Raw genomic sequence first — 144,179 nt, forward strand, 5'->3', positions numbered from 1 at the left:
AGGACCTACTATTGCACTTCCTTAAAGTCTTTACACAAACATCACTTTCTAAATGAGGCTAACTCTGATATTTAAAATTATCAACCCTCCTTTTTCTATACTCTTTTTTTTGTTTGTTTTGTTTTAAAGACTGATTGATTGATTTTTTTTTATTTTTATTTATTTATGATAGTCACAGAGAGAGAGAGAGAGAGAGAGAGAGAGAGGCAGAGACACAGGCAGAGGGAGAAGCAGGCTCCATGCACCGGGAGCCCGACGTGGGACTCCATCCCGGTCTCTGGGATCCCGCCCCGGGCCAAAGGCAGGCGCTAAACCGCTGCGTCACCCAGGGATCCCATGATTGATTGATTTTTAAGGAGTGACAGGGTGGGAGGAGGAAGGGGCAGAGGGAGAGAGAATCTCAAGCAAACGTCCCTTTGAATGTGTAGCCCCATGGGGGGCTTGATCTCACAACCCTGAGATCAGAACCCAAGCCTAAATCAAGAGTTGGTTGCCAAAATGACTGAGCCACCCAGTCTTCCTTTTTGTATATTCTTAAACTCCCTTACCTTTCACATAGTTTCATAAGCTTTGTCATAGTCTATATTTACTGTCTTTCTTTTGTATTATCTGCCTCCCTCTGTAGAACGTAGGCTCTAAAGGATAGAGTTTACACTGATGCATCCTAGAATCTGAGAATAGCACCTGAAATACCGTGCTATTTGAATACCGGTATTCAAAAAATATTTTTGTCATTTTTGAAAAAATAAGTATTTAAGGACAAGTAGGAAAAATGTTAACATAGGTTGTTTGGTGAAAAGCATCAAAGATCTATTTCAATCAGTGAAATTTGGAAAATTGTTTTAATTGCTATTTCATGAGAATCAAAATTATTAGTACCTTCTAAATGTATTTTTTTCAGGCCCCACTGTTGCAATTTCTAATATTTGATCTTCATACTCCTTTTTCCTATGTGTTTTACTTCTTTCTTCCTTCCAGTTTTTTTGCTGCCTTATCCCGTGTAACATTTTCTAATACATTAATCCAATGCAAATAACTAAGTACTTTTTGATTTACTACTTTTTACAAGGCATGATGCAAAAGAAAGGTCTCTTTAAGTTTGTTTTATGTAGAATAAGCTGATGAACAATACATAGTTTGAGACACTAATAAATCTACAATATGTGCTTCCTAATCCACCCCTCAGGAGGTAGGGCCTGCCTGCTCCCACCCAAGCATCTTCTCTATTCCTTTATATTTGGTATGCTTGATTTAGCTAAGCTGATAACTGAAACATAGAAAAATATTGGTAGAATAATACAATTGTATTGATTCAAGAAGAATTTTTGGACTTTAACTAAAACAGTCTTTCCATTTGCTTCTCAGCTTAGAAATTTAGGTAAAATTATTACCTGGCTTTCTGGAGTAGTGAGCAATAATTTCACGCTCAGTTAGCAATAATTCTAGAAGTCCTGACTTCCAGTTAAATGTGTAATTGTTCATGATTATGGTCTACCAAATGTGCTATAAAATGTTAAATTGAGTTCATATACTGTAAGAAGAAAGATAATTGAATTGACAACAGGAGAACACTTTAATAAAATCAGTGTAGTTAACATACAGTATTACATTACTTTCAGGATTACAATACAGTGATTCTACACTTCCATATATTACTCAGGGCTTATCAAACCGCGTACTCTTTATCTCCTTCACCCATACCCCATCTTCCCTCCCACCCCCTCTGGTAATCATTTATCTGTTCTCTGTAGTTGAGAGTCTGTTTCTGGTTTGTCTCTTTTTTCCTCTGTTCATTTTTTCCCCCATTAAATTCCACATATGAATGAAATCCTATTTGTATTTGTCTTTCTCTGACTGGCTTATTTCACTTAGCATTATACTCTCTAGCTCTATTCATGTCATTGTAAATGCAAGATTTCATTCTTTTTGAATTGCTGAATAATATTCTTATATCTATCTATATCTAATCACCTAACTTCTTTATTGATTCATCTTTTGGTGGGTACTTGGGTTGCTTTCATAATTTGCCTATTGTAAATAAAGCTACAATAAATATAAGGGTGCATGTATCCCCTTGAATTAGTTTTGTATTCTTTTTTTTTTTTAAGATTTTATTTATTCATTCATGAGAAACACAGATAGAGAGGCAGAGACACAGGTAGAGGGAGAAGCAGGCCCCAAGCAGGGAGCCAGATGTGGGACTCGATCCTGGGTCTCCAGGATCAGGCCCTGGGCTGAAGGCGGCGCTAAACCGCTGAGCCACTTGGGCTGCCCATGTTTGTGTATTCTTTGGGTAAATACCTAGTAGTGTGATTACAGGATCCTAGGATATTTTCATTTAGTTTCATTTTTAATTTTTTGAAGAAGCTTCATATTGTCTTCCATAGTGGCTGCAACAGTTCCATTCCCACTAACAGTGCAAGAAGGTTCCTTTTTCTCCACATCTTTGCCAACACTTGTTTCTGGAGTTTTTGATTTTAGCTATTTTGATAGGTGTGAGGTGATATCTCATTGCTGTTTTGATTTGCATTTCCCTGACGATGATTGTTATTGAGCATTTTTTTCATGTATCTATTGGCCCTCTGAATGTTTTCTTTGGATAAATGACTGTTTATGTCTTCTGCCAAATTTTTAATTGGATTACTTATTTTTTTGTTGTTGTTTGTTGAGGTGTATAATTTCGATCTATATTTTGGATACAACTCTTTGTTGGATATGTCATTTGCAGATATATTTTCCCATGTAGTAGGTTGTCTTTTAGTTTTGTTGATTGTTTCTTTTCTTTTCTGTGCAGAAGCTTTTTATTTTGATGTAGTCTCAATAGTTTATTTTTACTTTTGTTTCTTTTCCCTAAAGAGAAGTATTTAGAAAGACATTGTTATGGCCAGTGTCAGAGAAATTACTGCCTATAATATTTTCTAGACTTTTTGTGGTTCCAGGTTTCACATTTAGGTCCTTCATCCATTTTGAGTTTATTTTTGCGTATGGTGTAAGAAAGTGGTCCAGTTTCATTCTTTTGCATGTAGCTGTCTAGTTTTCCCAGCACCATTTATTGAAGAGACTGTCATTTTCCCATTGTGTATACTTGCTTCCTTTGTCAAAGATTAATTGATCATATCATTGTGGGTTCATTGGGGTTTTCTATTCTAATCTATTGATCAATGTGTATTTTTGTGCCAGTATCATACTGTTTTGATCACAGCTTTATAATGCAACTTGAAGTCTGGGATTGTGATGCCTCTAGTTTTGTTGTTCTTTTTCAATATTACATTGACTATTCAGGGGCTTTTGTGGTTCCATACAAATTTTAAGATTGTTTTTTCTAGTTCTATGAAAAATGGTATTGGGATTTTGATAGGGATTGTATTAAAGCTATAGATTGCTTTGAATAGTATAGAGATTTTTAACAATATTCGTTCTTCTAATCCATGAACATGGAATGTCTTTCCATTTGTTTTTGTTTATAGTTTTCAGAGTACATATCTTTCACCTCTTTGGTTAATTTTATTCCTAGGTATTTTATTATTTTTGGTGCAATTGTAAATGGAATTTCTTTTTAATTATCTTTCTGGGGGTGCCGAGGTGTCTTAGTTGGTTAAGCATCTGCCTTCAGCTCAGGTCATGATCCCAGGGTCCTGGGATTGAACCCACATTGGGCTCTCTGATCAGCAGGGAGCCTGCTTCTCCCTCTCCCTCTTCCTGCTGCTCCTCCTGCTTGTGTTCTCAGTCTCTCTCTGTCAAATAAATAAAATCTTTGAAAAAATATTTATCTTTCTACTTCTTCATTTATTATATAGAAATGCAAAAGATTTCTGTACATTTTGTATCTTGCACCTCTTGAATTCATTTATCAGTTCAAGTAGTATGTTGGTGGAGTCTTTAGAATTTTCTTTTTTTTAAGTTTTAAAAAACTTTAAGTTTTTTAAAGATTTTATTTATTTATTCATGAGAGAGGGAGAGAGAGAGAGAGAGAGAGAGAAGCAGAGACATAGGCAGAGGGAGAAGCAGGCTCCCTGTGGGCAGTCCAAGGTGGGACTCAATCCCAGGACCCGGGGATCACAACCTGAGCTGAAGGCAGTTGCTCAACCACTGAGCCACCCAGGCAACCCAGGGTTTTCTATATACAGTATCATGTCATGTATAAATAGTGAAAGTTTTATTTCTTCCTCACCTATTTTGATGCCTTTTATTTTTTTCTGTTGTTTGATTGCTGTGGCTAGGACTTCCAGTACTATGTTGAATAAAAGTAGAGAGAACGAACATCCTTGTCTTGTTCCTGACCTTAGGAGAAAAATTCTGTTTTTTACCACTGATTATGATGTTTGCTATGGGTTTTTCATATAAGACCTTTATAATGTTGATGTATGTTCCCTCTAAACTTTGTTGAGTATTTTGTTTGTTTGTTTTGTTTTTTAAGATTTATTTTGAAATAGAGAGAAACTATGAGAGAGAGAGAGAGAGAGAGAGAGTCAGAAGTTGGGCAGGGAAAGAATCTTTCAAGCTGACTCCCCACTGAGCATGGGGCCCGATGCAGAGCTCTATCCCATGACCCATGAGATCTGGACCGGAGATGAAACCAAGAGTTGGACACTTAGCCAACTGAGCCACTAAGGTGCCCTTGTTGAGGGTTTTTATCATGAATGGATTCTGTACTTTGTCAAATGCTTTTTCTACATCTATCAAAAAAAAAATAGTATGCTTTTTATCCTTTCTCTTATTGGGGTGATGTATAATGCTGATTAATTTGCAAATATAGAGCCACCCTTGCATCCCAGGAATAAATCCACTTTATCATGGTGAATGATTTTTTAAATGTATTGTTGGATTTGGTTTGCTAATATTTTGTTGAAGATGTTTGTATTTATATTTATCAGAGAAAATGACCTCTAGTTCTCTTTTTTAGTGATGTCTTCATCTGATTTTGGTATCAGGGAATGCTGGCCTTGCAGAATGAATTTGGGAGTTTTCATTCCTCTTCTATTTTTAGGAAAAGTTTGAGAAGAATAGATATTAACTATTCTTTAAATATTTAGTAGAGGGATGCCCGGGGAGCTCAGTGGCTGAGTGTCTGCCTTCAGCTTAGGGCACGATCCTGGAGTCCTGGGTCCAGTCCCACATCAGGCTCCCCAGTGGCAGCCTGCTTCTCCCTCTGCCTATGTCTCTGCCTCTCTCTCTCTCTCTCTCTTTTTCTATGTCTCATGAATAAATAAATAAAATCTGTAAAAAAAAATGCTCAGTAGAATTCACCTGTGAAGATAGCTAGTCCTGGACTTTTGTTTGTTGGGTATTTTTTGATTACTGATTCAATTTTAATGATGGTAATTGGTCTGTTCAAATTCTGTATTTCTTCCTGCTTCAGTTTTGGAAGGTTATATGTTTCTAGGAATTTATCCACTTCTTCTAGGTTGTCAAATCTGTTGGCACACAATTTATCATAATGTTCTCTTATAATCTTTTGTATTTCTGTGGTGTCAGTTGTTATTTCTCTTCCTTCATTTCTGATTTTATTCAAGGCCTCTTTCTATCTCTCTATCCTTTCTTTTTTCTTTTTTCTTTTTTTTTTTTTGAGTCTGGCTAGAGGTTTATCAATTTTGTCTATCTTTTCAAAGAACCAGCACCTGGTTTCATTGATCCATTCTATTGTGGTTTTTTAGTTTCCATATCATTTATTTCTGGTCTAATCTTTATTATTTTCTTCTTTCCACTGGTTTGGGGGTTTTGTTTGTTCTTCCTTCTCTAGCTCCTTTAGGCATAAGTTTATCTTAGGTTGTTTGAAATTTTTATTGTTTCTTGTGGTAAGGCCTGTATTACTATAAACTTCCCTCTTCAAATCATGTTTGCTGCACCCCAAAGAGTTTGGATTGCTGTGTTTTCAGTTGTTTCTTTCCATGTAATTTTCTATTTCTTTTTTCCAAATTGACTTATTCATTTTTTAGTAGCATACTATTTAACCTCCATGTATTTGTAGGTTTTCCATATTTTTTCTGGTGATTGATCTCTAGCTTCATTGCCTTCTGATAAGAAAAGATGTATGGTATGACTTTGATCTTTTTGAATTTTCTGAGATTTGTTTTGTGGCCTAATATGTGATCTATTCTGAGAATATTCTATGTGCACTTGCAAAGAATGTGTATTCTCCTGTTTTATGATGGAATGCTTATGAATATATCAGTTAAATCCATCTGGTACAGTACGTTATTTAAATCCAAGGTTTCCTGTTGATTTTCTGTTAAAACATCTGTCCATTGATGTAAGTGGGGTCTTAAAGTCTCCTACTATTATTGTATTGTATTATTGTATTGCTTTATGTTTGTTATTACCTGTTTTATGTGTTTGGGTGCTCCCATGTTGGATGCATAAATATTTATAGTTGTTATCTCTTCTTTTTTTTTTTATGATAGTCACACAGAGAGAGAGAGAGGCAGAGACACAGGCAGAGGGAGAAGCAGGCAGAGGGAGAAGCAGACTCCATGCACCAGGAGCCCGACGTGGGATTCGATCCCGGGTCTCCAGGATCGTGCCCTGGGCCAAAGGCAGGCGCCAAACCGCTGCGCCACCCAGGGATCCCGTTGTTATCTCTTCTTGTTGGATTGCCGCCTCAATGATTATTTGGTGTTCTTCTTTGTCTCTTGCTATAGTCTCTGTTTTATTTTTATTTTTAGATTTTATTTATTTATTCATGAGAGAGAGAGAGAGGCAGAGACGTAGGCAGAGGGAGAAGCAGGCTCCATGTAGGGAGCCTGACGTGGGACTTGATCCCGGGTCTGCAGGATCATGCCCTGGGCGGAAGGCTGGGCTAAACAGCTGAGCTACCAGGCTGCCCCAGTCTCTGTTTTAAAGTCTATTTTGTCTGATAAAAATATTGCTAGCTTTCTTTATACATCCATTTACATGATCAATGTTTCTCCATTCCCTCATTTTCAATCTGCATGTTGTCTTTACGTCTGAAATGAATCTCTTATAGGCAGCATATAGATAAGTCTTGTTTTTTATCCATTTCATCACTCTTTGTCTCTTGATTGGAGCACTTAGTCCATTTACATTCAAAGCAATTATTATAAGCAGGGATTTATTGCAATTTTGTTACTCATTTTGTGGTTATTTTTGTAGCTTTTTTCTAATTATTTTTCTACTCTTGCTCTCTTCTCACACAGTTTGCTCATTTACCTCAGTGATATACTTAGATTCCTTTCCCTTTATTTTTTGCTGATCTATTGCTGGTTTTTAAATTTGTGGTTGTCATTAGGCTTGTATAAAGCATCTTCCTGCTTTATGGCAGTCTATATAAAATTGATGATCAATTGACCTTGAACCCATGCTTTACTTCTCTCCTCCCTGCGTTTTAGGTATATATTGTCATATTTTATGTCCTTTTATTTTATGAGTCCCTTGACTGCGTTTTACAGATATACTTATTTTTACTACCTCTGTGCTTCCTACTTTTCTTGCTCTTACTTACGGTGTTTTTTCCACTCAGAGTCCTCATCAATATTCCCTATAGGGCTGATTTAGTGGTCATGGACTCCTTTAGCTTTTTGTTTGGGAAATTCTTTATCTCTCTTTCTGTTCTGAAATATAGCCTTGCTGGATAGAATATTCTTGGCTGCAGATTTTTTCTTTCCTTTCAGCACTTTGAATATATCTTGCCATTCTCTTCTGGCCTGCAAAGTTTCTGATGAAAATTTCACTTATAGCCTTATGGGGTTTCCCCTTTATGTAAGTGTCTTCTTTTCTCTTTCTGTTCTTAAAATTCTCTTTTCCACTACTTTTTGCCATTTTAATTACTATGCATCCTTGGGTTGATTTTGTTGTAGGTTCTCTCTGTATCCTGGATCTGAATATTTTTTCCTTCCCCGGGTTTAGAAAGTTTTCAGCTATTAAGTTTTCAACTGAATTTTCTCTTCTTTTCTTTCTTTTTCCCTATAATGTGAGTGTTATCACATTTGATGGAATTGCTGAGTTCCATAAGTCTGTTCTCATTTTGCATATTTTTTTCTCTCTCATCTGCTCAGCTTGATTACTTTCCATTGTTCAGTACTCTAGGTCTCTAATTCATCTTTCTGTTTCCTCTAGCCTGCTATTTATTCCATCTAGTGTATTCTTAATCTCATTTGTTGTGTTCTTCATCTCTGATTGGTTCTTTTTAAACTCATTATTAAGGGTCTTGCTGATGTTTTCCACTCTTTTCTCAAGTTCTGTGAGTAAAGTTATGATAAATACTTTAAATTCTCTATAAGATATATTATTTATATCTGTTTTGGCTAGGTTTCTTGTTATGGTTTTGTTCTGTTCTTTATTTTTGGGACATATTCCTCTGTCTCCTCATTTTTTCTAACTCTCCGTGTCTGTTTCTCAGTGTTAAGGAAGTCAGCTACATCTCTTGCTCTTAAAAGTATGGCCTAGTGCTTCAGAGGTGTCTCCTATGTGTGTTGTGTGGGCCTTGCTTTTGAGTTTTGACTGCTTTTCCTTCAGTCCAGTCATTTGGCTCTTTTTCTTTGTTGTGGACAGTGTTTGGTCTTTGAGGTGTTATTAGGGGTCCACCTTGGGTTTGACTTGAGTCAAACCAGGCATTTGCCAAGATTCAATAGCAGAAAATTGCAGGGTACTTTCTCTGTATTATCCCCTGAGAAGTTTTCATTCGTGAGAAGGGCCTACAATCAAACCCACAGTCTGCCCCCAGCCACTGCTGGGGCAGCTCTCTGACTGATATATGTGCTTGTCTCCTTTTATTCCAGGGCAGGTATCATTTTAGAGTGATATTGGCCTATATTTGGGGCTGTTTGCACACTGCCAGCCTTGTGGCTGCAGTTTGAATGGACTCTGCCCAAGAGTGTATTGGAGCAGACATGCCACTGGTTCTGGCACTGGCCAGAGTGGAGTCCAAAGTTTTAGCAATGTGCATACTGGCCTCCTTGCAAAATGATCTGTCTTAACTAAGGCATATCTGTAAAGCATATATGGGCAGGGCACAAAATTTTAACAAAGTGTGTGTTGGTCTTTATGGGACCCACTGCCACCACCAAAGCTGGCCCAGGGTCCTAAAAGTGTGTGGGAGCAAAAGACTGAATGTTGGCCAGGTTTGTGCTGGTCTTCTCAGAGATGCCACCTGTGGTGCTGAGACTGAGACAAGATTACCTGGAAAGGGCAAATCTTCTGAAGCAGTGTGGATGGGTGGATTGCTGTGGGTTAGGGGTATGTGTATTAGCAAATTAGGCACCACACTGGTTCCTGCTGGTGGTCATTCTTTATGCTGAGGGAAAATGGCACCTGCCAGCTACTCTGTTCCTGGGGAAGTCCAACAGGAGAACACTTTTAAAGCTAATACTGCCACTGACCAGCTATGTGACTTTAAAACAACCTCTTCATCTAACTGGATTTCAATCTCCTTTTTATGTAAAATGAGAAAAAGTACAATCAATAGATATTCCCAAAAAGACTGTGCTGACATTCCATGTATATGATGCTTTATACTATGCCTTTGGAGAAAGGAAGAGACTGGTTCTATGATCTCTTCTTTTTTTCATGAAGGCACAGAAGTTAAACCTCATCTACGTGACTGAAGGAATATCTGGTAGATAAGAGACTAGGTGATATATATATATTTTGTCTGATTATTGCTCTGCAGAGCCTCAAGGAATCTCTGTGTGATTATATGAGCTTGCCTTTTTTACACTGTACTTACACAGGAATTACAAATAAATGAACAAAGGAGATTTGAGAAGGGCAACCCTTCAATAATTGTTCAGACAGAGACCGCCCAAATAGAAAACACATGCTATTTCCCCTCTGCCTGACCAATTTGGCCTTCAGAGTACAAGTTCCCAGGAGAGGGGCTGGGCCTCTCCAGGCAGGAACTGGAATCAGAGGCTCCCCCTGCTACTCGCTGGGAGCGAAGAACATTAGGAATGACTTTCAACGCCATAGTTCCTGTACTGTCTCACAGTAGCCACGCAGCTTGGGGACAATCAAACTGCTGCTTAGCCTCACCTCAGCAGGAATCCAGATGCAGGCCAAGTACAGCAGCACGAGGGATATGCTGGATGCTGATGGGGACACCATCATGAGTGTGCAATCTCGAGCCTCTTCTACAACCCAGCAGCCAGAGCTCAGGCACACAGGTACTCTGTCTCTGGGAGTCCAAATTGGTCGGACTCTTGAGCAATCTGTGAGATAAACTATCTTTCTGAAGAATGTGCGAAGTGAGGGAAAGAGAAAGTGTTTTCATGACTTACATTTATGTGTAGCTGTGGACTTCGCACAACTCATGTGCCTGTGTATGAACATCTGAAAATTTAAACTCAGTATATACACAGATGTTTGTTTTTTCTAAGATTCAATTGCTGGCACAGTGGTTTTCTTTTCACTAGCTTTGAATTTATAGCTTTGGAGGAAGGTTTCTAAGCAGACACATCAGCTCTGGTATTTTGTTGTCAGAATTCTGCATCTTAAAGTTGCAAGGCCTTAGGAGAGTCATATTAGGCTTTATCATCTGTGAAATGAGGGAAGGATTAAAGTAAACACTTTTTAAGTGTCCCTTTAGCTCTAAAATTCTGTGATTTGATGATCTAAATAGTGGTCTCAGCTGCAATTATATCCCACCCCACTCCCTTTTATTATTTTTCAGTCCATAGAAGAGAGAATTCCCATATATAGAGAAAGATCTTATTTCCTGGGAAACTCAGCATATATATGTAAAACATAACTTATTAACCTTATACTCCAACCATTTATAAGAAAAGTGTTTGATATATATGTGTTTAGAATAATTCCAGGTACATAATTCTCGGTATATACATGTTTACTATCAGTTATATTTTATAAGTAAAGAAACCGAGGCCCCAAAATACTTGAGTAACTAGTCCAATATCAGTTTGTAAGCGGCACACCTGGTATTAGAACCTAGTCCTGTCTGTGTTCCACTGTGAGGTTTTTCCATTAAAACTCAAGTGACAGGGGATCCCTGGGTGGCTCGGCTGCCTTTGGCCCAGGGCCCGATCCTGGAGTCCCGGGATCGAGTCCCGCGTCGGGCTCCCGGCATGGAGCCTGCTTTTCCCTCTGCCTGTGTCTCTGCCTCTCTCTCTCTCTCTCTCCCCCTATGTCTATCATAAATAAATAAATCTAAAAAAAATAATAATAACATTAAAACTCAAGTGACATTTCTGCCTTACATTGACTGAGTTGCCCAGGAAATAAGATCCTTCTCCATGTATATGAATTCTCTCGTCTAGGGACTGAAAAATATATTTTTAGTACTATGTCAGAGGTGAATTCCTAGAAATAAAAGTATAAGTTGCAAGCTAAGTAACAAATTGAATATATTTTTAAAATATTTTATTTACTTATCTATTTATTTATGAGAAAGAGAAAGAGAGCACAAGCTGGGGGAGAGGCAGAGGGAGAAGCAGACATCTCGCCAAGCAGAGAGTTCAACATGAGGCTCCATCCCACGACTCTGAGATCATGACCTGAGCCAAAAGCAGATGCTTAATCAACTGAGTCACTCAGGCCGTCCACAAATTAAATATTTTTATAATTCAATTCAAATATCTCTCTTATAAGGTGGTTAGAGTAAAAGGTTGATAAGTCCTTGGCATATTGCAGACACACCAGAAATGTGCATTACCTTTCAATATTTCATTCCTCGTGAATTCTTAAGTGTTCTGTGTCAGTTGGCATCATAGAGATGCCTGTTCAGTGACTGTATGTCCTTTCTCTTTTGACCACATTCAGGTGTTCTTCACCTGTATAAATCTGGGCACATATCTTTTCATTGTTCTCTTCCACTTCTTTATCACATAGCTTTTAGGTTTTCTTCATTTTCCCCTGTTAAACCTTTCCATTCCCATTCTATTCATTGAATGATCACCACCTGAGACTCACTGATATGATTTTATTTTATTTTTTGCTTTTTCCTAAACTATGTACTCAGTTGTAAGAAGATACTGGAGATTTCCAGCTTCCTTGATGTGAAGCAAAATGACAATTTTGGGATATCAGTTTCTGTAGGCACCAGATACGTGTAATAAGATATGTTTTCCTCCAGCAAATCCTGTGAAGAATCAGCTCTCAGGGCTGTGGTTTTAAGTGGCTTGTGTATAACTTCATATTTCACCTTTGACTAGAGCCAGGAACTCTCACAAGGATTGGTGATTAGCATAATAAGGAACAGGGTGTACAAATAAGTTCTACTGAGCTCAAGGGTGGAGAAGTAGGTGGGGCAGGATAAAACACTTGCTGAAAGATCTGGCAATCTTTCCATAAGAAGTCAAAACTGAAGAAACAGTAGGAGTAGAGGTTACAAAGAAGTGTCTTGAAGGCCAGCCTCTGAAAATAGTTATCTTCCCTTACACGTATGATACCTTGTTTTTATCTTGTAATAATGCAAATATGTAGAGGAATGCCACAGAAGTTTAATTATTTTTTAGGAAAATGATTTGATATAATTTTGCTGTTTAAAATAACTGAGCAAAAATCACTGCAGGAATATTTTGGCAATGCATAGGATTTAAATTCAACATAATATTGTTGAATAACTTATAATAACCTCATGAATGGAAATTTTTTTTTCTTTAGAATTAGTAAAAACAAATTATGTACACTCATTTGTCTTCTAGATTTTCATTTTTTAAATATAAAAGTTATGTTCATCTTTAAAAATGCTAAACAATTTAGAAGATAAAAGGAAAAGTGAATGACTATGTCCTCATACCTAATTCTGTATTTTTGGAGAACTATAAGCAATGTGTTTTGGCGGGGGTGTAGAATTGGAGAGAGAGGAAGCTGGCAAGAAGGAAGTATGGGAAGTTATGAAGGGCCTATTATGTTATACTCAGGTATTTTGATTCTAATTCAGTAAAATTAACTCATGTAGGGATTTAAGCAGGGAGTAACATAATGACTTTTGTGTTTTTAGAAGACCATCTAGGCTGTAATGAGGAGGATGAGTTGAAGGAGTAGGAAACTGGATGAGCTAATAGCTAGGTATTTTACATTAGTCTAAGCATGAGATTAGAGGAATCTGAACTGAAGTAGTATAGGAATGAAGAGGAGGAATCAGATGCCAAGGAGGTGGAGTTGATATTTTGGTAAGAATTACACTTTCTGAGAATGAGCAAGATCACTGAAGATGACAGTGTAAAACAAAAAGACAAAAAACCCCAAAGGAATAGAGTACCTAGGAGAGAATCTACCAAATGAAGGGAAGGATGAGTGAGAGATTCCAAGAAAAGCTACAAAGAATGATTGGTAGTGATAGAAGCCGACCAGGAGAGAGAGACATTAAGGAAGCCAAGAAATAATAACTTCATGAGAAACAGAAAAATCAATGATAATAAATGGTGAATTTTAAAAATAATAAACAGTAAATACTGCAGAAATTTCAAGTAAAAGAAAGGCTAAAAACAATTTTTTGTTTTAGCAATAAGGAGAAAATGGATTATTGGTAATTCTTAATAGCAAGGGTTTGAAAGGAACATAGTCAAATAGGAAAATAAATAATTTGTCATTTTCTTTTTTAAAAAAATCTCTCTTTGAGGAACCAGCTATAAAAAGAAAATATAAAGTGTTAAATCTGAGGTAGAATGAGTTTTTGTGAGCGCATTTTAGATTATTTCTTTCTTTATTTGACACAGAGAGAGCTAGAGCATAAGAGAGGGAGAGGGAGAAGCAGGCTTCCTGCGGAGCAGAGAGCCTAATATGAGACTCAATCCTAGGACCTTGGGATCATGACCTGAGCCGAAGGCAGATGCTTAACCAACTGAGCCACCCAGGTATACCTAAAATTATTATTATTATTATTTTTAAAGATTTTATTTATTTATTCATGAAAGTCACAGAGAGAGAGAGAGAGAGAGAGAGAGAGGCAGAGACACAGTCTCCATGCAGGGAGCCCAATGTGGGACTTGACCCCAGGTCTCCAGGATCACACCCTGGGCCGAAGGCAGCACTAAACTGCTGAGCCACCGGGGCTGCCCAAATTATTTTTTAAGATGTGAGATTCTAACTCAATTGAAAAGAAGTGCAGCAAGAGCATGTCACAGTAATAATGTACTAGGGAGACAGAGAATAAAATCACTGATAGGCTAAAATTTCTACTGAAGACTAAATACAGACCTATCAAAAGAATATGAAAATCTATTTGGGTTTACAAAAAAAATTAAAACCTTTTAATGATAAATTCAAGTTCTATTTTTCTCTACCTATATTAATTATAATATTCTCAAATTTTTCTAGCTTCATTTCCCCAACTAAAGCATTAACTCTTCTTTGAAGTGTCATGGCATAAATCACATCTAATTGATTCAACAAATCTTTAATGTATGCCTACTTAATATCAAGTGGTACTGCAGGCATAGGAGATCCTTCTCTTTTATTGAAGTATATAGTTGACACGAGATGTTAAATTAGTTTCAGACGTGCAACATAGTGATTTGACACCACAGGTGTAGCTACCATCTATCACCATACAGCGCTATTACAATACCATCCATTATATTTCCTATGCTGTACCTTCTATCCCTGACTTATTCATTCCATGGCTTGAAACCTATACCTCCTACTACCCTTCATTCATTTTGTCCATCCTCCCACCTGCTCCCTCTCTTGCAATCATCCATTTGCCTTCTGTATTTATGGGAAGATCCTACTTTTAGGTGTTTGGAGAAATGGAAGAAATAATTTGAATTAGTTCTAAGAAAATGCATTTAATGTTATTGAATATATGTAGGAGACCAAGAAGCAAGTAGAGATGAATAAGTTACCGACTGTGTTTTACTCATGTGGGTATCTTTGAATGAAATGACATTCGCTCTTGTCGGTAAGCCGGAGTCCAAGTTTTTCAGGCAGAGCAAGATGGGCACTAGTTATCAGGCCTATATGTACAGAGATAAAGGTAGATAGGTAGGAGCTAGCTTGGTGCAATGTATTTATTGGTAAAATTAAGAAAGACAAGAGTTCAGAGGGAAAAAATGAGGTGCGAATTTAGAACAGGATAAGATCATTTGGTGAATCATTAGCAGATGATTCAAACACAATGGCAAGGTAGATTATTGGCGGAAAGAATGGTTAGCCATCAAAGGAAGGGGTATAGAGGGGGCCTGTGGGCAGATGAGGCTAAAAAGTGGGACTTAATCCTACTATGCAGGCTCTTTTATAGCATGCTAAGAAACATTTTTTCCTTAAGGAAGAAATTAAATTTACACCCTAGAAAGTTCACCTTGGGGATAGAGTGGAGAATGTATAATTGTAGGTGGCTATTCCTGAGATATTTCACAATAAAGAAGTGAAAAGTAGTAAGCAGTTAAAACACCAGAGTCTTTCTACAATTTCATAAGGAACTGGCATGTAAGGGCAAATATTAATGTGGGATTTGTTGGGAGGATGGGAAAATTATTTAAAATATTCAGATCTGGAAGGACAGAATTAGTACTTCTGGCTCCATCATTTACCAGGTGTGCAAACCAAAGGAGACTAAGCAACTCCTAGGTACAGTAGTTTTCAAAAATCCAAACAAAAGTGAAAAATAGGGCTCTCTTAAATATTTTTTGGATGAACCCAATGAAACACTACTGCATCCATAACACTCAGGAGTTGTTATCAGGATCTGTGTGTCCTTGGGTAAGCTCAGCCCCCTAAGACTTGGTTAACTACCTGTAAAATGGTGATCATAGTAGTATCTATTCATGGGGTGTTGTAAGATATGAGATAATGCATATAAATCATTTATCTTAGTAACTCAAGGAGTGTTAGCAATTGTTATTAATAGTCATGTTATTTTTGAATCTTTCATAAATGAAACTCCTTAATTGGAATATAAAATTGACTCACCTAAATTTTACTCTTTTTCTCTCTCTCTACATATATATTTGACTACATACCTATATTTTCACGAACACCAGAAAATACCCTCAACTCATGGAACCTTGAATATTCTCCCATGAGATTTATTATGTGCCATAAGTGAGGATCACGGAAATAAAGAGAAGTTGCTAAACAGACAACATTAAAAAATTTAAAATATATCCCAAAGTCAGATATGCAATCTGCAATATCTCATGATTAAAAAATATTAAAAGTAATTTCCGAAATATTATGAACTTCATCACCAGTCTAGTCCTGATTTGTCTGTGAGTTCTGGTCAAGAGGAAAAATACAAAGTGTGGTGTTAAGCATGACAGTTTAATCCTGGTTCTGCCCCTAGTTTTTGATGTGGCTTTCTGCAAATTATTTAAATTTTCTTGCTTTTCCAGCTTTTATTATGCTTTCTATTTCAAAGTCATACTAACAGACCACGTCTGGTAATACATGCTTCATTTCTCATAGGCCCTGGGAATGGAAGTCTATAAAATTTCCTCTCTCTGATGCCTGATGAAGACTAACTGCTCGTGTATGACAACTCTTCATCTACAAAGTTTCTTATTCTTACAAAGGAATTTGTGTTCAAAACTTAACCTTAGCACTGTAGCCTTTTATAGAATAGTTATAGTAAAAGGATACAGGAATTTTTTTTCTATATATATCTTATTATTCCTAAGGATGTTTATATCATTCCTTGCCCTGTCCACACCTTTTTCTAAACATGCCTCAGGAGACAGCATAGGGGTTCTCTTCTAAACACTAAAACCACAATAAAGCCAAGCCAAACTGAAGCACCTCCCAGGCAGCTTATTTTTTCTTATTTTAGGGTGGGGATGGTCCCTAGAGAGAGACCTCATTATGATCAAGGCACTTGGAATAAAGCTCAGGGATATTAAATCTATAGTTAAAAAATAGTATCATCATCAACAAAAAAGAAAAGACGTGAAACATTTTTGGGGGGTTTTGTAGCTTCAGATATAGAATTTAGTGATTCATCACTGCCATACAACACAACACAATGCTCATTATTTCAAGTGCCCTCCTTAATCCCTAACACCTACTTAACCCATTCCCCCTCCTACCTCTCCTAGAGCAATCCTCAATTTGTTCTCTGTTTTTTTCTTTCTTCTTCTTTTTTTTTTTTTTAAATGAAACTTTCAACTTCATAGTCTTTCCAACATAGAAGCTGGATTTCCTAGGAAATGACCATATCTGCTATAGAAATTCCTTAGGGTTGTGTTTTTCTGGGTTTTGAGATAGAAAGAGATTGTGAATATTGAGAGAGGGAGGCAGGGAGGGAAAAAAAGGAAGAAGGGAGGAAGGGAGAGAGAGAAGAGAGTCAAAATAGAAAAATTTCCAAATGACCAGGGAAAGATGATTCACTAGAATGGAATTTTTAAAACTTTGTTTCTTAGCAGAAGATATCGTATACTTTTTTCATCTCCTGTCCTAGAGATAACCTTAGGAAGGATAATGTATTTATTCTTTACATGGATAGAATTATTATTAAATAATATTCTAATTCCTTAAATCTGTACCCTCACTTCACAGTAAGGTTTTACGATTATTCTTTTTGATTCTCTGGGCAGAAGATCAGCACTTCTCTTGCCCCAGTATTACACAAGGAAAAGCAGGTTTCTTAAGGGATAATTTGGTTGATTTCTACAGTTGTTCTTTTTCTTTTTCCTCTTATTATTTATAACTTTGGGAAGGGAAATATCAATTATAAAAACGAACAATATTTTAAAAATAGTTTATGCCTGGGGCACCTGGGTGGCTCAGTTGGGTAAGTGCCCAACTCTTGGTTTCTGCTCAGGTCATGATCTCAGAGTCATGAAATCATGCCCTGTTTCCAGCTCTGCTCAGCACAGAGTCTGCTAGAGATTTTTCTCTCCCCTCTGCCCTAAAGAGAGGATTTGTTCTCTCTTTCAAATAAATAAATAAATAAATAAATAAATAAATAAAATCTTAAAAAATAGTTTATGCCTTTCAGATGTGTAATAATATAAATAGGTTTCCGCAGGAGTAGATAGGCATATAACAGATATTTATATATAGGCAACACACTCATTCATTCAACATTAATTGAGTTTTTTTCATCTGATGTTCTAGGTGCTAGAATTGATATTCTTCTAGTGACTAAGCAGACTATAATAATTAAGACAGCTATAAACCAAAAGAAATGAATAAGATATATAATATATTTGATAGTAATAAGATATATGGAGAAAAATAAAGCCATCTTGGTGGTTGGTCCACATATGCACTTGTACTTCTGGAATCTAGAGCCATCCACCTACTTAAGTTTCTTGGGCTATACAGAACTCTCAGGAGACTGGGGATTTAGAAGGGATGTTCAGCTTAAGCTATATTCTTGTTCTTTTCTGTGCTTCTGATTTGAGATACTCTTAAGTATCCTTGAGAAACCAACAGTTTCCAGGAAAAATTTAGACCAAACCATATAGGTCAGCTAATTGAAGGGAGAAAGCAAATCTCTCCAATATCTGTTCATGGTTCAGAATCTTACACAAGTCAGTGAATAGAGACCAGTATGGTTAGAAGATGAATTTAGTTGAGTCCCCCTTCTGCTGTCGGAAATACTGCTGAAAGATCAAAAGATTTTTATAAAAATCAACAGTTTAGATAATCCTCTGTGCCTCTGTAAAAATTATATAATTTAAGTAATATTAACTTTTCACAATTTCATTCTTCATTCATATCTGCATTCAAATATGTATTTGGCCCTCATGTGCCAGGCACTACTTTCAGTACTGGAAATATACTGGTGAACAAGACAGACAAGATCACTGTTTTCATGGAATGTACCTTCAAGGAGGGGGAGGATAGAGATGAAAAGAAACAAATGAAAGCCATGAAAATATTAATAATCTTATTTTTACAAAACATATGTAGTGGCTTATATATTAGAAATGAACTCATGGAGCACTCCCAAGGATGGACATTTAAATGGAAAACTGAGTAGCAGAGTGTAACCTACCAACAACTGCTCTGAGGATTAATTAATGCAGGGCAGAGGCAGAGCTAATGGAAAGGTACTAGGACTGGAACAAGCTTGTTTGTTTCAAGGATAAACAGAGGCCACTGTGTGTAGAGCATTTGAGTGAGGGGAGAATAGTTCAAAAAAAGGATGAAAGAACTAGGTAGGGTCCAGAAGAAAAAGACTCATAGAATTTTAAGTGCAAAAAAAGCTATTTGAAGTTTTTAAATTGAGAAATAATCAAATTTTAATTTTGTTAAAGAGAGAAATCTGAGTCTCCATGAAAAGTGGTTTGAATTTTATTCTATCTTTAATGCAATCCACTGAAAGTTTTTAACGGTGATGATTATTAAGAGAAATTAAGATTCAAATTTTAAAATTTATCAATCTCAATGTCTCCATGATTTTTCCTTATTTTCCTGCTGGATTGTAAATTCCAAAGGATAGTAATCACATTCTCCGTTTCCATACTACCTTTCCCACTTATCATTCCCCATTGGGAAATAATATGTAACACAAATCTCTATACCTAGAATACATTATGTAGAGGACTTTGCTAAAGAGGAGATGAATTTATATGTCTTTAATCTTTTTGTTTTAGAACATGACTTCAATTCCCAAGGAAGTAAAACGCAGGTCTTGGAGACATCAAAATTTTTTTTAGGGTGTTGCTCTCCTTTGTTTCATTTTAATCACAATGCTAGATGCAACAAGTACCTGAGAGGATGAGGGTGGAAGGTTCTCCCTTTCCTCATTGTCATTTAGATTGACAGCTAAACGCACTAGGTGATGGGTTCATTGTTGACTCAGTAGAGCCTCCGCAATTAGCACAAGGCAAACTCGTGGGGGTGTGGCATTTATTATTTAACTTCAAAATTGAGATAGCTTAATTCCACCCTTGAGAAATTGATGATCATGTCTCTCTATAATCCATTTTTGCTGAGATATAAATCAAATGAGTGAATAAAATCCTCACAAAAGAGGAACTTTCAACAAAGAAATCCCAAAAAAAGGAAACAGTAAAATGATCATTTCTCTTTACTGACATGCAATTTTCTTACTGACAGCACATACGGAACTCATTGGGGAGGTGTTTTGCAAAGCTAACAACGAACTCATTTCACCTCTTTGATGATGTGAAAAATTGTTCCCCGTTCAGGGATTTCCACGTCTTTTATAACTTAAATTTTGACAAAAAGATGGTTATGCAAGCAACTTTATAAAGATAAGCGCAATGCATAACTTGATTCCATGTGAAGTAGAACTGAGGCTTGTGGGGCTCCGGCAATGGGCAGGGCTTGTGAGGGAATACGGCTGTGGAAGTGAGGATGGCCATTGGACCTTTTGATAGTGCTTCTGAGGCCAGAGGGAGTGTTATCTAGCCCCTGGTTGCTGTTGTTCTTTCCCAGAACCAGGTCTTCTGGCTTACTGGTGGCATAGATCCAAGAGAAAGAAAAAAAGTGAAATCTTGCCTTTTCCTTTGTTCCCTGCAGGGCACCGGTCTCCCTCTTCAGTCTGGCGTCCAGTGGCCCTGACCTTGCTGTCTTTGTGTTTGGTGCTGCTGATTGGCCTGTTAGCCCTGGGGCTTGTGTGTAAGTCTGCACTCTGACTTGGGGGAGAATTCTGGTTCTAAGGTGTATCTAGGATGAAGAATATTTGTTACGGATTTTTTAAACTTTAATTCTGGAGCCTGTGAATAATTCAATGTACCTTATTCTAAAGCACTCATTGAAATGAGTAGTGAAAGAAGCATTAAAATACAGCAATCACTTGCCAGCTAGACTTTTACATTGTGTTTGAGATAGGCAGGTTTTGTCTGTTTGTTTACATGTTGGTATTTAAAATCAGCAATTTTTTTGAGGAGGGCAGAGGGAAGGTCTATGGTGAGGGAGTGGCATGGGGTGTGGGAGAGAATCTTAAGCAAGTTCCATGTTAATCGCACTAGGCTGTCCATCTGAAGACTCTGAGATCCTGACCTAAGCTGAAATCAAGAGTCAGATGCTCAAAGGACTGAGACCCTAAAATCAGCAATTTTTATGAATGCATGATTTAGCCCTCTTTCATTCTACAAAAGAGTACAGGAAATGGTTTTTGCTCTTAGTATGCATGACCCAGCAGCTCATACAAAGGGAAGAGATTTCATTTATATCTACTCCCTCAATATAAGAACAGATTAGGTCCTTAATTTCTACAGTATTTTTCCAAAAAGTCCAGGAAATAATAGAATCATTTTGCAAAATCTTGTGAAAACCAAACAAGGAAAAATGCATGTGAAAAAGTCTTTAAATTTCACACCAGTAAAGACAAGTTCAAAAACTAAAAAAAGGAAGTGGGTGGATTTGCCTCATGGCATTGACACTCTACAGTAATATTGCCTGAGCAGGTGAAAAAGGTGGCTTAAGGTAAAAGGTTACATTGAAGAGCAGGTCAAACATTTGTTTTCTCTAGGAAATGTTAGAAATTTTCCTTTGTTATTATAATTTTTTAATTAAAAAATATATTTCTTAGTGTTTCTACCATGGCCCCCCAATTTTTACTTCATTTTGATATAAATTGTTTTATAACCACCATTTTTATGGTACATAAAGCAACTATAAAGCAACTTTCATGAAGGATTTCTCAACTTAGATTTAGAAATCTGGAATTTAAACCTAAATGTTGAAATTTTCCAGTCAAGTGATATTAAGGAAATTGCTTGTTCTCACTGAGCCAAATTGGAAGCTATAAAACCATGGAAATGATAATATGACTATTTTAATGAATGAATAACAATATATAGTACATTGTCAATAATATGTTAATAGATCAATGGATTTGTGGTTTTAGGTTAAGCAGCAGTTTAAGAGCGCACACAAAATATTTATTGAGCAGTAAATATGGTTAAGGAATTTAGTCCTGAAGTTAGAAAGCATTACTATGATTCTACATATTCCGATAAAAAGACAGATGTAAAACATTAATTTGCCTGAGACAATGCAATTTACTATGTGCTACAGTTGAAACTTGAACACAGACAATATGAAATCTCAGAGTATGAGATCTTAAACAATATGAGGTTTTGTCTTCTCTATATGTGAAAAGTAGAAAGACAAATGAAGAAATCAGCTGTCCAGTCTGACTTGGTAACCTGGGTTAGTTTTTCAGATCTACCAGCTTTCCAATACTCAGCAAGACAGCATTTCTCACAAGGAAGAAAGATTGGGGAATCTCTCCCGACAGCTGCAATCCCTCCAAACCAAGAACAGGAAGCTTGCAGAAATCCTGCAGCGTGTGGCTGAAAAACTGTGTCGTGAACTCTATAACAAAAGTGGAGGTGAGTCGTGTGTGATCACCTCTTTCTGCCCTCTGGCTAGCTGTCATTGTAGAGCTGACTTTCCCATCTGTGTGCCTGGGCATCACATGTCATTTAGTTAGTTGTCTGGCAAACTTCATGAAGAATTTGGACACTTAGGTCATCCCCAGTTATTGGAATTGTTTAGTTCGGATATGTCTGTGTTGTAATACATAAAAAGATTCTTCAAATTCAGACATTTTAAATAATAAAAACAACTAACTGCAAATAACCAAAATAACACCTCAAGTGAATAAAATACAGGGTTATTTCTCAATTTATCTTGGCACATAAAGACCTAACAGTAGTATACATTTCATAATGTGTTCATAAATCTTTTCCCCTTAAGAAGTTAATGAGCTCATAACTATAGTTCTCACATTTTAAGAATCATACAGGGATCAGGTTAAAAATGCTCCAGGGGGAGATGAACCATGCTTTGGTAACCACAGCTGGACAAGGCTGAAAACATCATCTCATTCCTGTGCCTTTTCCTCCCGTCGGTTTTGGGTTTCATAATGTCTAACTCTATTCAAGTTAGCCTTTCTCTTCTGTTCTGGTCATCTTGCATGGAGAGGAAGCAACATTCATTCTAAGTTGCCATTTTTTATTTTTCTTTCCAGGACTTTAAATTAGGATAAAGTCTTCCTCTTCCACTTCCCACACTAACCAGACAGCCAGATTGTGTGGTTACCCAGTAAAATAACACCCGCAGGCACACTTCCACTTCTCTAAGTGATTCTTTTCCACATGACTAGTGATCTCACTTGTTACAATTTTCTTTCTTTTCTTTTTTTTTAATTTATTGAGGAATAATTGACGCATGGAGTTGTATATATTTAAAGTGTACAACGCGATGATTTGATATACCCATACATTATACAGTGATTATACACTGGATTGTTTTTAAAATATAGACATTTTTATGAAATGATTGAGTTCCCATCTGACCATAAGGGACTTGATAACAAGTCACAAATCTCAAAGGCCCAATGCTGTGTATCCTCATCAGTATAAAGACCATGGCTCTCAGGGACTAGTTCCTATACTTACAGCCTCTATTCATGTAGTCTACCTCACCCTTCACCTGTGCACTTATTTCTCTGACTTTGGTGCCCATCTTAATTTCTGACACATGGAAATTTACCATTCTAAATCATACTTTACTTAGCATTTATGTCTTTTTTTTCTCAAATTTTATTTACTTGTCTTTAGAATGAGAAAAGAGTCCATATCTTATTGGTATACATATACTGCATTTTAAAAATCCTTTGCAATTATATAAGAAGATTTTGATGAAGAAAATTGTGGAAGCTTCAATTGTTTTTTAAAGAAAAGACATAATGAGTTTTTGAACATATGAAAGTTCTTTATGAAATTGAATATGCTCTGTGTGCTGAATTATATAGGGCAAGAAACAAGGAAGTTCCAATCATTCATTGCTAGATTCCAAATTCCGTGAAAGCTGTAGTGTCTGCTTTAACTTTCACCATATACTCAGTACCAATTAGTTTCTGGCATATAGAGTGTTTAGTAAACATTTGTAGTTATCATTTGTGGGCAATTAAATATCTAAGAGAAAGGAAATTGATTCTTTTTTGAGTCATCAAGTACCATATAATTTCAGGAGAGGAAAGATCGCACACCTGGATAAAAAATAACACTAAAATTGGTTTCTTTCCAAGAAAACAGATGCAGCCCTTGTCCAGAAGAATGGAAGTGGCATGGGGACAAATGCTACCGGTTCTATAGAGAAAGCAAGAGTTGGCAAGGCTGTGAATATTTCTGCATTGCTGAGAACGCGACCATGCTGAAGATAAACACACAAGAAGTGTTGGTAAGATGCTGATCAGTGTTTGAATTTTTCTCAAAAAGAGATTCTTAAAAGACCTGTACAAAAGAGTCAAAGGAGTCAATGTCCCTAGACTTTTGTACTTACTGCAATCAAGACCTAAGCCTTATTCTTATTGTTTTGAGTGATTCCCTGAGGTACGTACGTAAAAGGAGTTCTCCTCACTACAAAAGGCGTTCTCCTCTCCATACCTTAGAAACATGAGAGGAAACTCTCCAAAATCCCCATCAGTCAGAAATGAAAAAAAAAAAAAAAATTCCCTAATTTCTTACCTCTTTTAGTTTGGGAAAGAAGGGCCCAATACTGAGGTAATGTCAGAAAGATGAAAATAACATTTCCTATTCTTCCATTATAAAAGGACAAGTTTTTAATTGAAAAAATTTAATTAAATCATTACTATAACCTGCAAATAAACATATTGTCCTTCAGAAGTTTAAACCTAACATAGACTAGTCGAGGCAAATGTGAAAGTAAAATTATAAATTGGCATGTATTAAGTATACGTAATTAAGATAAACTTCTAAAATCATGTCATTGTTCTCACCCTTTTAAAAAATATTTATTATTCCTTTGAATTTAATCTCTTAAGCAGTGTAACTGTTATTTATTTATCATTGTTTTAGCAGAAGTCTTGGCACAAAGTAGTTTATCAATAAGGGATTATTTAATCGAAGTAAGTGCCCAACTCACTATGTAAATTCTTAACATCCTTCTAGTTACTCTTAATTCCTACCCACTTTTCTGAAATCTGTGATGAATGCAACTCTGCAATATTTCTCATCTACTAAAATAACATTCTTTATACTTTCTTAATGGCTCAATTTAGGCAGAAAAGGAGGTAATTTATTTAAGACAATGTGTCCCTACCATAAGCCCACCTAGTTTTTCTTATTCTCTTTGTTTCCTCCACTTTTAGCGTAAAAGAGGACTCAGATATATAACTGAATTGTATTACATATAATGGTAGGAAATATTGTGAAAGTTATACAGTGGTTTTGTCTCATGCACTTCAAAGATTTGTATATATTTAAGTAATTTTCATATGATTTATTTTTAAAAACTTTTAATTTGAAGTGTCTACCATACAATTGGAAATATTTTCAACTATACTTTTTTTTGATATACCTACTAGATGACTGTTGCTTAGTGATAGTTTCATATCTATTTCCAATAATCTTTTATTGAACCATATGTCATATGTCATTAATTATCTAAAGGGTTGAGGACATAAAACAAAGTATGTATCCTTAAGGAACTCATAGTATAATGGAAAGGAAGGACATTAAAATTGATAATTATAATAAATTTAAATAATTTCTATGTTAAAGGGTAAGGCTGGATAGAAGGAAGAAGGTAACTTAAAAAATATTCAATATAGAGGGGTGCTTGGATGGCTCAGTCTGTTAAGCATTCGACTCTTGATTTCAGCTCAGGTCATGATCTCAGGGTCATGAGATCAAGACCCAAGTCAGGCACTCCCCTGAGCATGGAGTCTGCTTGTCCCTCTCCCTCTGTTGCTCCCCTCACATTGAATAAATAAATAAAATCTTTTAAAAAATTCAGGATAGATATATATGAGTATAAATGTATATATGAATACTATACAAAACTATAAATGCACACACACATATATATATATGAAAAATTTCCCTTTCTCCCTTTCTTTTTCTGAGACATAAATCATCTTTCCAAATTTTCTCTTACCTCTTTTTACATTAAAGTATAATTCATTATTCTTTCCCCCTTTCTGGCCAGTCCCTTTTGCATATGTTTATAAAGAATACTTTCCCCATTTTTACCCTCTTCTTTCCATATTCTTCCATTCACCCCATGAGTAAATCTGCCCCCATGTTTTTAATATAAATCTTAGTGTTTACTCTGTGACTTGAAAATAATGGGTTATTTATATATTTTGATTGATGTGATTTTGGTTTTAGAATATCAGTATATCTTCCATACTTACAAGATAAATTCTTTAACTTGGACAAACTGACCTCCGCACACACACTTTTTCTCTCAAGTGTACTATGACCTATATGGGGCAGGACTCATGTGTTGTTCTCAAAGTAAAAGTGCTGGCTGGCCCTACACATCTCTGTGTATATATAGTATAACATCTCTAAAGCTAAAGATCTTCTTGTGTGCCTTTCACAGGACTTTGCCATGCCTCAGAGCTACTCTGAGTTTTTCTACTCTTATTGGACAGGGCTATCCCGCAACGGCAGTGGCAAGGCCTGGCTGTGGATGGATGGAGCCTCTTACTCTTCTGAACTGTAAGCCTTCAGAACATTTGATGAGAAAGGCATTTAACAGAGAGCTTTCACTTGAGGGACTGAGTTCAGCAATTTGCTTCAATAAGCATTAATCAAACATCTGCTTTGTATTGGATACTGTGTTTATAAGAGGATGTACAAAGGTGTATAAAAATAAAACACAGTGCTTGCTTTTGAATGGCTTGTGAACCAGTGAAGGAGACATACAAAATGTTAGTAAAATAGTAGGGGCAGTTCTCTGTCTGGGTGCTTTCAGAGTTTTTATTTCAGGGTCTGAAGTCCTTTAGAGCATTAGTAATTAAGTGTCTGGGCTCTGCTGAGGGAGGATGACAGAGACAGAGATAACGAGAGAGAGAGAAGAAGGAAGAAGAAGAGGAGGAGGAGAAAGATGAGGGAAGAGAGGTTTTATGGATGAATAAACTGAAACTTAGATCGGGATGATAACTGACCTAAGACCACATAACTTCACAACTTATCAATACCCAGAGGTAATATAAGACCTCAGATTTCAGGACACCTGGGTGGCTCAGTGGTTGAGCATCTGCTTTTGGCTCAGGGAGTGATCCCGGGGTCCTGGGATTGAGTTTATATCAGGCTTCCCACAGGGAGCCGGATTCTCCCGCTGCCTATGTCTCTGCCTCTCTCTGTGTGTCTCCCATGAATCAATAGATAAAATCTAAAAACAAAAAACAAAAAACAAAAACAAACCTCAGATTTCTTGGCTTTCTGAGCAGTATGATAGGGCACACATTTTTCAGAATATAGTTTCTGAGGGACCCTGGGGTGGTGTAGGCAGTTAAGCATCCAACTTATGTGAGCGTTTACTTATCTGAGCACTAGATAAGATTGTATGTGATATCTTTTCAAATAGCTAAATGTATACTTAAATATATTACAATTTGAAGCCATGTTTGGCCAGATACCTTTCTTCCCTATATATCATACGGGATTTATTATCCCAGCAGATGCGACATTCTTAATGTAATCCTTTTTATTTTATATTTAATTTTTTTTAATTTTTATTTATTTATGATAGTCACACACAGAGAGAGAGAAAGAGGCAGAGACACAGGCAGAGGGAGAAGCAGGCTCCATGCACCGAGAGCCCGACGTGGGATTCGATCCCGGGTCTCCAGGATCGCGCCCTGGGCCAAAGGCAGGCGCCAAACCGCTGCGCCACCCAGGGATCCCCTATTTTATATTTAATTAAACTGAATCACAGAGAAAGTAGATGACCTTTCAAATGATGGCAAATCATATGATAAATTTATATTATAGCATGCATCTTAGTTTTAGTTAGAAACAATTTTTGTTGTTTTAGATGAACTGATGCTTGCTTCTAGGGAAAAGTATGGACATTAAGGGGTTGAAAAGGAAGAACGTGGTGACCCCATCTCTCCAGTAAATTCATTCTGCATATCTATTCTATAATTTTATCAATCTAGGAGTACTCCCAATGTACTTTCTGGATATTTAACATTTCATTTTAGAAGTTACCAGTGATCTGATTAAACTTTCTTTTTTTTTTTCTTTAAGGTTTGAGATTATAATAGATTTTACCAGTCTGAGAAACAGGGACTGTGTGACCATCCTCAATGGAAAAGCTTTCTCAAAGGACTGCAAAGAGTTGAGGCGGTGTGCATGTGAAAGAAGGGCGGCCACAGTGAAGCCTGAGAGCCTCCATTAGTTTCCCTGCACCATTACATGGAAGTGATTGACTCTCCCATCATAATTACAATATCAAGCTCTCTTCAGGGAGATTGAAGATCAGAACAGAAGTTAGTCTATTTATGTGTACCTGTACTAGTTTGGTTTCAGTTCCTATCTTCTCTCATATGATCCATGTTTATACAAAAATTGAGCAAAAATGTTGAGCCAAGCAAAGTCAATGCAAAGGATATTTAAGCCATTGGAAGATGGGAGAAAAATAGGAAAGGCAATTTTTCTGACTGGTGGAGGAAGGATTTTCATGTTTCTTATTCAGGATCACCAGCATTTCTGAACTTCATGCATATATTTACCAGTCACAGAGAAGTCCTATCTATGTACCAACCAGTCCCAGAATCTCATAAAGTTGTCATCCATCTTCTTGACTCAGAGATAACTTTCCAGTGTTTTTCCTTCTTAGCATCTAATATCATCTCCCTATTTCCATGTCTTCCTTCATATTGAAGGAAGTGAGAAACTTACTGAAATAGAGGAAATAAATGTGTGTGACATCCTTTGTGGCTCAGTCAGTTTAGCATCTGACTCTTGATTTCAGCTCAGGTCATGATCTTAGAGTCCTGGAATTGAGCCCTGCATTGAGCTTTCTGCTGAGTGGAGCCTGCTTAAGATTCTATCTATCCCCTCCTCTATCCACCTTCCTCCAACTCACAACCTCAATCTCTCTCTCTCTTTCTCTCAAAGAAACTCCAATGATTGTGTCCTGTCTCTAGGAATTTCTTCCAGGAAAGAAATATTCTCAGCTCAGTTCCATATCCAAATTACTGTCCTCGATGCTCCTTCAGAAAGACTGAAGACGAGAGCAAAAGTCAGTCTCTTCATGAAGGTCTATAATAAGTTTCAGCTCCTATTCCATCTGATTCATGTTTATGCCTTCCAGGTACTAAAGATTTAATAATAATAATAATAAATGTAAATAATGTGAAATGTGTGTGATTTGAGAATAGATTCTGGGAAAATTTCTGTGTAGAGATGTTCTTCAAAAGGCAAGTTTGTCATCAGCACATACCGAAAGATGAGTAAATAAAATTTTAATAGGATGAGTTATCCAATCAGGTCATGGAAAGTGGAAGAGAGACTGTGATACCTGCGCACATCACTGGCTCCTTTTTATAGGTACCTCCTTTCTCAGGATACCCATATGCACAGTCATCACAGGGGGCACTCACTGCAAATAACACCATCACAACCAGTGACTTTGTTGATTTATAGAGAAATCAATTTTAGAGGTTTAATGCTAGTGATGATAATCTACCATAAACCTTTATTTTTCAGCAATGAAAACTAGGGTGCTTCAGTTTTATTTTCAGAAAACATCCATCACATGGTGAAATGACATTAAATTAGCAAACATGATAAAGAGAACATTTCTGTATTCATTTTCATAAGACTGCATTATGTAGCAATCACTGCTTGTGGATTTCTTCCTTATGAATTTTCCTTTCAATTTTCTGTTGATTAATTATGAAATTTCTTCAGTGTTGAACAAATTTTGTGTTGATTTATTGTGTCATGCAAAAAAGAATTGTGGTCATAAAATGAGAGTTTTAGGTCCCATAATCTGATCTATTATTGGGCAAATCACTTTACTTCATGAAGCTTATTTCATTAAGTATAAAGTGGAAATGTTTATAATTTTCTCATGGTGCTATTGTTAGCTGAAATGAAGCAAATATGAAATTAGTTTTATAATCCAAATTGAAATATATAATGTAAAAATATTAAAAATACGTAAAATAAAGGATTTAGTAATTTTTTTTTTATATAGAGGAGCACACACAAACATAAATAACCCTTTTTGGAGACCTGTATTCTTCAGTTAATTATAGAAAGTCACTTACATTGGGAAGCTGTGGATATTGTCAAATATTTTCTATGATGAGAGCAGATATTTAATGAATGCAGTTTATATAATAAGCATGTAACAAGAAAGGTGGATTAGGACTTCAGCTAAGAAATTAAGTGTAATTTAAGTCTTGTTACTACAGGAAGAAAATGTGGTTCACATAAGCAAAGTCAAATGACTTTGTGGACTAGGTTGTAAATAGGGACAAGGCACATTTGTTGACTCCTGGCAACCTATATAACTGCAGTCTAGTTCAGGTTTGGATGACAAGTTTCTCTTTAAATGCCATTGCTTTAAAGAGTCTAGGTGCCAGGAGAGTGGATGTTGTATAGTATTTAAAGTATTCCCACAAATCTGCCACCTGAGGAAGTGTCACTTTAGATAGTGAAGAGGAAAAAAATAGCATTTATTTGACATTTTTGCTATTCTTGACCTTATTTCTCTCCATCTTTACCCTCAATCCCATCATCTGTATAACAAAACTCACAACACTAATTACAATATGAGCAAATATCTCAAGGTGCAGAAGAATAGTATGGCACATTTTCTCCACAAACTTTTTTAAATTTAAGAATAGGAAATAATCATGACGTGATTTGCTGAAAATATTTTTCCATGGAGAATCAGAGAGTAGCGTCCCATGAATTAATTTTTGGCTTGAGAAGAATTTTTCTCTTCCAGGCTCTTGTGTGTTTAGGTAATTCTGAAGAAATTTCAGGAAAAGTCAAATGAGGCTTTCCTGGTAGATCGGAGTTCCCTACGGTACACAGTGAGCTATTTCTTTTCCTGAGGATACTGAACCAGCTCTTAAAACTTATCAACAGGAAACAGGTCATGAGTTCTTTAATAGCAGGAAGAGTGTGAAGAATAAGGGGAGCTTTTTCTTTGGGGACAGAAGCAATTATGAAATAAGTGGAAGAGTCTAGCAGATTGCCTCAGTTTTGGCCTTAATATTGAGGGGTCAAATACTTTGCAAAGGAATTCTTGTCCTTTTTGAAGAATACAAAAAAATCATAATCTGATTTAAAGCATACATTTTTACAAGGTTCATTGGATGAATAAATTTTTAGGATCTAGTAATTTTATTATTCTATCACTAATACTATTCTAATTTGTTTTCTTTTTTACACACTTAATGCACTTTGGCCATAGCATATAACACAGCTTCTTTACATTTGTAGAATAGATTTTTCTGTTTCCTTCCCACCCCCTTTTTTAAAAGTTAACTTTGATCTCAATGAGATGGATCTAAGATATCCAATTAATTCTTAGTGAGACCAAGATCTAAAACATGTTAGCCCAGTGCCAAGGCCCAAACTCTTACCAGCGCCTGGAAAAAGACCCTGATAGTTTGGACCCAAGTAACTTGTAAGAAAAAAATCTTCCATCCATATTCGCTATATGAAAAGCAGCATTGCCACTGAGGAAATTTGTAGGAGTTTATGCCAGCTGCGCTGTTGATAAGATTCTGACTTGAGAATACTGCATCATATATTGCTGGGATGACATCAGCCAAAGGATGTTTGCCTTTTGCTTCATTGTACTTTTTCTTAAAAGAGTTATTAAATGCTTCCTATCCTTTCTCTAAACATACTCCCATGACAATGCTCTGAAGGATCTTGAAGACAAACAGTTTCTACTACTAAAAATTTTTATTGTTTCTCCTTCATTCCAAGTTATTATATTCAGCTGCCAGCTGTCAGCTGTGAAAGCCAAACACAAGACTCAACTTATACTGTGTTTTCTGTGCTATTTTCTTTTCCTAGGTTCAGCAGAAAATTAGAGAAGAATCCCTTTTACTGAAAGGTCCACCATTTCAACTCCAGGTCAAGGATGAATTAAAAAAGAAAAAAGAAAAGAAAAAAAGAATTTTTTTTTTAAATTTATGATAGTCACACACACACACACACACAGAGAGAGAGAGAGAGAGAGAGAGAGAGAGAGGCAGAGACATAGGCAGAGAGAGAAGCAGGCTCCATACACCAGGAGCCTGACGTGGGATTCGATCCCAGGTCTCCAGGATCGCGCCCTGGGCCAAAGGCAGGCGCTAAACCACTGCGCCACCCAGGGATCCCGAAAAAAAAAAAAGAATTTAAAAAGAAAAAGAAAAAAAATCATGCCTTTCCCTTCCATAAAGGACCTTAGCCTTTAGAGGTCACCCTTTACAATAGACTTCTAGGTTCATTTAAATGATTTCCACTGCCTCAGTGAATTAGGTTTTATTTTACTTTATTTTAACAGTATCCTTATTGTAAAGAAAGATGAGAATCTAATGTAGCTTAACTACTCCTTGTGAAAAATGAGATTACTTAAAATTATATTGAATTTAGCTGCTATTTGATGAGAATTTACTGTGTAGTAAGTTATTCTAAGGATGGTAAGTGGTAGAAAAGTAATACAGTAATAATTAGTGATTTTTTCCTTCCTATAAATTGCAAGACACTTTCGTATCTCCTATCTCTTGGGAGCAAGCTAATCTATGTCCAAGGAGCCTGCTGACCTAGGATATAGATCATCTTTGGATTTGTCTGAGGAGATTCATTAACTTTAAAACAGATACTCTGTCCTGACAGCTGCTAACATTTCACATATAAACTTTATCTTCTCAATATTCCTATAATATGAGTAGGGAAAAGAGTCATTTTTATCTGGATTACACAAATAAGGTTGATGCCTAGAGATGACTGGTGATTTACTCCAGATAATGGTATTGATAAGGTGTCAAACTCTAGGAAAGGCACTAACATACATTCATAATTTAATCTTCAAATAATAATTTGACATAAGTCCTATAATTATTTTACAGTGAAGAAATTGGAGAACAGGAGATGCACTTGAAAGTGCCTGAGTGTTACTTCTTCAAAAAAGGCATCCAGATGGCCAACAGACACCTGAAAGGATGCTCAACACCACTTATCGTCAGGGAAATGTAACCGAACCACAGTGAGATATCCCCTCATACCTGTCAGAATGGCTAAAATAAAAAACTCAAGAAACAACAAGCATTAGTGAGGATGTGGAGAAAAAGGAATCCCTGTGTGTATTATTGTTGGAAAGGCACACTAGTGCAGCCATGTGGAAAACAGTATAGCTGCCTGTCTTCCTTTTAATTTGAAAATCCATCTCTTTGTCCTACCATCCTACTGGTTTAAAAGAGAAAATGCATAGAAATCTGGCAGGTAGAGACTTTAAATAAAAGGCCACATTTATTTATTTGTTTATTTGTTTAAAAAAATGGCTAGAAATGTATCATCTCCCCAGTGGCTTATAGATTTTTGAGTGGAGTTTATAGTCACTATAGGCTATAAAATTTAAAAAGTACAAAGAAATTATTTTTCTTCATTTTGTTCTCCCCTTTCAGGATTTTGTCCTCTATAGGCTATAAATTGATTTTATTCTTGGCAAATTAAACAATATCAAATAAAGGCCTGGAAAGTATTGAAGAAAACTACCAAGTGTAAATGTAGAGATAGGTTTTGAGTCCCAGGTAGTGAGTTTAGTAGCCCACACATAAGTTTACTTCTGCACTTGCTCTTAGAATTTTGTGGCAGGTTTTCCAATGGCCTATTCAACATACTATCATAATAGATCTCTTCAAGTACAATTTTTTTTCAGTTAGAGGATCTCAATGCATACTTCTCACAGATAAAATATTTCCAAATGCTGCAGTTAGCAGAAGAAAGGAACTTGTCCTTTAGATATCCACAGAGCTGGTTAGTTGATTGCAATGTCTGTACTGGCGACCTGGAGAAGCAAGTCAGTGGATTTGACGTTAGGGTAACTGGTGAGAGGTGGGTAGCTTTTATGTTTTGCTTTGTTTTAATATGGTACCCTCCTGTAGCACTCTCTTTCTTCAGTAATAGAACTGTTTTCTCTCAATAAAAAATATGTTAACATAATATCAAAAAACCTTATAAAAACAAATACACAAAAATAAGCTGTAATGTAGGATCTCTTTCCTGACTCTTAATTCTCAGAATACTAAAGCACCTAATCCTGTTCACCAATCTTCCTAGTTCTATCTAAAAAAATTAATAGGGAAAAATAAATCAAAGTAAAAAGCTTAACAGGGAAATCTCTTAATAGTTCCTATAACTTTTTTCTCCTAGCATTCTCTAGCCATTAAATGATATACGTGAAAATTATATTGTTCATTCAGCATCTCAAATTTTGTTGTGAATGTGCTAGAGCATCATGGCAGCAGGACCGAAAGGAGGAAGATTTGGAAACCATGAAGCTACTCTTAAATTACCTCAGTTTTGATTCCAATCAAAAGCCTGTGGAATGATCATGCTGGCTATGTCTTCTGGAGAATATTTGAGGTGTAAAATAAAATGAACTTTGGAATCCCCTCATGTTCCTAATTTTTCTTGTCACATTTCCCTCAGACACTTACAGGTCAGGGGAGGGAGAGGAACCATCTTGCCAAAGCCAAGGTTTGCTGAGTCCGTCTTGAGACAGTCCCACCCAGTAATCAAAGCCACTTTTGACCTTCTTCAGGCTGCCAGTGATAAAGTCCTAGAAGAAACAAGACCTCAACAGTGAGCTGAGGGGAAAACAATAAACTATCATGAAATACAAAGTTTGGCATTTTGCCTAGACAGACATTAATGGGGACTTGAGAGCTAAAGAATAGGAGAAAGGGTTTTATTTATTTATTTCTTAAAGATTTTATTTATTTAAATTTATTTATTTATTTATGAGAGACACAGAGTGAGAGGTAGAGACACAAGCAGAGGGAGAAGCAGGCTCCCTGCAGGGAGCCCAATGCAGGACTCGATCCCAGGACCCCAGGGATCATGCCCTGAGCCAAAGGCAAATGCTCAACCACCGAGCCACCCAGGTGTCTCAAGAGGGAGGGTTTTAAAGAAGGAATATATCTTATATATTTTTTTTTATTGCCATATGATAGATGGTGTGTTAAGGACTATGGGGAAAATAGGTGTCTGGTATTAAAATAAACCTAACAGATCCAGAGTTGGGCAGATAATATATGTCAAAACAGGATGTTATACTGAACCTTCATTACCAGGAAAAATAAAAATATCCTTGACATCATAGACCATGTAGATCACTCTTTCCCAGTATTCTTCAATATGAGAAATAGTTTGGGAGATTCCAGAGGCAACTTAACTACAGGCATATTTTGTCAGAAAAAAACATTTAACTTTTGTCACCAAATTTGCACAGAATAGTGTAAACCTATCATTGCTATAAGTCCAAGTTGCCTTAGTTTATTTACTCCATATCTTTAACATATCCTTAAATTGTTCTCTCATTATTTTTGGAAAAATGAACTTTAACTAATTATTGAGTATAACAAGTGTACATTTTAATAAGGTCAGAAATGTGTAACTGTATTCTACTTCATACATATTTATGGGTAAAAATGATTTCAGGAAAGCACCGTTTGTTAGGATATTAGTAAACTAAGCTTAATGTCAACTAAACATTTCATTTAGCAAATGCTTATTTTTATAGACCTCGCCATTTCATTACACCATCTCCCTTTTTATACTGCTTTCTCTTTTAATTACAAAATTGCTATTGGCTGTTTACTTCCCTACATCATTGAAAATAACAAATTTGTAACAAATATACAATTATAATGGATGTATATCTAGGGATGGATTAACAAGTGACAAAAGGATATTTCCTTTATTCCCTCTCCTTTCTGATAAACAAAGGACATATCACTAACATATTCCCCTGGATTTCTGGATCACGTCTTGGTTTTCTTGTTGTTATTGTTTGTTCAATTAAAAGGAAAACAAACCTCGGTCATTCCTACTTTGTCTCTTTTAAACCCTTATTATATACAATAAATATACTACTGTTATAAAATATTAAGAAATCCTATCTAATTAGAATCAGTCCTTTCTTTTAATCGGTATCAGGGTATTTTCAGAATGATATGAAACTATGAGATGGTGTTTACCATTTCTTCTTTGCTGTCTATTTGTAGAAGATTAGAGCCCTCCTTCAAACAGTCCTCCTTACTGGTGTGCCAAATTTTCCAGTTTTCAAAGACATGGTAACAACTTTTTCCATTCTGAATCCAGTTGTCAGGACAAGGGCTGCAGTTGTGGGCTTTGAATATAAACATTTTACTTTGTTAAAGTTATTATAATAATATCAGCAGCACATTTCCTCAAAAGAAACCCTTGTCTCACCCCCAGCGAAGCTGAACATTGCAACCAAATGGTTCAGATGAGGCAATACTTACCACAATAAGAATTATATAATTATTTCCAAATGCACTAGGTCTGTAAGAATTAGTTTAAGACAGAATTAATTTCAGAATATTTTCCCCAAACTGTTCCTTTTCTATAATAGTGGAACTGATTACTCTATTTTTATAACTCTTCATCTTTTTAAGTTTACAACACATATAGTCTTTATTGTTAGCTTATTGTTCCATATCTGTAAATCTTACTGGCCCACTTTAGTTGGAATATATACTGGGCCATCAGGCAAGATAATAATAAGTTTCAAGTTGATGTATACATTCTGAGAGTTAAATATGAAAATGTTTCCTATAGGATGCATAGAACAAACAGTGCACTTTGAGAAGTGATTTGAAATATGTGGATGAAGAAAACTGAAGGAAAACATAAGTGACCAATAAGCTTATTTCAGGACTCAGGTATAACTTATTTGTAAGCCATATTGTTTAATCAGTTCTATGAAATCTGTCTTAAGAAAGAATGTATTCACAAAAGAATTGTGCTCAAGAGTATAAAAGGGGAACCAAAAAGCAAGAATTTGACCAAGTGTTTCTTGCACAGAGGGAAAGACAATGAAATTTCCAGAATCCTAATTTCTAGAGAGAGGCCTTCTATCTAAGGTCACAAATAGTTCATTATCGGTGTTCAGGGTTGGCTGTTGAGTTATTTAAAGTTCTTCAATTTCTTTTTTTTAAACTTTTTTTTTTTATTGGAGTTCAATTTGCCAACATATAGCATAACACCCAGTGCTCATCCCACCAAGTGCCTCCCTCAATGCCCATCACCCAGTCACCCCAACCCCCTGCCCACTTCACCCTCACTGATATTTTCGCTCATTTTCTCTCCTTTCCCTTTATTCCCTTTCACTGATTTTTATATTCCCCCAAATGAATGAGACCATATAATGTTTGTCCTTTTCCAAAGCTTTTCAATTTATTTTGTTTGGAATCTATGCTAATTAGTGTCTTAACTATTGTTAAAATTATAGCAAGAGTGGTGTTGACAAAAGCAGCTGAAAGATTGGAGATATATTATTTGTAGATCTCCAAAATGGATTATTGCCAGTGTCTCAAGGTTAATGGCTCAGAGGTGGGCCTAACTTATGCTTGCATAAATCTATTATATTTAAAAACCCTGTTGGGCACGCATTGATTCTGTAAACTTTTTTTTTTTTTTTTTTTTTTGGCTAAATTTCAACTAGAAGGTAGGTTTTCAACCTCTTTCATTGGTAATTATTTAAATGGTATCCTACAGGGATGATTAATATCAATTAAGCAACCATAAAATACTTGACAAAGTATTTCTATGCAACACATAGAAATAAGGCTGTTTTAGGTTTAAAATTCTAGTAAAAAATGTAAAAGATAAATTTGAAGTAATTTCATAGAATTTTTAAAAAGAGTTGAATTCTGCTTTGTTCATGATAGTATAATTTCATGATAGATACTCTGATTTTTAAATTTATTTTCTGCTGAAAGAGATATCTAAATTTGAATCTAAAGCATTGTTTAAACTAAATAAATTGAAGAATTTAAAGCTATAAAGATATACTTCTAAATTTGAATGATTGAATAAAACAAAATGCTACTTTAAAAAAATCTGATCTACTAATGCTACACATTTCCCTTTGCAATTTAACTGTATGTTTTTTAAATCTGCATTTCTTGAGATCTCAGTATTCTCCACATACTATTGAAGTATATAAACATATAAATAACATTGAACTGGAGTGTGGATGAAAAGATGACTCTCCTAATTTAAAATTCTGTCTGCAATTTTGTAGACAGTAAGATGAGTGCCACTGTTTCTTTTGAGGAATTGGTGCCCATATTTGTATCTGCACCATGGAAACTGATTTTGTATCAATTACCTGAACTGAAAGAGTTTTGCATCAAGGTTTGGCAATATTTCATCTGAAGGTTATGGTTTCTCTCCCATTGTGTGAAATTCAACAGTGCTCTGTCCTGAAGGATGAGCTTTTCTCGCTGTTTCATTGCAATGGTAGATACCTGGAACACTTCAGACAATAACAATAATTCTTAATTAAAAATACTGACAAATTACAACACAATAGTTCTTCCATACAGAGTAAGGACAACTATAGATTACTGATTATTTTGTGACTTTAGTTTGCACCAAGTTTTTGTTTAAAGTTTACACTGTTCAGGGATCCCTGGGTGGCTCAGCGGTTTAGCGCCTGCCTTTGGCCCAGGGTGTGATCCTGGAGTCCCAGGATCGAGTCCTGCATCAGGCTTCCTGCATTGAAGCCTGTTTCTCCCTCTGCCTATGTCTCTGCCTCTCTCTCTCTCTGTGTCTCTTATGAATAAATAAATAAAAATCTTTTAAAAAATATAAAAAAATAAAGTTGACACTGTTCAAGAATCAAAAACTTCAAAGGATACAGAGGAAAAATCCCCTTTGCCACTTGGATGGATGTACCCAACTCCACTCCCCAGAGCAGTCAGGCTTATGAATTTCTTTTTTATTCTTCCATACATATTTTGAATTTTATCAACCAATGAATATAAAATGCTTCCTCTTCTCTTTAAACAAATAGTAACAATCTACTTATATGGTTTTTCATCTTTTATCTTACCACTTAAAATATATTTTGGGCATAATTCTGTATCAGTATACAAAGAGCTTTCTCGTTCTTTTATTTTAACATTATCAGATTCCATTATAAGGGTAAATCATGATTTATGTTAGTCATTCTCTACTAACTTTTAGACTATTTGTAATCTTTTGGTATTCTGGAAATAAATACTGTAATAAAGGACCTTAATCATACATAATTTCACACATATGCAAGTATATTTTTAAGAGAAGTTGCTAGGTCAAAGTTTATGTGCATTTAAATTGTATATAGATATTTTCAAATTACCTTCGTGTAGGTTGTTGCAAGTGGTATTTCAATATCATTTGAATTTGCATTTCCATTTTTACTCTTGGTGTTGAAACTTTATTTCATACATATAAGGGTAGTTACATTTCTTTTTCTATGAAGTGTATAATTATATATGGCTTATATAATCACATGCTGTAATTTTTTTCATTGGGTTTCTAGTCTTTTCGTTATTGTTTTATATGAGGTCCTTATTGTGCTATGAGAATTCATTCCACACAGGTCCGGGATCAGCTTGAACAGTGTTTCTAAAGTTCCTGCCTGGCACTGTCCTCTGGACAAAGTATGAGACATACTGAATAATAGTATATAACTTTGTAATCATCAGTCTGAGGATTTTTTGGTCAGATGATCCTGGCTTGTCAGCATTGTTTACTGATGCCATATGAATGATGATTTGCCCCTGGTCACAAGGAGATTCTGAGTAGGCTCTGCTGTTGAAGCTGATTACCTGGCAGAAATATGGCTATGTGGTCAGCATAATATAAAAATACCCAAGCAAGACTCATCTTGGGTTCCCTGCTACCAAAGTGCTCTGTGTTCCTGACTCAAGAGAGAATTTACATCCTGAGAGGACAGTTACAGAGGGAAGACAAAGTGCTTATTTGCACCCGGGCTCTTCAGACCATATCCTTACCTTAATGTGGTTCTTAAACTGTATCCTTTTCTTGTAATAAAATGTAGATTTGTCAGCACTGTCATTTCAAGTCCTGTGAATCTTCTCCATTCCTATTTAACTGATTCTGTTACCGCACTTAACATGTTGGTAATGCATGATATGAGCCATGAATCTCCCAGTGTCTTTTGATTTTGCTTTTGGTAGTTCACCCCACATACATCAGATGCTTTTTGAGTCATTTTTAGCAAAAGTCTTACACCTGAGATTATATTTTTATAAATATATTTCACTTTCGTATTTTGATGTAGCTGCAATTTATTTTATTGGAATGCATAAGATATGACTTCCAAATTCTTTCCCTAGATGGCTAAATTGTGCTCTCATATCATTTACTGAACAACCCTCTCCTCATCCTCTTTTAACTGCCATCTTTAGCTTACTGTAATTTTCAATAAACTACTTTGATATATTTATATTATTTTAATTATATTCAATCTACTTGCTTATCTACTCATATGTCAATACCACATAGGCTTCATTATTTTAGATTTATAATTTATTTCTATATTTGGCAAGGGCAGTCCTCCCGTTTTCATATTATTTTTACATTTTTTTGTAGTTCTTTACCTATAAATCTGAATAGCTTTTTAAGTCAGTTCTTTTTTTTTAATATTTTTTTAAAAATTATTTATTTGGCAAAGAGAGAGAACAGGAATACAAGCAGGGAGAGGGACAAAGGGAGAAGGAGAAGCAAGGAGCCTGATGCAAGGCTCTATCCCCGGACCCTAACATCATGACCTGAGCTGAAGACAGACACTTAACCGACTGAGTCATCCAGGCACCCCAAATCAGTTCTTTTTAAAAATCATATTATAAAGTATCAATTCCTATTTTATTAAATATTTTTTAACATAGATATTAACTTTCTTTATGCTGTTTGGCTTTTATAGAATTCCTTGAATCTGTTGCTTTATATTTTTAATCAGTGTGGGAAAATATTCATGTAATAAGTCTTAAAATAATATTACTTTTGTCTAACTCTCTCTGTCTTCTACGCTTGGGTCTACTATTACACATATGCTAATATTTCTCAATATACTCTAGGACTCTCATCCTCTTCTATGTTTTGCTCAAGAGCTATGGACAATGGATGAATATGCCTTATCTATCAGTAATCCTGGTTGCTAGTGGCTTGGATTATGTTCCTTCTTCTTAGCGAAAGGTTGAATGTAACCAGAGTGGGGAGTAAGAGAGTGATGTTATTTATTTATTCTATTTATAATCTGGTATGTTTGGAAATTCCCTTTTAGGAATTTGAAGTATTGTTCCAAAATTTTGAATTTTGATGTTTTCTAGATTAATTATATTCTTGAGTCTATTTCTGTTTTGTTTATTACTACCTGAAAAGGTTGTACTACATAAAGCTGTAATAAAATTGGAGAAAGGGAAAGGAGACTTCTCTTTAGATTCCCCCTAAATGGGAAGCAAGGTATTGTATCTTTACTGGTGTTCTGCTTGTAATCAATTTGCAACAAATGAAGAACAAAGATTCAACAGTGTATTTACTTAGGAGAATATAAAACAAATGTTTTTAAAGCCCTCAAAATAAGAGTATTTTTTATATCATGTTATATGATATATCTAATTGATGAATTAAGAAAATGAAAAAGAACAGTAAAAATAAATGGAAAAATATGACTTTTTAGAAAATATTTTGCACAATAGAGTTTTTAAAATAGAAAGTAATTAGTATAAGTCATATGGTAGGACAAATAGAAAATATAAAATAGTAGGAAGAAAATAAGAAATTACTCCTACTTACATTGAAACCTACCATTCAAATAACAGTTGCTAATAGTTTATATCTATTGAAACTTTTTCCATATGTGTATGTAAAAAACACATCTATTTTACATATAATGTTTATGAAACTGTATTTTTCCATTACTGACTTATTAATCATCTTATTTCATGGCAAAATATTGCATAACCATATCTCCATGTTAATAACAATAGTTCTAAAAGACTTCTTTAAATTACTGCAGTGTATCCTTTTATATCAATGTAACATGATTAATTTTTACCAGTTATTTTATTTTCAGATATCTATGTATGCACTTTTGATGGTATATAGGAATAATTTATAATTAATTCATTCATTACTTTATTACCATGATACTTTAAACAGGATATAGATTTCCATTCATTGCTCTTTGTGAGAAACATGTCCTCTTTTCTACTATGCATATTAAATTACATACATTATATGTGTTATAATGTATATAGTACATTATTATATATATAATTTAAATATTAGTATTGACTTTTACAATGAAAATTTTCATGGAAAAAACATTTCACATTCTTTGTTAAAATGGAATGATGATTAAGATAAAATAATTATTAAAAATTAAACATGATTTTTATAGCTCAAAATCTACTGGCTATAACATAATCTATAACTAGGAAGGACAAGCAGTTAGGAATGTTTGAAGTACACAAATTGTTTCTTGTTTAACACAACCTTTTTGTTTCTATAACTAGTTTTATTTAACAAAAGTCCTAAGAATATTTTGAGAATGTATAAGATGACCTTGGTAAATGACAATTTTTGGGGGGAACCCACCACGAGCTCCCTTCCCAGTGGGAAGTTTGCTTGTCTCTACCTCACTGCCTTCTCTCTGCTCATTCTCTCCACTCTCTCTCAGATAAATAAATGAAATCTTTAAAAAAAAATGACAGTATCGATAGCACAAAAATGAAAGTCACTATACTTGAACAAAAGCCAATGGTAAAAGTATTTTACATTGGTATAGTGATATTTAAAAGTTTGAGGGATCCCAGGGTGCGCAGCGGTTTAGCGCTTGCCTTGGGCCCAGGGCGCGATCCTGGAGACCCAGGATCGAATCCCACGTCGGGCTCCCGGTGCATGGAGCCTGCTTCTCCCTCTGCCTGTGTCTCTGCCTCTCTCTCACTGTCTGCCTATCATAAATAAATAATAAAAAAATAAAAAAAATAAAAGTTTGAAAAGTATTTATACTTATTAACACACAACAAAAGAAAGCCAAAACTTTTATTTGTAAGTATGTCCCAGAAATAACTGAAAGTTTTAAATACTTTTTAAAAAAGATTTTACTTATTTATTCATGAGAGATACAGAGAGAGAGGCAGAGACATAGGCAGAGGGAGAAGCAGTTCCTCGAGGGGAACCTGAATGGGACTTGATCCCAGGACCCCGGGGTTCATGTCCTGAGCCAAAGGCAGATGCTCAACCACTGAGCCACCCAGGCGTCCCAAGTTTTAAATACTTTATTTTCTGGCTAGCTTTTCTTTATCTTCATTGAAATATTTTCTTCACCCAACTTTTGTTCTGGAAGTTAAAAATATTGTTTAATACATTCCATGGGATTACGACATTAAAAAACAACAAAAAGTAAACACTGATATTGTCACCATATATCTCCTTCTCCTGATCCCATTTTTAGTTACTTCTTATATATCCTTCTGGTATTAACTGACATATGAAGAAAATATTGGTTTTCAATCAAATTGTGGTGTACTGCATACATGACTTTAGACGTTGCTTTTTTCACTTAAGGATGTATCGGGAAGACATTTATGTATCAGTCCATAGAGAGCACCTGCTTTTTACTGCTGTTGCTTTTCCACCCTCCCCCCTTTAAAACCCATCTCTCTCCTCTCCCTCCTTCTCCCCTCCCCTCTTCTCTCCCCTTCTTCCTCCTCCTTCTCTATTTCCTCTTCTTTCTCTTCTCCTCCTTTCTTTTCTTTTCCTCCTTCTGTTTCTCTTTCTTTTCCTTCTTTTTCTCCTCTTTGTTTCATGGTATTCCATGGTGTGGATGTAATATTGTACTATTGTTAATTTAAATGATCCCTTAAATGATAGGCATTTAAGTTCTTACAATTTTTTTTTATATCCCGTTGCTATATGTGTAGGTTTATCTATAGGAAAAGTTTCCAAAAGTGGGATTTCTGGGTCAAAAATAATTAGTATAGTTTAAAATAACCCAGAGTTTGTCAGGAACATGATTGTCATAATTTATCTAAACAGATTTCATGAACTATACAGAGAGAAAAACAAAATTAAAATTGTATTGACAGCAAGTTTCTTGAGGACATGGAAAATGTAGAGTATGCTTTTACAAACACCCTTAGTATGTACTATGTGTGTTTTTTGGCTATGTAATAATTGGTGATTGGAGACTATAGGTTCATTTTTTTTTTTTTTTTTTTTTTTTTTTTTAATTTTTATTTATTTATGATAGTCACAGAGACAGAGAGAGAGAGAGGCGGAGACATAGGCAGAGAGAGAAGCAGGCTCCATGCACCAGGAGCCGATATGGGATTCGATCCTAGGTCTCCAGGATCGCGCCCTGGGCCAAAGGCAGGCGCTAAACCGCTGCGCCACCCAGGGATCCCTAGGTTCATTTTTATATAAAGACAAATTCTATATCCCAATTACTTAATAATATTACTTGAAGTATTGCATCTTTAGATAATCTTATTTTTAATTGAAAATGTTCTTTATAAACTTCATTTGTTTTATCTTCTAACCCCAGGTAGTTCATATTTATAAAGCAGCATTGAAATTTATTATATCGGTGTGATATTTAAACCATATCTTTTGATATTTGCAATGCCAGTTAAATATGAATTCTTGGGGGATCCCTGGGTGGCTCAGTGGTTTAGCGCCTGCCTTTGGCAGGGGGGCCTGATCCTGGAGCCCCAGGATCCAGTCCCACGTAGGGTTCCCAGCATGGAGCCTGCTTCTCCTTCTGCCTGCGTCTCTGCCCCCACCCCCTCTTTCTATGTCTATCATAAATGAATAAATAAAATCTTTAAAAAAATATGAATTCTTGTACTGTCATTAGAATGGAGTTCAACAATATTCTGTTCAAAGTGTCCAGGTTTTAGAAAAGAAACTGAATCATTAGATGTTAATTGATTTATCAGTTAGATCTCTTTCAACCCTGGAATCTATTTCCAGTGTGTCTGTTTGATAAATATATATTTAAATGTGAGTTCCTTAAAAAAAAAAAGACTTGGATTTGGTTTAAATAATGCATTTTTATATGAAGCACAAAGAGAGAGTAGGGTGAGATAAGGAAAGCTTTCTGGAAGTGCTAACATTTGCTGTGAGCAGTACAATTTCTTTTGAGATGATAGACAAGGTAACAATTCTTTATTGAGCTTCTAGTAATTCTTAAATCAATTTTCTAAGAAGAATCAGGAAAATAAACTCACAGCTAATATGAACAAGATTAGGTTTCTTGTATTTTGTGAAAGTAAATCTGAACCCATCTCTTTCTCATTGTAGAACTCATAATTCTCCCTCATTGCTAAAGTCATCTACATAAAGAAATGCTTTGCCAGAGCATATGAAAAGGAAGAATTATCTGAACTATAATTTTTATCTCTGTCTTTCTAACCTTCTTAGTAGTAGCATGAGTGATAATGCAGTTATTAGTTGTTTTTTTTTTGTTTATTTTTTAGAATCATAGCCCTGTAATTATATTTTATAGAAGTTTCACTTGCCAGATATGAAAACATGTCTTAAATTTAGACTAAAGGAAATAAATGTGATTAAATATGTCCCACATAAAATGCTTAGGTTTGCATTAAACTTATTAATTTGTACTTTGCCTAATATAAAGTGAAAGACTTACTAAAATAATCTGCATAAAAATAAGTTTAGAATACATACAGTTTTAGAAAAGAAAGCTTTATACTTAATCCTGCAAATTGCTTCCTTTAGCATACTAATATGATTCACAAATTGAATCCTAATAATAGGTAATTATTTGCATTATTTTTCCCAAAGAGACCTACAGCATTAGAATTGGGATAAAAAACATGCAAATGAACATTAAATGTTATTAAAAGTGACATACTAGTGCTTTGTGAGTTATATAAATGTGCCATAATTTAAATTAGGAACACTTGGGGGGTCTGGGTGGCTCAGTCGGTTAAGCATCTGACTTCAGCTCAGGTCATCATCTCATGGTCCTGGTATTAAACCCCTTATCAGCCTCCCTGCTTAGCAGGGAGTCTGCTTCTCCCTTTCCTTTTTCCTCTGTCCCTCCCCACTCTCATGTTCTCTCTCTTGAATAAAAAAAAAAAATCTTAAAAAAATTAGTAAGTCATTATTTTAGATCACTTATATGCATTTACATGTTTCTAATTGTTTCTCTATTTATAAATTATGACATTTTATTTATAATGATATACATAAATAGAATTGTATATAAAGGTATATGCAGGGATGCCTGGGTGGCTCAGCAGTTGAGAGTCTGCCTTAACCTCAGGGCGTGATTCTGGGATCCAGGATCGAATCCCACATCGGGCTCCCTGCGTGGAGCCCACTTCTCCCTCTGCCTGTGTTTCTGCCTCTCTCTCTGTCTCTCATGAATAAATAAATTAAATCCTTAAAAAAAAAGCTTTATTCAGCATATATGTAGGTTTGTAATGTATAATTGTGTATAAAGTATATGAAATATATGTATATAGATTATTTTGAAGATATCCTTGTGTACTTACACTTGAGGCCCAAGAAAACAGAGGTTGCTATTGAGCCCACGCAGAGAATACATGTAATCACCGTCACCAGACACCATGCTCCTGGAGTAGGATGGGGCAATGACAGTGAGTTAGAGAAAGTAGATGAGAAAAATGGGTTGGGATAAAACTAGACTGAATGAAAGAAAGAATTAGTATTCTTACTCGAGAATCCTTGAGGCCATGGGAATTGTGATAACAGGAAAAAAGAACTCCAACTTTTTGAAATGCAAGTTAAAACTCAGAACACCTTTGATTTAAAAAGATGTCAAATCCAAGAGGTTAAGTAACATACTCCTCTTACCTCTTATGGTGCTACAATCTTACTAACTAGTTACCTATATTCTATTCTGACAATCTTTTAGAGATTATAGCAAACCAGGTAGCAGGCTTTCATATTTGAAAGTAGAAATGCTGTGGCACATCATCCCTTTTCAGTGCCACTTGAACATGACTATTTCTGAGATATTTCTTTTAAACATACAATTTTGGATGAGGAATACCTCCCCTCCACCCCAGGTAATCTTGCATCTATCCAGGAAAGAAAAATGAAGAATGTGTGGTTTGTTATATTCTTAACACAAATCAGAGAAAAAATAAAACTTACCTTTGGATTATGTGGTAGGCTGAATAATGCCCCTGTCCCAAATGCCCATGTCCTACTCTCTGGAACTTGTAAATGTTACCTTTTGTGGCAAAAAAAGACTTTACACTGTATTAAGTTAAGGATCTTGAGATGGGGACATTATCCTTTTTATCTGGGCCTTTATAAGTGAGAGGTTAGTGGTCAGGGTGCTACATGATGATGGAAGCAGAAAGAAATTTGAAGGCGTAATTGCAGGCTTTGAAAATGGAGGAAGGGGCCATGAGCCAAGCGGAGCAAGAAATGCAGCTCTAGAAACTGGAAAACACAAATAAATGGAACCTCCCCTAGCTAGAGCCTCTTGAAGGAATGCAGCCCTGTCAACATTTTGCCCAATGAAACCTATTCTGGAATTCTGATCTTTAGAACTGTTAAGATACTAAATTTATGTTGTAGTAACCCTCTTGGTCTGTGGTAATTAATTATCAACATGATAGGAATCGAATACAAATGTTACAGAACACCAGGACTGATCACCATAGCATACAGCTTCAGGCTGGTAGGATTTTCAGTTTTTCAACCTCTTTTTTTCTCTTTATTTCCTAGTGTTTGTCAGGTAATTTTCAGGGCATTTTATACAGGAACTAAAATAATAAAAATATATGATTTTTTTCATTTATCTTCCAAATCCAGGAATTCTTTGTCCTTCCAGCAAGAGACAGGGGAAAAAGTTACCATATATTTGTCAAATCCATTGATCTCTTCCTTTTGCACCTTTAGTTACTCTTCCACATCACTTCATTTTTTAATATTAGCATATCATGCACATTATCATATGCATGCATATGTGGGTTATTTCATTAGAAAAATCACCTTGGGCTCATCATAGAACAGGAAACAAAACATAAACTGCAAAGTCTTGGATTGAATAATTAGAACTGGTTACCTGAATATTTGGTGGAAGATAGGTGTTTCTGGTAAAAGCTTGGTGTTGGACTATCCCAACGAAGAGAGGTGTATGTTTCTTCCTCCTGCATGTCTGAGATGCTGTGATAGGTAAAGCAGTCCACATGAGAAGCTAAGACAAATAACTCCTCTTACGGAAGGAACAGGCTCGTGAAAGAACTGAAATTGGCTACTTCTCACAGTAGTGGGAAACTATGTTTGGGTTTAATATATAGAATAGATGCATTTTCATCTGGAAAGCAGAAGTTTATGAAGTTTAAGCCAAAGTATAACTTGCTAAAGTAGGAAGTGAGAAAAGAAACCGAATTGAAAGGGCCTAAGGTAGAGTAAGTTATTGCTCTGGGTTCTGAAGTGCAGCAGTTGTTGAAGTGGATTATACCACTGGATTATTACCAAGATGAAAAGAATAGAGGTGCAAAAAAAAATGCACTTCTATTTGGTACAAAACATGAAGAATGTGGATGACATAGACAGCAAAGATCCGAGGTTAGCTCACATTGGACAAACCAGGGTATAAGGAGCTATAGATCATTGTGTATCCTTATCCTTAAAAAAAAAAGCTAGGAAGGAATTTCTCCCCTAAAATAAATTTACCCACTGTATTAGTTAGGGTAATGCAGTTTCTGTGACAAGTAAATCTCAAAAAAATCAGTTGTTTAACACAATAAAGATTATTTCTTGCTCTCGTGACAATTTAGCTCCAGTAATCCTGGTTAGTGGGAAGATTTCCTCCAAATGGGACCCAGGCTTCTATCTTGTGAGACTTTGGAGTCCCTTAGAAAGGAAAAGAGAAGATGGCAAATCCGTGTCTACTTCTTGAAAGCCATAATCAAGAAGTAACATATAGCCACATCAACTAATGCAATGCCTGTTTTAGCTCTAAAAGGCTGGGTCTGATAAATGTAATTTTTGCCTGGCTGGCAAACTTTTGATGACTACTTTGCTCTAAATGAGAAGCATGAATTATTTAGTGGATAGATGGCTATTTCTGCCACATCTTGTGATTATAGCCTTGGTATTAAGAAACTTGATATTTTAATCATCATTCACTTATTGGCCATTTGTCCTTATGACCAAGGATCATATCTTGATAATTTATAGTTTGCAAATCTCAACAATCTGCAAAATTGCAATGTTCTTTTTTGTTTCACTATCTCCCTGGATCAATCATTGATCTCTATAACAAAGCAAAACAAATGGCATACTCAAAGAGTAATCTAAGGGCATTGGATAAAGACATTGTTTATAAAGTTTGGGGAAGGGGTAATGGGAACAAAAAGAGGTGCTGAAATATGCATTGGGATGATGTTATCACCCCTAGGCCTGAGGAGTTAAGAGGAGGGTCTTTGAACCTTGTGACTGTCTGATGGGGGCCATGGCCTAAGATACAGAACACACAGCCTTTGTCAAATGTGGCATGGTAGGGAGAAAGCCAAGGGAATGAATACCCTGACCATGCTCTCCTTTTACCCTTTGATTACTGTGAGTGCCTCCCAATAGCTAAATTAACTGTAAGCCAGAGGAAAGTTGCTCCAAAAAGTGTTGTTCATCTGAGCTCTACCTCCCAAGGCACAGGGTGGGCCTGAGAGGATCTTAGGAGGTAAACCCAAGCAAATTCTCCATACATTTCAAATGATTTTCCTGCGACCTGAGATTCTAACCTGAAAAATAATGTGACTTAACTCTCTGTAGCCTTTATCATGTAATGATTTCTATCCTGAGGAGAAAAAGAGGAAGAAACCATAAGTATACCAAACATGCATAAGACTAATGTTGGGAGTACAGGAAAGGAAATTCAGTGAATTGTCATTAACTCCCAGGTGCTCTCAAATTTTATCAGTACCAAATATAAAGCTCAGGAAGATCTAGTTTTCTCTAATACAATACATTCTCTGATAAGTTTCTTTGGGGGAAACATTGGGCTCTCCCAATAAAGGATTAATATGTTACTTGTATTGCTCTTGTTTTTAATTGAACTACTTGCTATTATTTATTACATTCCAAGCACTGTTTCAATGGGCTTTTATGTGAATTATTTTGATTCTCAAAATAGCTCTCTGATAGAAACACTATTATTAGTACATTGTAACTTAATTGTAAATTGAAGCACAGATAGATCAAATTATTTACTGAAGTTCACTTGGGTAGTTAAGTGGAAGAGTTAATATTTGAAACTAGGTGGTCTTATCACAGAACCTGTGCTATTAAAATCTGTACTATTCCAATTTCATGTATAAGATGCTTTTGATCTGAGTTACCAGAGAAAAGAATTTTTGTAGGCATGGTTTGATTGGTTTATATATTTTTTAAAGATTTTGTTTATTTATTCATGAGAGACACACACAGAGAGAGGCAGAGACACAGGCAGAAGGAGAAGCAGACTCCAATGCAGGGAGTCCAATGTGGGACTCGATCGTGGATCCTGGGATCATGCCCTGAGCCGAAGGTAGACGCTCAATCGCTGAGCCACCCAGGCATCCCTATAGGTTTACATTTTTTAATTATGTTTTTTTGCCACAAATGAAGATATTATTCTTTGAAATTTACTGGTGCCATAGTAACATATAAACATGTTTTTCCGTTTGTGGGCAATAAAACACTAAAGTCCAGAGATACGGTTGGTTGTTTTTGGATGGTTTTCTGAATTATTAGTTCCTATTCCATTTCTCTAAGTCAATAAGTAAAAACAGTAAAATAATGATACTATACCTCAAAAGCCAAGATCTCAAGACATTTGAAGTAGAAACAGAATCTGAAGCATTTGCATTATTTTTCCTTAGTCCCCCCAAAATCTGCTTGTTGATATTGATAATCTACATCAAGATAAAGATTCAAGTGTCTTTGAGTGTTAGAGCACGAAGGTAAGTAATACAGATTTATTGAATATATATTACATGCTTGGTACTGTATTTAATATTTTATATATTATACTAAATGATCCTCACTATTACCTGTGAGTAAAGTAATAATATCAAGCCCATTTCATAAGTGAGGAAACAGAGTAATTTAGCAAAAGCCGCACAGGGAGCAAGTTCTAATGTAATTTTTCTCAAAATATATTAAAACCAATTTGTAGCTTTGTCTCAGCCTTCCACTGAGAACCTTATGCATTTGTATTTGAACATCTGTATGCTTTAACAAACATCTCAAGTGAGATGTTTCAGAATCTTATTTATAAATTTTGTTACCACCAATGTAAGAAGAAAGAGTACTTCAGGGAAGCTGTGGGAAAGAAATGCAATTTTTGCCTATTATCCTATGAAAGAGTGCCTCTCCACATATCTATAAATTCTTCATGAATTACTCAGCAAAAACCAAGCATAGAACTGTCAGGAAAAGATAAAACATTTGTACTTGCTGTTTTGTTAACTTGCCTATAGACCTTGTTAAGAAGTATTTTTCTTATTTTTAAGCACCATCAAGTTTTTTGCATAGAAATTTTGTTTTCCTTGTGCAGAAGGAAACTTTATTTTCTGTGCTGTTGAATCTGACTGAAGGTGGATTCCAAATCACAATTGTGTAATGTTTTACAGATCAATCATCTCACACAATTGGAAGCAGCTGTCTTTCTGTTTTTGCTGAGCCGGGAACCGTGTTTGGTGCCAGGCATACAACAGCAAATGGGAAAGTCATGGTGTTGGCCTTCATGGGACTCTGATGTTTTATTAGATTGTACAACTGTAAAATAATGGGTGTGATTCTATCTGAAATGTGAGAAAATGAACGTTAAAGTGACTACATGACTAATTGGTCCACGGTTGTACATTAAGTAATCATACAATCTAGATTATTCTACTTACTCCAAGTTTAGTATCCTTTCCATTACCTTATGCTGTCTTTCAGATTTAGGTATTTTGCACAGCTTAAGCCAATTAAGTTCTAACTTTTCTTATTTCAATTTAAAATGTATATGTTTATGTCTGAAAATGCGCCAAATCATACCATGTTGAGATGATTAGGAATGGAAGAGAAGAAGAAAGAAAATCCATGGAAACAGAACAATTGAGAACCAATGATCATAGGCTTCTGGATGTATAAAGAAGAAACAAAGTTATCTTATCCCTTGTTATAAAGGGATATATATATATTGAAGTGGTATTGTTAGAAAAGATAATGCAAAGGTGACTCCAAGGGAAATAAAGGGAAAATTTTATGGCTAGCGAGTTCTGCATCCAGATCTTTCATTGTAAAATTGAGCACTTGTCTATGACATCTCTTTGCATTAAAGTAGTGCGTCCACATTCACCATGCCTGCCTTTCTCTCACATATTAAATAATGTTTGTTCTTGCAGACGGTAGTGTAAATTTTCCCATTATAAAAATAAGCACAATTCATATTTTCTCTTTCGTTTCCAGAAAGCTCAAACCTGTGAATGGAAAAGACAGAATGAGTTCCTTCGAAAGCTATATAAACAGTCAACAATTAAACTCTGTGTGAAAGTATTTTGTTGCACAAAGTGGAAACAAAAAGTAGGGGGATTAAAGCTAAAAGACACATTCAGATCATTGATGAATTTTCAATCTGCTTCGGAGAATAAAGTATGTACATCTGAGTAACTCAATAGCAATTTACTATAGCAGTGATTAAGCAACAAGTGAGCAGTAGGCAAATAGGTGTCCAGAGAAAGAGATGGATGGGATGTGAAATGATAGGAAAAGCTTTACTTTTTCATCTTTTCATGGAAGATAATGCTTTAGTTCTGCCTTGAAGGAAGGGTAGGATTTAGATCAACAGAGAAGAGGTGAGAGACCCTATAGGTCAAGTAGCTGCACCAAGTGGGACTGCGCTTAAGGAAAAGTAAGTTGATTAAATACTTTTGAAATGAGGATTTATGCTACAAGGTAGCAGAGATAAGGCAGCACACTCTATTGTAGTTGCCTGTTAACTTGTCTATGTTCTCTGCTGTGCTGATTATAACAAGAGAACAAAAAAAATGTATATATTTAATTTATTCACCAAATACCTATGGGATACCCTCTATGTGCCTAAGTTTGTGTGTGTGTGCTGATATTGATAGAGTAAACAAGGACACGGCCAGTTCTACTAGGGAAGTTACATCATGGTAAGAGGATATTGGTAAGAAGCCAACAAATGGAAAATTTCAGAGAATGGCAAGAGAAATGAAATGGTTGTGATTACGGACTCAAGTGGATGTAGGTGGAAGGAGGTTAATTCAGTTTGTGCAATTTAAGTTGACCTCATTGAAGAAGTGATATTTAAACAGACACATAAATCACAAGGAGGAGCTAGCTCATCATGGAGTTCTGGAAGTGGAGCATTCTAGAGGAAAACAGTAAGTACAAAAGCCCTAAGACAGCGAAACAAGTTTAGTTCATTGAAAGCACAGAGGGTTCACCAGTTTGCCTTCAATATGGTGAATGAGTCAGCAAATGATAGGAAATAAAGCTCAAGATCTAAGATGTTTGCTTATAGTTGCATTATCCTTTGCTCCTACCCATAGTAAATACTTAATATCTGTTGAATAAATTAATTGAAAATTTAAGTAATGATCAGATTGTACAAGTTGTGGTTATCAGTGTAAATTTTAACTGAAGAGACATTACAGTTTTGATATACATGATGAGCAAAGGTCTTGAGATTGGATATTGGAAAGCATATTAAATACTCAGTGTAAATGCCTCCTTTGCTTGGACTGTCTGTAGAAGGATGGAGCCTTATGATATGAACATTAGAACCACCTTGTGAACGGTGGTTGCCTGATTTGTGGAGACCTCTGGGGTGGAAGAGTATGCAAAATGATACTGGAAAGTCAAAAGAATCCTAGAAGTAATCACTTTCAACCATCAAATAACAAAAATGATCATTTTGTTTGAAAAATATGTGAAGAGAATCAGATAAACCTAAACACACACACACACACACACACACACACACACACACACACACAAATGTTTCAATGGTAAATTTGAGGGTAGAAATGAATGGGGAAAATATCAGGAATAGAAATGGATTGTAACTTAGATTAAGAGTAGAGGAATGGGAGAGTAAGTTAAGTAGAACTGTCTTATTAGAAGTACCATGCCAGTGAGTGTGCTGCTGCATATATAGCACACAGTAGGGCAGAGAGCCACCTACTAACTTTTAAGTAACTTGTCCTCAAGAGGGTAGAGGATCTCAAGAATAAAGTTTTCTAGTTGTGCCTTGAATTCTGAATGTCCAGTGACTTACACATCTTTGGAGGGCACAGAGCCATCTTCCCACATCCAGATCTCATTAGGGTTCTTGCGGGATAATCCAACCCAACGAATAAATCCAGTCCTGGACTTTATGTATTTCTATTGCAAACACAGATATATATATAATGGTCAGTCTGCTTCCACAGTTCTTGTAACGGTGTAAAAACAAAACTTTGTGATAAGATCCTGAACCACAGAAACAAGTTAGATTATATGTCTATGTTAATGCTCATTAATTATATTTGATATTTAGAATTGTGCCAAGTTTATTTGTTTTAGAATAAAAAATTGCTTGTTGAATACAGAAAAAAATGTTCACAGAAAGCAGATATTCTAACCTTTCTACACGCTTATCTTCCATCGATTGAAGACAAGAGTTTCAAATAGTGTGCCAAATATCGCTCTTAAATAACATAGTAATAAACAACTAGAGAAGGAAAATGAAAAAAGAAATATATTGTTGATGAAACTTTATTATTCCCTAGATTTAAGTTCTACTTACTTTGATTTCATTGCTTAGTTCAGTCTGTAGTAGCCTACAATATTTACATTGGAAGTATTAATTTGTTTTAGTTGATTGAATAAAAGAAATTATATGATGTCTTTCTCAAAAGGATTACAAACAGCATTTGCTTTTTCTAATTTATACCTTTTTCTACTTAGGAATTATCACTACCTACTATAGGGTACACTGTACTTACTTTTCTATTCATTGCCTATTGCTTCAACTAGACTATAAGTTCCCTGAATCTAGAGACTTCTGTATGTTTTATTAAGTGCATTGGTTCAGCTACTGGAATAGTTCCAATGCATATTTGTTGAATTAATAAATAAACCAATCAATTAGTCAATCAATCAATCTATGGGTAACAAAATTAGAAAGAGTCAAATGTACTCTCAAACCTCCTAGAAAAACAGGTAGGTGAGAATGCATTCTTAGCAAGTAAAAAATGACTTGAGCTTCTTGACAAAAGTGAGGCACAGAATGGCATTCCATAAGAAAGTCACTTTTGACTGCTTGATTTTTATTTATTTGCTTATTTTTAAGAGATTTATCTATCTGTTTTAGAGAGAGAGACAGCAGAGGAAGGGGTAGAGGAAGAGGGAAAGAATCTCAAGCAGTCTCCCTTTTCATGGGTTTCGATCCCATGACCCTGAAATCATGACGTAAGCCAAAACCAAGAGTCAGATGCTTAACCAACTAACCCACCTAGGGACCCTGACTGCTTATTTTTTAAAGGTTGAGCTACCCCTCATCTTTCTATTAACTCTTGTTCTTTCTTTAAAATATACCCACATTATATACTTCACCATAAGAAGTATATTCTACTTGAAATTCACCTATTGTTTCTCAAAAATGACATCACTTCCTCTTTCATTTATAAACTTCCAACCTGCCATCAGCTTAGAACAGCAAGATTCAAGACTTGTTTGTACGTCTTCAATTAATCTCTTATTGAAGTTGAGATTTTAGGGTACTCTCATTTTGCTTGATCAGGAAGAAAGTCAATTTATTTACCTGAATATCTTCTCTATGAATTTGAGTTCACAAAAAGAGTTAGTGGGTGGTACAGCAGTTAGACTAACAAGGAGCACAAATGATCATGAGTGTCACTGGAATGATCTCCTCATGTCTGGTCCATTACTTTGGCTCAGGAATGTATAAGTCAATTTTTTAAAAAAAGATTTTATTTATTTATTCATGAGAGAGGGGCGGGGGGCAGAGACACAGACAGAGGGAGAAGCAGGCTCCATGCAGGGAGCCTGATGTGGGTCTCAATCCTGGGACTCCAGGATCATGCCCTGGGCCGAAGGGTGGCACTAAACTGCTGAGCCACCCAGGGATCCCCGTATAAGTCAATTTTGTTGATCAATTACAGCAGTTCTGAAGAATATGACTGGCTTGACTATTTGAGTTCATTTTAATCTCTGCACACAACCCAAATTCAGATCTTCTACTTGCTTTCATTTTTAATATACAGAATGTGAATAATTACCACATTGGCAGCTATCGGTTAAGTACTATAAACAATTTCTGCCTTTCAAAAAATGTTTTAATAAATCTATTATTTGGCAGGAGGGAGACTCCAAGGCTTGGTTTCTGATTTGCTCCAGGATTCACAAAAAAGAGAAAAGCTACCTTAAATAATAAAGGGAGAGTGCATGAGTGAATGTGAACATATTTCACTTCAAAACAGAACCTTTGTTAGAAGCTGTCCAAGAGGAAAAATGTGGAAAAAGAGACATATTTAGTAGAAAAATTTCAACCGAAATCCTGTGTATTTAACAAATAAAATTGTTCCCAAAACTATGGAAAAGCCTATGAAAAGGTGGAGCCTGAGTCATGGTTTGTTCAAGTTCAACTGTTGAACAATTTAGCAGAAACTGAGGACTCACGTGATATTTGGATGACATTTCTATTTATATTTTACAATGGTATTGAATTTCTTTATACTTTCAGATTCTTTTATGAGTTAGTAAATGCAATTAAAGGAGTGGAGAAAAGTGAAATGGCTTGTCACAGAGATAACACCAGAACTCTAAGTCTCATTAGTTCATTTTACTCTTTTTTACTCTTAAATGTGGTCATTTCTACTGGGCTTGATGAGGTTCTCAGATTAGCAGAGATTGGAAGAAATGAGGGAAAAAAGTATGCATATATTTTAAAGTCAAATGTTTCACTTAAGATTCTTCTCCTTATGACTCCAAAGTATTTGACACAGGAATCTCCTTACCAGAACCTTCTGGCTGGTGATCTTCAGCAAAGTAGCATTCACGTTAATACAGTACTGCTTACTCTCCTCCCATGTCAAGTTGTGCTTGAAGAATCCATAGCAACTATCTCCATAGTATCTCCAGTTTCTGTCACATGGGCTGCATTTATGGCCTTAAGATGAAACCAAGCATAGGAGTCCATACTTTTTACTTTTGCTTTTCCCACATGTCGGTGTTTCCTGTAGATTTCCAGGTTCCCTACAGATAATATCACAGAAATACTCCAGGGGGAGGGGAGATGAAAAGGTTACAAAACCATACTTACGGACATTGCTCTTTTGTTCCGACTGTTTTATTAAATATTGGCAGAATTGCTTTGCTAATTGGTTCAGTGTTCCTGAGACATTTTTATTCTCCACTTGTTGGTAGTTTTGCTCTGTAACAGCTAGACGAAAAAGTTAGATAACAATTTATAATCCGGATAATAATGGTGATGTGCAGACTTTTCAATGAACTTTAATTTCAGTAGAATTGTCAATCTGTGAAGTGTTTCCTAGATACACACAAGTAAATGAGTACTGCAAAGGGGTCTGGGTAGTGGGCGGTATAAAGAACAAATTAAGAACTGTGCAAAACTGACACCTGATGGTAATCCAAAAGAAGAGGTAAACTATGTGAAGGAGACAATCACAAATAAGAAAATGCCATGATCAAATTACATGCCCAAAGCAGATATTTTGATATATCTTTGTTTTGATATTTCAGAAGTGAATGACCTCTGTTATTGTTTTTAAGATTTACTTATTTATTTATTTATTTATTTATTTATTTATTTATTTATTTATTTATGAGAGACACAGAGAGAAGCAGAGATACAGGCAGAGGAAGAAACAGGCTCCCCGTGGGGACCCCCAATGTGGGACTCGATCTGGCAACTCCAGGATCATGACCTGAGCCAAAGGCAGATGCTCAACCGCTGAGCCACCCAGGTGTCCCAATTTTTTCACATAATATGAAAATATCCATTTATTTTAAAAATACATATTGATTTCTTGTTGCACTCAAAATACTGTGATATTCAGAAGAATAAAAAAGATGGCAAACAAAAGATTCTACAATATCTTGTGAGAAAATAAGCAAGCACACAAGCAACAGCTACATAGATGGTAATGTGACATTGGAGGGCTTTTAGATTTATACAAATCAAAAAATAGATACAGTAGGTGGGATATAAACTGCTTCTGAGTGAAAGTAAATGCATTCATTAAATAAAGTGGGAAGGAGGACATTGTAGGAAGAGGGAATAGAATGAGCGAAATTTAAGACAGGAAAGAGGATGTGTTTGTGAAATAGAAAAGTCCACATTGGCTGGAACTGAAGATACACAGGATAGGGAGAAAAAAATTTGAAAAGATTGTGTGGATCTAGGCTGAGGGGAATCTTGAAGACCAGTTTAAAATTCTTGAAAATAATTTAAATTGATACATCAAAAAAGTGATTTGAATCAGAAGGGAAAAGTCAGAGTTCTCCTTTATTGGGAATGTCTTGGCAGCCATGTATAAGGTGATTGAAGTAGCAACAAATAGATATGTAAGGACAATTAAGCTTAGTGGTATACACCAGGATCCTCAGGTATTTCTTTCCTCAGAACAAATCTTTTGCAGTGAGTCAATACTTACACATTATCCCCAGAGTCACCAGCCCAACAATTAACCCCACGCACAAGATCAGCAGAATCAAAGCCATCACACGCCACAGAGATGAGTTATCAGAGTCAACTGTAGGCATACAATAAAGATGTTAAGGGGCAGGCAGTACGGCACAGCTATGGGGCAGCATCACCCTTACCCCTGCCCTCTCAAGACTTTCTGAGTGATATAAACTGCCTCATTGCCAGATCTTGCTGATGTTCCTTTGGTGATCATCAAGTATAACCCATTCCCATTCCACACATCCATCCTTTTCTAATGGACTAATCCTGAGTCAAAATACAACTGTTAAGGCTTTGTATGTCTTTGCTTTGTTTTGTGCCAACCCTGACAAAATACTTGCTCTTATAAGCAAGATTGAAGAATCATATCCATTTGCTGACAGCTTAGAAAATGAGGTTATAAAACATTCTTTCCTCTTCTGCTGTTGGTTTCTATCCCTTCTAGGAGTAAACTGTATAAGCCTTAATGTAACGTACCCTGTTTTTATCTTTTGTGCTGATATTCTAAATAAGTCTGCCTAAGCCAATGCAGCTGTTACTCAAATTCTGTAGTGCAGGATGGTCATCAGGAAAATAAAATAAAACTATACGTGCTATTGCTAGTAGAGAAAGGGAAGTAGAGTTGACTTATTTCAATAATTAACTTCCAAATTGCTGGCTCTGGATATTCTTACCTGAGGTGAGAGCTGATTTTCGGGTTTTAATATTTAAAGTGATGTATCCATCTTCATCCAGCATGGCTTCCTTTGGACTGTAAGTGAGCTCAGGGTTCAATGACTTTGCAAAATTGTGGTGTCCACTTTTATAGATGTTAGTGTCTGTCAGTCTGTGATCCTCTCTCTCTGGTAAGGTGGGGCCGTGTGAGTTGGGGCACATGTTTTTTGTTTTGTTTCATTTTGTTTGTTTTTGTTTTTTGGATTTTTGCTCTTCCAGGAAGCCCTTTCATAACTGTTGTGAGATACATGGACCTTGAACATAAAAACATAAAAATAATAACTTGCAGTAAAGGAGTAAATATGGTATTTGTTTCCTGTTTTCTTATCTTCAACTCTGAATAAAGGAATATCTCTTTATTATGTCCTTTCGAAGAACAAAAGTTCATTCTTCATCTTAACCTTAGTGGAGTGTAAAGCATATTGTTTCAATGAACTGCTTTCTGATGAAAATTCATGGATAAAACATGGGCAGATACATAGTCTATTCCATTGTGAGGAGCAAGTCTAATATAATTTGATCTGATATGAGCTAGAGTAGGTGTTTCAGGGTTTTGTTAAAAGGTGCCATTCCTAATTATGACATAGAATTAGTTCAAATTTTTGCATCTTTCACAAATTATATTTTTCAAAAATTGGAGGACTCCACAGGAGACAGGTTTCATATTGCTTGGGCTTAGGCATGAGAGAAAAACAATCTAATAAAGTGAAATAATAGGGAGTTATTGATTATTGCCTTTTAGTAATATTTTCACTTTAAAGTGAATTTCCAGCGATGCCTGGATGGCTCAGTGGTTAAGCATCTACCTTCAGCTCAGGTCGTGATCCCGGGGTCCTGGGATCGAGTCCCACATTGTGCACCCCACAGGGAGTCTGCTTCTCCTTCTGCCTATGTCTCAGCTTCTCTCTGTGTCTCTCATGAATAAATACATAAATAAATAAAATCTTAAAAGAAAAATAAAGTGAATTTCCAGGAAAGGAAAAATCTTCATTAAGTGAAATTGTGTAATTTCAGGTATAGTGGTGCTTTGATGAAGAGCTATTTGTGGAAGGGATAGGTTCCTAGTGCCCTTCACATCAGAATGTAGTATGTATTCCACACATTTAACTATAAAATGGGTTTTCAAATTGTTATTGTAGCTCACATTGAAAAGAGTTATAATAATAGCCAGAGAAGTCTAACTTCTGTACTAATGTAATAATATTAGTGAGGATGTTTTGTCTATTTTGTTATTAGGATAGCTTTTATATAGTTTTATAGCATATATATCTATATATATATCTAGATAGATATATCTATATATATCGATATCTATATATATAGATATATATTTGTCAAATCTCATAAAAGTACTAAAAATCAAATAACCAAACTTAAACTCCACACCCATTTTTTTTTTTTTTTTTTTTTGTCACTGGGTTTTATATTTCAGGTAGACTAGTTGGTGATTCTCAAACATAAGAAGGGTAAATTCAGATAGTTTTTCTACCATTAATTTATTTATGCTTCTGTCCATGTCATTTCTGATTCAATCAAGGTGGACTGTTCGCTCCTCCTAGCAGTACATGCTAACTTCTATCTCCTAGCACAGCCTGGGAACTATTTTAACCCTCCTTCTCCTCTCTGTCCACTTTTATTCACACTCCAAATTCTGAGGCTTCCCTTCCACCTTTATTCCTCTGTTCCATATTGTCACTGTCTTACACCAGTTTTTCCCCCCTAAAATATACAGAAATCCTGAAAAAATGTGACTTAGTGACAGGAAAGAATGTGGAGGGTTTAGTTCAAGCGATACTTTTTCAATAAACCTTTACTCTGTTCTCTTAGTAACCAAATATGTAACTTCTGAAAATTTATAGTTGAATTAAATCAAATATGTAAATTCAAGATCCATGGACATTTGGAAGCTTTTACAGCTATTGTAAACATTTTCATGTTTACATGAAACTTTACAGAAACTCTCAGGAAGTATGAAACATAACAGCTTGCTTTGTTGTGGTTTCCACATTCTCTAGGTCTTGGTTAATTGGTTGAGTTATAAAAAGTAATCCCATTTATTCTTGCAAATCACCAGAAATATACCGGGCTTACTTGATTCATGAATGCTTAAAACTATATGTTTAATACCAGATGTAGGTAAAGCTGAAACCTAAGCCTTAGATGATATTCTTCCTATAGTTCAGCCTCTGGACTTTCTTCTTTTTGTTTTTTCCCCTTTTAATGATTACAGTGTATCATTGGTTTTTGGATCTTTGATAACACTAGGCACAGGTTGAGGTTCTTATGTCCAGATCTATGTTCCATAAAAATATATTTGCTCTTATTTGTATCTTCCAAACATGGCTTGGAGTTGTTAGGAAATATGCTGGGTGAATACTGAGTCTCTCAGGGTCAAAGCAGCCCCTCATAACATTAGTCTTCAATCTATTTTCTTCTTCTACACATTCTATAAATACAAGCTGAATTACTCAGCAAAAATTAAGCAGAGAACTGCAGGAAAAAGAGATAAAGATTACCAACTATTCTTTTTCCTTTTCTAAAATCCAGAAGCTTTGCTAGATATCATTTTTTTAAAAGAAAGCTTTACCCCCAGTGGGGGCTCAAACTCACAACCTCAAGATCAAGAGTTGCATACTCTACCAACTAAGCCAGCCAGGTTTCCCTTTGTTAGTTATCTCCCTACAAAGTCTGTAAACACCCTACAAAGTCTGTCATCGGTATGTTGTTTCTGTTTGTATATTTTATTGCCCCTCTTTTCTTGGCTTAGTAAAGTATAACTAAAAAAGTCCTTTATTGAAAATATTCTGATAAGTTTTAATTTGGAATAAAAAATCTTTGTTTAATATTTTAGAGATTAATAGGCTTTTTTACATAAGTTATCTCTTTAATTTAAAAGCAAATATTCTATTAATTTAACTATTTCAGACACTGAAATTGGCATTGAATATTCATGGAGAAAGTCATGGTACTAGTCTTTATGGAGCAGTCTTAGATTTTAGCTATCTAATCTTTTTTTTATTTAGTGTTTAGATTAACTTCCCTAACCCCACCATATGCCAGCCTACATTCCTATCTCTCTCTCTTTCTTTCTTTCTTTCTTTCTTTCTTTCTTTCTTTCTTTCTTTCTTTCTTCTTTTTTCTTTTTCTTTCTTTCTTTCTTTCTTTCTTTCTTTCTTTCTTTCTCTTTCTCTCTTTCTTTCTTACTTTCTTTCTTTCTTTTTCTTCTTTTTCTTTCTTCTTTCTCTTTCTTTCTTTCATCTTTCTCTTTCCTTTTTCTTTCTTTCTTTTTTTCAGAGAGAGGGAGCCTTGAACAGAAGTAGGGCAAGGAGGAGGGAGGGGGTAAAAAGGGAGGGAGAAGGAGCAAGAATCCCAAGCAGACTCTGCCCTGAGTGCAGAGCCTAATGCAGGGCTCAATATCATGACCCTGAGATCATGACCTGAGCCAAATCAAGAGGCCAATGCTTAATCAACTGAGCGACCCAGGTGCCTCTCCTGTCTCTTTTACTTGTTTCACTCTTTTCCATTACCTCTCTCTCTCTCTCTCTTTCTCTCTCTCTGTCACACACACACACACACACACACACACACACACAGAGAGGTATTTTTGTCATGTATCCCCAAAGAATGTATTCTATGCTTTAAGATAGTGGCTGGCATACAGTTACCATCCAGTACATATTTGGCAAATGAATGAACATATGTACAAAGTGCATTGCCATCCTGATAATACCAGGTAGAAAGGGAATGTTAAGGAATGTGGGGACATTTCTATGATCATATTTCTTGTAAAAAGCAGTACCATATACCTAGTTTCCAAGTTCTTTCCACTACATTATAAAGTCTTTCAAATATAAGTATTGCCCAGACTCCATTATCTATGTTTATAGCTGAAGAATGAGTAAAAGATACTAGAATCACAATGACAATGTATAGACTCAATGAGAAATTAGTGGAATTCATAATATTGTGGTAAGATTGTTCAATATATAATGAGGACTAGTGGATGTACAAAAGAGAAAGGCCAAAGAAAAATGATGTTGACTATTATGAATGCTATGATATGTCTCTAAACTGAAAAAAAATATATAAAGGAAGGGAGAATTTTGCAGCTGGTGATAATCTTTTTCAATTTTTTGTTTGTTTCAGAGACAGAATTTGATGATTCATCAGTTGCATACAACACCCAGTGCTCATTACATCACGTACTCTCCTTAGGGCTTATCATTCAGTTACCCCATCCCCCCACCCACCTCCCCTCCAGTAACCCTCTGTTTCCTAGAGTTAAGAGTTTCAGCGTTTTAAGGCACATCACCTTTATACTAACCCTTAGGTGCATTTATCAGTGATTTCCTGTTGCCTCTCAGTCCTCTGCATTAAAATTGTTAGTTCACATTTGACTTACTAGCTTTCTACATACATACCAAGTACTGTTTATCTTTGAAAAAAGCTAGAATTTCCTGTCAGGAAAAAAAAGCAAAATTAATATTTTCTCTTTCATTTTCAGAAAGCTTAAACATATGGGCTGAAAAGTGGAATGTTTTACTAAAAGTTAATGAGCTAGGGGCCCCAGGTGGCTCAGTCAGTGAAGTGTCTGCCTTCAGCTAAGGTCGTGATCTCAAGGTCCTAGGATCAAGCCCCACATTGGGCCCTCTGCTCAGCAGGGAATCTGCTTCTTCTTTTCCATCTGTTATCTCTCTGGCTCTCACTCTCTCTCAAGTAAATAAATAAAACCTAAAAGAAAAAAAAGTTAATGAGCTAAGCAATGAATAGCTATCAGATAACAACTGTGGCAGAGCATTTTGTTACAGAGTTGAGAAAAGGGAAAAATGTGCCAGATAGCATCTACCACACTGAGAAGTTTATATGCACATAATATCTGTAAAGTTAAATAGTAATCAAATGGAATAATTAAACCTTGAGTTAAGATTTGAAGGAAAGGCAAAGGTTACATAAAAAGAGAGAGGAAAGGAGTACTTTTTTATTTTATCAGGCAGGGCACACATCCAAAGTTGTGGAAGTATGAGTGAGTATGGTGCAATCAAGGAAAGCAAAGTGATCAAGTATAGTGAACTGAGGATTCATGTCACAATATTGGGATATAAGATACCCCGCTAAAGTCAGTATAAAACATACACTGCAGGGATCATTAATTGATCTATTATTTGAACACACATTTATTGATCACTGTGTGTGTGTCTCAAGCACTATTCTATTTTCTGATATAACATGGTAAACAAAACATAAAAGTTGTGTTCTTATTGAACTTATATTCTAGTGGAGGGTGGTGAACATAAATAGCAAAGAAACAAAGAAATAAAACAGCAAGATAATTTCAGATCATGATAAGTGTTATGAAAAAATCATATAATAGCTCTTTATTAGTGAAACTTGGGGGAGGCCCTGGTTGTGTTCATTTCACTGGACACATAAATGTTGATCTGATATTTAAGGTAATCAATCTGCCTGTATAGCCCTTTATTTTAACCAGGATATTTGATTATCCTGATTGGATGAATATATATTTCAACATAAATTAAAAAAAAAAAAATCCCACAAATAAATTCTATCTTGTATTTATCCTCTAGCTCCTCCTTGTGGTCATTTTTTGTTGTTGTTCTGCTTTTATCTTTAGGGCTTTGATCCCTCTGGATTTAATCTTTATTTTCTCCATTCTTTGTTGTAAATAGTTTTGAATTAACTTCCATTCTGCCAAATCTCTATCCAATAGAGACTCCTCTTTAAAGGTGTTCTCTGAAATAGTCCTATAATACGTGAGAATGGAATGATCATGGAAGAATGGAGTTAGAGTATAATTTCTTATTGTATAAACTCAGTATTACTTTTAATGTACCCCAAATCAACAATACTTCCATATTTAATACCTGAATTCCCTTGCTTTCCACAATAAACAGTATTTTCAGGTGGATTTAATTCATATGAGAGCAGCATGAAAGTCAAAGCTGATTCTGAGTTTTGGGCTTAGGAACTGTGTAAAGTTTTCATTTACTAAGATGGAGAAAAAGAGAAACCACTAGGAAAGAGTTGTTTTTTATTTTTTTTAATTTTATTTTATATTTTATTTTATTTTTTGGATGTGTTACATTTAAAAATCCTAAAAAATCCTATAGCATATGTAAATAATATGCCAAGTCTTCAGTCAGATATTTGGGCCTAGTGATCAAACCCTGGCATGAAGATATACATTTGGAGATCTCCTATGTATGGCTGTCACTCCAAGCCATGGATCTGGAACATCTCATCCATAGATGAGCAGAAATGGGACAGAGGGCCAGGAACTGAACTCTGGACCACAACAGTATTTTGAAGTCAGATAAAGAGGAAACAGCAAATCTGAGGGAGGATTAGGTAATGAAACGGAAAGAAGAAGATAATGGTGTTTTGTAGAACAGTGTATTTTGGAAGACACCTGAGTGGCTCAGCAGTTGAGTGTCTGCCTTCGGCTCAGGGCGTGATCCTGATCCTGGGGCTGGGGTCTCTGGATTGAGTCCCACATCAGGTTCTCCACAGGTAGCCTGCTTCTCCTTCTGCCTATGTCTCTGCTTCTCTCCATGTGTGTCTCATGAATACATAAATAAAATATTTAAAAAAAGAATAGTATATTTTGGAAAAGAATTTAAAGTTAAAGGAAATAATTATATCAGATCCTGCTTATAGGCTGAGTAAAATGAATCTGGAGAAAGAGCCATGGGATGTGTCAATGTGAAGGTTAATGTGATTTAGGAGAAATGTCCTAGAATTTGGTAGATGACTGCAACAAAGTGTGATATTTGCTAGTGTAATCTGATAGAATGAGCTAAGATATGATGGAAGTTTTATAGGGAGACAAGGATAAGCGGTGATTTCTAAATTAATAAAATTATAAGCTAATAATAGATAATAAAGTCTTTTAGAACCATAATAACAGTAAGTATGTAGAAAGTATGACCAATCCTTTCTCTTATAGAAATTATTAGCAACGAGGTGAGATTCTTCATCACTGTTTCACCCAAATATGATTTCGTATAAGATTGTAAGAGGTTAAATGTTTTCTTAGGGAACTTGAAAGTAAGAAAGAATCAGGGCAATGAAAATGAAAACTCAGTCTTTGCAAATTTGGTGAAAGTGAAAGAGAAGATAGAAAAACATCCTGTATTCTCATTTTCATAATCACATATTCAATTTAATTTTCCTCATGTTGATGGTCTCTGTGTTTACTCAGGTTATGTAGAATAGAAAATATAAACATAGATTTAATTAATTCCACATCTTTGGCAGTGGAGTTTAACTGATTATGACTCAGAGCCTCCAGACATTTTTTTGATGCATCAGTTTGGGAGAAAAAAGAATAGGAAAGAGAAATACATGCATAATTATGTATATAGAGATTATACATAAATGTTAGTAAAGAATTATTATTTTTACATTTTCTTTCTACAACCTATTGGATATTCATTCACACTCCTGAAATAGGTGCAATTTATTCTACTTTAACCAAGATAATCTTTTTTAAAAGATCATTTATTTATTTATTTATTTGGCAGAGAGAAAGAGCACAATTCATTCCATCTTGAGCAAGATACTCTTTTTTTTTTTTTTTTTTTTTGAGATTGTTTATTATTCTGAGCAGGGGCTGGATCCTAGGGTCCAAAGGCAGATGCTTAACCCATCAAGCCACTCAGGCACCCTTGGCTAAGATAATCTTCATACAGAGGTGGATCTTGGGAGGTTTGGGATCAGTCCTCCAGCCATCTGAAAATAAAAACCTGCACCAAATCATCTCCAGAATAGGCATGTAATCTTCTTCTTCCCCCAAAGGAAACTTTAGGAAAGATTCATTCATTCTCTTGTTCAGGTATGGCCCTAAAATATTTTCTGAGTTCTGTTAGTTTGCTATTGCTCCATTAGCCAAATCCACAAATACAGCAGCTTAAACGACACAAATCTATGGTTTCACAGGGCTGTGGGTTAGAAGTCTGACACGATGCGGGGGAGGGGGGGCTCAATCAAGGCTGTGGGCGGGGCTTGTGTTCCTTTCTGAGCGCTCTATGGGAGCCCGCATTCCCCTACCTTCTGGCCCACATTTCTTGGTTCTAGGCCATCTTCCTCCACCTTCAGCCAGCAAAACTGTATCTCTCTGACCGAATCTAGGAAAGGTTTCCATTTTTAAGGATTCAATTGGGCCCATCAGATAACGCAGGATAATTTCTTCATCTCAAGGTCTGCAGTCTTTTTCACTTCTGCAAACCCCCTTGCCATGTAAACTTACCATATTGAGAGGTTCTGGGGATTAGAACACGCACAATTTTGGTGAGGGAGCTGTTATTCTGCCTTCTGCAGGTTCTCAACAACGATGAATTTTCTTATAGAAATTAGTAAATTTTGCAAGAAGTGATGCTGGGATTAGAAGTAAATGCAGTCCTTTAAGAGTCTTCACAAGAAACAATGCTGAAAGAACAGACTGAGATCTATGATATTCTGATTTTTAAAGAGAATATTTGACTTCTCTAACTTTCTCTGCAAAAAGGCTGATTGTCATTCTGTCCTAACAAAGGGGCAGTGGGGAGTGTCTTGGGTCAGTAGAGTATGTTTATAAAAGCTCCCAGCCTTGAGAAGAGCACTCTGTTCCTGGGCCTGAAGATTTTTGAAACATTAATTACATAATTTATAGTAGTGCTTTCTTCTATGATGTCTGAAGAAGTGACTTACGCGACACTCATGTTTCAGGATTCTGTTGGAGAGAGAAATAACCGCGATAGAAATTACCTAAGGAATAGAGGTAGGAGTTCAGAGACAGCAAGATGTGACCTTGGGGGAATGAAAGGTGGTAAAGTTTCAGTTCCAATGCTAGAAAGTGATATGCTGTGGAATCTCCAAAATAGAGCAGAGTTGTGGAATATATAGTAGAATGAATGTTCCCAATTTTGGTGAGAAAACATGCGACTTCCAAGACCACTTGAAATTGTGTGATGTTGCTATATTTCCTAAGTTCTGTGTTATTGTGAAACGTTGGATGTAGGAGAAATTGAATTGGAGTTAATAGAATTCTTTTTACAAATTAAGTCGTTGGTATTTATAATTTCTGAGATGTCAGGTGAATATTCTTTTAGTAGCCAGGTTGGAGGTTTCTAAAATAGAGAATGTAGAGGGAATTTTTCTTTTAGAGGTACAAACAGCTGAAGAGAGAAATGGGAGGATGAGAGACTCAGAATTAGACAAGAGACAGTTTCTGTTTAAAAAAAAAAAACTTTTAGTGAGTGGAAATTCCTAGTATAATTAGTAGTGTTGAATCAATAATAACAATATCCATGTAGTACTTTATATGCATTATATATATTTTTATCAAAATATAATTGTGAAGTGGATGGAATAATATTAGCAAAATTGAGTCTGAAAAAAAATCAAATGATGTAATCAAATTCCTACAACTGGTAAAAGTCCAAACTCAGTGCTAGTCTTTTAGCTTGTTCCTTTATACCCTATTGGAAGAAATATTGATCTCTATGGTCAAGAATCAAATTTGATATACCAGACTATATCCCTTATTTTCAAGAATCTGTTGACAGTTCAGGCTGTTTCCCCAAGTCATCTAAAATATTGGAACTACTTTCTCCTTCTCTTGGATTTATTTTTTACAAGTGTGGTTTGTGGGCTTAATTTACTCACTCAAGATTGTATATACAAAGGGAATGAGAATAGGCTTGTCATGGGTCTAATAACAGTGGTTATACATTATTCTTTGTTCGTTTAAATTATAGCTGTAATCCTTGAGAGAAAAAAGTTGTGGGTGTGATGTATGTGATAGCACACCTGGAGATTTGCAATCAATCTGTCTGAAATACTGGGCTAGATGCCATTAGATCCTGAATTAAGAAATATTGTAGATTAGACTGCACATTCATTTCGTCTTTCATTCTCTACTCATTTATTATCTGCTAGATGATAAATAGACTGGATAATAGATAAAAGTAGAATACACAGTAATACTTGCCTTGTGGAGGTTTGTAATCTCAAAAGCATGAGATCTCTTCTATTGTCAGGATCATCCAGAGAAGCAATTTCCACAACATCTCATACATGCATTTAGTGAATTTAAAGAAGGGTGTGTTATGATGTAAAACAAAAACCTAAAAATTAAGAGCCACTCTTAAAGGATAGGAGAATGTGGGAAGAGAAATGGAGGAGAACTGATGATGGGGCCCTTATTGCATATCATCTTAGGTATTTTCTAGATGGAACATTGAAGAAGTAAGAGAAAAATCAACAACTCATCTGTAACCACAGTTTCTCTGTTGGCTTTCTTCAGAGTATCCAGCTCCTTCCCCCATATGGCGTCAGGCTGCCCTGAGTCTGCTTACTCTTTGTCTGCTGCTGCTGATTGGGCTAGTGACCTTAGGTATTATGTGTAAGTACATTTTCATCAAACCCAAGAAAAGTGATTAGGGAACACATTTGTAAACTACGTAAATTTGAGTTTGATTATACTATGTGATCATGTTCTCCTGCATTCTCCCAAGGCTCTAAGATAAACAAGCAGAGGACTGATTTTATTATTATGAGGATTTTGCCCTAGATCTATTGTTTTTTCTTTATAAACTAGACTGGGTCATGAAGACAACTTTAATTTTTTTTTTATTGGTTGGAATAAGGAGCTTCTATTCTGCATAGACACACATCCACTTATTACCCCAATGGTAAGAAACAGGGAACCAAGAGAGGTGGACTCAAGGAAGAGCATGCTGTTTTATTCACCCTGAAGACTTAGCACAAGACTGGCTTAATTTACTCACTCAAGATTGTTCTAGTATAGAAATATATTACTTGCTATAAATGAATAAGAGATACAAGCAAGGAGGAATAGTGCTTGAGATACCTCACCCTCTATACAGAAAGTGGAACCACTTCCATGTAACAATGGAAACTCCACTCCCAAGCACAGTAGCCAAAAAAGGGTATTCCCTTGCTTTAGACCCATCATTGAGACATCAGGGTTGGACAGGATAGGGAGCCCTGAACTAACAATAAATGGAAGAACGTCCTGAGAATCCATACTCTGTAGGATATTGTTAAGTATATGATGGTCAGAGTAGTGAGTTGGTGCAATTTTCCCTTTGAGGGGATGTGCAGTTAAGAAAGTTTATTTACTGAATGATACTGGCATTTTCCATGCTACTTTCATTTATTTTACATATGTAGGATTTCATGAATAATTAGAATTTAGACATACCAATTTGGATGTATAAATAGGGGCTAATGATGTAGAGTCTGCTTCACCCTTTGCCCCTTCACCCTGCTCATGCTTTCTCTTTTTAAAAAAAGATTTAATTTATTTAATTTGACAGAGAAAGAGAGCACGAGTGGGGGAGGGGCAGGGAAGGAGGAGAAGCAGGCTCCTTCCTGAGTAGAGAGCCCAATGCAGGGCTTGATCCCAGGACCCTGGGATCATGACATAAGCCAGAGGCAGACACTTAACCGACTGAGTCACCCTAGTGTCCAAAAATCTTAAAAAGAAAAAAAATGAAGATACAATGATACATAGTCATTGGTTCACCATGGAAAGGTGAAGACTTTTATGAAGTGCAGTGCTTTTAGTGCAATGACTCTTATATTTACCGCGATGATGAATTACCCAAAGTGCTAATTAAAAAGGCAGATTTTGGGGTGCCTGGGTGGCTCAGTTGGTTGTGTCCAACTGTAGATTTTAGCTCAGGTCATGATCTCACGGTTATTATATCGAGCCCCACGTCAGGCTCCATGCTTAGTGTGGAGTCTGCCTGAGATTCTCTCTCTCTCTCTCTCTCTCTTTCTCCCTCTGCCCCTACCTCTGCTTACTCTCTCTTTCCAATAAATAAATATAATTTTTAAAAAAGACAGATTTTATGGCTCCAGAACTAGAAACATTCTAGTATGGCATCAAAACCTATATTTAAAACAAAACCAAATATGTGTGTGATTCAGATAAAAGTAGTCTGCACACCATATTTTGAGATACCCATTTCCTTAAAGGATTCTGTTCCTATTAAAATAACAATTACATGAACCAAATCTAAATAGATAAAAGGAAAATATTTCCACTAAAAGAATGGCAAAATGCCTGGCACTGCCTTAGGTTAAATGTCAAAGATATAGGATTATAATTCATTATTTTAATACAAGTATAATCATATTTAAAATATTAAAAATTATAAGGATGAGCTCCAGTTTGCAGTCAAAAGGCATCTGGTGTGTTTCTCCCAATACTTCAATTATTGAGAGCTACTCATGAATATTAAATAATGTGAGAAATATTTCTGTGTAAAGAGAATTAGCTGTGGCTATAATGAGAATGGGAGGATATACGAAGTTGTCTCCTGTTATGTCTTGGAGTTTTGCAGACATCTAATGAAATTAACTCAGATTCAGAGAAATTAAGTCAACTTCAAAAAATCATCCACTACCAGCAGAATAACTTATCCCAGCAGCTGAGCAACTATAGAAGCTTTCCCACAGAGGAGAAATTTCTCAAATCACAGATTTCCAGTCTATTGAGGAGACAGGAACAAATGGCCATCAAACTCTGCCAAGAGCTGATCATTCACACTTCAGGTATTTAGCACCTACTTGCCAGTCAAATCTGTTGCCCCAGTTTGCATTGATCATGTGAGTTACCTCGTAGCATGAGAAATTGTGTTCTCCAATGACCTCTAATGATATCACACTAAATCTACAGAAGACAAGAGAATATATCAATTTATTTCATATTTTTAAAAACACAGAGGTGAATTTGGGAAGTGTCTTGGAATGTTACCAACCTGGATACTTCGGCTTCTTATTTTGTGGGCTATTTTTAGGTGACCTTAAGTTTTAAGAAGCTAAAACTAAAGCTGGTAATTCTGACCCAGGAGACCGAGCCCTGGAGTGAGAATTTCAATCACTGTTGTCCCAACCCAGGATTGGAAGTGATTTCATTCTCACAGTCTCCTAAAGCAGTATGGTTTCAGAATGCTGGGTCTCAGATCCCTCCTCAGGTTCAGTTATTTCGTTTTTAAAACGCTCCCAGGCACTCCAGTGTTATTTAACTTGTACTAATGGGTGTCATTTCTTTTTCAGACCACAAATGTAATCCTTGTCCTAAAATGTGGCAATGGTACCAACACAGCTGCTATTATTTTGCAACAAATGAGGAGAATACCTGGACTAACAGTAGAAAACACTGCATGGACAAGAACTCCACCTTGATGAAGATAGATAGTTTGGAGGAAAAGGTCTGGTTGAATCTCCTTCACTGGTTATAGATATTCTTTTTTTTTTTAAGATTTTCTTATTTATTAGAAAGAGAGAGAGAGAGAGAGAGAGAGAGGATGAGCAGGAAGGGCAGAGGGAGAGAAAGAACCCCAAGCAGACTCCTCACTGAGCATGGAGTAGAAGGTGGGACTCGATCTCCGGACCCTGAAAACCAAGAGTCAGATGCTTAACTGACTGCGCCACCCGGGCGCCCATTTCCTGGTTATGAAAATTATTCCTAGCATAGAAAGTAAAATAGGTGGAATTTCAGACTCACATAGTAGGCATTCAGTGCGTTTTGAGTGAGAATTAACATCTTACAACTGCATACCCGAATGTGGCTCTCACATAACACTGTTCCTGTTGTCTCTCTCAGGATTTTCTGAAGTCACAGCCATTACCCACACTCTCTTTCTTCTGGTTGGGCTTATCATGGGATCCATCTGGAAGGAACTGGCTATGGGAGGATGGCTCTGTCCCCTCTCCATCCTTGTAAGTCTGTAACTGTTAGGGGGAGAAACAAAAGAAGCTAAGAATACTAAAAATTGGAATACTAAGAAAATCAATGTTAATTGTAAGAAATATAAATCTAGATACAAAAAAAGACCACAACATACAAAGAAAAGAGTGCTTCAGTAAGAAATCATGAAAGCAAGAGTACCTAATTTCGTGTATGTGACAAACTCATGGCAAGACACTGAAGCTTATCAATTAGATTAAATTTACTTTTTTATTTAACAAAAAAAAATACACTTACTTTGCTCAAAGTAGTATATAAATATTAGCCCTATGGTAAAAACACTGTTATATTCCTATTTTATGGATGAAACAGTTGTCATAGAGAGATTAAATAACATGCCCAAGGTCACTAAACTCCAGTGGCCAAATCAGAACTTGAATGCTTTTATGAGCATAAGTTTGTGCTCTTAGCTATCCTGGCTCTCCAATACTATGGTCACAAGGGTGATGTTTATCCTAAGAACATACATTAACACGTTTATTTAAATTCAATAATTGTCAGCCATTATCTAGTAGCAAGTAAGTCTGAATTGATAGAATAATTTTAAGAAATATTTAAAGTACATATAGAATATATGAAACTTTGAAAATTACAGTTTTTGTGACTAAAGTTATAAAAAAAATAGATACCATCTTAAAAATATGGAAAGGAACACATAGTTTATAATATTCTCCAAGCAACTACAAACTACATATCTTGAGGAACACAGTTCATCACAACTATATTAAAATGATTCAATTATATTTGTATTCTTAATATAATATTATAATATAATATAATATAATATAATATAATATAATATAATATAATATATAGTATTTGCCTATCACATGAAATACAAGAGCATTGTCATCTTTCTGGGTGTGTTAAGTTTTTCTCCATCTCCCTTCCCATCATGTTATTCCCCCATACACATCCCTCCTGATTTACTCAGTGCATGCTGTCAAAGTTTCCTTAAATTGAGTTATAACCATTCATTTACTTCAAGGATTCTGGGCTACAGCTGTGACTCTTCAAATTCCCTGAATAACAATGATATGTCTAGACTTTTCTCCCTAGATATATTTTATCTTCACCCATTTCCCACAATTTTGTCATGGCTTTTTCTACTCACACCAATTTCTCACTCTCTAACTACCACCACTACTAGTCATGTTAAATTGATGAGTCTAGTTTCACACAAAAAATCATGGTGACAAACATGTCCAAAGTCATAAACACACAATCAAAAATGACAGTTGCTTCTTTGTAAATGGAGCAACACTGGGCATGAGATGATTAAAAACTAATCTGAGGTGTTCTGCTGGACTGCAGATTTACAGAACAGGACTGAGATACCTGTAAGTGCAATTGTTTCCACTTTGGGCTTTAAGAAGATGGATCCCCTCTCCCAAAGGAGTTTTCATCATCCCTCCACTCACTCCTAGTGAAAATATGGAGGAGGTGGCCCCCTGCATCAAGGTTAGGAATCTGTGGATACTGACACCCTGAGGCTATGGGTGTCACACTCAGGGTGGTGGGACTAAGCTTTAGAATCATGTTCCCCCCCGGCACCCTCCCCAAAAAGAATCATGTTCTCTACTGATTAAGGCTGCTTCTGGCAAGTGCATACTCCAAGAGGAAGATTTAATAGGCCCAGCCATGAAGTAAGAAAAGAATATTGCAGATCAGTTGAATAAAAAGGCACATAGGGTATTTACACCTGATAAGTGTAATTTTATAATGATTTTTTTAAAGATTTCTTTATTTGAGAGAGAGAGAGAGAGAGAATCTCAAGCAGACTCCCTGCTGAGCATGGAGCCAAGGGAGTCAGACATAGGTTTGATCCCATCACCCTGAGATCATGACCTGAGCCGAAATCAAGAGTCAGATGGTTAACTGGCTAAGTCACCCAGCAGTCTATAATGACATTGACTTGAAATGAAGCATTCAGATTTGCCAGTTTTAAGAACTTTGATATGTTATGGATATAGAAGTCTCTCAAAGTTCAGATAGATAGTCTTTGGAAACTGAGAACACTGAATTGTGATTAAATTTCAAATATGAAATTTGTAATTAATTTTAAGTGGATTAATTTTCAGATTCAGCACTAAAGAGTATGCCCAGATCAATGGATCCAAAGGTTGTGCCTATTTTCAAAAAGGAAATATTTATATTTCTCGCTGCAGTGCTGAGATATCTTGGATTTGTGAAAAGATGGCTGCGTTAGTGAAAATTGAAGATTTGGATTAATATACTTCTTCCAAATTCACCAAGATGTAAGGGACTTGTGGTTAAATTCATGTGAAGAAAGAGAAAGCTACTCTACTAGAGCCAAAAACAAATGAAAAAAAAAATGACTGTGTATTTAAACTACCAGGCAAATAAACTTCACAGAACATTTTCCACTTCATTGTCTGATGCCTTCTGGTATGGTGTTCTGGTTATTGCTGGAGACCCTGGGGAAAAACTCCTCTATGGCTCTATTATTCTATCTCAGCATCATTTCACAGAATTCCTTTTCTCGAATAAAGGATTCTTTTCCTGCTTTGTTATTACATATGCACAAGTTCGCAGGGGTGACATGTATATATTTAGCAGCCAGTACTGACACAAGCCACAGCACTGGAAGGGCATTCAGGAGACCCTGCTGTGATAGTGGTCTGAGGGATTCCTGGGTAGGGGTCCTGATGACTAGAGCAGCAGCACTATGCCAAATATTTCAGAAATATCTTAACATCTTAGCAAATGGTACCAAGTGTGTACCAAGTGTACCAGTACCAAGTGTATGTGTGTGTACCTAGTGTACCAGCTTTGTAATATAAGTGTACCAAGTGTACCAGCTTTGTAATATAGGTGAAGTATTACACCATTTAGTATTTATATCCTCATTTATTTAGATAAAGTCATGTTGAAGTTATTATTTTGGTAATCTGGATATTATTAACAGAAGTTTATAATCTTTCCATTGAAATGTTATTGCCTTAAGAAAAGTCCTAAAAATTGCTTGAAGATAGTAGGACCATTATATTTTATTTTAAAGAACTTTTTTTTTTTAACATAGTTGGTCAGCATCCCTGAACTTAAGATGTCAAGCCTTGTAAATCTAGAGCTTGCGAGTTTTTCTGGGACAAAATTGCTGATTTAAGAATATCAGTGAAGGAGGTAGTTTTCTTTTGCTTATCATATAATTGCATAGCTATGTATAGGCCAAAGGAAACAGTAAACCAACCTGCAGTACTGATTTGTTTAAATCAGAGATCTAGAATTTGGAAAAACTGGTATTATCTGAGTTCTAAGTGAGGTGCATTTCAGAATATTTTGACACTTCTTTAAAAGAACATCATCATATGGACATCTGGTAGTGTGTTACTCTTAAACTTTTAAAATTGTGAACTCATGGACATTTTACATATGCACTAAGAGAAACTCTGGAACAAAAGAATTAAAGTTTAATGTGAAAATTATAAGCAAAATATATTTAAGTACAAATATTAAAACCTAGATAAATATTTCATCATAGTTCCAGCGAACAGGCTTTACTAATTATCATATAGGACCAAAATACAACTTACATAAACACAGATATTTTTAAAAAGCAACTTTACTCTTTCATTTCTTTAGTAGCTTACTGTCATTGTCATTCTCACAAAGATAAAATTATTCATTAAAGGTCAACAACTGTACTTGACTCCCACACATTTGGGTTTTTCTTTATTCCCATGGGAAAGATAATTTCTTCTTTATTCTTCTATTTCTAACCATAAAAAGATCTGCTATTAATAGTTAAAATATCTTTGTTGGTTATTTTGTTCCTATAAAGAGGTTACATTTTTGTTTTTTTTTTCCCCCTGGTATCTTTTATCTCTTCATTCTTCTCTCATGCACACTCTGGCTTTCACACTGACTAAAAGAGAACATTTCTGTCTCTGACTTCAGAGGGGCTCTGGAGTTCAATTAGATCCTACTGCTCATAAATATCTCCCTGCTTTTCTGCCACCATGATGTCATCTCTGACAGCCTTTACAATGGATGAGTAAACCTAAAGCTCTTCTTGAGGATTCACTAACCTCTTCGTCAGAGTAATTTAGCCCTCATTGCTTTCTGGTGCCTTGGTTTATGAGACATGGCATATGACAAAAATGTCTCTCTATCTCTCTCCCTCTTATGCAAAATACCTAGGAGATATCACACACGCACACACACTCACACACATGTACTGTCATAATTCCTGGGGAAAGGCCACGTTTTGTACTTATTTTGGGTAACTGTCCTTCCTTCATTGAAGAGTTACATGATTTCCAAACTTGTCTTCATGTAAGATTTATACAGATAGTCCCCCATAAAAGGACAGATTCCTGGGCCACTTCTTACAGCTATAGACTCAATGACTGGAGGGCAGGACTGCAGAAACTGTAAGTTTCACAGAGTCCACTGCTGATGCTTAACTCAGCCTGGGTATTTGACAATGTTTGGATAAATGACTTCAATACTACCTTCCTTGAGTAAGTATGTTCAGAGGCAAAGGTAGTGGAACGAACCATCCTTGAGCATTGAAGGCTCTTTCATTTCTGTCTTAAAAACATTTATATATTTTTTATTTTATTTTTTCCAGCTTCCTTGAGTTATAACTGACATGTAACACCGTATAAGTTTAAGATGTACAACCCAATGATTTGATGTATGTCTGTAGAGTGAACTGATGTCCGCTATCAGTTTAGTTAACACATCCATCACCTCAGTGGATGGCTCTTTCTGCAATGTTAGCAAAATTAGTTCGGTTCGTGTAGGCCAAATTCGGACAAAGGTAATTACAAACCTCAGCTATTTCATTTTTGTAACCTTGTCCAACAACTCCTTAATGCGGAGATTGGTTGGGGTGGTCAGGGTAGACAGGTGTCACACAATGTGATCTCTCTGGCCTTGTGGAAATAGTTCTCAAATCAGCTGGACACTGAAATTATACAGAGGAGCTTTGAAGAAATGCTGAGGCCTGAGATTATCCCACCTCTTAAGACTCTGAGTTAATAGATCAAAGGTGTGGTTAAGTTATTGAAAAAAAATTTAAGCTACTCTTACAATTCTAATTTTCAGCTAAGGTTGAAAACAACTGCACTGAAATCATTCTAGTGACTATTAACGTTGGTGTGGGGCTACTGCGTTGGTAAAACAGCCAACCTTCCATCATATATTAAAAGAGCAAGTGAGTTAGTTCCACTGCTGAGGATTCCATGGTGTTGGGACAATGGGCATTATGACTGTTACCCAAAGCTAAGGTCAAGGTTGTAATCGAGGCTGCATACTGACCAGTTTATGTAATCATGCTTGTACACATTTGCTTATGTATAGATAAAGAGGTGAAGGACTTATTATTAATGCTATTTTCCTCTGGGCAGATATGATGGTAGTAAAATTGGACAGGAAGAGGACATAATTAACTTTAATAATAAATTTAAAAATTCAAGTTACTCTAAGGAAAAGGCCATCTGTAAATTCAGGGGACACATTCTAAGAGAGGACGAGAGGATTGAGTTTAATGTCCCAGTAGTTTTGGGCACAGTGCTGGAGGGTAGAACAGTCCACAGCACTGGTGGACATAAGCTCACAGCTTCTCTGCCCCAGTTCCTGGGAACTGGAAAGGGTCCCTTAATAAAGCAGTGAGCTGACAAGGTAAATCTCCATCTTAAGGGCCAAGTCGTTTCTTGAAGGCCAAACACCTATTTTTTAAAAACTATGCCTGGAGAGAATGTCTTCTGTTTCTAGCTTGGGGAGATAGATGTCTCGGTGGCTTTCCATCCAGAACCTCTATGATTATGCATTGCAGCTGCTGGTACTTGGTTTTTAGGGGAAGAAATACAAATCCTGAAAGACCGGAGGAGGCTTGTAGGCTGCACCAGCAGGAGGCAGTAGACTAGGAAATTGAAATAAGGAATTTGAAATTTTGTTGTTCTATATTTTGGTTGTTTGCTCTACTTTTAATGAATTACCTCATAATGAGAGAAAGGAAGAGATTGTGAGATTTTTATCTCCAGCGTAAGCCAAGGTTATAGCAAAAATAACCATCTCTGGACTATTAAACTAACAGCCAAGGGAGAAACCTGTAGACACTATTCACTGCTTTTAATCTCAGTCCTCGAATTTTTACAGTACTGAGCAAAGGCAAATTATATTGGTAGATAGAAAGAACATCTAAACAATTGCATTAATTTGGTAATGATGACAAGTCATAAGTTTCTGGTCTATTTCCAAGATTCTCAAGTCTTTTATATTTGTTTTTATTAGAGGAGTAATATTCCAAGTTTGATTTTTCCTTAAATGATTGGCTTTATCATTCAGTCAAATAGTTTATAGTGGAATAATCAAAATAACCTATCTTCATTAAATCAGATGATTCTCCATATATACAAAAAATGTAGATACTTTTTTAAAAAATATTTTATTTATTTATTCATGAGAGAGATGGGGGGTGGCAGAGACATAAGCTCTATGCAGGGAGCTCAATGTGGGACTTAATCCCAGGACTCTAGGATCATGCCCTGGGCCAAAGGCAGACACTTAACTGCTGAGCCATCCAGGTGTTCCTCCCACCCCAAATTTAGGTAGTTTCAAAGGAGACCAATAGCTCCTTTGAAAACATAGGGACATGACTTTGACTTCATTCTTGCATGATATTTTGTAATTTTAATTCAGAAAATAGAATTTAAATACTTGAATTCATGAACTCATTTTATAAACTTGGTTGATAATTTGGAAATGTCACAATGTTTTATTTTGTTCATTTCTAAGTAATAACTGTGGGTATGGAAAGGGTTACGGTATAGGTAGGGTGAGATAGGAGGCCCCTGACTCCCCTGACTAGGCTCACACAGGGGCCTATGTGACCAGGCTCATAGAAATCCCAAATGTGGAGAAATGCTGAGGCCGACAAAACCAGAGATAAGGGAACAAACTAGACCACCTGCCCTGGATGTTAGGGAGTATTTTTTTTTTTTTTTTGGCAGCTACGTTGTAATCACAGAAAATGACTAGACCTCAGAAAAGTGAGCCATGAAAGATGTTATCAATCATCTTTGCTTAAACCAAGATGGCACAAGAATCTCAAAACCACAAGCTTCCCAGTCAGTTCTCAATAAAAGACTGCCAATAGCCCTCAGTGTCAAACCATTTGGGAACTTCCTCTCTCTAGAAAGCTTTTTTTCATTCCTTTCTGCTTTCACCTTCCCTTAATAAGCTTTCATTTCATTTCACGCTTTTGTGTCCATGAGATTCATTCTTCAATTCCTTGAGACAAGAACCAGTAACCCTGCAACAAATGTAGCAAAAACTGAAACTATACTAAAATAAAAGATCTTTTTGAAAGAAAATAAATTTTTAAAATTCTTTGTATTGAAGGAAAACTGGAGGCAAATTTTGACATCTATACCTCAGAATTTTTTCTCAGCCTTAAAAGAAAATACCTAAATTTTACATATAAATGTGGTTTGCTGCATTATTTTTTTCATCTTTTAGTATGGTTTGTGTTTGAATACAGAATCAACCTAATGAACAAGTATTGATTATATCCTCTCAATATCTAGGTTTAAGTTCCTTCTTGTCACTTTTTTTTTTTTTTTGGAAATTATGTTCTCTTTTCTTTGAAAGACTCTACTCTATTTTCCAGGCACCCTGAATCCCTTTCCTCATAGCAAAAGAGACAACCACAGATCCGGATCTGAACTTTCTGTTTTGGTAAAACACAAAGGGGTAGTTTAAGGGGTAGACCTATGGTTTAAGGTCTGTAGGAGCAGATCTGTGACCCAAGCAAGACAAATCTGAGTTCATGAATTGATGAATGGAAGCTCAGAGATAGATTTTTTTTTTAAGTTGGATTTTTCAGTTGGGTTTGCTAAGATACTTGTTGCCTTATCAATTTAAAGAGAAGCAGAGACTAGCACAATGCAATTTCATCCATGGTGCCCTGAATTTGGTAGCTTTTTCTTCAATTTTGTGTACCACCCTATTCAGCTTCCCCTCTGTAACATAATAAACACCTTCATTAGTCTAAGCCATTTAAACGGACTCAAATTTCTATTAACCATAACTAAAGAGAAGTGACTAATTCAAAACTGTTTTCTGAATCCTATTGAAGCAACGTTTAGTCCAAATCTACATTATCCTTCAGAGATATTTAAACATTATTGTCCTTCAAATATTTTACTACATTCTAAAGCCTAGGAAAAATTATTTTGGTTATATAACATGGTTATATTACAGTGTTAAGATATATGTAGCTTTCTGTCCTGTATTCCTGTTAGATGACAATAGGGTTGTAATTCAATCGGCAGAAATCCAGCATACTGTAGATCTTAAGTCTGTGCTCTGACTTTGGCAATTTGATATCAAGTAAAGTATGAATATAGCTTTTCTTCTGGTTTTCATGCTAGAAGAGAAAGCAGGCCTTAGGAGATAATTATATATCAGAATAATCATGACATTACATGCTTAATCATGAAATGAATGAAACAGATCACAAAAAAAGTCTTCTCAGGGATGTGTAAATCTCTTAGTTATAGGAATTCTAACAGCCCCAATTTCATCTCCAAAAATGTTTACAGTAAAGCATACTTCACATTCTGTGTTTTCCCAGTATTTGAAATTGAATAGATCAGAACTTTAAAAACTCAGTCTTAGGTACTTTATAAGAAGAGATGTAAACTAGTGTCATACTAATCATGGCCAAAATAATCTTAGTATTCCCAATATTTTCATAAAATATACTCTGTACAAGGTAACTTCTATTTATTCAGAGTACTGAATGGCAAATCTATTTTATGGCAACAAACCATAATGGTTAGAGCAGAGACTCTAGTTTAAATCCCAGCTCCATGGCTTACTAGCTCTGTGATCTTGAGAAAGATACTTAACATCTGTTTGACTAATTTGTTTTCATATCCAAAGCAGAGATGATAATAGTCTTTATTTTACAAGCTTGTTTTTAAAATTAAACAAGTTAATATAAAATAATCTTTAGGAAAAGTGGCTAGCATACATCACTATTATGCAATAGGAATGAGTGTCATTGGACATTCTGGACAAAATAGAAGTTTGCTGAATGGATAAAGTTAGGTTTCCTAATCAATGTAAACACTGGCATTTTGCATTATTTGTCTACTTTAAAACAGCTGTCAAACGATTTTAAATATTATCAATTTTAATACAACAGTGTGAAATAGGATGTTCTTGAAATACAATTATATATTTTTTCTAAAGTAAAATTTTATCATAATTTGGCATGTGGATAAATACTTCAAAGGTGTATGATAGACATTTATACGTTTTGCTTCAAAGCATCAATAGTATATACTTGTTCTACTTTGACAAAATAGTTTAATGAACAGTGTATTTGCTACCCAGTCTAGAAGAATTTCTACCTTTTAGGAGATACTTTAGATTCTAATTGTGTGTATGATTATATATATATGACACACATGTATATGTGATACAATTGGCTCAGAACTTGCCATTCACACACTCCCACACATATATACATAGTTGAGAATAGTATTTATATATTTAGCTCCCCCCCAATTATGTGTATAAGTTCTTTTTTCATTTAGAGAAGAATATTTTGTGCAGCTGGAAGTTCCCAAGAAGCTTGTGTCCCTTTAAAATATTTCCATTTTAAAGGGGCATTATTTCTCTCCCCCTCTCTCTCTCTCTCCTCCTCTTCTTTCTCCAGGGACTCTCAACAGGGCAAGTATCAGAAGAGGCAGGATCTTGGGAGAACAGGCATCTGCTTTATTCCAAGCTCTATCCTACACAAATGGGCATACATCTCTGCAGGCAGAGCCAGAGATGCTGGACAGCCTGCCAGAGTAGAGGTTGGAGTGGCCTGGGATAGTCTCCAATAAGGAACACCTAAGAGCCCTGGTTGCTGGAGAAGTATAAGATCCCATCAGGTGGCAAGTACAGATAGGGGCAGATTGGTGCCAATTTGCAGTTGCCTCCTGAAAATGATAGGGGATAGGCTCCCTCTACCCTGGAGTCTATGCAAGTGGTTGTGGTTGAACTCTAGTTACACAGGTCTAGGAGGCTTCTGCTATCCAAGGCCTACTGAAGGAGTGCCAATGCTCCCCTATGCCTTATGTATAATGCTAGTCAGTGTAGCCAGGGATCTGGAATAGGACAATGGTCAGGAAAGACTGGATTGCAGGAGAGGGCTATTGAGAGATGAGGTGCATACCTAGTCCAAACCCTAATCTACCCAATGGTGAATGTTCCCCCTGAAAGCAGAGCTCCAGCTTACCCCACTCTTTTGTCAAAGAGGGGCCAGGTGAGATGGCTGGTATAACCACCTATCAATCTAAAATTTTCAGAAGGCAATATTGAAGCAAAAGTATTTATTTAGGATCAAAGAATTGCAATTCAGGGTACACAGGTTTGGGTAGTAACCCAAATAGTGTCCACTAAAAAGCAAAAGTCAGGGGTTCTAAAGTCAAAAAAGTAATGCTTGTTTACATTGTTCACAAAGAATTTTGATTGGTATTGGCAGCAGAAAACTAACCTTGACTAAACATAATTGTTTACATTGTTCACAAAGAATTTTGATTTGGTATTGTTTACATTGTTTTTGGTATTGTTTTACATTGTTTTTGGTATTGTTTACAATTGTTTACATTGTTCACAAAGAATTTTGATTGGTATTGGCAGCAGAAAACTAACCTTGACTAAACATAAACTAACCTTGACTAAACATAATGAAAGCTAAGGCTTTCACTGAGCTAAAGTCCACTATTGTAGCAAGTTCTTGCAGAGTTCTTGGAGTATTTGTCACATGGCCCATTTAATCGTTTTTAAATTTGTCATTTTTTTAAAGGTTTTATTTCTTTATTCATGAAAGACACACACACACACACACACACACACACACACACACACACACACAAAGAGAGGCAGAGACACAGGCAGAGGGAGAAGCAGGCTCCATGCCGGGAACCTGACGTGGGACTTGATCCCAGGACTCCAGGATCATGCCTTGGGCTGAAGGCAGGCGGCATGGCCCATTTCAAAGGTTCATGGTTCCACTTGAGGAGAAGAGTATGTGCATAAGGCCCACCTCTTTCAGGGCCACTTCAATTTTAAAACACCTGGATGCAAACGACTTCATTTTATGTCACCTTTCAAAAAACAAAACAAAACAAATAAACAAGAACAAGAAAAAGAGATATCCGGGCTGTTGCTGGAGAATCCCAGGAGCCCCTTCAGGCAGTAAGACCAAATTGAGTCTGTTGCCAATTTGCAGCTGCTGCCTGGAGCAATATTCAAGGCGCAGGGCAGGGGTGGTGATGGTGGAGGGTCAGGGGCCCTAGGGGCTGTACCTTTGGTGCTGGGGACTAGCTCTAATGACCTAACACAGCTGGGCTGCTCAAGGACTACTAAAGGGGTGCTTAATGCACACACAGGCTGGAAACTTTAGCTTAGCCAGGGACCTATAACAGGGCAAAGGTCTAGAGAAGTCTGGCCACAAAAGGCTTGGGACGAAGGCATCTACCTAATTCCAAGCCTTAACCTACAAAAATGTGCATATTCCCCATGAAAGCAGTACTGGAGAATACAGAACTGCTTGGCCAGAGAAGGGCTGGGGTCCTGGCTGGGGTCCTGGCTGGGGTATCCTTTATATCAAATTTCCAATTCTGATGAATGTATCTGTTGATTTCTAGCTGCTGGGATAAGTTCTTGGGCATGCACTGAAAAGTTATTGAAGTTGTGGTAATATTTGTTTTTTGGGGGTAAACTTTTGATTACTGGAAATCTTTATTTCAAACTACAAAATATAGTTCCTGTCTTCAATCTCTTTGGACCAGGGCTGTTAACAGCTAGCAATAATAAATTTTTGAACAAAATTACAATATTTTATTTCCTAGGGATGTTTAATTTTTTAAAAGATTTTATTTATTTGAGAGAGGGAGAGAGAGAGCATAAGTGAGGTGGGGGGTGGGTAAAAGGTTAGAGGGAGAAGCATACTCCCCACTGAGCAGGGTGCCTGATGTAGGGCTTGATTCCAGGACCCCAAGATCAGTGATCTGACTGAAGGCAGATGCTTAACCGACTGAGCCACTGAGCCAGGTAAGCGCCCCTTAGGGAAGTTTTAGTTGTATAGATTAATCCTGCCCTAAATGTCTAGCACTTACCCCTGGGGGATCCTCAGAGCAATTGACACAATGAGTAGCACCAGGCAGTGTCAACAGAGAAGGCAGTCACACCCTACAAGGTGAAGGACATTCCAGAGGGGACAGGAAATGAACAGAGAAGTAAGAAATGGCTAAGAGGGCCTCTTGAAGGTTATTTTTTGACTCTGTTTTTCTCTCTCCACCCATCAGAGAACATGTAGAAGAGCATTATGGACTGAGAGGCCAACATGGAGAAGAGTAAGGATGATGGCATGATTTACAGAGGCTATCCACTGGCCCAGCACCAAGCCTTAGAGTAATTTCATGTCTTTCACATTGTTTATCTTCCCTGCATTCCAAGAGCCCCTGTCATCATCTCCACTTGCTCCTCCCTGTCCTGTCTCTCTGCACACACTACATCACTCCTCATTGCCTAGTTGCCTATGTCATCTTGTACTTTCCTATCACTCTAGATTTGCTTAGAATCTCCCCAGTTCAGGATTCCTTTTTCCAGTTTCTCTCCTAATCACCTAGTCAATGGTCTTCTTAGGAGTTAGACCCAAGTCACCTGTTCATCAAAATCTCTTTTGTTTCCATAGCCCCTCTTCCACTACCAATTGTTCTTACTTTTTCTACAGATAATGTCACCTTTTTGCATAGTATAAAACTTGATTGATTTATAGAACCTCAATCTTGTGTAGATCACATTCCCAGACATTGTTAAGCAACAGAAAAATACTGCTACAGCGGGATATTCTGGGTTTGATCATAATATAGGCCCAAGAGTAGGGCATACATGTATTACACATGTTTGCAAATCATTCAAGCAAGGTCAAAACATTGCGTGTTTAGTAGAATAGCCTTTTTTGACTTTTCCACAAATTAGCTATAAAAACAGAAAATTTCTATTCCCCTTAGAATTAACACACAAACACACACACTTTCAAAATTATCTGTGCCTTTCTGACTTCCCCTCACTTAAAGTTACTAAAATGGAGAAATTTACTTATTCGTAAAGAGTTATTTGGATTATGGTTAGGAAGATGAGATTTTGATTCAACTCATTTCAGTAATGACTTATTATATGATGATACACCATATTTTAGTATCAACTTCCTTTCTCTATCAAAACAAACCCACAGACCTATGTAAACACCACAGTATCCAAAAAGCTTCAAAAATATCTTCATTTACATTTTTATTATACCCTGATTCAACTAGAGGGAAGGGTTAGCATTTAGAACATACGATCAATCTTCAACAGCTGAAAAGTGGGCCTTCTACTAAGAAAGGAAACAGGATACTGACAAAATGTATCCGTCACCAGAGAATACCAGTACATTTATAAAATATCACTACAGCAGCTTGTGATTCAATCAGAAAGTCATTATACACTTGTATTTCCAGAAAAAGAAAAAGATTTCCTCAGAACTCATGAACCTTTCATTTTAAACCCATTTGGCACCTAACCAACTTCCTTATTTGAGATAAGGAACAAAAGGAAGAGAAACAAGATAGGAGGCAACTTTTAGTTTCAGCTTCATGTCAGTACTGGTTAATGTATATAATGTGTTGCTTAAACCACCAGACCTGTGAGCTTAAAATATTTTAGAAAAAAAATCTTTCTTTAGGAATTTAGCTGAGAGGACACTTGAATGGCTCAGTTGATTGAGCATGTGAGTCTTAGTTTTGGCTCAGGTCATAATTCATGGGTGATGGGATCGAGCCTTGTGTCAGGCTTCTTGCTCAGTGCAGCAGAGTTTGCTTGAAGATTCTCTTCCCCTGTTCCTCCCCCACAAAATAAATACATAAATCTAAGACAAAAAGAGTTTAATTGAGGAAGAGACATCAGCAGGATGGCAGAATAAGAGGTTTTTTTGTCGCTTCACAGAAACACTAATTTAACAACCATCCACATATAAAAACATCTTCACCACCACCACCAACAGCAACAACACATCCTCACAAGAGTTATAGAATCCAGGTGAGAGATTATAGCAATTAGAGGAAGCATGGAAATAAGAAATGCACCGATGGGAGTAAGGATAGTCTCACTTTGTACACATCAGTCCTCCTGATGCTCAGGAAGTGCAGTACCCAGAGAGACCTCTCCACTTGGGAGCTCTCACATGGGGAAGGAGACAAAAGAGCTTTGGTGTCAGGCTGGTTCCATTCCAGTGCAGCCTTCATGGATGCAGACTCCCAACCTACTCATACAGCCTCAGGCTCCAAGCCCATTTTAGCATCAAGTCAGTCTCTCCAGACCCAGTCTTCTGATCAACCACTATGGACATAGGCTCCAGGCCCACCTTTACAGATCCTGGTTCCAGGTCCACACTAGTATCAGGCCAGTGTCTGTGGACCCAGGCATTAAGTCAACCCACTCAAGGACCCAGGTTCCAGGCCTGCCTGCCCCTGGTTCCAGCACCAGACCTACCCAGAATCTCTGTCATGGCTGATGGATGAAGGCCTTTGCCGGCCAGAGCCAATCTATGAAGTCTGGAAGAAAAGACTACTTCTTCATATGTATAGACACCAAGTCAAGGCTATATGGATTGTGAAGAATCAGGGAAACATGATATCACCAAAGAAACAAAATAAAATACCAGTAACCAACTCTAAAGAAATAGAGACACCCAAACTGCTTGACAAAGAATTCAGAAGGGATAGGGAATATTTTTAACCATAGTATATTTGGTGAAAAAAATATCTAATGGCAAAATTGGGTTTTGGAAAATGTTTGAATGGCAGAAACTACTCAATTCATTAATCTTGTTCAGATGAACTGTCATTGTCTTTGTGGAGTCTTCCTTTAATCCTCTTTCTATAAACTTGTCTATTATAGTTTGGGTTTTCCTATGTTGGTGCCAGTTTTTATGGAACTTTCTATTCCTGGGCTTCTGCTTCAGTAAACTTTGATTCTCTGTATCCACTTTCCTGTCACTTCAATTTACAATGCAGTGACCTGTGATTTCAGTTCCCTCATGGATTTAAGAAGAGTTGTTTATTTTCAGTTTATTTAGCTTTCTTTGTTGTTGTATAGATGGAAGTGATAATTGTCAAGCTCCTTATCTGCCAGATCAAAACCAAATGTCCATTATTTCTTGTGTAATCTCATTCATAATCATTTCTGCAGTTAGAGTATCCTCATTTATTGAATGGCTGGATACTGCACAACTAAAAGAGAAAATACAGTAGGAATTAAGTAAAAAGGAAGCAACTAAAGTCATGATGTGACAAAATGTTTTTATTCCTCTAAAAACAACATAAAATGAGTTAATAAAGCAACTTCTTTGTGTGTCTGTGTGTGTGTATAAATATATATAGGATTCCCTAGGAAATAGACTCTGAAGCTCTGAGATATCTGTGTAGAAACTTTTTTTTAAAGATATTCTTTAATTATTTGAAAGAGAGCACAAGTGGGGATGGGGAGAGTAGAATGGGGCAGAGCAAGAAGCAGACTCTTCATTGAGCAGGAGGCTGACTTAGAGCCAGACCCTGGAATCATAGGACCTGAGCCAAAGGCAGGTTGCTTAACTGACTGAGCCATCCAGATGTCACTAGAAACTTTAATGTCTCTTGAGAATGAGAGTATTGAGGGTTAGGGAAGCAAAATTGGGTAAAGGGAGAAGTTCTCCATCCACACAACGTAGTTGCAATAGAGGCCTCAGCTGATTCCGTGGGGAATTGTGGAGCAAGGCTTGTCTTTCAAAGTTGTACTTCTTTTTTTTTTTTTTAAGATTTTATTTATTTATTCATAGAGACACACACAGAGAGAGAGAGAGAGAGAGAGAGGCAGAGACACAGGCAGAGGGAGAAGCAGGCTCCATGCAGAGAGCCCAAGTGGGACTCGATCCAGTGTCTCCAGGATCACGCCCTGGGCTGCAGGCAGTGCTAAACCACTGTGCCACCGGGGTTGCCCTAAAGTTGTACTTCTTGAAGCAAAAAGGCTGTATCCTTATATCCTTCAGGTTGACCAGACTTTTTTTTTTTTTAAAGGCCGAGTAAAGGGATTTCTTCTGCCTGATTGCTTAGCTGGAACACCAGACATTTCCCACCCTTAGACAAGAACTTACAACATTGGCTCTCCTGGGTCTCCAACTAGCCAACTGCATATCTGGACATTTTTCAATCTTCATAGTCATATGAACTAATTTCTTATAATAAATTTATAACTTATTGGTTCTGTTTCTCTAGAGAACCCTGTCTAATATAGATTTTGATACTGAGACTGGTTCTAGAGAAATAGAGCATTAAGGGTAAAGTTTCTAAATTGGTTCTAGAGTTTCTGAAATTGGCTTTCTAACTGGATTTCTAACTGGATTAGATTTAATGGCTATTTCCAATGGTCCGTGGTGTGATCCGGCAATAGATATCCAAAACATCACTCCTGGATACTCATAATCAACCACTTAAAAAAGCAATAACCTTAAGAGACTCTTAACAATAGAGAAAAAACAGGGTTACTGGAGGTGAGTGGGGGCATGGGGTAAGTGGATTATGGGCAAGTGATGAATAACTAAATTCTGCCCCTGAATCTATATTACACTATATGTTAATTCACTAGAATTTAAATGAAATCTTGAAAGAAAAAAAAGCAAGAAGCTGGGTGACTATGATACTTTCAAACATTTTGGTCTAACTAACAGATATAGTGAGACTGGCTGGTGGTTTCTACTGGACATAGTTGGGAAAGAAAAGAGTGAGCTCAGGGATTTGAACTCTCAGCTGAGGTGCTGCCTAAATAATCTAAAAACTTTATGTATACAATGAAGAACACCCTTATATTCTCTAACTACAGGTTTGGGATTGTTAAAAATCAAACCTAGAATTTCATTCTATGATTGTTTGAATTACTATAGAAATTGAACCCTCAGTGTCATAGAGTATTTACTGTTAAAGGAGAGCATTGATTGGGGAAGAATGGGGTCCTATCAGTTGGAAAGGGGGACATGTGGGAAGATCCTGATGAAGCTGGGGATATTGAGCCTTTAAATTCTGATGAGTCTTCTTTGCCACTGGAAGGGATCTCCCCATCCCCAGAGGGAACAGTCTTTTATCCCCAGTGGGAGTAGCCTCTTTAGCCCCTTCTGAGAGGATTAACCCTACAATGCTGAAGAAATTGCATGGACTTCCTGAGACAGTTGCTCTGCAACTAAACTTATAATAAGATTCAAGTCCCAGAAGGCCCCAAAAATAAATGGACAAAGTGTGACCCATGAGAATGTGAGCAATATTTCAAAACAACTACTTGAGTTTTCTAATTTATACAGACAGAAATCTGGGGAATGTGTGTGGGAATGAAATTGGATCGGGCTAAATTTGTTAATATGAGCTCACTAAGTAGAGATTCTGCATCTAATATTGCAGCTTGAGGAAAGAGCTGTAACAATTTGTTTGGTTGGTTGACTAAAATATGGACCAAAATGTGACCCATTGTGAACAAGTTGGAAATACTAGAACTGTTTTGGTTTAATGAACAGAACGAGATTCAGAAGTTGGAAGAGATTGGAATGTTAGAGCGGATTTGTTATTTAAAACCTACTCACCGGGATCCCTGGGTGGCGCAGTGGTTTGGCGCCTGCCTTTGGCCCAGGGCACGATCCTGGAGACCCGGGATCAAATCCCACGTCGGGCTCCCGGTGCATGGAGCCTGCTTCTCCCTCTGCCTGTGTCTCTGCCTCTCTCTGTGTGTGTGTGTGACTATCATCAATAATAAATGAAAATTTAAAAAAAAAAATAAAAAATAAAACCTACTCACCCACATTGGGAAGGTTCAGGGACATACTTTTAAAAAATATTTTATTTATTTATTCGTGTGTGTGTGTGTGTGCGAGAGAGAGAGAGAGAGAGAGAGAGAGAAGCAGAGACACAGGCAGAGGGAGAAGCAGGCTCCATGCAGGGAGCCTGATGTGGGACTCGATCCCAGGACTCCAGGACTGACCTGGGCCGAAGGCAGGTGCTAAACCGCTGAGCCACCCAGGGATCTCCAGAGACATACTTTTCACCATGAGAAATAAATTTGTGAGGGAAGCCCCCAACATCCTTAAGAACTCTGAGATCACTCTTCTCTGTGGAACTATAGTCACTGAATTGGGAAATCTAGATACAATGGAGGATTGGATCCTAGATCACAGTGTCAAGGAAGTGTTCAATTGCAAAGACAAGATGAGTATGGTTACTATAATGGATAGCAATGCCAAACCAGTTATCAGAATACTCTGACTCAACATGGACCTGTGGCATTGACCAATTAATGATGGTGTTCCCAGAAGTGAAATATATAGGAAGGCTACTACATCCTCATTTGACTGGTATAAGCAGAAAACTTCTAGATTAAGTGAATAAAAGTCTAACATGAACCATTGAAACATAGAGCCATGGTTCTTCAATCAATTCCCATATTTAAGGAGTTTACGGAGCCTGAATGATAAGGCTGGGTCCCCATGAAGAAGGATTTTGGTACATGGACTAACATTTATACTGTTAATCTTTACTCCAACCTTCCTCAATGAGACCTACAGTCTTTTACTAGGGTAATTGTGCATTGCATAAAAGGAAACCATCAGAACTTTCAAAGACTATTGGACACTGGCTCAGAACAAATTCCATGAGAACCAAGATGTCACTGTCATGTACCTATCAGAGAAGTGGCTAATGGAGGTCAGGTGATCAATGGAGTTTTAGCTCAGATCCCTCTCACAGTGGGCTTGGTGGGCCTCCCAACCCATCCTGTGGTAATTTTCCTTTTCTAGAATGTACAATCGGAATAGATATACTCAGCAACTAGCAGAATCCCCACATAGCAACTCCAGACTTGTGGAGTAAGTGCTATTACAGTGGGAAAGTGCAAGTGGAAATGACTAGAAGTGTCTGTACCTGGGAAATAGTAAACCAAAAGCAATATCACATGCCTGGAGGAATTGTAGAGATTAGTGCCACCCATCATCAAGAAATGGAGAAGGGAAGGGGTGGTAATTCCCATCTCATTCTTCCTATTTGGCCTGAGAAGAAGATGGATGGATCTTAGAGAAAGACTGTAGGTTATTGTAACCATCTGGTGTTGACTATTCCAATTGCAGTTGCTATGCCAGATGTGGTTTCATTGCTTCAGCAAATTCAGTATATCTCCTAATATCTGTTATGCAGCTATTGATCTGGCAATTGCCTTTTCTCCATTTCTGTCAATACGACCAATCACAAGCAATCTGCTTTCAGTGGGCAAAGCCAGTAATATACTTTCATTCTTTTACCTGAGGGGCATATCAATTCTCAAGGCTCATGTGATAATTTAGTTTGTAGAAATATTACCTTTCCTTTCCACATGGTCTTTTACATTAATGACACTCTGTGGACTGGATCTAATGAGCAAAAGGTAGCAATTACTCAAGGTCTATTGCTAAGACATTTGTATGTCGGAGAGTTTGACAAATTTCAGAAAAAAAATTTGACAAAAATTCAGGGGCCTTCTTCCTCAGTGAAATTTCTAGGGGCCCATTAGTGCAGGGCGTATTAAAATATCTCTCTGAGATAAGATTAATTATTGTCTCTGGGCTTTCTTACAGCCAAAAAAGAGGCAGGGGACCTAGTGAGCTTCTTTGGATTTTGGAAGCAATGTATTCCTCATTTAGGTATGTTGCTCTGGTCCATTTATTTTTGGCTAAAAATAAAGATTTGAATATTTTCTGTATTCTGTTTTTTTGTTTTTGTTTTTGTTTTTTTAATTTTTTATTTATGATAGTCACACAGAGAGAGAGAGGGGCAGAGACACAGGCAGAGGGAGAAGCAGGCTCCATGCATCGGAAGCCCGATATGGGATTCGATTCCAGGTCTCCAGGATCCCGCCTTGGGCCAAAGGCAGGCGCCAAACCACTGCGCCACCCAGGGATCCCTGTATTCTGTTTTTATAGTCACATACAAAGATGAGGACTTCAAGAGAAAATATGTAATAAAAAGAGCAAAGAATATGCTAAAACTCTGAGCCACACCACCACTTGAAAGGCTAAAAAAGGAAAATACTGTAAAAAAGCCGAAATAATTGAAATGAAAGAAAATGGATGAAAACCAGTAAAGAGTGATAATAAAGAAAAAAAAGGTAGGCGAGAGTCACAGCTTGTTTGATCAATGATGTTTTATGAAATTAGGTAAATGTACTGCTGACACCAGTAGACATGGATTTGCCAATCTGGTAATCATTGATGCATTTGAAAGCACAGTTTCAGTCTAGTGATAAAGGCTGAATACAAAATATGGTATGTAAATGAGTAAAATAATTTTGAGAAGTAGAGAAAGCAATAAGGTGCTTTCCAGATTCTTGACTCTAAGACTTTACCTATGTTTCATCTGAAATATCCCTGCAACTAATCTTGTATCCCCATGTAATACACTTATGTTATTACTGAGGTTTTTAGTCTATGTCAACCTCTATTCTTTTACTAACTATAGACATTTTGTAACCAATAACAAAAAGCCAGGAGATGCAAGATCATTTTACTGAGTACAGATTTCAACTGAGTGAATCCTAGAACTTTCTAAATAAATACTTTCTTAATAGACTTTTTTTTCCTCTTTCATAATAATCTTCATTTCTATTGATTAAATGGAATCATGGAGGGATACATAGTTAAATGCTCCAGTTACTCCCATTCTGTAAATTAGTAAAGTGGTAAAGACAGAACATTGAATTATAAGACATCTTGGCTTCATTGTGTCTTAAATACAATTTTAGGCATAAAACCTAAATTGTGAAACTCAATTTCTTCCCTTTAACTGTGAGAATGATTAAGATAATCTATGCAAATCATAAGGTTCATGTAAGACAAGAAGAAAATATCTAAAAATCCATTTTTTAAAAGATTTTACTTATTCATTCATGATAGACATAGAGAGAGAGAGAGAGAGGCAGAGAGAGCCACAGGCAGAGGGAGAAGCAGGCTCTGTGTCCCAACGTGGGACTCGATCCCAGGACTCCAGGATCACACCCTGGACCAAAGGCAGGTGCCAAACCACTGAGCCACCCAGGAATCCCCTAAAAATCCATTTTTGATGTCACATTCTTTTCATTAATGTCACCTGCTACTCCACCCTTTGATGTAGTGCTTAAAAATTACAACATGTGTAAAATTCTAGCAAAAAAGATATAAAATCAGACTAATAGTTCCTGGTTTTGCATTATACATGAAGCTAAACTTTAGACAGATTCAAATCTAAATGAGAAAATTAAAATATTAGAGAAGAAAATGCAACATTAAGCATTCCATGTCAAAGAACACCATAGAAAATAATTACTACATGATTGATAAACTGGGAGAATGTATGTTCAATGTTTAAAGATACAGAGGGTGCGGATTTTTGTCTGTTTAACTTACTATTGTACTGCAAAATTTTTTCAGATCTTATTTATCTTTGCAGGTCCTCAGCAAAGTTCAGAAACTTCACTTTTGGGACACCTACCTGAGTGGCTCAGTGGTTGAGTGTCTGCCTTCTGCTCAGGGTGTGAACTCAGGATCTGAGTCCTTCATCAACCTCCCTGCAGAGAGCCTGCTTCTCCCTCTGCCTGTGTCTCTGCCTCTCTCTGTATCTCTCATGAATAAATAAATAAAATCTTAAAAAAAAAAGTTTCACTTCCTATGCATCCATCCTTAGTTCTGATTTAAATTTCAGGTTGGTCTTGTAATCACCTTTCTCATCAGTAGTTCTTCACACTTTGTTTCCTTCCACCTTTTTCTTTTAGTCTATTCTTTATGAAAATAGGGAGGACAGTCTTTATTTAAGAACAAAGGACTAAGATCTAAAATCAAAGCTAATCACGGCAAATACATTTTCTACTTTCTCTGAGATCAGTTTTGTTCTCACTTCATTAAAACTTAGTATCAGTAAAAAATTCTATTATCACCCAACTCCTTAGAAAAAAAAATCTTTTATTATCCTGAAAATTTTTTCCAAGCTCTGCTAAAGCAATCATGAATATGATAGAATCCTTGGATTTTATATCTCATGACTCTTAACATATAGGACTGAAGAGTATAAAGCAGAAGATGCTACTTAAGAAATGTAGAGTAAACTCTATGAATTGCAATAGTTGGAAAGAAAGAAATGAGAGTCATAGATATAGCCTTCAGAGAAAAACTGTGCAAAAGTTTCCTGTAAAATATATCCATGTAAAATATATCCATCCAATTCTCTTATTGAGAATGAGATGCTCAATAAAAAACTTATTATAAAGATTTCTAATTTGTAGAAAAAAAGAAAAACTGTTCTTTCCAATCTCTTATATTAAAATTTTGTATTTTTATATCCCAAAGAAAATTTATTTTGTTCACTTACTGTATTTGAAAGCAATACAAAGTCATTTGCAACAATTTGTTTTCATATTCTTCTTTAATGTAGCCTTAAATATTTATCTCTGTATTTATTCTAAATTATATGCATACCGTAAAGGAATTTCCTCAAACTAAAGATATTTGGTGTGAGAAAAAGATTGAGTCATCAAAGGCATCATCTGTGGTAATTCCCCCAAATTTCATAATACCTTGAGTAAGTGTCTTTCTTCTGTCTTCAAAACGGTTCTTTGAGAAACAAGTATTTCTAGAGGACTCTACTGGATCTGAGTAAGGCAAACATATAGTAAACATTTTCTGGACTGAACTTAAATACATGTTCTATATTTCCCATTTTTAAGAATTCAACTATTAGCAACAAAGTTGTATCTAGCTATTTGCTTATAATCAGCAAACAGCTTGCCTGAATTAGGATAGTTGGAAGGTAGATATGTAAAATTAAAACATTTAAAAATCTTCTTTCTTTAATTAGAAATTAAAAGTGAAGTAAAGTTTTTTTGTTGTTGCTGTTGTAAGAGATCATCACTCTATCTTTTCTCAAGCATTAATTAATAATGTGATTTAAGTTTATTTTGATTGGCTACATTATTTTGATATGTTCCACTAATATTAAATCACCTTCACTAGATGTGGAAGGATGATTAGGAATTAATCAGGCAAATACAATATTAAAGTTGCAAGGAGCAGCATAGGCAAAGGCTTGGATGTAAGGTATCTTTTTGGTGGGCTTTAGGAAAGTAAGCACGATAAGAACTTATTTTATGAAACAGTGTGGTATCTAATAGCTTTGGAGATTTGTTTCTTTCTCATATGATTGAGAGCTTTATATACTATATGTGCCCAATGTTCTGGAAGAGGAGACAAAAGAGTGGAAGACAACAATACTATTTTTTAAGTTTATTTTTTTAATAATCTCTACACCCAGGCACTTGGGTGGCTCAGTTGGTTTAGCACCTGCCTTGGGATCAGGTCATAATCTCAGGGTCCTGGGATGAGCTCTGCATCAGCCCGACTGCTCAAAAAGCAGCAGCTCCTCCTTCTCCCTCTACTCCTCCCCTATTTGTGCTCTCTCTCTCTCAAATAAATAAATAAAATCTTTTTAAAAATCTCTACAACCAATGGGGTTTTCAAATTCACACCCTGAGATCAAGAGTCATATGCTCTTCAAATGTGTCAGCCAAGCACCCCAGAAATCAAAACTATTTTACACTAGAGTTGTATGTAGAATGGAAAATAGGGAATAGCTAAAAAAGTTACAGAGGTGTGAGATAGCTCAGACTGATGGTTTATTATGCCAACAGCATAAAGACATTAAGAGTAAGAGGATCTTGTGTACTGATCATGGGCATTTACATAATTTAATATGCTTGGGCAGAGTTCCTTCCACGTATTGATGTCATGGTACACTTTAAAGTCTGTATAAAACATACTAAAAATTAACCTATATCCAATGAAATGCATTAGGGATTTTCTGATTTTTAAAAGAAAAATTAATAAATGGGAGTTAGGATGGAGGAGACATGAAAAACTGCATTATTAGTGGTGAGTCATGATTAGGGCCTAGAATAAAGTAAAATGGGGAATGTGATTAAGATACACAAGAATAGAGTAAAGTTCCTAAATTAGATACCATCTGGATTGCTAGAGGAGAGGGTAAAATTGAAGTAGGAAACAACGCTTCTCATATTTTTACACTGAAAAATAGGAGCTGGTATAATAAACTTGTCTTTATTTAGTCTGGTGTTCCTTTGGATTAATGAAGCAATTGTTCAATTGGGTAGGTAAAAACTTGCTCTGGCTGTTGGGAGAGAGAACTGCTTGAGATAATGATGTGAGCTTCACCCACATTTAAATAAATGTTCATGTATTTGGCATTTGAAGAAAATAGCATTTGTAAAAAGAAAGTCTAAAATAGAACTTCAAGGAAAGACTGGAGAGAGAGAGAGAGATCCAAGGAGATAAAAAAAAAGTCATCAGTAAAGCAATATGACCACCATGAATGAGGTTAAAGATGAGAATTTCAAAGAGATATGAGTTATCTATAGATTTCTATAGTTTGAAATGCTCTAGGACTGAAAATTGCCTAAATAATTGGCAATTTTATGATCAAAGGTGATCTTAAGTATGTTGAATTTCAAATTTCTCTTAATCTTACTTTTAAGAATTTTAAAATTTTTAGTTAGCTTTTAGTATTTCTCAGATTTTTATGACTACATAGCCAGTTATTACTAGAACCTGGAAATGTCTTTAGAAAAAATTTTAAAGTACATTTTTCATGAATATAATTTTCAAGTGTGATACTCCAGTTTATAATAAATATATATTTTGGTCTTCCATCTACAGTTTCTGGCTTACAGCTCCTAAATTCCTTGGAATTTCCTAAGTGACAAATGCAATGAGAACATCTTTTTAAAAAACATTTGGTCTCCTGTCCTCAGTTCCTGAAATCAAATCACCTCAGAGCCATAAAGATGAAATGGGTGTCTTGTCATTCATAACAAGTCAGAATCAGGACTTGCAAGACACAGTTTATGTTAATGAGGTGATTTTTGGAAATCCCCTGGCCAACGCGGGTGGTTGCCAGAGGAACCAACTGGTGAAATGATTTCTGGGCAGGGTGACAGGCTGGAGGTGGAATGATTTAATGGTCAATGATTTAATCAAGTATGCCTAAGCAGTGAGGTCTCTGTAAAAACTCAAAAGGAAGGAGTTCGAGAACTTTCAGTTTGGTAAATCAGAAAGCTTCCATTTTCCACTGTTGCCTGGTTCTAAACACCAAATGCCACAGGAACAGAAGCTCATTTGTTAGGGACCTCATCCTACATATCTCTTCATCCAGCTGTTGACCTGTATCCTTTAATATGCTTTGTAATAAACCAGTAATCTAGTGAATAAACTGATTTCTTGAGTTCTGTGAACCACTCTAACAAGTTAATGGAACCCAAGAAGGGGATTGAGGCAACCTTTGATTTACAGCAAGCTAATCAGAAGCATCGGTAACAACCCGGGCCTGCAGTTAGCATCTGAAGTGGAAGTAATCTTGTGGGACTGAGCCCTTAACCAATGGGACCTGACAATATCTCAGGACAGATAGTGGAAGAATTGAGTTGAATTGTAGGACACCCAGTTGTTGTACAGTTGCTTGTTGGTGTGGGGAAAAACCCCACTACGTTATTATTGGTGAGCAAAATTGTAATAAATATGCTGTAGTTTGGGTGGTTATCATCCTGAAGGACACTTTAGTAGTCTTGAAGATAATAGTGTTTTAACTATCACAAGTCTTGTAGTAGAATCATTTCTATGAACATATTTCTTAATAAGAAATTATCCTAGCAGGACTAGAATGAAACACATGTGGTAACAATATCTTTAACTTTTATGATTCTGAAGGATTGCATTTGCAAATGCAGCAGAATTAAATTTTCATAGGAAAAAAATCAAATGTGTGAAAATATATCTTCCTATAATTTGACTAAATTTTCAAGCCTTTTTTCCTCTAAAATACCCAGAAATTTCAATCATTCCAATTTGCCAAACAAATGAAAATATAACTAGACTTTTCTCACTATCTTACTTCTCATTGACAAATATTCAGTAAATTCAAAATTCTCTCATTTTTTTGTTATATCTTACCAGGGAGGTACACTCAAATACTCTATTTTAATATCACTTAAAATAATTCTTGTCTGGGTGCTTATCGGCAAAACTGGTATATATTTAAGATTATTTACTTCAGTTAGGTCCTTTTTTTTAAGGAATTGCCTTTTTAATTTTCATATAAAAATATTTATGGGCCCCAAATCAAAACTATAATGCAAATCTAGCTTTCATGATATTCTCCTATCTCTTTCCTTCATTTTTATTAGTTGTGGTTTATCCTATATTTATTTCTTTTAAAAATATGTAAGAAAAGTACTGATATGTATCTGTATATGTATGTATGTATCTAAATTGTAGCCCTCCCCACACTTTCTTAAACAAAAGGTTGCATCCTATAAACATTGTTCTCCTTCCTGCTATTTTCATTTATAATATTTCTTGAAGTTAACCTATAACCACATAAGGATTGGGCTCTTCCTCATTGCTTTTAAGTGGCATATTACTTCACTGTATGAATTTACAAAGTTTATTCAACTAGTCATCTATTGATGCACATTTGAGTTACTGTTACTTTTCTTAGTGCAAAGAACAAACAGTGCTGTTAAGTGTCAGTTCTTTTTTTATTTTTTATTTTTTGGCACTGTACTTTGAGTACAGATTCCTAAGTAGAATTTCGGGGTCAAAGAGTAAATGCACATGTCAATTTGCAAAATTCTCACTGGAGATTTCATCACCTTTCAGTTCCCCCAGTCAAGTGTGAGTTTCCTGTTTTCCCCACGATCTCACCAGGGGAATATTTGTCACACTCAGAATATTTGTTATATGCATTTTTCTTATTAGCTGTGCAACTGAATTTTCTCATATGTAAAACTTAATTTTAGTGAATGAGTAGGATGTTTTCACCATAAGAGTAAGAGAGAGGATTAGGGAGAAGGGTTAGGGCTAGATCAGAAATTCCTTAAGTATCAATCTTATTATCTTGAGAAAGCCTACATAGATTTCTCATGGATGGAAATATATAATGGTCTGGAGAAAAAGAATGACATGATCACAAAACAGAGCACATCTCAGATGTAAACTTTTATTTATTATTTGAACTTATTTTTAAATATCAGAAATAACACATTTACTCTCGAAAATTGTGGGAAATATATGTGATGTTAATAAAACTAGTCCTCTATGTAACAGGCTTATTTATAACTTAGTTATAAAGTTGAACTGCTGACATGTGTTCACAGAAGCATTTTGACTTGCATTAATGTTTTATGTCTCCTCATTTATATTAAAAATTCACACAAAAATGAAAATGAAGAAACTGCCAATACTTGATTTCTGTCACCTACATTTCCATCTGCAATCATTTACTTAGGTACCTTTAGACCCCATGGGAAAAAAATATCTAATCTTCAGAACTATCAATAACAGGGAGAAGAAAATTTTTTTCTTTTTTTAAAGGAATGAAATGTTTTCCATCCTAGTGGATTCTTAAGTACTTTGTCCAGTAAAAAACTGGAAAAGTAATGTTAATTTTATGGATGTTTTCCAAAATATATATTGTGATTGTACTTCATTTATTGATGAATCTGAGAGGAGTAATACTTTTAGAAATTTGAAATTTCTACCTAAAAAAGAGTTACATTACTGTTTTTGTTCAAGTCATCTTGGTATTTTTTACTAGAGTTTTAAATCTTCATCATTTCATATTCACTATTAATTTTTCCATATGAGTTTTATATATTTGTTGTTATGTTTGGCAATGTCTTTTCTCTCATTTGAACAATTTGCTATTCTAACAGATTTTACTTGTATATAGTAAAAAATAGGTCATGGGCATTTGTCATGAGACTGGCCTAAGATTACTAAGTTATAATCTTATATCATATCTTTCAGCTATTTTTTTCAACATCACATTTTCTACAAAGCCATAATTAATATTTTATCTTTGATAATCAGATTTCACTAATTTCTTTTTAAGATTTTATTTATTTATTCATGAGACATAGAGACATAGAGATTTTATTTATTTATTCATGAGACATAGAGACATAGAGAGACACAGACAGAGACATAGGCAGAGGAAGAAGCAGGCTCCATGAAGGGAGGACGACATGAGACTCGATTCTGGGTCTCCAGGATCACGCCCTGGGCCGAAGGCAGCGCTAAACCGCTGAGCCACCCAGTGATCCCCAGTTGTCACTAATCTTTTAATATTGTCTGTTTCACTTACTAGACTTTTGGGGCAATGTTAAGAAATAAAGGTGATAAACTCATTTTGGTGATTACAAAATATATAATCACTATTTTGTTTCATTTTAGCACTAATTTTAAATGGATATCATTTAATATATTATCCAATCATTAGCATATTAAGGAAATATTCTACCATTCTAATTCACTTAGAGTGTTCTCCTTTTTCTCTTCTTCCACCAGCTTCTCTTGCTTCTTCTTAAATCAGGAGTAGTTATTTACGTCTATCAATTTTTTTCCTTACTTATGAGCATACCAGATATAATTATTCAGAAAGACACATTTAGGAAATGAATAGGTGCTAATACAGTAAGACATGAGGAAGAAGTATGATTCTGTAGAAAATGTGAGAAGCCCTCAGTGTCCTGAATTGTTTACCTGAGTTCCTAGGAACATAAATTTATGAAATTTCTAGGAAGTTTGCAGCAGCACAAAGAATGTTACTAAAAGGAAGGCTAAAGAGAAGTAAAATACTGAGTTAAAAGTAAATATTTTTTTACTAATACAGGTGCACACTGAGAGCTTGAGAGAAGAGGTCATTATGTCTATATCCAATATTCTATACAAACATACTAGTGAGAGTAAGATAGATATTAATTGAATTTAAAAGTTGCTATAATTTCAAGATTCAATGGAAGTACTCAAATTATACAGTAACAGATTGTATTGGAAAAACACATAGTTCTTGCTTTGCAAATTTCCCATAACACATTTTTCAGTGATCATGGTTCACTGAAATAACACCAGTCCCCCAACAACAGAGTTCAGTTTCTATTTACTACAATATATTGTGAGTAACTGCTGCTACATAAGTAACAGATGCTCATTATGATAGAAGTGACCACGCTTGTCACTTCTTTCAAAGTCTGTCTGTGATTGGTCACTGAGAATCTCTTAGTTCATTCACCTATTGATGGTAAGGCATATAGTTGTTTTCCCTCTTTGCTTCTCAGCCATAGAAATGCTTTAGGCAAGATAATTAAACTTCTAAAACACTTCTACTGCTAGATAATGTACTAGATCAACCTGATTTTTGTAAGGTCTTGAGAGAAAATGAAAATTTGCTTTTTACCACCAAATACAATTTCATTAATCTAAGGAGTTATTTCAGCTTTTAAAACCTTGTAGACTATTGACACTGCACCTGGAGATCATGCAATTTCTCTAGCTGGGTTTTAGAAGAAGTAGTATAGAAAGCAGGCAGCTGAAAATATTTAAACGGCTTGGCTGGAGGTAAGAGAATATCCTTATCATAGACAAGAGCTTTTTCTACACCATGTGAATGACTTTGCAGAATGGGAATTAAATCAAAATAAAGTTAAAGATAAAATAGCTGTCAACTGTACCTCAATTAAAATATTTAAAAAATAATAATAATAAAGAAGAAATAGCTGACCATGAGAATATTGATACTGCCATCATTTCAGAGACTTAGAGGATTCCAAACTTACTGAAAAACTGAGGAACTTGCTGAAGACAATTTCTTGGCATAGATGAGGAGAGGATATGTGCTGGATGAGATGAAGCTGCCTACAGAAGCGATGTTAGTAAAAAACCTTCACATTAAAGGAACTGTTGGAAATCTTTCATGTCTTTGACATCACAAAGGCTAAAAAATGTCAAAAGCTGATTCTAACTTAGAAAGGAGCATGACAAGGGATAGAAAAGATGTTCAATCTGTATAGTAAGTTGTGTCACAAAAAAGGAGTTGTACCACTCTTCTTGCTGCTCCAGATAAGTGAAAGAAACCACTTTAATCCTCAGTGCTTTTAGTATTTTAAGTTACAATGTATTAAGTAATGTTAATTTTACTTTTTGTCATTTTCCTACACATTTATAACCAACAGTAAGAAGTTCTTAATGTTTTGACAAAAAAAGTTTTAAGGGTCCCCAAATAATCAAAACTCTTTGTTTTGGATTTTGAGATCAATTGTTCAAGGTTTCAGCTTACATGGTCACTTTTATCTTGTATAATATTACAGTAAACTAGGAGTGTTTGCATTTTGCTACAATTGAAAATTTGGTATAGTTAGTTTATTTTTATAAATATGATAACTATTAGAGTCATTAGATTTTCCAATCATTTCATTTCCTTTGAATGTTGCATGCTTCACTGGTTTCAACACTTGAAATCTTTATTAGGGTGTCAAACCTATACGAAAAACAAAAAAGAATTGTGTGATTTATTTTGAAAAATAAACAATTACCTCATGAGTCCAATCTATTACTGCCGAAACTTATTCTTTTCTTGTCAGATTATATTAGTTAAAAGAGACCAAAGTGAAAACAACTCTGGTGATTTCTTACACTACTTCAAGGATTCACCAGAACCCTCAACTGTCTAGGGCCCAAAGTCATCTCTTGGCCTTTCATTAACAATTTCACCCAAGAGGTCACTGAAAATCCGGGGTTGCCCAGGACACTTCTGATTTATGCCCGGTGCCTTGTGTAATTATCAATAGTGCTTCCTTGTATTCTCAAAGTCTTCTGGTTTGGACAATAAATCATGTGGTCACCCTGCACAGGGTAATATACTAGACCCTGATTTGACTTTGTCTTTATACTTCTGCTTCATTCCGTAGGGCCTTAGGAAAGCACAGAATCAGATTGTAAAAGGAAGTATGGAAGCATGGCAGAGTTTCTGAATCTCTACCTTCTGTGTTCTCAATTCCATGAGCTTCTTCAATATAGAACAGATTTTTTTGCTGAAAAAGAATTGCCTGAGCTACAGGCAAATGCTCCTGGAAATTTTTTACCTTCTCTTGATACATTTTGACCACAAATGGAGGATGGATGGCTGTCAGAGAAACATCTTCAAAATTAGCATATTAGCTTTCCTTTATCATTGACAAGAAAAAAGTGGCAGGTTAACTCACAAGTCACAAGGCAAAGTTGTAGAACACTTCCTGCTGCCTGATTTGCCTTCTTGAGAGTGCAATTCAGATTCATCCAGGAGATAGGTGATGTAAGACATCTAAAGAACAGCTATAAACAAAGAAAACGTCAGGTATTGTTCCTTTCCACCACTGGGAGCTAATTCAAATGCCACAGAATCAGATTCATATCATCAAAATTCCACTCAATAATCATTTCATTTCTTGGTTCCTTGTCCCCTTTCCCTCAGTGAAGTTTTAAAACCTTTATTCTTCTCAAGCTTCCTCATGGCACCATCCCTGCACTCTTAACATTGGGCAGATGATAAGCAAGAAGAAAAGTAATCAGATGAGCTAAGTCCCCATTCCTCCAGAAGCCACCATGCCTACATTGGCAGAGGTTCTGCATTTACAGTGGAGAGCTTTCCCATTCATTCAGAGACCTTCCACTCTTTTCCAATTTACCCATCTATATCCTATTCTCTTAATCTTTCCCTCTTTGCTGAGCCCTACCCTGAAGTGAGTCATATATGTCTTTAAAACTCTTCCTAGTACCATGAATTTGTTCTTTTTTTTTTTTTTTTTTTGTGAATTTGTTCTTGAAATATAAAAAAGGAAGCTTGTCTTCCTTAACCTTCAAGATGCTTAAGGAAAATCTGGAATTTAACCTTAAATATCATTTTATTTGGATTTCAAGTCATTTCTATTTTTTAAAAAGATTTTATTTATTCATGAGAGACAGAGAGAGAGGCAGAGACATAGGCAGAGGGAGAAAGAAGCAGGTTTCCCATGGGGAGCCCGATGAGGGAATCAATCCCAGGACCCCCGGAATCATGACCTGAGCCAAAGGCAGATGCTCAACCACTAAGCTGCCCAGATGCCCCTCATGCCATTTCTAAATATCCTTTTTGAGCACTATATTTGTCTTTTTTTTTCTATATATGTAATATCTCAACCATAGTTAAGTAATAATTTGCTAATTACTGATGTATTATTTTGATTCACCTTAGATTATAGCATCTCTTAAATTTATATGGGTAGGGCTTATTGTTATATCCTCAGCATGTAGTCCATACTGCAGACCTTTAAACACTTAAGAAATATTTTTTTGGAAGAATAATAAAATGTTATCAATATGTGCCCCATATTACTTCATTGGTAATACTCTTGCCAGAGTCATCTTTTAATTGTCAACTAGCTTTTACTTTTAAACATATATTGGGCTCTAAAGATAAGCAGACTAGGCTTTGAGTCTTTGTTTGGCTACTTATTCAGGTGACCTTAAGAAATTTGCTTATCCTCTATGAACTCTAGTTTCCTAATATGAAATTTAGGTATGATGCAACTTATATTACACATTGATTTGTGCTAAATAAAACATCTTTTTTGGTTTGTGACTTAGAGTAAGCATGTAATAAATAGTATTTGTCATTACTTGTATATATTATTTAGCTCTTTGAGGTATTCTCACTGCTGATTACATTATTCTTGAAACTCTTCTCTCCATTGGCTTCCATGGCATCACACCTGCTTTTCCCCCCTTACTTCTTGAATCACTTATTCTTAAACCATCGTGCTAGTTTTCCTATTTTCCTGCTCCATTTATGTGTGGATATGTAGGATTCCATCCTTTGTCTTCTTTTCTTAATCTACTAATTTATTTTGGATATTATCACCTAACCTATAGATTTTATTTTTATTGATCAAAAGCTACCAGGCTTAAATTCCCCTTGCACAAAGTCAAAGGACACAGTAATTATGAATAAATAGTTGATAATTACTGTTTAAGAAAATTGCATGTGGGCAATTTTTAAAATTCTTCTATAAAGCCATCTCCCATTCAGCTCCAACTCGAAAGGCATTTTATGTCCACATCATTTTCACAAGCACCATAATTTGACCTATTATAATTTACACACACATCAGCTCCAAACAAAAAAATACCATACATACATAAAAGTGATCATTTTTCCTTGTATAAATTCAAGACAAAAAACTTAAAATGGTCTGCTATCTTTCTTTCATATCTCACTCCTTGTTACACTGTAGCATGAAACAATTTTATTTTTCTTAACTTCTTAATTGTTTCTTAACTTTTTTTCTTGATTCAGATGCCTCTTTTCTTAAAAATGTAAATTATCTAAATAATACATTAAAACAATAAAAAAACTCTGTGACATTTTAAGTACTCCCTTTGCATACAGCAAAAAAAAAAAAAAAAAAAAAAGCAAAACCAAAAACAAGAAAACAAAAACAATTTTTAAAAACTCAAGATACTGTGGAAACTTGAATCTCAGCCAGGCTTAAAGTTTGCCAGTATCACAAGTGGATATACAATAATGAGCAAGACACGTTTTTTATCTTCAAAGAGCTAACAATCTAACAGAACAGACTCACTCATAGTTGTTAACTATGTTTTAACTATGTTATGCTGAGGGAATATGAAACAGAAAGCCATTAATTGAGCTTATTGTGATGGCACCAAAATTTTAAAGAAGCAATGAGACTGAAACTGAAAACTGAATTGGATTAATCAAGTTTAAAGGGGACAGAATAAATATTCAGGTAACAAAAGTATAAAAATGGCAAAAATCACAGAGGCATAAACCACATTCAAGTTAATGCTGATGACAAAATCTGTTCAGTTGGAGCATGCTGTATATTACAGTAATTTTTTTTATTACAGTAAATTTAACAGACATGTTTTCCTGGGAAGTAAGGGCTTTAGCATTCTACACTTGGAAATTTGTTATTTTTTCTACACTCCTATAAAAAAAACAATAGCAAAATAATTCTGAGCAACAACTCTAAGGGAGAAGAGAATCCCTGATTTAATTTGTATCAGTGGCCAATTAAAATACACCTCACAACTGGAAATAAATCCTTGCTCTCTCCTTTCTGATTCTATGAGAACCAGAAAACTCAAGGAATAAGAGATACCAAGGAAATATAGTTCCATAGCTTGCCTCTTGTGACATGGCTCATGGACCAATCACTCTAATCATTGTACATACTTGCCATTTGAACCTGTGATAGGGGAATTCCCCAAGAACTCCACTCAAAGAGAGGAGGCAAAGATAAAAGACATAAGGGCCATAAGGGCCATTTATTAGGATTAGCCAAGGACTAACGTCACCCAAATTCTCCTTACCTAACAATACCAAAAACTTTCTGTACATGTCCCCCAAATCATAACACCAACCTGGGTTGAGTTGTAACTTATATTCTTGTCCATATTCATCTGGGCATGACATTTGTTTGTATTTCCATTACACATCCATGACTCCGGGCATGAGCTAAATCCAACATCTGAAAAACATAAAAACATATGAAGAAAGTCTATAAAGATATGATACTGATAAACACATAAGCATAATATGTATGTGCAGATATAGTATAAATTAGCATATTTCTTAGAATTTACAAACATTTTCATTGTGTACTGAAATGACTAACAAAAGTCACACATTGAGTGAAATGGCTACTTTTAATATGAGAGAAGGAAGAGAATGGCATCTGAAATGGAATGGGATTTGGATCTGGAATAATCTGAAGCAGAAGGAAAATCACAGATACAGAGAAAGAAAAATGATGAAGAGATTATTAAAAGCAATCAGAGAATTCTTCAGTATGTTTGGATTGATGCAAAAAGACCCTAGTCTGTCTCAAGTCTGCTAATTTTTTTTTTTTTTTTACAGGAACCCAATCACCTCCCTGTTTCCAGAGATCTTTCTATAAGATTCTGCTTTAAGTGGTCACAGTTTTCTGTAGCTCTCAGGTGGAATTTCAAACCCTCTCCATGCTCTATGTGAACACTCATCACACCACTCCAATCGTATCTGTTAGTTTGCTTAGCTTCTTGTCAGACATTCACTGAGAATTTTCAAAGCACCCCATGCTATCCCTCACTAATTTTATTGCACTATGCCTCCACTCCCAACATTCAATGTTATACTTTCACCCAATCTGAACTGTTTCTTCTAACTGTGTAGTTTCTTGCACTACTTACTTATATTAATGAGCACTTATTACACTGACTTGTAATTTTCTGTTTACTTGTCTGCTTCTTCTATCATACCTTGAGTTATTCAAGACAAGGGATAGTTATAACTGTTAGGCATAAAACTTAATATTCTCTCTTTTTTTCTTTTACTGAAAGAAGGTAAGAAAGGAAAGAGTCAAGAAAAGAGGGAAGAAAAATCAGTAAGAGGCTATAGAATTTTCAGGAAAGGAAAGGACATAGTTCCTTTCTGAAGAATTTGGTTGAACTGTCTGGCAAAGTATAGGTTTCCACTGTGAATGTTGCGATTGTTGTTTATATCCAGTCTCATTTGAAAAGGAAAGCTGCCTGTTCATACACTTCATCTTAGTCTTCCAGAGATGGAAAAATATCCAGAAAGATTTCTCACTTTTTAGAGATATGTAATAGAAAAACCATCCTCTTTACATAGCAAGGGAGTCAACCCATACCAACTACCTATTCTCTCTTAGCAAGCATGATAGGGTATACAAGAACACCTGTACATGAAAGAGAACTTGTACGAAAAGAATTTTAAAAAGAAAAAGAAGAAAAATAAAGGTATGTAAGAAAGAGGAGTGATATTTTAAATACTCTTTTAGTTAATATACTGAGAGGACTCCTAAAGATATTATTATACCTGAGGTCAGAATAGGATGCTACAAAAACCAGAATTCTCAAGAATCATTTAAGGTTTTATCAAGTTAAACATACAATTGTTGAAATAATAATCAGTATGTCAATTTTAAAAAGGAGTCTAAAACCAGAAAATAAAATATATAGAAAAGATGAAAATTTGCATTCCTAACATTTGAAGAAGAGATGTCATGGAAAGTGTAGGAAAGAGAGTGGAGAAAAATGAATGTAGAAGTAAGAGAGTGCATTTTTCTTCATTTGAAAGACACAAACTTTCAAATTGAGGAGGTATTCAGATTGAGTGCACAAGCAAATAAATGATTAAAAGGCACTCATACCCAGAATATCCTAAAACTTCAGCTCTCCCAAATAAATATCTTAAATGCTGAAGTCAGGTCATTTCTATGGAATGAAATGACACTTGGAATAGACTTCTTAACAATGTTGTTTGCTAGAAACTGTGAGGCACTTCTAGTACTCACAAAGAAACTAATTTTTAACTTTTGAATTTATACCTAACCAAAAAAAAAAAAAAAAAAGACCTTTTCAGACATATCAGAAGAAGACAGAGAATTCATCTCCCATATACCCAACTAAACTCCATTATAGCTGAACTCTATAAAAATGCGAGTGTAATATGTGAAGGTAGAAGATGAAAGAAGGAATTAAAAAACAAACAAATGAATCTAACCCAAGTAAGAGAGAGATTAAATTGATAAAAATAATTATACATATAAAGAAACTAAGTCAAAAGAGACAAAAGTGTTTTTTTTTAAATAGGAGAATTTGTTAATGATGACTGTATCTCCATCTTTTCTTTATCTCAGATATATTTCAAGATTTCAGATTCAGTAATATATCCAGGGAAAAATGAATGTGCTTATTAATAAGATTAGACAATCAAGAGAGCATTTCACTCACCGTTTTCTTTCTGCTTTAGGTCTTCACAATATTGTGAGGTAAAGTTGTTCAGCTCTTTTATTGTGTTTTGTGTCATGTTTTTAAAAATGTTATGCTCATTTGAGACATTATTATACATATTCATCCATATTGTTAGATTTTCCTCCAACTGTTGTATATTGCTTTGTTGAACATCATACTCTGTTCTGTTGCCCAAGATGAGTTTCCAGTAATCTATAATTCATATCAGGAAATTAATAACTTTTACACGGTCAAAGTTTTCCAATAAATTATGTTAATATCACAATGATTATTTCCAAATTTAATGGAATACTCATATTAAAATGATACCTACATATGTGTAAAATACTAACCATTGTGCTTTAAGATTAACATTTATTCGAGATTAAAAAGGTTTTATTTTACTCAATAGAGCACTTATTTCCTGTTGAAAGAAATGCCCAACAAAGTCTAAAAATAAAATATAAAAGAGATTCATGTGAAGCAGAGATTTCAAAATAAAAGATGATGCAATTCAGTTAGTTTATAGAAATCACACTTTTGAGATTAGGACGCACCATAATATTATTGATGAGCCTATGTGTTGTGATTTGATTTTCTTGGACAGATATAGCCATGACTTAGGATGGAGATGGTAAACATCAGCCTCAGGATTAAAAAAAATCAGAACACAGGGATCATGTCCTTAAAAACATCAGAAGATTCAGAAAACTTCATAACTTCTTCATTTTGTGGATTGTTATAACATGTTTTGGCTTTTCTATATAGACTCATACTAGTTTACCTGAGAACCCTGCAATTTACTAGAATCTTTCATTTTTTAAGTTTTATGAGGATCATAGATAAAATTACAAAGGATGTGTGCTCAAGCAATGTTAGTAATTATTATATATAATCTTCCTCTTCTTTCCTCAGGATGCCTTTGTACTCACTGTTATAGGAGAGAAATAAAGAGGGAAGAGCATCATCCACTAGCATCCAGGATTGAGAAGAAATGCTCCCAAAATATGGACTGCTTAAAATAACCCTTTAATTATCAAATAATTAATAGGCATTTAAAGAAATAAATTGTTATAGGGCTTGGTAATGTAGTTGAAGAATAGAAGACATGATCAATATAGCAAAGCAGAGAAACATGAAGGAAAGACAAAGGGGCATTAAAACCATAAAGTGTAAAATTAAATGGTAGATGTATGGTCAAATACTTTACCCTGGTCACTTATAGACCACACAGAACTGGAGAAATATTTTAGGTTCTCTTACCTGGAAATTGAGTGTAAATATGATAAGATATGATGTGGGTAAAGTTGAATGAAATCATGCATGTGAAGAACTTGGGAAAACATTAGTATTCAAAAGTGTTAAGTGATATAATGTTATAAGAGTATTTAAATTATCAAACAAAATATTGATATAAGTGATACTACTATATGACTTCAAAGATATTAATGCATGTTTTTAATTTTAATAGCTTTTACCTCCTATTGGCAGATACCAATGGCTTTCAGTTTCTCCTCCTTTTCTATATTTTGAAGTTTTGGCAATGTACATGCATTATTATCTTTATTGAAAAAAATAAATTTAAAGTGTTTAATATCCTTTTTCATTAAATGTGGAACAAACTTCTGATCAGATCACAGTGGATTTAGAATTTTCCTTCTCTTTTTTTTTTAAATAACATAAAGCAGCCCTTTAAGTATTAAAAATACAGTTTTGCTATCTTAAAGAGAATTTTCCTTTTCTTATAAAGAACCAGCTTTGATGTTCAAAAGGTTACTCATTTCTGTTTATTCATTTGTTGGTTCATGAACCTACTTATTATTCATTCAAAACCTACTTATTGTTCATGAACCTACATATTATTCATTCAGTCAAAGAATACAAAGGATGAATAAGACACAGTCTGTGTCTTTTAAAGCTTATGTTATATCAGAGGAAAGAAATTCTGCTCACCAATTATTATGCTAATATTAAGAACAGTTATAGAAGTTTCAAGGGGAAAAATGATCATTTGGGAGAAATTATATTTCAAAAGATTAGCACCATGAAACCAGCTTGTACTTATCTGAAGCTGATGTGATTACTAGGAGAAAATAACTGGCTATTAATTAAGGAATTAGAAAACAAATCAAGTTGATAACGGGATTTTGAAAGATATCTGCAACTAGAATGACTTCGGCAAGAAGAAAATGCATGAAAAATGGAGAAATTGCTTCAAGTATATGAAATCATCATGAAAACTCTCAGGATATAATTAGTTGTATTTTTATTGTTGCATTGATTTCACAGTTTCTAGAATAAGACTTTACATTACTATCATTAGCATCATTCTGCCATGAGTAGTTGCCACTGAGGGAAGTTGATGTTAAAATATCCTCAAGACAATGACTAATATGATATAGTCATACATAAATGATACGTGTTTTCTACTCTATTAATCTGGAAGTATTATGTGGATATGTCTTAAGACTTGGATTCTTTTGCAGTGTGCCTGATAAAACCAATTGACAGGTTCAGAGAAAAGGAGAAACTTACTTATAATGCCTAGGGTCCCTAGGCCAGCCAGCACCACCAGGTTCAAGATCAGCGAAATGAGAGAAACAGCACACCACACTTTTGACAGAGTGCTATGTCCTATGAAGAAGCACCAATTCATAAAAATGACATGAAGCAACACATTTATGTGTTTGTTCTTTCCCTAACCCCTAACCCTCTCCATCCCATGGCCCTTATGTATAAAAGTATTGGAATTTTTTTTTTTTGATGAAAAAAATTGCTTGCAAGGTCAGGCAAGTCCTCATTTATGTTCAGCCAACTTGAATATATTTTTGCATTCACAACTAACATTGAAAATACATAATTCTAAGTAAATGTGATCATAGGACATATTTTGGATACTTTCATGGACACTCTCTTGTCTACATTTTAGTAGTCTTTTTTCCCCATCCTGCTTCCCATCTTGCTGTTTCCTTGTTCTTCCCATCCTCAGGTAATTATTGTTGGCCACCTGATGGATATTCTTTCCTAATTTTTCTATGCTAATATTGAGATACATTATTTAATATGATTTATAATCCATTCTCTTGATGATTGATCTCTTCTAGGTTTTCTTTAATATATTATTAGGAAATCATCTACTTCCTTTAGATTATCAAATCTATTGCCATGAAGTTACACAGGCTTTACTCTTACATGTATTTATTCTCTCCCCTATTTCAGGCTAGATATTTAAACATATTCCTTTTTAAATTTTTATTTATTTATTATTGAGAGATAGAGAAAGAAAGGGGGGGTAGAAGAAGAGGGAGAGAAAGAACTCAAGCATATTCTCCCAGTGAGAGGGGAGCCTGATGTGGGGACCCTGAGATCACGACCTGAGCTGAAACCAAGAGTCAGATGCTTAACCAACTGAGCCACCTAGGAGCCCCAGACTTAATATCTGATAATTTTGCTCTCTCTATTCTCCCTTAATTTGGCTACTAGTCTTTTTTTAATGAAACCAGTCAGCAGATTAATTTTTCTCTTTAAAACCTTTCTGTTTACTGATTTAAGGTTTTAAATTTGTCAACTCTCTCTTAATTTCTCTTGTGATTTTATAATATATACATTAAGATGGATTATTATTTTTTAAGATTTTATTTATTTATTCATGAGAGACACAGAGAGAAAGAGAGAGGCAGAGACACAGGGAGAGGGAGAAACAGGCTCCATGCAGGGAGCCCAACGTAAGGACTCGATCCCAGGTCTCCAGGATCACACCCTGGGCGGAAGGTGGCGCTAAACCGCTGAGCCACCGGGGCTGTCCCTAGATGGATTATTATATTCTTCTTCTTTAATCATGAAAAAGAGGGATGATAAATCTTTCTTTCATACTTTTAGCTGTTTCCAAAAGGAAGTGTTTTCCTTTTCATTGTATTCTAAATGTACGTAATTTTATTACAGATAAATTTAGACTCTCCAACCTAGACTTTTATAATACTTTAATTCCCTCACCACTTCTAACCACTGAGTTTTACAGTGATGGATTAGTAATTTTTGTTCTAGACTATAATACTAAGACTTTCTCTTGCAGTATATCCATTTCATTGCAAAAATGATTTAGCATGGTTATTATTACAATTTTCATTATAGTGATTCCATTGTCAGCTATTACATTTTGATTTGCCCCTAAATTTCTCCTTACTTTGAGGTCTGATTAATTCCTTGTATGTCTGAAAAGTTTCTTGAATATTTTCTTAGAAGGAGTATATGATAATTTTTTATTTTGTTAAAATGGATGAATTAATCTTTTCTGAGTTCAATACAGGTGATGGCAGTTTTTTACCCCTCCATCTCTATTCAGTACTAGAGAATGTCTAATTATTCTTTAATTATTTCCTTGTTTATATCTGTTCTTTTTCTTCTCTATGAAATCTTATTATTTACATATTGGATCACTTGAATAAATTATCCAAGCCTATATGATTTTCATTACTTCATAAATTTTGAATGATTTTTTCTATATGATCTATGAGAACATCCAATAGGACATTGATGGTCTTCATTCTTCCTTTTAACTCAGGATGAAATGGATGAAAAAGGATGAAATGATGAAAAGTGGTAGGAAATAGGGGTCCCTGTGTGGTGCAGTTGGTTAAGCACCCATCTCTTGGTTTCAGCTCAGGTCGTGATTTCAGGGTCCTGAGATCAAGCCTGGCATTGGCCTTTCCTCAGAGGGGAATTTGCTGAAGTTTCTGTCTCCCTCTCCTTCTTCTTCTGCCCCTCCCCCTCCAAATAAATAAATCAGTCTTTCAAAAAAGAACAACAAAATGGGAGGAAATAAGATTATAAAATAAAAAATAAAATTTTTCTTATAAAATAAGAAAAATTCAGCAAAACATGAAAATACTGGTCAGTAGATGGAGAGAATAATAAAAAGGAGATGGTTTCCTATAAGTAAAGGATATCAGCTTTATCACCTTTTGTTTATCCTCCTTTGTTCCCTTCTCAGAAGTTTTCCATCTTTTCGCTTTAAAGATAATCTCTGATTGTTATGTCCCAGTGTCTACCACAAAGCTCTTCTTAACTTTGTCCTGACTCAGTGGCTGCATTTATGCACGTAGGACTCACCTGCCACAGCTCTGCTCTCTGCCAGCTCAGCTGTGCTCTCAACTCCCTCTGCTCTACTTTCAGCTTCACCATCTATCTCCATTTCAGGCACTTCGCGATTCTCTTTTCAGGGAAAAAAAAAAAAAAAGGTAAAATTGTTTAACAATAGTCCCTTTTCTCTGGTCTTCTTTACTTTCTAACTATCCATATATTACCAGTGTTCTTGGTCTGATTCTGATGATAGATATTTTAAATAGACAAGCACTGAGGTGCCTGGGTGGCTCAGTCATTTGAGTATCAGACTCTTGATTTCAGCTCAGGCAGGTCATGATGTCTCAGGATGGTGAGATCAAGTCCCTTGTCTAGCTCTGTGCTGGGCGGGGAACCTGCTTGGGGGTCTCTCTCCTTCTTCCTCTGCCCACCCCCATGTTCACATGTCCTGGCTCTCTCTCTGCCCCTTCTAAAATAAGTAAGTAAGTAAATAAATAAGTAGAGAAACTTTGTGTGATGTTTTACAAAAATAAATTTTAAACAACCTACCCAGCTGTATACAAAGGGATAAAGTTGTATAAGGAAACATGTGTTGAAAAAAAAAAAAAAAAGGAAACATGTTTTGGAGCATATGTAACAGTACCTATATTATATCTCCTGGTGTATAAGCACCCTACTTCAGTTGTTATATGTCATCCCATTATACTAACTGGATGGCAAGTATGTATTACTTCTCCCCAGTATATACAGTGCTTTGTCAATATCATAGATGCAGAAAAAAGGACTCTGCTTGGAAGAACTGGTCCCTAAAATATTATCTACCAACCTGATGCTTCAAATTATATAAGCAGAGACTTGTTCCTGAAGTTATTTTTCTTCCTCATCTGAATATAAAATTGGGGTAAAATTTGGGGTAAAGTCATAAATTAAAAACTCCACATATACATAGAAAGCATAATTTTATAGTAAGATCAAAAGGACTTAAACACACACACACACACAAAAAAACACAAAACACACACACACACAAAAGGACTTAAACACAAAGGAATAAAAATAATGTAAATAACAAAATATAAATAACAAAAATAATTCCAGGGAAGGCACAAGAAACCAATTACCCTATAGTAATACAAAAATTTTAATCAATATGATTTTGGTGTTCCCTTTAATCCTTGTTTTCTTTAATTTTCTAGAAATTGAACTGCGGGATAAAACAGACTGGAATTATATGGCTTGGAATGATATTATGTAGAGATAGGAACCCTCAGTCTTGTTCCTTCTCAGAAAGAAGCAAATGTTTATCGCATCATCACTGACTGGGATTCCAGGGTCCTATAAATCTCATACACAGCGTATGTCTATTTTGTATCCTTTAGCCATGAAATAAAAATCCTGCATGGTTATGTTCTTGCTATTACTGATTTCCTTCCCATAAAAGCCTGTATGTGAGACCATCCTAAAATGTCTAAAAAACATAAGAAATGCTATTTTGGTGACACTAGAGATCTGGATTTTCAGAGACTTAGCCTACCATCTTCCCCCAGCACACACACACACACACACACACACACACACACACACACACACACTGTGATCTTACAGACTAAATAAGACACACAACTAGGCTCTGGCATAGGAACTTCACAATGTTCTGGGATTCCATAACTGAGATCTTAGGAGTCTCATAGCCTTGAGGTGAAGGCAGGGAGAACTCACCAGGGTAGTTAAATAGTTCTGTTGTCTGTGTGTCTGATCCTACATAGAGGCACTTACCTGCTCTCCTGAGACTGTAGCTCTCTTGGGATATCTTTGACTTGGAAAGATTTGGAAATTTGAGAGTAGCATAAGTCACTTCCTCAGGCATTACTGAACCTATAAAGCACAATTGTTCACTGTGTGTGATGCACGTCACACAGAAGCTGCTCTTGTGGCAGGCATAACCTACACATGTGGAGACTGAGTTCAGTGATCTACCTTTGTAAAAACCAAGCAAAAATATAGTGTCAGAAAACAGAACTGTTCCACTGAGAATTTCAGAATTGCTTTATTCTCATCTGTACATACATCTCTTCTCTTTCCTTTCATAACTTCCTCCAGTAAACGGAACTTGAAGAGATGGTCCTGAGAGAAACCTGTGAGTTTTAAATGAAATATTCTTTAAAAAAAAAAAAAAAGTTGTGGAAAATGGCAGGAATCTCCCAACTTGAGAGGGCCCTGTGAAACAAAACAAATAAAGTATCTTTATTTCTGCATATATAAATTTGTTAACCAGCATGTGCCTGTGAGAATAGTTACAAAGGCATGCAGTTAACCCACTACTGATTCCCAAACAACCGCAGGTGAGTAGTTCTCACCAAAACATTATTTCCTTTCTTCTTTCTTCCTATTTTTGTGGATTGAAAGAGTCTTTAGCAGTTAAAAGAAAGAAATTGGGGCAGTTGGGCATCCAGCTCTTGGTTTTGATCAAGTCATGATCTCAGGATCCTGAGATCAAGCCCTGTGTCAGGCTCCCTGCCTCTGCTTGGCATTCTCTCCCTCTGGCCCTTTTCTCAGTCTCTCTCTCCAAGATAAGTAAATAAAAGAAGAATATTAACTAATGGATCCATACAAAATCAGAAAAGTGGTACTAAGAAAAGCAGAAAAGGCTATACTTGAGCTACACTAGAGATTGTCCTCCTAACTCCTACCCTCCACACAGAATAGCCACTGAATAGAAGGGAGATATATTTTAAAAGTGGCATTTTTTTATTTAGAGAGTACTCATCAGGTTAGGATCTGAATTCTAATAACTTGAATTGGGGGGGGCAAAGCTAGGTATACATGTATATTGACCTATTTTACAGGCTGAGGAGTGTGTAGTTCAGGGAGCTCAGGTGTCTTGGTCAGAATTCAGCAAAGATTTTTCAGAAGACAGCATCCTCTGTTTCCTGAATATCTAGCATAGTGGCAAACACATAACAGATATTCAGTCAGTATCTTTAAGTGGGTAAGTTATTAATTCATTCAGAAATAATCATAGTATTGCTCAGTGAAAAGTAACTGTTAAATACTGTTATTAATAAGAATACCTTTACTGATTTTTAAGAAAGATTGGGATATTGTGCAGTAGGCACAGTGTCTGGGTAAAAATGGGGTAAAATAAAAATACTACAAAGGTACAGATTAAGGAATATTTAACTGTTGTTGAGAAAGGGAATATATTTCTTTTTAGGAAACCACAGTCTGATATGTAAACTTTGATGAAATGAGAAAGACTAAAGACTCCCGCAATGAAGCTCAGAATTTTCACTGACTTTAATTTGCTCTGGAGCAACAGATATTTCTCACATATCATAAATGTGCTTTTATTAGTAAGGAATTACCTCAGGAAAAAAAATATCATTTACTCTCTTAATCTTCCTTCGGAAACCTTACGTAGCAATGTGTACCCTAAATCTTCAAAGCTCAGATTTCTCCTCACAGGTTCAGAGTTTCACCCCAACCCAGTCTGATCACAATATACTTTGTCTCCATAAATATAAATGCAGAGCAGTTTATTTCATAGGTGGTTTCCGACTATTTAACTTTGAAAAGTAAAATGAATATTCTCACCTGGGAGTTCAGGAACATTAACTTATTTATGTCTTCATTTTTTTATTCAGCAATTTAGTCAAGTATTTACTCTGTACTATGCATTATTCCAGAGCAAATGACAGAAACGTTTTTCTTCCTTACTGTAGTTTACATTTTACAATTCATATATTTGCTTGTCCATATACTTACATGCTAATGTTTTGTGTTACTTATTTATGAGTTAGTAATAAAATGTGAAGTAGTAAAAGTGTTGTGGATAGGAATAGATTAGGGAAAGGTAGGAAGGAGAAGGGGCTTTTATGTTAAACAGAGTACTCCCAGAAGGCCTCTCTGTGGAGGTGGCATTTGACATAGAGAATAGTAACAGCAAAAATATCATTCTACAAAAATATGCTACTTTTTTTTTTTATGATAGTCACACACACAGAGAGAGAGAGAGAGAGGCAGAGACATAGGCAGAGGGAGAAGCAGGCTCCATGCACCGGGAGCCTGACGTGGGATTCGATCCCGGGTCTCCAGGATCGCGCCCTGGGCCAAAGGCAGGCGCCAAACCGCTGCGCCACCCAGGAATCCCCAAAATATGCTACTTTAAACTGTAATGTTTACTATGTGTTTCAGTTAGTGAAATCATGGGTCAGAATTATTTATTCATTTATTTTAAAAAGTTTTTTTTAAAGATATTTATTTATTTATTTACTTATTTATTTAATTTATTTTGAGAGAGAGAGAGCAGGAGCAGAGGGAGCACCAAAGGGAGAAGAAAAGCAGACTCTCTGCTGAGCAGGGAGCCCATATGGGGCCCATCCTAGGACTCCTAAATCATGACCTGAGCCAAAGGTAGACACTTAACTGACTGAGCCACTCAGGTGCACCTCAGAATAATTTTTTAAAGTAAATTATTTGTTCTTTCGATTTCAGAGGCTTCATTTTAAAAAAATTTCCCCTTTCTTTCCAGTTTCATCCTAATATGTTCTCTATTTTCAACACCTGGGCCAAACTCGATCCCTTGCCAAATCTGACCAAGGAAGGAAATATGTTCAATACTCTCTTTACTTGAATGAGAATTAATTAAGTTCTCTGTCTCTGGACCCACTGGTCTAGTTCCAGTAACTTGGTACACAGGACTTCCTGGGTGAGTTTAATTACCAATAATGCTTTAACCTGAAATCCTGAATCAGAGCCCCTTCATCCCTGCTTATAGCCACAGTGAATAAATCACAAACAAAGCACCAGCTGAAAAAATTGTAACAATCCAGCAGAAGTAAATGCACAAACTGACAGATGTAGGACCTGGCTAACAATACTCAGAGGAGCAGTGACAAAATGTCCCAGGATGAACATTGTAACAGCTATTACATGATGTGAGTCCCCAGTGGATTGGAAGGACTGGAGACTCAGAGAAGGATGACTCTGAGAAAAAAGGACACTCCACAGAAAATATAATAAGGCAAAAGAATCTAAAGGATAAAATCTGGAGGATATTTTATAGGTAACTTAAGGAAAGAAGAAAGATTAGATAGTGGGACAGAGCAAATAACTATAGGATAACTATGTCCAAATATGGAGCAAACAGAAATTTGGGATGACTTGAACAATTATTGAGGCAAAATAAGAAAATTCCATCAAACTTTATGTTGAGAATACTGAGCTTTGAGTGGCATGTTGGAGATGTAGAGAAAGATTTGTAATTATTACAATGGAATTCATCATTATCCAATCGTAACACAGTCAATAAATAAATGCAGTTTTATTTTTTTTATAAATGCAGTTTTTAAATCCACTCTTATAATCAACCAATGATAAAATCATGAAATGATTATGTCTGTGGAACATAAGCATACTTCTCTATTAGCAGTGTAAAGGATCGAATGACAGAGGTTAAGAGAGGAAAATGAGAAGAGAAAGGTGGAGAACAGGAGAAATAGAAGGAAGGGTGATTGCACCAATCTTCACCTCCTATGCAGTGGAGAAATTAGAGGTTTGCTCTGTGGTTTTCTAAATAAGAACTAAAGGTTTTTATTAAAGGGTGAGGGAAAAGAAGCAAGACAGAGTGATCTTAAATCATCTGTCAAAATGGGAAGGCAATAGATAATTTCTGAAGTTGATAAATCCATATGGAGTTGTACCAACATCTTATTTAGAAACATAAAGATGATCATCATAAGAAATAAAAACAAACAATTGAAGAAACTTGCCCCTAAGGAGCAAGAGAACCATTTGAGGAGACATGTTTTTATTGTCTAATAAGCTCTTCTGAACTCTTGTTTAAATTTACACATATATTATTCTGAAAAATGAAAATAACAATGTGTTATTCATGGCTATTCACGTGGTATGTATTCATGAAGATTAATCAAATTTCTTCCTCCAGTTTCATAATTTGTCTTCATTTAGGTGCTGTCCCAACTGATTTCCTTACTGTTGACACTGTCCTCAATTTAAAACCCACTGATTAGCATATTGTACTTTCTGCAGTGAAGTATGGCCATAGATTATGAATTTTATATTTGTTTTATTTCTGTATATAGGAAACTGTCTATTAAACTGTCTAATTAAACTGTCAATTTAATACTGTAGTATAGATAATTAATAACAATAGAAATGTTATTACATAATGAATAACTTTTAAACATAAACATATCATTTTATTAAAAACATATCCTTTAATGACGTGGTTATTTGATATATTTAACAATATCTCATAAAGATAATTTGTAACCACATAAGCCATGGGCTCTTCCTCATCACTTTTTAAAAAAATTTTTTTTCATTATTATTTTGAGAAAATGATAGAGAACAAATGAGAAAGAACAGGTGTGACAGAAAGGGGGCAGATGGAGAAGGAAAAGCAGGCTCCCAGATAAGCAGGGATCTTGATACAGGGCTCGATGCCAGTACAATGGGACCAAGCCCGAGCTGAGACAGAAGCTTATCCAACTGAGCCATCCAGGGCCCCTGTTGTTTTTATTTGAGAGAGAACAACTGAGTGAGCACAAGAGAGGACACAAGGTAGGGGTGCAGAGGGAGAGGGAGAAGCAGGGAGCTTGGGGTGGGGCTTAATCCTAGGATCCCAGGATCGTGACCGGAGCCCTGATTGGAAGGTAGATGCTTAACAAACTGACGCGTCTAGAAGTCTCTATTCTATATTACTTTTAAGTGGCATGTTACTTCATTGTCTGAATTTACAAAGTTTATTCAACTAGTCATCTATTGCACATTTGAGTTACTACTACTTTTCTTAGTGCAAAGAACCTACAGTGCTGTTAAGAACAGTCTGGCCATAGATTATGAATTTTATATTTGTTTTATTTCTGTATATGAAACTGTCTGTATTTAACTTACAGTTTAAATAATATAGGTTTTATGAAACAATAGAAATGTTATTACATAATGAATAACTTTTAAGCATAAACATAACATTTTATTAGGAACATATCTGTTAATGACATTATTTGTATTTTCTGATCTAACTTATCTCCTACATCCTCCTCTCATTCTAATATTTGACATATGAAAACTATTTCAACAATAGTCTGTTAAAGAGGTAATTAAATTGTACATGATTTATTCTTCCTTTGAAAAGAGCCACATTGACTTGACAGAAAATCAGCAAGTATATAGTAGACTTGAACAAATCTATCAACCAACTTGGCCTGATTGACATCTAAAGAACAAATTACAATAGTCAAAACAGTGAAATATATTGAAAATCACATTGAGAAAGTAATATAATTTGGAATACTTACTCTACCTAAGACTTATTATAATGCCATAATATGTGAGACAGTGTGATATTATTGTTGCTTTAGACAAACAGGTCAGTGAAAATTAAAAAGCCCATGATAGACCCATATGTATTTGGTCAATTGATTATTTTTATCAATATACAAAGGCAATTCAGTGAAGAAAATATACTATTTTCAAAAGTTGGATATTATTATGAAAAATGTTTGATTTTTATCCATATTTTGGTATCATAGAAAATAACAAAAATATGGATCAGAGACCTAAATGTAAAATCTAAAACTATCAAACTTCAAGAACAAAAGGAGAAAATCTTTATTGTTTTAGGTTAGGCAAAGATTTCCTACATACAATACCAAAAGTGTGATCCACAAAATAAGAAAATAAATTTACAAATTGGACTTTATGAAAATAAAGAACTTAAAGAACTTCTGTCTTTGGAAAAAACCCTATGAGGATATGAGAAACAAAAACAAGCCAAACACTTGGAATAAATTGCCATTCACATATTTGACATAACATTTCTGATATCCAGAATATATAAAGAACTGCCAAGACTCAAAAATAAATCAAAAAATTCAAATTGAGTAAAAGATCAGAACTGGCACGTTATTAAAAAAAGTTGTAAAAATGACAAACAAGCATAAAAAAAGATAGTCAACAACATTATTGATTAAGAAAAATGCTAATTAAAATCACAAACATGTAATAGAATCTCATCTTTTTATGTCAGTGTAATTAATATTCCATTGCATATTTATATCATGTTTATATACATGTTTTCTAGGTCTATTGTGTCTAAGTGTTTATTGAGGGACTCAGGTTGATTCCATATCTTAGCTATCAAAAATAATGCTGCAAGGGCAGCCCTGATGGCCCAGCAGTTTAGTGCTGCTTTCAGCCCAGGTCATGATCCTGGAGACCCAGGATCGAGTCTCGCCTTGGGTTCCCTGCATGGAGCCTGCTTCTCCCTCTGCCTGTGTTTCTGCCTCTCTCTCTCTCTCTCTCTCTCTCTCTGTCTCTCATGGATAAATAAATAAAATCTTAAAAAAAATAATGCTGCAATAAACATAGGGGTGCATATATCTTTCTAGTAAGTATTTTTGTTTCCCTGGCAAATACCCAATAGTGTAATTATTTGATAATGTGCTATTTCTATTTTTAATTTTTTGAGGTACTTCCATACTGTTTTCCACAGTAGCTGCATCAGATTGCACCACCAACAGTGTAAGAGGGTTCCTTTTTCTCCACTTCTTCATTAGCACTACTTCTTTCTTTCTTTTTTTTTTAGCACTACTTATTTCTAATCTTGATTCTTGCAGATGTGGAGATGTCTCATTGTGGTTTTGATATGCATCTCCCTGATGATTCATGATGTTGAGTATCTTTTCATGTGTCTGTTGACCATCTGCATATCTTCCTTGGAAAAATCTTTATTCAGATCTTCTACCCATTTTTAAAACAGATTGTTTGTTTTTTGATTTTGCAGTGTGGAATTTCTTTATATATTCTGCATATTAACTCCTTATCAGATATAAAATTTGCAAAAATCTTCTTCCATTCAGTACGTTGTCTTTTTCCTTCCTTGATTGTTTCTTTTTCTGTGCAAAAGATTTTTTAAAATGTTGTCCTAATAGTTCATTTTTGCTTTTGTTTTCCTGCTTTAGGAGACATATAGAGAAAAAATGTTTCTATAGCCAAAGTCCAAGAAATTACTGCCTATGTTCTCTTCTAGAATTTTTATAGTTTCAGGTTTCATGTGTAGGTCTTTAATCCATTTCGAGTTTATTTTTGTGTATGGTGTTAGAAAGTAGTCCAGTTTCATTCTTTTACTTGTAGTTGTCCAGCTTTCCTAGCACTATTTATTGAAAAAGAATTTTTTTCCTTACGATATATTCTTGTTTCCTTTGTCATAAATTAATTGGCCATATAAATGTGGGTTTATCTATCGGGTCTCTATTTTGTTCTCTTGATCTGTGTGTCTATTGATTACTGAAACTTTGTAGTATGTCTTGAAATCTGGACTTATGATTCCTCTAGCTTTGTTCTTTCTTAGGATTGCTTTGGCTATTTGGGATATTGTGTGGTTCCATACAAATTTTATAATCACTTGTTCTTGTTCTGTGGAAAATTGTTGTTCATATTTTAATAGAAATTGCATTAAATATGTAGATTACTTTGGGTAATATAGGTATTTTGATGATATTAATTTTTCAAATCCATGAACATGGAATATTCTTCCGTTTATGTAATTTTCAATTTCTTTCAATATTCTATAGTTTTCAGAGTACAGTCTTTCCCCTATTTGGTTAAGTTTATTTCTAGGTATTTTATTCTTTTTAGTGTGATTATAAATAGAGTTGCTTTCTTTTTAAAATTTCTCCTTCTGTAATTTTCTTGTTAACATAAAGAAATGCTACCAATTTCTGGGTATTAATGTTGTATCCTGCCACTTCCCTGAATTCATTTATTATGTATATTAATTTTTTGTGGAATCTTTATGATTTTCTATGTATAGTATCATGTCATTTGCAAATAGTGATAGTTTAACTTCTTTACTTCTCATTTCTGTTTCTTGTCTGGTTGCTGAGTCTAGGACTTCAGTACTATGTTGAATAAAAGTGGTGAGAGTTGTCTTGTTCCTGACCTTAGAAGGAAAGCTCTGTTTTCCACCATTGAGGATGGTTAGCTGTGGGTTTTTCATTTATGGCCTTTATTATGTTCCCTTTAAATCTAGTTTGCTGAGAGTTTTTATGATTAATGGATGTCGAATCTTGTGAAAGTTTTCTGCATCTGTTAGATGGTCATATAATTTTTATCCTTTGTTTTATTGATGTGGTATATGACATTGACTGATTTGTGAAAATTGAATCATCCCCTGCATCCTGAAAATAAATCCCACCTGATTGTGGTGAATGTCCTTTTAAATGTAATGTTGTATGCAGTTTGCTAATATTGTATTGATGATTTTTGCATTTATGTTTATCAGGGATATTGATCTATAGATTTTTGTTTTTGTTTTTGCTTTTGTGGTGTCTTTGTTTGGTTTTGGTTATCAGAGTAATGCTGGCCTTGGAGAATATAGTTGAAAGGTTTCCTTCCTCTTCTTCTTTATGGAATAGCTTGAGGAGAATGGGTATTAATTCTTCTTTACATGTCTGGTTGATGGGGTGCCTTCTGTGGCTCAGTGGACTGAGCATCTGACTCTTGCTTTTGGTTCAGGTTGTGATCTCAGAGTCATGAGATCAAACCCCATATTGGACTCTGAGCTCAGCAGGGAGCCTGCTGGAGATTCTCTCTCTTTCTCTCTGTCACTATCCCCTACTCATGCTCTAACTAAATGCAAAAATAAAATTGTAAAAAAATGTCTGGTGGAATTCACTTGTGGATCCATCATGTCATAGACTTTTATTTTTTGGTAGGTTTTTGATTACCAATTCAATTTTGTTATTTGTAATTAATCTGTTCAGATTTTCTCTTTCTGGTTCAATTTTGGAAGATCATATGTTTCTAGAAATAACCCATTTCTTCTAGGTTGTCCACTTTGTTGGCTTTAATTTTTCATAGTACTCTCTTATAATCTCTTGTATTTATGTAGTGCCAGTTGTTACTTCTCTCTTGTTTCTGAATTTATTTGAGTCCTTTCTCTTTTTCTGGATGACTCTGGCTAAGTGTTTGTCAATTTCATTTATATTTTCATAGAACCAGCTCATGGTTTCATTGATTTTTTCTTTTTCTTTTTTTTTCCAGTTTCTACATCATTTATTTCTGCTCTGATTTTTATTATTTTTTTTCTTTTATTCATCTTGGGCTTTGTTCTTTTTCTTGTTCCTTTAAGAGTAGGTTAGATTGTTTATTTGAATTTTTCTCTTGTTTCTTGAAGTAGGCCTGTATATACTTCCTTCCCAGAATGTTCACTGTGTCCTAGAGATTTTGGACTATTGTGTTTTCATTTTCACTTGTCTCTATATGCATTTTTTACTTCTTTGATTGCTTCATTGACCCAATAGTTGGTTAGTACCATGTTGTTTAGTCTGCAAGTGTTGTATTTTTTTCCAGTTTTGTTCTTGTGATTTATTTCTAGTTCCATACTGTTGTAGTCAGAAACAATATATAGTATGATTTAAATCTTCCTAAATTTACTGTGGCTTATTTTATAGCCTAATATGTGATATATGGAGAATGTTCCATGTACACTAGAGAAAAATGTGTATTCTGTTATTTTTGGATGGAATATTCTGTCTATCTCTGTTATGTTCATCTAGTTCAATGGGTCATTCAAAGACATTATTTCCTTACTGATTTTCAGTCTGGATGATCTATCCATTGATATAAGTTGAGTGTTAAAATCCTCTACTATTTTGTATTACTATCAATTTATCTCTTTATGCCTGTTAATATTTGCTTTATGTTTTCACATTTCCAATGTTGGGTGCATCAATATTTGCAATTAGTATATCTTCTGGCTGGGTTGATTCATCTATCATTATGTAATGCTCTTCTTTGTCTCTTCTTACAGGCTTTGTTTTTAAGTCTATTGTGTCCGACAAAAGTATTGCTATTCTGACTTTCTGGTTCTTTTCCATTTGCAGGGTGAATGCTTTTCCATCCCATCATTTTCAATTCACATGCATATTAGGTCTGAGGTGAGTCTCCTGCAGACCGCATATAAATGGGTCTAACTTTTTAGCCATTCTGCCACTCTATGTCTTTTTACTGGAGCATTTAGGCCCTTACATTTTTTTTTTTTTATAATTTTTTTTTTTTTTTTTCTGATAGTCACACAGAGAGAGAGAGAGAGGGAGGCAGAGACACAGGCAGAGGGAGAAGCAGGCTCCATGCACCGGGAGCCCGACGTGGGATTCGATCCCGGGTCTCCAGGATCGTGCCCTGGGCCAAAGGCAGGCGCCAAACCGCTGCGCCACCCAGGGATCCCTAGGCCCTTACATTTAATGTAATTATTGACGGTTATATATTTATTGCCATTAAAAATTTTTGTTTTCAGGTTATTTTTGTTGTTTTTCTTTGTTCCTTTCTTTTTCTCTTGCTCTTTCTTTGTGACCAATGAGTCTCTACCGTGTTTTTTTTTTTTTTTTTTTTTTAAGATTTTATTTATTTATTCATGAGAGAGAGAGAGAGGCAGAGACACAGGCAGAGGGAGAAGCAGGCTCCATGCAGGGAGGCTGACATGAGACCTAACCCCAGGTCTCCAGGATCAGGCCCTGGGCCAAAGGCAGGCGTTAAATAGCTGAGCCACCCAGGGATCCCCTCTATAGTGTTTTGTTTGTTTTTATTTCTCTCTCTTTTGGGGGGGATCTGTCATAAATTTTAGGTTTGTGGTTACCATGAGGTTCATATATAACATACTAAGTAAATAACAGTATCTATTAATTTGATAGTCATTTAACAGCAAATACATTCTTAAAAAAAAGACAAAAACAAACAAAAAAAATGAAAAATCTTTCTTTTTCTTTTTGCCCTTCTCTTTTTTCCTTTCTCCAAATTTTAGCTATTTTTTTGTCATATTTTACATCTTTTTGTTCATAGTTTTTCTTTTTTTTTTTTTTTTTTTCATAGTTTTTCTTTTTTGAAAGATTTTATGTATTTATTTGACAGAGGGATCCCAATGTGGGGCTCAATCCCAGGACTCCAGCATCTTAACCGACTGAGCCACCCAGGCATCCCTCATATTTTTCTTATGTCTAATTATGGCTGTGTCTTTTCCACTTAAAGAAGTCTCTTTAACATTGCCTATAAGTCCTGTTTAGTGTTGATAAACTCCTTTATCTTTTATTTGTCTGGGAAGTCCTTCAAACCTGAATCACAATCTTCCCAAGTAGAGTATTCTTGTGTAGGTTTTTTTTCCTTTCAGCATTTTAAATAAATCATGACACTCTTTTCTGACTTGGAAAGTTTCTGCTGAAAAATCAGCCTCATAAGATTTTCCTTGTAGGCAATTTTTTGTTTTTCTCTTGCTGTTTTTAATATTTTCTCTTTAGCTTTAATCTTTGACATTTTAATTATTATGTGTTGTGTTGTGAACATCCTGGGTTTTATCCTCTGGAGGATTCTCTGTACTTCTTGAACTAGGATGTCTATTTCCCTTCCTAGGAAGAGATATTTTCAGTCATTATTTCTTTAAACAATTTTTTTCTACACCTTTCGTTCTCTTCTTTTTCTAGGACCCCTATAATGCAAATGTTTGTATGCTTGATGTTGTCCAAGTATTCTCTTAATCTACCCCTTTTTTGAAATTCTTTTCTCTCTTTGCTGTTCAGCTTGTGTGCTTTCCATTACCTTGTCTTCCAGGTCACTAATACAGTCTTCTGCATCCTTTTAACTATTGCTTATTCCCTCTAGTGTGTTTTTTATTTCAGTTATTGTATTCTTCAGCTCTGATTGGTTCTCTTTAGCATTTTCTATCTCTTTATTGAATGTCTCACTGAGATTTTCCACTCTTTTCTCTCAGTATCATTATAATCATTATTTTTTATATTTTTTTTAGAATTTAATTTTTTTAAATTTATTTATGATAGTCACAGAGAGAGAGAGAGAGAGGCAGAGACACAGGCAGAGGGAGAAGCAGGCTCCATGCACCGGGAGCCCGACGTGGGATTCGATCCCTGGTCTCCAGGATTGCGCCCTGGGCCAAAGGCAGGCGCTAAACTGCTGCGCCACCCAGGGTTCCCATAATCATTACTTTAAATTCTTTATTAGACATATTGCTTATCTTTGTTTCATTTTGCTCTTTCTGAGGTTTTTCTTACTCTTTCTTTTGGAGCATATTCCTCTGTTTCCCCATTTTGCTTGACTTTCTGTGCTTATTTCTATGCATTAGGTGAAATGGCTACTTCTCCTAAGTTGAAGGAATGGTTTTTTAAATGGTATCCCCTGTGCAGACTACGTGTGCTTGGTAACTTGCTGTATATACTAGTTACTCTTTTAAATTGTGGCTTTTTTACAGAAAGAATAAAGAAAAATAATAGTAAAGTAGAAAAGAAAAAAAAGATATAAATTAAAAAGAAAAGAAAAAAGAAACAAGAAAGAAAAGGACAAATTCAAAATGAAAAAAAATTAAAAAACTAAAGCAAAACAAGAAAAATTTCAAAAATTAAGAAAAAATTAAAACACATGCTCACATGCATACTAAAACCATGCTTTGTTTTCCATGCCCTAGCACCACAGAATAACTGATATGGACTTGTGGATGCTAGGTTCTCTGAGGTCACACACTCTCTATGAGCTGGACCCTGCTCTAGTCTGTGCTTTTAAGTAGAAAGAGGAGAGAATGTTCTTTCAGTTCCTGGACCCTTCTTTTTTTTTTTTTTTTTTTTTTTTAAATTTTTATTTATTTATTTATGATAGTCACAGAGAGAGAGAGAGGCAGAGACACAGGCAGAGGGAGAAGCAGGCTCCATGCACCGGGAGCCCGACGTGGGATTCGATCCCGGGTCTCCAGGATCGCGCCCTGGGCCAAAGGCAGGCGCCAAACCGCTGCGCCACCCAGGGATCCCAGTTCCTGGACCCTTCTAAGCTCGGTTTTAAAGTGTCCCAGTGAGCCTAGGGCTGGTATGGTCTTGGGACCCTGGGTTTGCTGAGGTCATAAGTTTCTAAGCCCATCTGACACATGAGTTATGGCATCAGGACCCAACCCATGCCTTATAATGTCCAGGCCATGCTTTACTCTGGGCTTTTAAGGTAGAGGAGAGAGCTTTCCTACAGCTCCTTGGCCCTTTTAAGCCCCAACTTCTTTTTCTGTGCCTCAGCACAACCAGGGCTTGTGGACCATGAGCCCACTGATATAACTGGACCTGCCCATTATGGTGTCCAGGTCCTGCTCTGGTCTAGGTTTTTAAGGTGGAGTGAGAACACAAACTGTGTGTTTGCTGGTCCCTCATACCTGGAGAGTATTCCTTCAGTTACTCCACAGCTTGGCAGAATTCTATTGTTGTCTCTTTTATTTTATTTTATTTTTTTTAAAGATTTTATTTATTCATGAGAGATACAGAGAGAGAGAGAGAGAGAGAGAGGCAGAGACACAGGCAGAGGGAGAAGCAGGCTCCATGCAGGGAGCCCGATGTGGGACTCGATCCCCGGTCTCCAGGATCATGCCCTGGGCCAAAGGCAGATGCTCAACCGCTGAGCCACCCAGGCGTCCCATGTTGTCTCTTTTATACTCTCTTTTGAACAGCAGCTTTTTTTCCTCCTGTGCCCAAGGACAGAGGGATCTGTTCCCAAATCCTCAGTACTGTCCCTCACCACTGCATTAGCAGCCTCCGGGGCGGGGGGCGGGGGGGGGGGGGTTCCGTTTGATACTGTGTCTCCATCTCATTTGCTGCGCTATTGCTATTCTCTCTTTGCTCATTCAGTAGCTGTTCAGTCAGCCCTTGGTTCTTCTTCAAGAGGAACTGTTCTATTAATGGGTATATTTTTGTGTGTTCTGTGGAGGAGGTGATTTCAGAGGGTTCCCGTGTCACTGTCTTGAACTGAAACCCTCTCATAATAAAGTTTTTAAAAATTAACTGTATCAAGTCTTGATAAAAATGTGGTGTATAAATGGAATTTTTCCCCAGTTTTTTGAGATATAATTGACATATAGCACTAAGTTTAAGATGTATAGTATAATAATTTGACTTATGTATGTTGTGATTACCTCAATAGGTTTAGTTAACATCCACCATGTCATATAGATACAAAAATAGAAAGAATAAAAAGAAAGATAATGTGTTTTCATTGTGATGAGAACTCTTAAGATTTACTTTTTAAATAACTTATAAATATATCATACAGCCATTTAACTTCAGTCATTATGCTGCACATTAGATCTCTAATATTTATTTATCTAATAGTTACAAGCTTGTGCCTTTTAGCCACTTCATCCAATTTCTCCTTCCCCAACCCTCTGTCTCTGGTAACCACAAATCTGATCTCATTTCCCATGGGTTTTTGTGTGTATGTGTTTTCTTTAAGATTCCACATGTAAGTGAGATGCATTGTTTATCTTGTCTTTCTCCCTCTGACTTATTTCACATAGTCTATTGCCCTGACATTTATCCATGTTGTCACAGATGGCAGAATTTCCTACTTTTTTATTGTTGAATAACACTTCATTCTACACACACACACACACACACTTTCTTTATCCATTCCACTATCAGTGAACACTTGGCTTGTTTCCATATTTGGGCTCTTGTAAATAATGCTGCAAGGAACATGGGGGGATGTATATCTTTTTGACATAGCATTTACATTTCCTTCTAATATATTCTTAGAAGTAGAATTGCTGGATTATATGTTAGTTCTATTTTTAATTTTTTGAGGAATCTCCAAAATGTTTTCCACAGAGGCTCACCAATTTTCAATCCTACAAACAGAGCACAAGTGTTTCTTTTTCTCCACATTCTTGTCAGTATTTCTTATCTGTCATCTTTTTATTATTATTATTATTATTATTATTATTATTATTATTATTATTATTCATGAGAGACACAGAGAGAGAGAGAGACAGGCAGAGACACAGGCAAAGGGAGGAGCAGGCCCCATGCAGGGAGCATGACGCCAGACTCGATCCCAGGTCTCCAGGATCAGGCCCTGGGCCGAAGGCAGGCCCCAAACCGCTGAGCCACCCAGGTGTCCCCCCAGTCCTATGTCTAAAGGGCAATGCTGGTCTCTGGGGTCTGACGGCTGCAGGGTGAGAACGGGGGCGGGGAGGTGAGCGGGGGGTGCAGCCCAGAGCCCAGGCCATAGACACCGGTGGTTGGGCCCGAGGGGTCGGGGTGCAGGGGCCGAGCAGCTGGCAGATCCGGGGTGTATTCTGAGGACAGCGGGGAAGACGTGCTGACGGCTGTGGAAAGAACAAGCAGAATGGAGGATGACTTCAACTTCTGGCCTCCAAAGCGGACGGAGCAAGGTGTTGAGTAGGCAAGGGCCTGGTGATGAAACGCCTCTCGGGCAGAACTCAAGACCTTGGGTTTGGACACGTTAGGTGGTGATGACGTCGAGGGGGCCGCCAGGTAAACCGGCCTGCCTGCAGCTGGGGCGCAATGGAGGCTGGAGGCAAGCAGGGGAGCCAGCAGCAGCGGGGTGGGATGTGGGCCGTGGGACAGAGTAGAGCACCCAGTGCGAAGAAAGGAGGGCGAGGGACTGGGCCCCGGGGCAGTCCAAAAGCTAGGTGTCGGGGGCAGGAGAAGTGTAGTCTGCAGAGTAGAGGGGAAAAGCAGGGGAGGCTAATATCCCAAATCGAAATGAAGAGAAAAGCTTTCCAGTAGAGAGTGGTCCACGGAATCAAAAGCTTCTTTAGAAACCATTACTCAGGCGCTTAGTGGCTCCTTCCTCCAAGCTCCAGCTCCTTAAGGGGATGAACCCTATCTTGCACGTGGGGTTTTGTACGGGCTTCAGTGCCAGAAACATGGGCTCATGGCTCATTAGTGCCACTCATGAGCTGTATGACCTTAGGTAGTTACTTCACTTCTCCGGGCCTTGATAGACATCCCCTCCCTGCTCATCACTACACCCCCGCGAACTACTCCTCCAGTAGCCCCTACGCACCTCTTACTCTGTCACTTTTGTGTTTTGGCTTCCTTACACCTCTATGTTGGGACTCTCTCGACTCATTAACGGGACTGTTTGAGTCTGTCCCATACTATGTCCGATCTAAATAACCAGAGGCCTCTTGCTTCATCTTTGGGCAGACGTCTCTGCTTTCCAGAACAGGGATACTCTGTGCCTCATAGATGGTTGGTTATGTGAGAATTAAATCAGATAATGGGTATGCTTGGTAGAAGGAAAGCTCATGAAGCAGTATTTATCATCTTTGTTTCTACAACACCAATACTCTCCATGCCTATGGACGGACAGATAACTCGACAAGGTCAGGACACAGCAAACCCTCCTTCCATTCAGCTAGGATGGAGAAAGAGTGAGATCATCAGCTGCTACTCACATCTGGGGAACCTGGACATGGCTCATTATTCTGGGGAATACCAGGGATGCCTTCCACTTCCATATTTCGTTGAGTAGATCCCCACCATCCACATCAGCATTCCAGCCAGAAATTCAAGCATTATCTGAGAGTCTGTCTTCTCACTCATCCCCCACCATCTTATTAGTTAATAAGATGTAATCTACTGTAGCTTCAAAATGCCATTCTTCATCAAATCCAACATGCCAGCCATTGTAAGACACATAAGACACGCCATCATGTTATGTTGTTCTAAGAAAGAAGAAAATGATGCCACTTAAACTATGGCATGCCATTGATTTTTAGAAGCACCCAAGTTTCACAGATAAAATGTGGGGGAAGAAGAGTGCATCTTACAAGTGATGAAATTGTACCTCTCATTCCATCACTGCTACCTTAGTTCAGATCACTTGTCTAGACTAGGGATGCAAATGCAAGTTCCTAATGCTCTTCCCTCCACTCATCCTCTGACGCCCAAAGAGGTTTATAAAAGGCCAGTATTAGCAACACCCTACCCCCAAATCTTTCCATTAGCCCTTCTCTCATAGCCTCTGGCCCGCATCCTTCACTGCAATTCCCCAGATGTCATATTGTATCTAGTCTGGAATTCCTTTTCCCCTCATTCTTCACCTACTTACCTCCTAGCTATTAGAAGTAAGAGTCACTCCAGCCCTCCTACCTGCCAGGACTAGTTTGGTTAATACGGCTTGTTTAAAGGATATCCCTTTCTTCACTCACAAATTAACTCCAACCAAAAATGAACCCTACTCCAAACTCCAAAGACAATCCTCCTATAGAGGACAGTTGGAGTCTCCAAACAAGCCCTAACTCTTGTCTGTTTGGCAACACCTAGGTAGTTGTCTGCTCTTCCAAGAAGTCTTCCCAAATTCTCCAAGCTGAGTTAGACACCCTTTCATGGTACCTAACGTATCCCATGCCTACGACTCTCATGGCCTTTTATATGCTACAGTGTAATTGTCGACTTGGTTTCTCCCCCACTAGACTGTGAGCTCTTTGGACACAGGTGCCTGTTTTGCTCAGCTGTGTGTTTCTCCAGAACCTGGAACCTACAAGGCACTTACTGCTTATCGAATGGTTGACTGAGTAAGTGGATGGGTGAATGGAAAATGGTGACTGTATATAACCAGTGGGTGCTAGTTCCCCACCCTGAGATGCTACCTCCAAAATCACTTCGCATTGCCACTGACTCTCCCTAAGCTTGGTAACGGGCTGACGCAGCAAAGAGCAATGGCACTACCTGGTGGTCAGCGCGGGGAGCACACCTTATTGCACAGAAGGAATTTTTTTTGAATCACTGGTTTTTGTTGTTGTTTTTTGGGTTTGTTTGTTTGATTTTTTTTTCTTTTTGCTATGGTAGTTTGGAAATGTCAAGAGTAATGGGGATTTATTTTTATTTTATTTTATTTTTATTTTTTCCACTTTATTTTATTTTATTTATTTATTTATTTATTTATTTTAGGTCCCAGTGTCTTTTTTTTTTTTTTTGAGTTCAATTTGCCAACATATAGCATAGCACCCAGTGCTTATCCCATCAAGTGCCCCCCTCAGTGCCTGTCACCCATTCACTCCCACCCCCCTACCTCCCTTTCCACCACCCCTTGTTCGTTTCCCAGAGTTAAGAGTCTCTCATGTTCTGTCTCCCTCTCTGATATTTCCCACTCATTTTCTTTCCTTTCCCCTTTATTCCCTTTCACTATTTTTTATATTCCCCAAATGAATGAGACTATATAATGTTTGTCCTTCTCTGACTGACTTATTTCACTGAGCATAATACCCTCCAATTCCATCCACGTCGAAGCAAAAGGTGGGTATTTGTCGTTTCTGATGGCTGAGTAATATTCCTTTGTATACATAGACCACATCTTCTTTATCCATTCATCTTTCGATGGACACCAAGGCTCCTTCCACAGTTTGGCTCTTGTGGACATTGCTGCTAGAAACATCAGGGTGCAGTTGTCCCGGTGTTTCACTGCATCTGTATCTTTGGGGTAAATCCCCAGCAGTGCAATTGCTGGGTCGTAGGGCAGATCTATTTTGAACTCTTTGAGGAACCTCCACACAGTTTTCCAAAGTGGCTGCACCAGTTCACATTCCCACCAACAGTGCAAGAGGGTTCCCCTTTCTCCACATCCTCTCCAAAATTTGTGGTTTCCTGCCTTGTAATTTTCCCCATTCTTACTGGTGTGAGGTGGTATCTCATTGTGGTTTTGATTAGTATTTCCCTGATGCAAGTGATGTGAAGCATTTTCTCATGGGCTTGTTGGCCATGTCTATGTCTTCCTCTGTGAGATTTCTGTTCATGTCTTTTGCCCATTTCATGATTAGATTATTTGTTTCTTTGCTGCTAAATTTAATACATTTTTTATAGATCTTGGATACTAGCCCTTTATCTGATAGGTCATTTGCAAATATCTTCTCCCATTCTGTAGGTTGTCTTTTAGTTTTGTTTACTTTTTTTTTTGCTGTCCAGAACTTTTATCTTGATGAAGTCCCAATAGTTCATTTTTGCTGTTGTTTCCCTTGCCTTCATAGATGTATTTTGCAAGAAGCTGCTGTGGCCAAGTTCAAAAAGGGTGTTGTCTGTGTTCTCCTATAGGATTTTGATGGAATCTTGTCTCACATTTAGATCTTTCATCCATTTTGAGTTTATCTTTGTGTATGGTGAAAGAGAGTGGTCTAGTTTCATTCTTCTGCATGTGGATGTCCAATTTTCCCAGCACCATTTATTGAAGAGACTGTCTTTTTTCCAGTGGATACTCTTTCATCCTTTATCGAATATTAGTTGACCATAAACTTGAGGGTCCACTTCTGGGTTCTCTATTCTGTTCCATTGATCTATGTGTCTGTTTTTGTGCCAGTACCACCCTGTCTTAATGACCACAGCTTTGTAGTACAACCTGAAATCTGGCAATGTGATGCCCACAGCTATGCTTTTCTTTTTTTAATATTCCCCTGGCTATTTGGGGTCTTTTCTGATTCCACACAGATCTAAAGATGATTTTTTCCAAGTCTCTGAAGAAAGTCCATGGTATTTTGATAGGGATTGCATTGAATGTGTAAATTGCCCTGGGGAGCATTGACATTTTTACAATATTAATTCTCCCAATCCATGAGCATGGAATATTTTTCCATCTCTTTGTGTCTTCCTCAATTTCTTTCAGAAGTGTTCTGTAGTTTTTAGGGTATAGATCCTTTACCTCTTTTGTTAGGTTTATTCCTAGGTATCTTATGCTTTTGGGTGCAATTGTAAATGGGATTGACTCCTTACTTTCTCCTTCTTCAATCTCATTGTTAGTGTATAGAAATGCCACTAACTTCTGAGCATTGATTTTGTATCCTGCCACGCGACCAAATTGCTGTATGAGTTCTAGCAATCTTGGGGTGGAGTCTTTGGGGTTTTCTACATACAGTATTATGTCATCAGTGAAGAGGGAGAGTTTGACTTCTTCTTTGCCAATTTGGATGCCTTTTATTTCTTTTTGTTGTCTGATCGCTGAGGCTAGGACTTCTAGTACTATGTTGAATAGCAGTGGTGAGAGTGGACATCCCTGACTTGTTCCTGATCTTAGGGGAAAGGCTCCCAGTGTTTCCCCATTGAGAATGATATTTGCTGTGGGTTTTTCGTAGGTGGCTTTTAAGATACTGAGGAATGTTCCCTCTATCCCTACACTCTGAAGAGTTTTGATCAGGAATGGATGCTGTATTTTGTCAAATGCTTTCTCTGCATCTAATGAGAGGACCATATGGTTCTTGTTTTTTCTCTTGCTGATATGATGAATCACACTGATTGTTTTACGAGTGTTGAACCAGCCTTGCATCCCAGGGATCTTGGCTAGTATCTTGTTGAGAATTTTTGCATCCATGTTCATCAGGGATATTGGTCTATAATTCTCCTTTTTGGTGGGGTCTTTGGTTTTGGACTTAAGGTGATGCTGGCCTCATAGAATGAGTTTGGAAGTATTCCATCTCTTTCTATCTTTCCAAACAACTTAAGTAGACTAAGTATGGTTTCTTCTTTAAACATTTGATAGAATTCCCCTGGGAAGCCATCTGGCCCTGGACTTTTGTGTCTTGGAAGGTTTGGATGACTGCTTCAATTTCCTCCCTGGTTATTGGCCTGTTCAGTTTTTTTCTTTTTTCCTGTTACAATTTTGGTAGTTTGTGGTTTTCCAGAGATGCATCCATTTCTTCTAGATTGCCTAATTTATTGGCATAAAGCTGCTCATAATAAGTTTTTAAGATTGTTTGTATTTTCTTGGTATTGGTGTGATCTCTCCTTTCTCATTCATGATTTTATTAATTTGAGTCTTTTCTCTCTTCTTTTTAATAAGGCTGGCTAATGGTTTGTCTATCTTATTAATTCTTTCAAAGAACCAACTCCTTGTTTTGTTAATCTGCTCCACAGTTCTTCTGGTCTCTATTTCATTGAGTTCTGTTCGAATCGTTAACTCTCTTCTTCTGCTGTGTGTAGATCTATTTGCTGTTTTTTCTCCAGCTCCTTTAGGTGCAGGATTAGCTTTTGTATTTGAGTTATTTCCAGTTTTTGGATGGATGCTTGTATTGCGATGTATTTCCCCCTCAGGACTGCTTTTTTGTATCCCAAAGATTTTGAACGGTTGTATCTTCATTCTCATTAGTTTCCATGAATCTTTTTAATTCTTCTCTAATTTCCTGATTGACCCTTTCATCTTTTAGCAGGATGGTCTTTAACCTCCACGTGTTTGAAATCCTTCCAAACTTCTTTTTGTGATTTAGTTCTAGTTTCAAAGCATTATGGTCTGAAAGTATGCAGGGGACAATCCTAATCTTTTGGTATTGGTTAAGACCTGATTTGTGACCAAGTATGTGGTCTATTCTGGAGAAAGTTCCATGTACACTTGAGTTTGGATGTAAAGTTCTGTAAATATCTGTGAAATCCATCTGGTCCATTGTATCATTTAAAGCTCTTGTTTCTTTGGACATGTTGAGCTTAGAATATCTCTCAATTGTAGAAAAAGCTACATTCAAGTCACCAAGTATAAGTGTATTATTATCTAGGTATGTCTTACCTTTGGTTATTAATTGATTGATATACTTGGCAGCTCCCACATTAGGGGCATAAATATTCATGATTATTAGGTCCTCTTGTTGGATAGATCCTTTAAGTATGATATAGTGTCCCTCTTCATTTCTTACCACAGTCTTTGGGATAAACTTTAATTTATCTGATATGAGGATTGCTATCCCTGCTTTCTTTTGAGGATCATTTGAATGGTAAATGGTTCTCCAACCTTTTATTTTCAGGCCGTAGGTGTCCTTACCTCTAAAATGAGTCTCTTATAGACAGCAAATAGATGGGTCTTGCTTTTTTATCCAGTCTGAAACCCTGTGCCTTTTGATGGGGTCATCAAGCCCGTTCACATTCAGAGTTACTATTGAAAGATATGAATTTAGTGTCATCATGATACCTATTCAGTCCCTGTATTTGTGGATTGTTCCCTTGGACTTCCTCTTTCTATTACTCAGTCCCCCTTAGTATTTCTTGCAGAGCTGGCTTGGTGGTCAGATATTCTTTCAGTTTCTGCTTATCTTGGAAGCTCTTTATCTCTCCTTCTATTCTGAATGAGAGCCTTGCTGGATAAAGTATTTTTGGCTGCATGTTCTTCTCATTTAGGGCCCTAAATATATCCTGCCATCCCTTTTTGGCCTGCCAGGTCTCTGTGGAGAGGTCTGCTGTTAATCTAATATTTCTTCCCATAAAAGTTAGAGATTTCTTGTTTCTTGCTGCTTTAAGGATCTCTCTATCTTTGGAATTTGCAAGTTTCACTATTAAAAGTCGAGGTGTTGAGCAGTTTTTATTGATTTTGGGGGGGGGGATCCCTCTATCTCCTGGATCTGAATGCCTGTTTCCCTTCCCACGTTAGGAAAGTTCTCAGCTATGATTTGTTCAAGTATATATTCCGTACATCTGTCCCTTTTGGCACCCTCGGGAACCCCAATTAAATGTAGATTTTTCCTCTGAGGCTGTCATTTATTTCCCTTAACCTCATGAACTTTTAATTGTTTTTCTCTTTTTTCCTCAGTTTCCCTCCTTGCCATCAACTTGTCTTCTATGTCACTCACTCGTTCTTCTACCTCGTTAACCCTCGTCGTTAGGACCTCTAGTTTGGATTGCATCTCATTTAGTTGATATTTAATTTCTGCCTGATTAGATCTAAATTCTGCAGTCATGAAGTCTCTTGAGTCCTTTATGCTATTTTCTAGAGCCACCAGTAGCTTTATAATAGTGTTTCTGAATTGGCTTTCTGACATTGAATTGTAATCCAAATTTTGTAACTCTGTGGGAGAGAGGACTGTTTCTGATTGTTTCTTTTTTTTCTTTTTTTCTTTTTTTCTGATTGTTTCTTTTGAGGTGAGTTTTTCCTTCTAGTCATTTTGCTCAGTGCAGAGTGGCCAAAAACAAGATGTACTAGAAAAAGGAGAAAAAGAGAGAAGAGAAGAAGAAGAAGAAGAAGAAGAAGAAGAAGAAGAAGAAGAAAGAAAGAAAGAAAGAAAGAAAGAAAGAAAGAAAGAAAGAAAGAAAGAAAGAAAGAAAGAAAGAAGGGGGGAGCAAACAAAACAAAAAACAAAGGGGAGTATCCTCTTATTCTGTATACTGTAAATCCCTCGACTTCCCCTGGAACTTTCCAGTGCTGCTTGGTCAATAACTTGTTTTTCCCCTGTCTTTCTAGCTGGTCTTCTGGGGGAGGGGCCTGCTGTGCTGATTCTCAGGTGTGTGCACCTAGGGGAGCTGCTCAGCCCCCTGCCTGGTGCCTGGCTCAGTTTGAGTTGTGTATCCTGTTTATCTGGTGAGGCCACTGTGAGGCTCAGTGGGAGTTGTTTATCCTGTGAGGCCACAGGAGGAACACCAACAGTGGCGGTGGCCAGCTCTCCAGCCCTAGAGTCAGCTCCTGCAGTAACTACTGCAGCTCCCAGTCCGCAGGGGCCTGCATGCTCCGGGGCTGGGGAGCTCCCATCTGCACAGCTTGGGCTGCCGGGTGGCAGGAGCGTCCTTGCTGTCCTGTGCCCTCCCGGCATCTTCTTGTCCCAGGGGAGCATTGGATCTGGGGCTGTGTCCTCCGGCGCACTGGGCTCCTGGGCCTGTGCCACTGGAATTGCGCTTCCTGCCTGCGCAGCTTCCTCTGCCGGGAGCCGCCTCTGAGCTGCTCCCGGCCGCCAGGCCCATGATCCAGCCATTTAGGGAGCTTGGCCAGTGTGTGGCCACTCTCCCTGGGGCGCAGGTGCTCTGTTACTGCCCCTGGGAGCCTGAGGGCATCCTCGCCCCTCCTGGGATCCTGCCAGAACTCCCTGCCAGCGCCTTTCTGTCCGGGAAGATTGGTGAAGCTTCTGCTCCTCCGTTCCTGGGCTTTCCTGTCCTGGGGGCACTTGCCCGGGCCTTAGCCCAGCTCCTCGTGGTGGGGTGGGGTGGGGGCCTCCCCCTTGGATGCTTTTTTATTTCTTTATTTTTTTTCCATCTTCCTACCTTGATAGAAGTGCAAACTCTTCTCACTATAGCATTCCAGCTGTTCTCTCTTTAAATCTCAGACCGAATTTGTAGGTTTTCTGGATGATTTGAAAGTTATCAGGTGACTTGGGGACCCTACTCTTCTGCCATCTTGCCCCCTCCTCTTATCTGTCATCTTTTTGATGATAGACACTCTCACAGTGATCTGTCACTGTGGTTTTTATTTCCATTTCTCTAATAATTATGGATATGCAAATGAAACTCTTATACGCTGATAATGAGAATGTCAAATTATACAATAACTTCAAAAAAGTATTTCGTAATTTCTTAAATTGTTAAGCCTACACTTACCATCTGATCAGTTACTGCACTCCTGGATATTCATCAAAGATAAATTAAAATATGCCCATAGAAAGACTTATGTACAAATGACCTAGTAGTGTTTGTTGTTATAACAGAAATAACCTGGGTGATCATCAGCAAGTGAATGTATAAATATATACAAACAATGGGAGAGTACTCAGTAATAAAAGGAATGAACTGTTGATATAAACAGCAACTTACAATAATCCAAAGTAATTATTCTGATGAAAAGAAGTCCAACAAAAAAGTGCACATAGTCTATAATTCCATTACTCAAAATTTTGGAAAATACAAAGTAATCTATAGTGGCAGAAAAGATGTTGGTGATTACAAGGAGATAGTGTGGCAGAGAAGGTTGAGAAGGAAAGAATTCACCCAGGCAAGAATTCACCCAGGCACAAGCAAACTTTTGAGGGTATGGATAAGTACCAAATTATAAATGTAATGATTTCATGAGTTTATACCTATGTCAAATCTTAATGAATTGTTAAATTTAAATATGTTCAATCTATTCCATATGAATTATCACTCAATAAAGCTATTATTGCAAGGACTTTTGCAGAATATTAAATAAGTTTAATGAGCATTATATAAAAGTCTTAAAGAAAAAGATATATCATGTTCCTGGGTTAGAATACAAAATATGTAAAGTGGTCAATTCTGGATTTTACTTAAAATTTGATATAATAGGCATCAAAGTCATGCTAAGTAGCTTACATAGTTATTGATAAGGTGCTGCTAAAGTTCACTAGAAATCTTGATAGGTTTTCATTTTCAGTTACAGGGAGTAGGTTATATTACATCGGATATCTTAACCAAAGCAACTCTAAGGATAGATAAAATACCAAAATAGCTATTAGGATACACTGAATATAAACCATATCACCCACACTTAAGGGTATCAACGTAGTGCATCTAAGGGAACACTTTATGGTAACTGTGATATTCATATTTCTGCATAACTTGCATTTTTGCTTAGGGCTAAATACCAAGCAGAAACAAACAGCTCAAAATTTGAGATAGTCTCATTGGGCATAGAGAGATGAAATGAGTCCAGCAAAAGACAAGATAATCAGGACTCAAGGAGACAAAGTAACAGAAAGAAAAAGAACTACAGAGAAGTGTCTGATATTCTGAGACGCTTTTCTCCTCAGAGTATTTCTCTTTAAACCCATCATGTTTAGGGCATCAGGTCAAGAAGCCAAGGAAAACAATAGAAAAGAACCTTAGACAATACCTAGAGCTTATTAGTTTCAGAGTGTGAAAGTAACAACAAAGACAGAATCTTGAAGCTAAGACCCATAAAACTGACACTTTAGAAAACGTATCTTTTGAAGTAAAAATCAGAAAGATATAGCTCTTTACAATGACTGAACTACAACCTTACACATTTCAATTCTTGATTGGGCAAAGTGATTCACCCCCATGAAAAAGCTCTGTCAGAATTAAATACATTCTGAAGAAAGATAGCATCATCTATAGCTTCTACAGATTTTCATTCTGTAGGACAGCAACTGAGTGAAAAGTATCCAGGCTTCAAGTCAAACTGACAGAACATAAGAAAAAAAGACAACAGAAAGAGACCCAGGGGAGAAATAGATATTAGGGTTATTAGGCATAGATTTTAAATTTCTTTTCTTATTGCAATATGCAACAATATTGGTTTTAAGATGGAGAATACTACTAAGGAAATGAGATCTCTATAAAAGGATCAAATAGAAATTCTAAAACTAAGAAGTATAAAAACAAATTAAAAACTCAAAGGGTGCAAAAGATAGAATGTTTCTATTAGATAAGCCAATGAAAATTATTCAGGTGGATACAAGGAGAACAAAAAATATTTTAAAAATTTAGAATAATAAAAAAAAATTTAGAAGAATATAAGAAATCTACAGAATAGAGTAATAAGTTTTAATAGATATTTAATGGAATCTTATAAGAAGTAGAGTAAGACTGGTAGAAGCATTATTAGAAGAGAAACTGTCTAAGAATTTTCTGAAAGCATTTTAAAAATTCAATTTCAAGAAACTTTGTAAATCTTAATCAAGGAACAAACAACAAAAGCAGGAAAGTCTTATAAGGTGTCCGCAGAAGAGGGAGATATATTATCTTTAAACATAACATCAGTAACACTGACAGCTAGGCTTTAAAAGAAATAATGTGTTTAGTATTTTTTTCTGTATAACAATCTCAATATTTTAATATTTCAGTGTCTTAGGATCACACTTCTTTCTTACTCGTGGCTGTGGGTTGTGTATGCCTCTGGATGGTTCTGCTGACCTCTACTAGCTTTGATTATGTCTTTGTATTTTAGGATCCAGACTAAAGGATCACTCCCTTCTACATGACTTAGGGAGAAGCAAGAAAGTGAAGCAAAATTTACAAGGATATTTAAATTTTCTGATTGACATAGCATATACTAGATCTGTTTATAATTCATTAACTAAATCAAGTCACCAGGCTAAGAGTGACAATGGACTGGGAAAGTGTACTCCTACTAAGTACAGCAAAAGTGAGGACATATAATATCCATTGGGAACAATATAATATCAAATAGGATAGAAGCTCTCAAATGATGTGATTAGATTTTGGGCCTACCTGGATAATCCAGGATAATCCCCATGCCAATATCCTTACCTGTATCTCATCTGCATTGATCTTTTTTCCTTATAAATTAATATGTGTGAATTCTAGGGATTAGGGCCTAATATCTTTGGTTTGCTGTTTTTCAGTTTACCACAATCTAGAAGGGGTAAAATTCCAAATGGTTATGTTCATCTGGACTCCACAATGGAACTATAAGAAGGGAGTTTTAGGAGAAGGCTATGGAATATACACTTTTGTGGAAGCCGCTGCCTAGAGGAGAAACTTGTCTGTGAGGAAGAAGTTGTCTCTGTGGAATATGGTTTCTCCACAATGGCCACTGTCTCTCGGGAATCACTGTTTCTGTGGAAGCTGCAGCTTTGTGGGACTGTAGCCACACACCTGTGGGTAGACCTAGAGGTACTATGGGTTGGCAAATTAAGAAGTCAGAAAGATGAAATAACTAGGTGTGAAGAAGGAGGAGATAGATGATGTGGGATCCACTGGGTACTTAAGCATCCACTTGTCATTCTGTTTGACTTTAGCATCCTTTTGAGAGTAATGATCTCTGCTTCAGTTTTATCTTCAATTTATTCCATGAGTTCCCCTCATTCCCCAGTTCCGACAAGGACATAAGCAGGGAAAGGGACTCTGGGAAACGTATTTCCCAGACAGGAATTTTGGTGCTAGTTTGACCACAGAAAATCCAGCATATTCCAGATTTCTGCTGACTTTT

General features: G+C 36.1%; 5 protein-coding genes across 10 annotated transcripts; 2 read left to right on the forward strand and 3 right to left on the reverse strand.

The window, feature by feature from the left end:
- The first annotated feature begins 9,803 nt into the window (after positions 1 to 9,803).
- Positions 9,804 to 34,235, forward strand: CLEC1A (C-type lectin domain family 1 member A). 4 transcript variants are annotated; one of them, XR_013364322.1, is made up of 7 exons: positions 9,804 to 10,118; positions 20,347 to 20,445; positions 21,990 to 22,166; positions 23,870 to 24,021; positions 26,191 to 26,309; positions 27,846 to 28,914; positions 31,647 to 34,235. XR_013364322.1 is itself a non-coding variant. In XM_077871099.1 (6 exons), the coding sequence occupies exons 1-6, from the start codon at positions 10,004 to 10,006 to the stop codon at positions 27,994 to 27,996; spliced, it is 813 nt and encodes a 270-aa protein (XP_077727225.1). In that variant the 5' UTR covers positions 9,804 to 10,003; the 3' UTR covers positions 27,997 to 29,775. The 4 variants fall into 4 exon arrangements, 1 of the variants encoding a protein (XP_077727225.1); XR_013364323.1 differs by having other exon boundaries at positions 32,687 to 34,235; XR_013364324.1 differs by lacking the exon at positions 31,647 to 34,235 and having other exon boundaries at positions 27,846 to 28,087; positions 28,748 to 29,775.
- CLEC9A (C-type lectin domain containing 9A) lies at positions 30,270 to 49,740 on the reverse strand. The gene is made up of 6 exons (XM_077871104.1): positions 47,734 to 49,740; positions 46,187 to 46,267; positions 37,978 to 38,124; positions 35,819 to 35,970; positions 34,277 to 34,398; positions 30,270 to 33,624 (listed from the first exon to the last, which is right to left on the reverse strand). Exons 1-6 carry the CDS (start codon positions 47,822 to 47,824, stop codon positions 33,492 to 33,494), a joined length of 726 nt encoding a protein of 241 aa, XP_077727230.1. The 5' UTR covers positions 47,825 to 49,740; the 3' UTR covers positions 30,270 to 33,491.
- A 2,064-nt stretch (positions 49,741 to 51,804) lies between these two features.
- On the reverse strand, positions 51,805 to 78,040 carry CLEC1B (C-type lectin domain family 1 member B). Of its 2 annotated transcripts, XM_077871097.1 has the most exons (9): positions 77,930 to 78,040; positions 77,670 to 77,804; positions 72,683 to 72,855; positions 59,052 to 59,345; positions 58,346 to 58,444; positions 56,992 to 57,111; positions 56,687 to 56,838; positions 53,944 to 54,050; positions 51,805 to 52,120 (listed from the first exon to the last, which is right to left on the reverse strand). In XM_077871097.1, exons 4-9 carry the CDS (start codon positions 59,251 to 59,253, stop codon positions 51,976 to 51,978), a joined length of 825 nt encoding a protein of 274 aa, XP_077727223.1. In that variant the 5' UTR covers positions 59,254 to 59,345; positions 72,683 to 72,855; positions 77,670 to 77,804; positions 77,930 to 78,040; the 3' UTR covers positions 51,805 to 51,975. The 2 variants fall into 2 exon arrangements, with proteins under 2 accessions (XP_077727223.1, XP_077727224.1); XM_077871098.1 differs by lacking the exons at positions 72,683 to 72,855; positions 77,670 to 77,804; positions 77,930 to 78,040 and adding an exon at positions 67,358 to 67,788.
- CLEC12B (C-type lectin domain family 12 member B) lies at positions 67,682 to 75,258 on the forward strand. Of its 2 annotated transcripts, none has more exons than XM_077871096.1 (6): positions 67,682 to 67,867; positions 69,395 to 69,493; positions 71,455 to 71,673; positions 72,178 to 72,332; positions 72,728 to 72,843; positions 75,040 to 75,258. In XM_077871096.1, the coding sequence occupies exons 1-6, from the start codon at positions 67,774 to 67,776 to the stop codon at positions 75,101 to 75,103; spliced, it is 747 nt and encodes a 248-aa protein (XP_077727222.1). In that variant the 5' UTR covers positions 67,682 to 67,773; the 3' UTR covers positions 75,104 to 75,258. The 2 variants fall into 2 exon arrangements, with proteins under 2 accessions (XP_077727222.1, XP_077727221.1); XM_077871095.1 differs by having other exon boundaries at positions 67,685 to 67,867; positions 74,953 to 75,258.
- Positions 78,041 to 103,198: 25,158 nt separating the features above from the next.
- On the reverse strand, positions 103,199 to 116,745 carry LOC144297674 (uncharacterized). The gene is made up of 7 exons (XM_077871883.1): positions 116,490 to 116,745; positions 114,744 to 114,845; positions 112,170 to 112,268; positions 109,635 to 109,847; positions 107,262 to 107,368; positions 104,063 to 104,171; positions 103,199 to 103,338 (listed from the first exon to the last, which is right to left on the reverse strand). The coding sequence occupies exons 1-7, from the start codon at positions 116,578 to 116,580 to the stop codon at positions 103,325 to 103,327; spliced, it is 735 nt and encodes a 244-aa protein (XP_077728009.1). The 5' UTR covers positions 116,581 to 116,745; the 3' UTR covers positions 103,199 to 103,324.
- Positions 116,746 to 144,179: the final 27,434 nt, after the last annotated feature.

Source organism: Canis aureus, chromosome 25, assembly GCF_053574225.1.
Source record: "Canis aureus isolate CA01 chromosome 25, VMU_Caureus_v.1.0, whole genome shotgun sequence".
Lineage (NCBI taxonomy): Eukaryota > Metazoa > Chordata > Mammalia > Carnivora > Canidae > Canis > Canis aureus.

Coding starts and splice junctions, on each gene's coding strand:
- CLEC1A (XM_077871099.1), top strand. CDS start 10,004: ATGCAGGCCAAGTACAGCAGCACGAGGGATATGCTGGATGCTGATGGG. Junction 22,167..23,869: donor ACTCTATAACAAAAGTGGAG/GTGAGTCGTGTG, acceptor TTTCTTTCCAAG/AAAACAGATGCAGCCCTTGT. Junction 24,022..26,190: donor TAAACACACAAGAAGTGTTG/GTAAGATGCTGA, acceptor TGCCTTTCACAG/GACTTTGCCATGCCTCAGAG.
- CLEC1B (XM_077871097.1), bottom strand. CDS start 59,253: ATGTGCCCCAACTCACACGGCCCCACCTTACCAGAGAGAGAGGATCAC. Junction 57,112..58,345: donor GGTGACTCTGGGGATAATGT/GTAAGTATTGAC, acceptor TTTTTCGTCTAG/CTGTTACAGAGCAAAACTAC. Junction 54,051..56,686: donor TCACCAGCCAGAAGGTTCTG/GTAAGGAGATTC, acceptor TGTTTGCAATAG/AAATACATAAAGTCCAGGAC.
- LOC144297674 (XM_077871883.1), bottom strand. CDS start 116,580: ATGCCTGAGGAAGTGACTTATGCTACTCTCAAATTTCCAAATCTTTCC. Junction 112,269..114,743: donor AGAGAGCAGAGCTGTGGCAG/GTGAGTCCTACG, acceptor GCTTCTTCATAG/GACATAGCACTCTGTCAAAA. Junction 109,848..112,169: donor AGGGACCCTAGGCATTATAA/GTAAGTTTCTCC, acceptor TATGAATTATAG/ATTACTGGAAACTCATCTTG.
- CLEC12B (XM_077871095.1), top strand. CDS start 67,774: ATGATGTCTGAAGAAGTGACTTACGCGACACTCATGTTTCAGGATTCT. Junction 69,494..71,454: donor AGTGACCTTAGGTATTATGT/GTAAGTACATTT, acceptor TATGTCTTGGAG/TTTTGCAGACATCTAATGAA. Junction 72,333..72,727: donor TAGATAGTTTGGAGGAAAAG/GTCTGGTTGAAT, acceptor TGTCTCTCTCAG/GATTTTCTGAAGTCACAGCC.
- CLEC9A (XM_077871104.1), bottom strand. CDS start 47,824: ATGCAGGAGGAAGAAACATACACCTCTCTTCGTTGGGATAGTCCAACA. Junction 46,268..47,733: donor ATCTTCCACCAAATATTCAG/GTAACCAGTTCT, acceptor ATCCTACTCCAG/GAGCATGGTGTCTGGTGACG. Junction 35,971..37,977: donor GCAAAACTCTTTCAGTTCAG/GTAATTGATACA, acceptor TTATATTCAAAG/CCCACAACTGCAGCCCTTGT.